Source organism: Aulonocara sp. 'chitande type north' Nkhata Bay, linkage group LG19 (genome assembly GCF_057382095.1).
Source record: "Aulonocara sp. 'chitande type north' Nkhata Bay isolate Kocher_YH1m ecotype deep benthic linkage group LG19, A_spYH_male_GT1.1, whole genome shotgun sequence".
Lineage (NCBI taxonomy): Eukaryota > Metazoa > Chordata > Actinopteri > Cichliformes > Cichlidae > Aulonocara > Aulonocara sp. 'chitande type north' Nkhata Bay.
This window is the reverse complement of record NC_141362.1, coordinates 12,014,169-12,121,012: the sequence shown is the minus strand read 5'-3', so window position 1 is coordinate 12,121,012 and position 106,844 is coordinate 12,014,169. Positions and strand designations below refer to the sequence as shown.

General features: G+C 43.5%; 4 protein-coding genes across 5 annotated transcripts; all 4 read right to left on the bottom strand.

The window, feature by feature from the left end:
• Window positions 1–54,674: 54,674 nt before the first annotated feature.
• On the bottom strand, window positions 54,675–70,456 carry LOC147306612 (CD109 antigen-like). The gene is made up of 32 exons (XM_086275331.1): window positions 70,355–70,456; window positions 70,068–70,222; window positions 69,955–69,983; window positions 69,624–69,857; window positions 69,400–69,522; window positions 69,271–69,310; window positions 68,415–68,496; window positions 68,233–68,323; window positions 67,996–68,119; window positions 67,807–67,916; window positions 67,539–67,730; window positions 67,196–67,297; window positions 67,053–67,115; window positions 64,969–65,139; window positions 64,723–64,875; window positions 64,006–64,072; window positions 63,834–63,918; window positions 60,392–60,509; window positions 60,142–60,255; window positions 59,727–59,945; window positions 59,457–59,598; window positions 58,842–59,018; window positions 58,612–58,693; window positions 58,278–58,509; window positions 58,000–58,171; window positions 57,697–57,887; window positions 57,392–57,541; window positions 57,240–57,305; window positions 56,661–56,797; window positions 56,047–56,203; window positions 55,731–55,833; window positions 54,675–55,659 (listed from the first exon to the last, which is right to left on the bottom strand). The coding sequence occupies exons 1-32, from the start codon at window positions 70,432–70,434 to the stop codon at window positions 55,472–55,474; spliced, it is 4,149 nt and encodes a 1,382-aa protein (XP_086131457.1). The 5' UTR covers window positions 70,435–70,456; the 3' UTR covers window positions 54,675–55,471.
• Window positions 70,457–71,470: 1,014 nt separating this feature from the next.
• On the bottom strand, window positions 71,471–84,827 carry LOC147306611 (uncharacterized). Of its 2 annotated transcripts, none has more exons than XM_086275294.1 (12): window positions 83,606–84,827; window positions 83,299–83,432; window positions 80,906–81,502; window positions 80,614–80,666; window positions 75,380–75,921; window positions 75,029–75,125; window positions 74,852–74,915; window positions 74,251–74,311; window positions 73,988–74,084; window positions 72,787–72,903; window positions 72,646–72,705; window positions 71,471–72,554 (listed from the first exon to the last, which is right to left on the bottom strand). In XM_086275294.1, exons 2-12 carry the CDS (start codon window positions 83,336–83,338, stop codon window positions 72,465–72,467), a joined length of 1,818 nt encoding a protein of 605 aa, XP_086131420.1. In that variant the 5' UTR covers window positions 83,339–83,432; window positions 83,606–84,827; the 3' UTR covers window positions 71,471–72,464. The 2 variants fall into 2 exon arrangements, with proteins under 2 accessions (XP_086131420.1, XP_086131419.1); XM_086275293.1 differs by having other exon boundaries at window positions 83,982–84,827.
• Window positions 84,828–85,803: 976 nt separating this feature from the next.
• Window positions 85,804–89,406, bottom strand: LOC147306610 (uncharacterized). Its single transcript, XM_086274866.1, has 2 exons — window positions 89,178–89,406; window positions 85,804–88,351 (listed from the first exon to the last, which is right to left on the bottom strand). Exons 1-2 carry the CDS (start codon window positions 89,226–89,228, stop codon window positions 88,067–88,069), a joined length of 336 nt encoding a protein of 111 aa, XP_086130992.1. The 5' UTR covers window positions 89,229–89,406; the 3' UTR covers window positions 85,804–88,066.
• Window positions 89,407–92,552: 3,146 nt separating this feature from the next.
• erich1 (glutamate rich 1) lies at window positions 92,553–100,658 on the bottom strand. The gene is made up of 6 exons (XM_086275511.1): window positions 100,010–100,658; window positions 99,278–99,418; window positions 99,051–99,197; window positions 94,832–95,218; window positions 94,214–94,411; window positions 92,553–92,819 (listed from the first exon to the last, which is right to left on the bottom strand). Exons 1-6 carry the CDS (start codon window positions 100,026–100,028, stop codon window positions 92,683–92,685), a joined length of 1,029 nt encoding a protein of 342 aa, XP_086131637.1. The 5' UTR covers window positions 100,029–100,658; the 3' UTR covers window positions 92,553–92,682.
• Between the last annotated feature and the right edge of the window lie 6,186 nt (window positions 100,659–106,844).

Sequence of the window (106,844 nt, the reverse complement as noted above, 5' to 3'; positions counted from 1 at the left end):
AGTGTAGCTGGCTTTGCTTCCTTTGTCTCCTTCTGTCAGATTGCCTCGGCTGTTTCCCCGTGTGTTCCCACTTCCCCTGATCGCCTCCTGTGTGTATTTAATCTGTATGTTTTCTTTCACTTGTTGTCAGCTTGTCTTTTATTTCTCACCATTTTTCCAAGTTTCATGTTCAGGTTTATGTCAAGTGTTGCTTTTTAGTTTAGGTCAATATTTAGTTTTGCATCAGTTGTCTTGCTTTTTGTTTGCACCTTTTTTTTTAATTTTTTTATCAGCCTTATTAAACAGCTCGCCTTTTGTTAATTCTAAGTCATGTTTCATGTTCTGTTTTTGATCTGCTTTTGTGTCCTTCATTCACAACACATATAGTCTGCTTCGGACACTGTGACACGTTTTGTGTTTAATTCAGTTTAGTTTCCAGACTGGATTTTTTGTGGTTCTTGTTTGGAAAAGTTTAGTTTTAGGCTTTTTGTTGATCAGGAACGTGACTTTCTCTTCTTATTTTAGTTATTCACAATGGATGTTTTTTCTTTCCATCTTTACTTCTGTTCTTTACACCTTTTGAAATAAATACAAACAGTTTTGTTTTTTTTTTGTTTTTTTTGCCTGTCCCATTTGGTTCTTTAGCCATCAGAATTGTTGTCTGAAGACCAACAAGGATACCCAATGGATTTACTTTGCCAAATGGATCTTCGTGGCATTGCCGTATTGGTCCATTTGGTCGATCTTTGTTTTTATTATTTATTATATTTTATTTTCAGATGTTACAGACATGAGTGAGGGATAGGAAAGGGAGAAAGAAAGAGGAAGGAAAGGAAAAACAGAAGGGGAGAGGGACAGTGAGAAAGGGGGGGAGAAAAAAAAAATCTCCTGGATCACCTGTTGAGAGAAGAATAGAAAACAAGCAAAAAAACAAAAAAAAAAACAAAGCAACATACTAAACACAACACCATCGCATTAATCTAGCTAAGTGTAAACAGCAGTAAATACTAAATATTCAATGTTGTTGTGCAGCACGCAGGACAGATGTGCTTCGAAGTAGTAGCCAAGAAAGGTATAATTTAAGTCTACGAGCAGTGAACACCCGTGTGCATACCTGTGTGGATCAGCGCGCTTGTATTCCAAAGGTTTCTCCATGTAACGATCTGCTAGGGAGTGTGGGGGGGCCACAGCCCCGTCCTCCAGGGTATGAAGCAGGTATGGAGGAGATCAAAACTCCAGACATCCAGAGGCCCCCAGAACACAAGAGACCATAGAAGACCAACAGAGGGGCAGCCGCGCCACTGTCCCAGCAAGAGCTGAGGAGAGTCCCAGATGAGGGCTCACTCAGCTGCCGTGGAGCAGAAGCCAGGGGGAGTTGCAGTGACGCGCCCGTGAGCTCCGCCGGCAGCCAGCTGTGCCTGAGTGACCGAGCCCCAGGCCGAGAGGCCGGGGGCACCCCACCTCCGAAGTGGCCCGAGCGAGCCCCAGGTCCCAGGCCCCGATAAGCGGCCGCCAAGGAGTGAGCCGGTGTGTACCTGGACGCCCACCCCCAGACACAAAGAACCACCAACGCACCGACACCTGAGGGAGTCCGCCACCGGCAGGGGAAGTGGTAGTAGGTGGAGATAGGCCTCCAAACCTTGGAGGGCCTGAGGTGTCCCCAGAGAGGTGGTGTCTGATACCCAACCTGACATATAGACACAGACATACAGGCACACACAGACACAAACATCCATTCCCCCCCTCATGCTCTCATATGCACTCACTCCACACTCAACCAACGTGGAGACAGACATAAAGAGACGCTGTACACATGATCACACTCCCCAAGCGTACTCTACAAACCGGGTCTAGGTACCCTTGCCCCTGGAGGGGGGAACTGCACCCAGACCCAGGTGGTGTTACCCTTTTCCCTGCGGTGGGGAGAGGCAGACCGCCCCGACTCCGTAGCAGCAGGGAGGCCCCACACTCCAGACCGCAGTCGGACGGCCAACTCCTCCTACTAGCCCTCCCGCTCCAGCAGGCCGCAGGGAATGGAGGTGGGAGAAGACTCCAAACCTCCCTCCACCCGCTCATTGTAGTGTTGATGCATGTGTGTTCTAAGGTGCAATTAAAACCCAGGAGGGCATGGAGCTACCTGCCAAGAAGCAGCAGGTAAGTGCATGGTCCCTCCTGATAGCCCTCAATGTCTAAGTTTATTTAAAATTGAGAGGTGGGCAACGACGCCAGGGGTGAGGTGTACACCCTGATGGTAATATGGACTCCGTGATTGTGCCCACCCCCAAGATCCTATATGTATGTGTAATGAGAGTGTGAATAATGTGAATGTCTAAGTTGTGGGATAAAATTGAGGCAGAGGCAGCCGGAAGGGGACAGAGGGGGGGGGTAGCCTCCTCTGCACCCTGGTGACATACCCCTACTCCAAGGTCCTGCATGTGTGGGTGGTTGTGGTGGAGCGGGAAGAGGGAGGCAGCTGGAGATGGGGAGGGAAGGAAGGGAGGGGCAGGTAACCCCTCCCTGGGGCCAGCTCCCCCGCTGACCCCAGTAGGCACTCCCACACTCCGCGACCCGCCAGGGAAAGAGGGCCCAGGCCCATCCAGACCGGGGCCCAGTGCAGCAGCGCCTCCCGGCCCCACAGAGCCCGGGACAGTTCACCCAACCCCACCACAGAGAAAACTGCACCCACCCCACCATCCACTCATCTTCCAGACTACATAAGACAGTAAACGCCCAGGCTGAGATCTTCCTCCACCTCTCCTGTGTCTCCCCCTCCTGCAGAGAGAGTCCCTGAAGAGAGGAAAGCTCCTGCAGATGTGACCATCTCCCCCACCAGTTGAAGAGCCCCCCAGGCGGCTCGACGCACCGGCGGCACCCTGCTCCAGGGCTGGGCCCCCATGCACCCACCCGCCCACAACCCCGGCAACACACCAACCAGGACCCAAGCCCCCGAGGCCCGGCCCGGGCCCCAGCCCAGAGACGGAGCGCCCCCACAACCTCACGCCCATCCCGGACCCACCCAGGGGCAGCCAGGTTGCCAGGTCAGTAACCCACGTCCGTCAGCACAGACCCTCCCCTAGCCCCGCTGCACGCAGCCGCGAGGAAACAGTCACCTGAGAGCCAACAGAGCCCCCAACCGGACATGACCGCTACCCCGGGTTGAGCCCCCCAAGGAAGATGCCTCCGGGGAACCCCCCGACGCCCTAAGCCTGTCCCTACCCCCACACCAATCACAACAGTGAAGGCGGGACCAAACTATGACCCCCCACCCCCACTAGGTGATGGAGCTGATAAAAGGAGCCCAGAGCAATTGATCTGATGTGGTGGCCGAGGCTGTATCAAGACTAATGTAATCTAATAGATAATTTCTATATTGGTTAGAATTAAGATTATTTTTATTTTTCCAGTTCATGAGGACAGTTTTCTTGGCTATGCATAGGGCAGTGAAAACCATATGGGCGATATTCTTTTCTGTAGTGACATTATCTAAGCTGCCCAGTAGACACACTAAGGGGGAAGTTGGAATGTTACATTTCAGACACTTCGATAAGTCTTCACATATCTCGCGCCAAAACTTTTGCACTGGTGGACAGAACCAAAGAGCGTGGATGTAATTGTCTGGTGTATTGCCTTGACAGTGTGAGCAGTTGTTGGAAGATGTAAAGCCCATCTTGAACATCCGATGACCTGTATAGTGCACTCTATGTAGTATTTTGTATTGTATTAATTGCAGACTGGGATTTTTAATTAATTTAAAGGTTTTTAAGCAAATCTGAGACCAGAAGTTTTGGTCTAAGCTGACTGATAAATCTGCTTCCCACTTTGCAATAGGAAGGGATATTGATTCATCTAATTTAGAAAGTGTTCTGTATATTTTAGATAATAATTTGGGGGATTTAAGAGTAAGAAAATGTGCCGCACTTAGTGGTGTTTGTAATTCAACTTGACTGAGGTTAAATTTCTTTTTTACTATGGATTTAATTTGTTGATATTCTAAAAATCTTGTCTTGTTGATCCCATATTGTGCAACTAGTCTGTCAAATGGAATAAATTCTGTTCCCTCTAATATATGTTCTAAGTATTTAATTCCTTTACAACTCCATTCTGGGAAATTAATCATATTATTGTTTTGTAATATGTCAGGGTTATTCCAGATAGGTGTACGTTTGCATGGGATTAATGAAGACTCCGTTATTTTTAGAAACTCCCACCATGCTGTCAGAGAAAAGCTGATGTTGATACTTTTAAAGCATTCATGTCTTTTGATGTTTGAGCTAATAAATGGTAGGTCTGAAATCTCTAGATCCTTGCATAGTGCCTGTTCAACATCTAGCCAGGGCTCAACTAAGAAGGTATGTTTTAACCATTCTGAGATGAACTGAAGCCTGTTGGCTAAGAAGTATTGGTAAAAATTAGGCAGATCTAATCCTCTATCCTTGGTTCTTTGTAGCGTTTTTAAGCTGATACGCGGGGGTTTATCTTTCCAAAGGAATTTGGAAATATATGAATCCAGAGATCTGAACCAATCTTGTGATGGTTTGTTAGAGATCATCAAAAATAAGTAATTTATTTTTGGCAAGATCATCATTTTTATAGTGGCGACCCTTCCCATGAGTGATATGGGTAAAGATTTCCATCTAGTCAGATCGCCTTCTACTTTCTTTAGAAGTGGGATGTGGTTTAATTTAGTTAAGTCTGAAAGCTTAGGAGAGACATTAATACCTAAATATTTAATATTTCCGGATTGCAGTGGGGCAGAGGAAGAATTATGGAAGGAGCAGTTAATGGGGAGAACTGTAGATTTTGGCCAGTTAATTGAATAATCTGAAACTCTTGAAAACCAGTTTATTAAAGTAATTACCTCTGAGAGGTTGGTTTGTGTGTTTTGCAGAAAAAGCAACACATCATCCGCATAGAGACTGATTTTATGTTCTATGTTCTTACATTTTATGCCCTTAATTGTTGTAGCCTGTCTAAATGCTGCTGCTAGAGGTTCGATAAAAATTGCAAAAAGTGAGGGGGAGAGTGGGCATCCCTGTCTGGTGCCCCTCAGGAGACAGAAGCTGGAGGATGTCTGGTCATTTGTTCTGATACGAGCTGTTGGGGAGTTGTATAATATTCTTATCCAGTTTATGAAAGAGTTTCCAAAACCAAATTTGTGTAAAGTTGCGAATAAAAATTTCCAGTTAACTCTGTCAAATGCTTTTTCTGCATCTAGAGATAATATTATGGTTTCGATGTTTTTATCGTATGAGTAGTCTATTAAATTAAGTAATCTACGAGTGTTTGTTGAGGAGTGCCGACCTTTTATGAAACCAGTTTGGTCAGGATGAATTAAGAGGGGGGTTATTTTCTCTAATCTCTTTGAGAGAGCTTTGCAGATTATTTTAAGGTCTACATTTAAAAGAGAAATTGGACGATAGCTTGAGGGAAATAAAGGGTCTTTGCCTGGTTTTAGCAGGAGACTAATGTTGGCAGAATTCATATTTGGTGGTAGTCTGCCATTTTCCTCGATTTCCTGCAACATGCCGTGGAATACTGGTGCCAAAATTGTCCAGAATTCTTTGTAGAATTCTGCAGGGAAGCCGTCTGGACCTGGAGCCTTATTATTGGGCATACTTATCAGGGCTTCCTGGAGTTCACTTGGCGTCAGTGGCGAATCCAGTTCCATTGCTTGACTGTCTAGTAATTTTGGAAGAGTTACGTTGTCAAGAAACAGATCAATTTCATTTTTAGATGGGTTTATTTGTGGTGAGTATAAAGTTTCATAGAAATCCCTAAAAATGTTGTTTATTCTTCCAGGATCATATATTGTGTTCCCCGATAAATCTTTAGCAGCACATATAGTGGTTTTTTCTTTATTTATTTTTAGCTGGTTAGCTAGAAATCGACCTGATTTGTTACTGTGTTCAAAATTCTGCAAGCGTAGTCTTTGTATAAGGAATTGTGTTTTTTTTATTAATAATTTCATTTAATTCTAGTTTTGTTTTGCATATTTTGTTCAATGTTTCCTGATCTTGGTCGCACGCGTAGGCTTCTTCTAGTGATTTGATGGTTTTTTCTAATTCCTGAATATTTTTGTTTTCTTCTTTCTTTTTGTGTGATGAGAAAGAAATTATTTTACCTCTCATCACAGCTTTACCTGCTTCCCATAGAACAGAAGCAGATATTCCGGGAGTGTCATTAAAGTCTAAATATGAAGTCCATTCCTTTTTAAAATATTTAATAAAGTCTTCATCTTTAAGTAGTGATATATTAAATCTCCAGTTTTTTCTTGGCGTAGTGTTATTCTTGTGTATTAGTGTTAAAGATACAGGACCATGATCGCTGACAGCTATAGGATGAATCTCAGTGTCTGAAATGTCACACAGCAGTGAGCTGCTGACCAAAAAATAATCCAAACGAGAGTAAGAGTGATGAACATGCGAGAAAAAAGTATATTCCTTACTGGTGGGGTGAAGAGAGCGCCATGCATCGCAAAGACCAAAGTCGCTCATATACTGATTGATTATATTTGTGGACTGCCAATTGCGCTGAGTTCCTGTTGTGTTGAGCCTATCCATGTCTTCATTTAGTCCAAAAATACAAACAGTTTTTAACAGTTTACACTATTACAGTAAGATTTCACAGCCCAGGTACAGTTTAGTACAGTATAGTAATTATTTCCTGGTGTAAGATGCAAAATATCAAACTTCTGTTAATGTGTATATATCAAGGTCAAATTACTAAGTTGATACAATTTGATTAAGAAAATAAACAATTTTTGAAGTACTGGTATGAAATGTACCGGTTTATATAATAAACTTCAGTTCACCACATTAACTTAGCAATAAATCACATTCTACCTGTACAAAGTCTCCACTAATTTCCTTTGGAGATTAAAAAAAAAGACAAGAATATTGCCAAATACTATAAAAGGAAAACGAGGAAAAGCGATCTCTGTTCAGCTGGGCAGTATAGTCTGCTCGACTGTAAAGCTTTGCCACAGTTATTCTACCTCTGTAAATAACTCATATTTACAATATTCAGCTTTACATTTCCATAACGTTCAATAAAACCTGAGGCCTTGAACTCCATGAAGTAGAAAGGGGAAAGAAAATGCATGGCAGATTCTCACACCAGTGGAAAAAGATGTCTTAAGCATTGCCACATGTCTAAGTAGACATCAAGAAAGCATCGCATAACAAGAGAAATGCAGACCAGCACAGATAGTTTCTTCCTTGTGGTTTACCATAAGATTCAGAAATGAAATTACCACATGCCTCCCGGCGATTACCAGGATGGATATACTCTGTGTTACAGCCATCAAGGGGAGCGGCGAAGGAGACGTCTGGGATGCTCACACAGAGTTAACATTCTGCTGTAACTGTGCACACTATGTTACGTACTGTGAAGTTTTGCTGTCTTGATATTTTTGAGGTATATTTTTATGTATGATTGTTCCTTCCTTGTTAACCGTGTTTCTATTGAACACAGAAGACATGTAGATGTCGCTCTGGCAGAGTGCAAACACAGCAAAGATCTACAAAAGCCTAAAACCTCTTAGAAATACGGTGACATAAACTTTAATATCTGTCCTTAGCCCAGGAGAAATGTGCATAAGCCACGTGCAGTAACATAGTTCATAGTTTGATTAATGAACGCTTATTAATGGGGATTTATGACTGTGTGTTCATTATGATGTACATTACAAATACATTACATTACAGCACATATTGTCTCGATCGACTGACGGGCGATGATTTATCACAATTAGGAGAAAATGAAATGCAATCTGGAAATCTGCGCTGCAGAAACGCTGAATCAGCAGCAGCAGGATGGAGGCACAGCTGAGGATCCTGGTCTGAACGTGCTTGAACATGACTGTTCTTTTATTTGCATCTCACAGTTTGGTCGTAAACTAATCAAGGTTTTTCTTCGCAGCACAGCAGATTAACTGCAAACACATGCTTCCTCATGGCTCAGAGATCAGGTCAAAGTCATGATAACTAAGTAGAAATTAATATTGTTGTCATTGGTGTTGACAGCTGGCATATATTAGAGATATATGTGAGCAGCCAGTCTGTGTAAAATCAAATCAAATTAAGCGGAGGTGCTCTCCTTCCTGATGCCACGGTGGTAGCATCGTCACTCACCGCTCCTCTCTCCGATCAGCTCCGCTCTGCCCTCTGAGTGTCTTTACAGCAAAGCTGGACTTTCCTCTGAGATCTGTCAGCGAGGATGAGCGAGAGTCTGCTTGGGCCGCATCCACCGGAGGAAGACTCCAGATTACGCTTGCTGCCAAAAGGCTAATTTGCAACATATGTGCTTGGGGGTTGAAAGGAGGAAGCCTGAGAGTTGGGGAGACAGAAACTGATGTGGCTACTGGATTAAATCCTGCTCTATTAAGTCAAAATTAAATATTTAAGAAAATATAACATCCCAGAGATCCAATCCTCACTTCATCTCCTCCTAAAGTCGTGTAAACGTGCATCGCTCCTCGCCACTAAAACCGTAACTCTCCTCTCGTCTGAAGCAGACGTGAAGTCATTTCGGCAATGACATCATCCTGCAGACACCGTGTTAACAACAGCTGTAGATATTAGCGATAGTCATCATTAGAATTTACAGATGAATTATTGAGGTGCAGATTTTTCCACAGTTTGTCCCTAAGTCTGCGATAATCCTCTCGCATCAGCAGGGAGAGGTGCCCTGGCTACAGCTGACAGTCTGAATCCCAGCCTGGCTGTTCCGGTCTACAAGCCTGCTAATCTGTCTGACAGGGTGGTCGTGCAGTAGAATCACAGTAGAATCTGTGGATCTTTTACTTTTGCCTGTTGATGAAATAACATAAATTCCTTGCAGTTCTTGCAAAAAGAAAGTAACCCTCTTTTATTTCTAAGGCTTTACATACATGGGGGAAAAAAGAATGTGGTTCTTTGTTTGTCATGCATACGTCTGCATTTTGGAATATTTATTTACCAAAAGTCCATCTTTGCTAATTCCACAGGGATTAAGAGGATACGTAACAGCCAGGTGCTGCTAATCAAATGCATTTGATGAACTGATAATTAGTGATCGTGAGCACCTCCATAAACGTTTTAGCTGTTTCAGGTCTGAAGCATTCAGATTTGTGTCAACACAATGCCAAAGAGGAAGGACATCAGCAGAGAAGCAACTGTTTAAGTTCATCATTACTGATTATTCAGAAGTGGAAAGCATTCAAGGCAGCTGCCAACCTTCCCAGCAAATTCACCCCAGGGTCAGAGCATGTAATGGTCAGAGAAAGAGTTTCATCTCAGACTCTGCAGGCCTGAGTTAGCACGTTAAAGGTTAAAGTTTGTGACAGTGCAGTTAGACAAAGGCTGACCAACTATGTCTTGTTTGGATGCATTGCAACATCTGAATAAGCAAAAAAAGACACACAAGCCCAAAGTGGAGACGTTTGTCCATTCTGCACAGTTCATGTGGAGAATGTCAGCACAGCGGTGGAGGGCTGATAATTTGGGTACCTTGACCGTGAGCTCCTCCTTGTACCAATGTGTTCAAGGCGAATGTGAGGCCACGTGTCCCGCAGCCAGAGCCTGGCTGAAACTATGCAACAGGACAGTGATCCTGAGCACAGCAGCAAATCTGCAACAGAATGACTGAAAAGAAACGAATCAAGGTGTTGCAATGGCCCAGTCAAAGTCCAAACCTCAGCGTAGTTGGTGGTTTGACCTTCAGAGAGCTGTGCATAAACAAATGCCCGTAAACCTCAACGAGCTGAAGGAATGTTGTAAAGAAGAGTGGGCGCCAGAATTCTTCCACAGTGATGTGAGAGACCGATAAACACAAAAGAATGACTTCAAGATATTCTTGCTAAAGGTGGTCTTTCAAGATATAAGCAAGCTGCAAAAGCACTGTTTGGAGATCACACACTGCTTCTGCATTTGCCATATGTCATGTGTTGTTCAGCTTAGGTTGTATTTAACAGCTGCTAATGACCAGAAAATGATTTTACTGTGCCCTGATACCGAAATCCTGAGACCTCACAAAGGGTCCAATCAAGTTAAGTTAATTTAACTTTAAGTACTTTGGCAAACAACGAGTGCTGACCAAACCTCTGTGTAAATAAGAAGAGGCCGTACTTTTCTTTTTATCACATCTTGATTGTGAAGGCTGCTGATTTAACTGTTTGAAACTTGCGTCTACAGTATAACGTACAGCAGCAACTATACTGACTCCAAACTGAGACGATGCAAATCTTTCACTTTGTAATATCTTGCTTATGTGGTTCTGAGACAAACTGCTGCCCACTGCATCCCTTTGTGATGGTTCTCCGTGTCCCTGCATCATCTTTGAGATATTTTTAATGACATTTGTGTCTAAATCTGAAACACGGCCTCGGTTAATGGACGTTGCTAAAAATCAGCATTTATTACTTCTTGGCTCTGGTTGTTTTGTGCCAGTTATGAGGTCATGCACAATGAACAGAGATGATAAACAGACTGGAAATGCAATACACGCATGGAACAAATCAACACGGCAACCGCATTAGCTCCAAATGACGTGCAGATTTCTGGAGTTTATGCAGGTATTTGATAAGACTGTTCAGTTTGTTGGAATGGAAAATTGAACGACTGCTCTGCTCCTGGAGAAGTGATGGAGGACGGGTGCCGCGATGAAAAATCAGGCTCTGTTTGGGATCATTTCTAATAGATGTGATTTGTTAATTTACATTACAACCGCAATGAGAGGAAGAGTAATCACACCGAGGAGAATAATCTCGCTTGTGTGTGAAAGTTTAAGCTGGCCCGAGTGTCGTTATAATAACCACAACAGAGCACGCTCAGTTGATTGTGGGCGTGGCCTGTCAGCTGTCACGTTCCAACTATAATTTACATGGTTCTGTTGGATTAAAGTCAAGGATTAGAATCTGCTCCTTCTGAACTACAATAGACTTTGCTCCACCCAAGCAGACATGAACGAGTATGTTAAATTTGTGTGGATTTTCTTTGACCCTGCAAGTGAATCCGATGAACGCTTTTCTAAAACGCTCGCTTGGCCCAGCACAGGTCAGCACGGAGACTCTGTACAGTCGTGTTCACAGTTAAGTAGTTGTTTTCTGACTCTGGAGATTTCCAGTCATGTGTTCAGTGTTAGATTCTTTTTCTTCATTTGTTTCTTGCTGATAAAACGCGACGTTTTGTAGATACGGCTACAGGTTTGACTGTTTATTTCGGTAAATATAAAATATACAGTATAACTTTCTGCGGGAAAGATTTTCCTCCGTGTGAGACGAGACGGCAATAGATGTTTAAACAAAGCAGATGTGAAAGATTAGAATAAAAGTGGTAGCTTTCCAGAGGAAACAAAGACCCTACATACAGATTCTGCAGTGGATTCTGTGGCTCATCAGCTGAGGGATATACTGTCGGCCTATCATTTGTACCCACTGCTTAATGTGTTTTATGTCAAAAACCTGCGATTTTCAACTAATAATCAGTCAAATCAAATAAACAATAACTCCAGCTTTGGCACGCCAGGGACGTTACGCTCATCTCCTCACCGCCGCTTCGACCGCTGTCGTTCATCATGAGCTTGCATCAGTTGTAGTGAAGGAAAGCGACGAGTCTGAGGGTTGGATGTGGTTAAATTTGTGACGCCAGCAAAGGAGAGCTCACACTTTGAGAAACTCATATCCACTTTGCTTCACAAGCAGAAATATGTCTTTTTCCACAGGTTACATACTCGGTTTAAATTTGGAAAGAAAACCTTTGTGTTTTGAGTGATTCATTGAATATGAATGACAAACAAACACATTTGAATATTAGACGAAACTTTGGCAGTTTTTAAATAATGATTTTATTTATTAAGAGGAAAAAGTAAACCTTCCTCCCCTGTGTGAAAAGTAAATGCCCCCCTAAACCAATAGGTTGTTCCACCCTGTGACTTTCACATCACTGTGGAGGAATTTTTACCCACTCTTCTTTGCAGAATTACTTTAATTCTGCCACATTGGAGGGTTTTCCAACATGAATCGCTACACCACACCAGACCGTCACACCACCACCACCATGTCTGACTGCTGCTGTGATGTTCTCTTTAGTTTGATGCAGAAACCTTCCACACAGCTCAGTTTTTGTCTCGTCAGTCCACAGAATATTACGCAGAAGTCTTTAGGATGATCCAGATGTTTTTAGCAGATGTGAGACGAGCCTTGTTCTGGGTTCTTGTGTGACGTGTCGTGGTGTCAGCCGGCCACTAAGTTAAGAAGTAGCAAGAGCGCACATTTTAGAGTCATCCAGAGTAAAGATGATGATTTAATGGGGCAGCTGGATGCCTGGACTATGAAGTTGCCCATCTCTAGTATTTCCATAATATTTCCCCATTTTCACTGTGGGTCAACTTTGTCTGTCCTCATTTCCTGTTGTATCACAAACAATCTCATTACTATACTAAATACCATGATTTAGTTGCTTTGAATAATATATATACGTAAATATATAATGTTTAGTGGTTTCTGGCAATCTGAGCAGGGTAATCTGGATACTAGCTGCTGAGCCGCTCTCTTTCTCCGTCCTGCGTCAGCCATGTGCTGAAACATTTCCCTCCATTTTTTTGTCCTGCGGTTTACGGCTTACATTTCCAGGAGATTTGTTTGAGGCTACGAACAAACACTGGAAACACCTCAAGTGGATTTGAAACTAATATGAAGCCTAATCAGAGAACGGCGGGCGAACGCACTCAATCGGCACAAAGTCCCACCAACCAGAGGCAAAAATGGCAGCGGAGGAAGGAGATGATGTTCAGGCGCCATGAAGAATCCAATACACCATCGCAATTTTACAGACTGGTCCATTAACATTTTTGGTTTGTGGGTTTTATCCGCACTAATAAATGCAAAGCATTACAGATTCTTGGCCTTTTTAATGGGCTACCAGCAGCTCTGATAGTACCAGCAGAAGCTTTCCTTTTCTCTGACAGCCTCTGGTGTTTCTCGTTGTTTGTAATTCTTCCCCAATTTATTGGTTGTCCCTGATTCCACAGTAAACAGACAGAATGAAATATGGCAATATTATTACTGCACTGTTTGCCAGAATGGTAGGAAAGAGTTCCTCCGAGTCATCCAAAGTAAACACGATGATTTAATGATCTTCGCAGGTATATTTTGAAAGCAGCCTTGCCTTAAAACCAAATAAATGTCAGTGCTTTTCCGACTTTGAAGCCAAATCTTTTGGATGTTCTGTTCTTACTTGTTTGTGTACAGGGGATTGGACTTTCAGGAAAATCTATAACCACGTGTGTAATTTCCAGATTTAGGTTTTGAAAATCAACTAAAAAAAACAAACAGCTAAAACAGGATTTTGATCTTGACGACAGCACAGTGGGCTGGATTATTAAGACGATAATAGTGCAAACCTATACTTCACCCTGCACACAGAATCAGCTGTGTTTTATCAAAAATGCAGATTGCCTAAAACGTTGGCGAACGTTCAGGTCAACTGGTCGCAAAGAGGTGCTGCGGCAAAAACACTGCCATGATTCTCCGTGGTTGCTTTGAGCACTCGCAGATTGTTGTGACCACCCACAGCTTGCACACTGAACACATTGACTTGTCTGCAAACACTCACTAACAACTAAGCACGCAGTAGTAAAACTTGAAAAAGTGCAACGGAAACTGGAAATGCACCATGTTTGCCTTCAAAGTAAAAGCTGTGCATTAACACTTCAGCACATTTCAAAAGTCACAACTTTTATTTTGAAGGCAAAAAAAAGTTTGACTACCACTCGGAGAGCAGCTGGCAAGCGCTGGTAGACAATTTCGCGTGTTCGATGCAAACTATAGGCAACTGCAGCAATGTGCGCGCAACCAAAGCAACTGCAACAAGGCTTTTTCCAACCTGTCAGGCTGCTCTCCACATCTGCTCGAGCCCCTCTCTCAACCTGAACATGCTTTTTTCTCTGGCAGCTGGAGGTTGATCTCTGACTGGTCTTTGCAAGTGGGGGCTTTAACAATCAGTTTCACCATCAACCTCATCAACTGGTGGGAGATTCTCAGTGTGACTGGGATCATGCAGTGTCACCATTGTCACACGTCCAAAAAGGTGGATAAGTTAATGTAACGTGGCTCGTCCATGTGTCTGCAAAACCTCAATATTTGTTCCCTTATTTCTTTTAAACTTTCTCCACTGTCACTTATTATAATCACTATTTTCTTGTTAATGAAAATATGAGTTTGATCGAGATTAAAGTTTGACAAAACAAAATTAAAGACTACTCGTCTAACTTTTTGTCTATTTCTTACTTACATCTTACTGCACTCGTAACATATTCATATACCAACACTTCAAAGCCATATCTGCACTTTTTATTGTGTTCTTGGGGTGTTTTCTTAGCTTGGCATGTCCAGCTTTTTCCACTTCTTCTCTCCAACACAGGAACTTGAGACTTCTTCGTCTTCCTCTTTGAAACTGTGTTGAGGAAATTCTGTGTTTTACAGCTCCAAATTTTCCACCACACAGATACCGCACCTTTGGTCCAGTAACTCAGGATGCAGCTTTTAAACTGACTGACTGAGTTTCAAAAACACGATTTTAAATGTACCCTCCAGTGGCACTCCTCCAAACGTCTGCCCAGGTGATTGTACTGGACATAATGTTCACAGTGAGGGGAGAATAACACAACTAGATGGCTCAGCTTGGCCTCGGGGCTTTGGGACTCTCTGGATTTCCAAATTGCTTGGTGTGCGAGTCCCTTTAAGAGTTTCCACAGATGTGTGAGATATATAATCCATCGCTGGCTCTGGGCATCATGTCGGTTGCCTCCTATCAAAACTCCCCGCGCCCCTCAACATCGTTCAGCCAACAGTCAACCTGATCCTGACCAGAATAGAGCGGACCGAACTCCCTCGACCCCCTTTTTCACACATTTTCATCCAGGCTGAGATCGCTCGGCTGCAGCTCTGTCGACACTGAGCGGGCTTTGGGGGAGAAGACTCCCTGTAGAGTTTTGAATTATGCTTCAACTTGCAGGCTTAAGGCAGATATTAAAGAAACTGAAAGTCCTTCCACATTCTGCGTGCAAACGTAGTATAAACAAACTCTGTCAATAACTCAGCTCAGTAAATTTTCCATGTTCCAAAGTGTTTAAAAGTCGCTGGTTGCAAAGAACAAATAAAAGGGGAAAATAATGTTTTCAGCAGATTTTCATATGGACATTTAAGAGCTGCAGATGTCCTCAGTTCTGTTTTTTCTTCTTTGGCTATTTCTCCCCATTTTTGTTGCTGCGTGAAAGAGAGGGAGGCATGATGGGAAATGAAGCTGCGACCTGTCAGCTCCGTTTCATGCACATTCACGGATTTAACAGATAATGCTTGACAGAGCTTTCCCCCCATGTTGAACACGATCCTGGTGATTCACATGATGAGATGTTATGTTGTCTCGCTCACAGCTTCGGGCAGATGTATAACAACCAGCAGTCAACATGGCTGTTGCTTATTACCGCTGAGACTGCCCAGTATCTGCTGCTCGGTGCCTCTGCATGTTGTAAGCTGACATTCTGCAGTTGCATTTCATACTGAAGACAGCTTGAAACATTTTTGAGATTCATAAACTGCAGGTGCAAAATTTGTTTGGAGCAAAGAGAGCTTGCGCACTTCTTTCCTTAGGAGATTTGAAGCACACGCTTGACTTAAATATTACATTAATTTTTGGACATTTCTCTAAAACATGTTGAAAACATGGCAGTTGTTTCATGCCACGCCTCATAATAACCAGCGCTGGAATAACCCACTTGCTCACCCACTGTTTCCACAATCTGTGTTGCCCAGGGTACCAGATACCAACCAGCTAAGCCACCAGTCCTGGTGACTGAGTGAGATAAACAACAACCGTGTCAACAATAAGACAAAACAGAGCAAAACAGAGCAGCGCTAGCAACCAGCATCTCTCCTGCCTGATTAAAAACAATCTTCTTCAATCTCTTTCCAATAGACTGTATATAAAAGATGGACACAGCCATGGTGACATCATCGGCATCCATATTTCCCATCCATCCACAAAATGCTAACTCCGTGCCTGTGTGGCCCAGGCCGTTCTCTCTGCACTCCTGATGCTACAGTCCTGTAGGTCCTGCCTCATTACAGCACGGTGAAAAACAAAGCTGGCTGTTGGCTCTCAGTCTTGTTTATTGCACTCTTGTGATGCTCATTACCAAAAATACAGACTAATCATTGCACCACAAAGTGATCTTGGGGCCTCTCGGTCAAGTTGGTTATCCGGGCTTGTGTAACTCGGCTGTGATCTTTATCTAAGCTGAACGATGACACGTTATGGAAATAAAGTTCCTAAAGTACTCAAAAAACAATTTAATGACCTTAAAATAGTTTTCATTTACAGCAATTGCTTGTACTAACAAACCGTAACAACCACCACGCGGAGGAAGTCTGTAATTAAACCATGGTGGTAATTTAGGCAATGAGTCTGGAGTCATTTTCGTCTTAGCATAAGTCGCCAGCATAAAACCCATCGTTTAATCTTTTTATTTCAAGGGAATAAAAATTAGAGCAACAACAAAGGTGTTTCCAGAGAGGGATTCGCTTCCCCTGTCACTGATAAAAACATGTCATTGGGTTTGTGTGTGTTTGAAATCTGCTGGCACCACATAGGAAGTGGACTCTGGCAGGCGATCAGTCTTTGGAAACTGAACAGAATCTCAGATTAAAGCCTAAATGTAATCACTGGTTTCTTTCCTTTTAGTTTTCACATGTGCTTTCCTGCTAATATTTCCATTTGTTTTGTGCTCAATGCACTTTTGGTACTGGTTCCAGAAATAACCGTCTGTGATTGCTGTCATTCATCGCCGTGTGCTCAGCGGCTTGTGTGCGTGAGGACGTGGAAGCCCCACAAAAGCAGCTGAGGCTCACGAGTAAACGCGCTGATTACAGTGTGTATAGTTCACATTCAACAACGTAGCCGCACATTCGTTGGTTATTTACAGTTTAAGGAGTTTATCCGCTCCTTTTTTCAACCCTTGACAGATCTGCAGAGGTGTTGCTGGGGTCATGCAGCACTCCGACGGTTCAGAGTGCACTTTGGTCTTTGACACTGAAAATGATGAATGAACTGCATTTATCTTGTGCTTTTCTTCAACCACTTGGAAACAGCATTATCTATACAGGAGGAAAATCCAGCTTGTTAAAGAGCTTCCTATTTATTTCTTCTTCCTTTTATCCATTAATGCTATTTTCAGTGATACTTAAAGTCATTCTTTAGTGATTTATCGGGTATTTTTGCAGATGGTCCAAAGGCAAATACAGATATAAGAAAGAAACCACAACATTAACAATACATTTATCATCATTTACACTTAATGAGCTGACTCCTTTAGAAAAAAAGATCCCTGGTCAGTACGGTGGAGTAATACACTCTGGCATCCGAGCATCGCTCTGCTGCAGTGAAGCAACAGCACGAAAGAAACAGACCACAGAGGAAATATAAAAAGATATTAATTGAAGCCACGTTCAATACAGTAAATTTGTTACAGCCCCGCATTCCTTGAATAATAATGATTTGCGATCTTCAGTGAAATGTGTGAAACACTTTAGGAAACTAAATTGTGTTGAAGCAGGAACGAATTATCTCAGTCTCCTGTGGATTGCTTTACGATATATAAAACAACATTTAAAGCTTTACTGCAGTTTTCAGGTGTTTTGTTTTAAGAAACTTTTGTGAGCTTCAGCTCGTTTGATTTTTGTCTAGAAGTCGAGCCCAACTTTGAAGATCTACAGATTTCACATCTGTGTTTTACTTCACTCAAACGGGTGCGTAACTGCAGACGTTACTGGATAATTCCTTTTCAGCAAGGCCACCTATCTACTTATGCAATGGAGCAGTCAGCTCTAATTTATTGTTTTAAAGAAAATCCTGGAAATGGCGTAAGAGAAACAGACAGGTCGGACTTTGTTCCCCTTTGCTAGACTGTGCCGATGCTTTCACGTGGAAAATTCTTTAGAAATACGTCGAGGCAGACAAATATGGCAGCAGCCGTTAATGAGCATAACTGTTGCTTCATCTATGAAATGCAGGTAACTATTCTCCATCTCTCGTGATCAATCACCCAGACTCAGTCGAGCTTATTTGAAAGGGCCCACATTCTTAGGAAGAGTCGATTGGGCTCATCTATGACAGGTTCACAACTGTCCAAACAACTTTCATATGATTTTTGTCCAACAATAACTCATAAATAAATTTAGATGGCACCTTTATGCCATCAGAAACTTCTTTATTCTCCATTTTTGTATAGTAAGTCAAAATGTTGCGCCACTGCTCCAAAGGTTTGGCTGTTTAAACCTCTGAGCAGCACATTTCGCTCCCTCAGGCTAAACTCGTCTCTGTTGAGATAATGTGTGTTCTTCTTAAAGTGCAGCCAACACTTTTCTTCATTTGACAGACATCACACACTGACTGGGACGGAAAGAGATACAAAATAGACCTCAACTTCAGTAGTTTCCATGGTAACTTACTGGTATTTAATTTGGCATTTATGGTAAAGTTACTTTTAGTTAATATTATATTTGTATAATATTGTGGGCAGTCTACCAGAGGCCGGGGAGCTTGAGGGTCCTGCGCAGCACCTTTGCTGTTCCTAGTACTGCGCTCTTCTGGGGGGAGATCTTGAGTCTCACTCCTGGGATCTGCTGGAGCCGCTCACCCGGCTTATGGCTCGCAATCGGTCACCGAGTGCTCCGATTGCCACTGGGACCGATATTGTTCTTTCTTCTTAATGTTCTTCATCTGCATGGCCACCACTACTATGTTTGGTTGGTTAGCCATCACCAGTCTGTGATGCCACAGGATCTTGTCTTGATGTCTGTGAAGGTTCTCAGTCATCCAGGTCATCGTAGTCAAAGGAGCTTGCAAAGAAAGACTTCTTTAAGTTACTTGAAGACGTTTCACCTCTCATCTGAGAAGCTTCTTCAGTTCTAAGGTCAAATGGTGGAGAGTCCCAGATATAAACCTAGTGGGAGTAACCCCCCACAGAGGGACAAAAGGACCCCCTGATGATCCTTTAATCGCCTGAGCCAAGGTGTGAAACTGGGTATGGGTCACAATCAGCCAGAGTTTCGGGTGTGTTCATTGTGAAACCTGGCCCCACCTTATCATGCGAATTCCTGAGGTCAGATGGCCCAGGATGTGAGTGGGCGTTAAGGCGTCTGGGAAGGGATCTCAAAACTGGATTATAGATGGCAGACAGTTGGTGTCGTAAACCCCCGCCTCTGTTCAAAGATGGTCGCTCACAGTGGACATAGATGGCTTCTTTCACTCCTCTTTCAAACCATCTGTCCTCTATGTCCAAAATGTGAACATTGGCATCCTCGAAAGAGTGTCCTTTATCCTTAAGATGCAGATGGACTGCTGAGTCTTGTCCTGTGGAGGTGGCTCTTCTGTGTTGTGCCATGCGCTTGTGAAGTGGCTGTTTGGTCTCTCCAATGTAGAGGTCTGGGCATTCCTCGCTGCACTGTACAGCATACACCACATTGTTAAGTTTGTGTTTTGGCGTTTTGTCTTTCGGGTGAACCAGTTTCTGTCTGAGCGTGTTGCTGGGTCTGAAATGCACCAGGATGTCATGCTTGGAGAAAACTCTCCTGAGTTTCTCTGATACACCGGCTACATAGGGGATGACAATGTTGTTGCGTCTGTTTGAGGTACATAAACCTCAAAAGGTTGATTCTGTTCATCTGGATGTTTTCAGTGGGAGAAACGTTTCGTCATCATCCAGGTGACTTCTTCAGTCTCAGCTGACTGCAGGTTTCCAACCTTATAACTGTTTAATTTGCACAATAACTGAAACCAGCCCACTGAATGAACAATAGGCTGGGAGACCAGTTACCATTGATCAGTGTGATTCCATTCACAGAATGTCTATATTGTCATTGTCACAGGTACAAGGAAATTAAAAGTGGTCCCTGATCAGTGCATCATCCCTAAAACAATGAAAATATAAATAAAACAATACTATTCAATAAAATCAATAAATAAAATACTTAAAGTGCTAATAGGAAAAGTATGAGCACAAATTCACATACATGCTTCAGTCAGTGCATAGATCAATACCAGAGTAGCGTGATGGACATTTTTCAGTAGCAGCAGTCGGACGTGTTATTGCGGTTGGGTAAAAGTGGTGTTTGAGTGATTTGTCCTTACACTGATTGCTCTGTACAGTCTGCCCGGTACAGGTCAAACTGCCAGGATGTTTGGTATCTTTCATAATGTTCTGAGCTTTTTTAAGACAGCGGGTGTTGTGTAGATCTTCCAGTGTGACGAGAGCAGCCAGTGATCCTTTGGGCGTTGTTAAGGATCCCTTGGAGTGCTTTCCTCTGAGCCACTGTGCAGCTAGTGTACCAGATGTATATGCAATAGGTTAGAACACTCTCAATGGTGGCGCTGTAGAAGGACACCAGCAGTCTCTGTGTGATGTTATTCCTCCTGAGAATTCTCAGGAAGTCTCTGTTGGGCCTTTTTCAGCAGCTCAGAGGTGTTCGCACTCCAGGAAAGGTACTCCTCAGTGTTGACTCCCAGGAATCAAAAGTTTGCCACCCTTTCTACACAGTCGCCATTAATGATTAGTGGTGGGATCTCTGCCTAGAGAGTTGCAGAATAGCTGCAGTGCACTGTAAGAGGATCTTAGCCCAGTCATTCTCCACCAGCCAGGGGGCCGTCTCCCGTTTTGACCTCAGGACTTCCAGGCCATACTCGGCACAGATGTTTCTGCATGCTATACTGGCTACTTGGTTATGGCGTTCCATGACATCCTGCCTGCTAGCATCTTGCACCCTGCTCTTATAACAAATAGTAAATGGACTGTTTCATATAGGGCTTTGGAGCGTGATGTCACGGGGGTGGGCGTGGAAAGGATTTTGGCCCGATCTGCCATTTTGGGGGTCTAAGTAAGGAGCGAAAGCATAGCCATGGTTCGTACTTGCTGTGCGGTCGGCTGCAATGTTCGATCTTACGACCGGCACGGGAATAAGTTTGGATTGTCTTTTTATGCTTTCCCAACCTGGAAGCAACATGAAGGAGCTCATGTATCGGATATTACCAAACGAAGGCGTCTAGCCTGGATAGCAGCCGTGAGACGAGCTGATATCAAGTTCTGTTACGTCTCCAGATATCAGTTGGTGTGCTCAAGACATTTTCATTCCGGTAAGTTCTAAATATGTTCACATCACACTTTATAGCTGAATAATATCATCGTTGGTGGTCTCAGAAGTTATAGAAATTGCGATCAAACATAGAATGGAGTGACTTGATTGGTTGATGTAAAGACAATAAATGAAATGAGACAGGAAGGACACAAATTGGCGTTAATAATTTACCCGATTATCAATGTGTTAACTTGCATGTACTTTACAATTATGGGCATATAATATGATAACGATATTTTAGCAGTTAAATGATAAATGTGTAACATTAATTATGGTGGGGGGTGGAAAATGGCTATTTCACTCGGTGCACTCCAGCTGACTTACTTTGACGACGTACTCAGAGTTTGGCGGCTTGAAAATAGCCAAATCTTGCACCCAGCCATTTGTAAATTGGATGTGCGCCTCCAGTGACTTGTAATTACGAAACTGGTTCGCTGTGTAAGCGCTTACTCCACAAACAAGATACGTGAAGATATCGGGGTAGGACAGTGGCGGTAAGTCGTCTGGGTCTTTACTCCACTGCCGTATTTCAAATGGGTCCAGATTTGCGATGCACTCTATTTTTTTTCAAGTACCGCTGCTTCGCCTCTGGACGCAATCGGTCTCTATACCGTCCGTTTTCTTTTGAGCTGCTTTTAAGCATGTTTCTTGTCGTCGTCGTTCCAACACAGTGTGTTTGTTTTGATTCGTAGACCCCGAAAATGGAGCTGCGCTCCCACAATGCATTGCGGCGTGACGTCAACTCCAAAGCCCTATATAGCACGTTTCTACCCTGACCTCCGATTAGCCAGGTGTCATAGGTGTGCCGGGTCCTGGGCCATATTATGGAGTGGCTTAACGCTGCCAAACGTCCAGGTCTAATTTCCTGAATACACCATTTGAATGTTATATTTGAACTGTGATTGTTCAAATATGATTGGTTCCATCATTCTAAGGTCACTGCAAAATTGTGATGTTTTGATTTTTAAGGTAAAGATCTTAAAAGTAAAGATGAATCCTGTAAAAAATACGGCCCCGGCCCAAAAAGCTCGGTGTATTTAATATGTAACATGGGGAGATAGTGTTTGTTTTGCCACACTAAAAGTTAGTTACTACTTACTAAAATTTACTTAGAGTATAATTATTTCTTTATTTCCCGTAAAGACCTGATTTGCTGCTCCTTTATTCTAGTGCCTACTGTAAATATTTGTAGGTAAAATACTACAAATATATATGTAAATGTAATTACATCGAAATGAATTTTCATTTCAGGAGAAGGATGCTCTTAGTCACGGCCTGTGTTATAAAGTGTTGCTGTAGTTTTTAGCAAACACTGTTCAAACTGGAATAAATGGTGTATTCCAGCAGTTAATGTGCATTTGTACATAAAACAGTGAGTTGAAATAGGTCCAAAAACTTAGAAGTAAGAAAAATATTTTTCCAAAGACCACTTTGACATCCTGACACCAACTTGGGCTTTTTGATGTGGATGGACTCAAATGAATATTTCTCCATATTTCGCGCACACATTAAGTTTCGATCAAACACGTTTTTCACTTTCTGTCTGCACCTCATGTGCTCTGCAAAAGCATGCAGTTTCCTGTCAGTACTTTTGGGCTCAGACTCAGAGGTGGCCCTTTTAGACTATATTAAAAGCAAGTAACAATATGCACTAAATAAGCACTAACAATATATTAATTTCGTGACACCAGCTACTGATAGCTACAGCTATAAAGATCTGGGTCACATGGAAATGTGATATTTCAGGTCCTGGTTATGCAGACAAAGTGTTACTGCTGGTTTTGCTCTTCTTAGAATATCACAATTTCATCCTGTGAAATAAACCAACTTTTGACGATAATAATGATCTTAAGGAAGCACTTACCTCTTTAGTTAACAGCGTGTTCAGCTAAAGAGCACAGCACAATACTTCATACATTTTCCATTCAGAGAAATTGTGCAGACCTTAATTACTCCATAAATCTGCAGTGCAGTGAATGTGGTTGGTCTGCCATGAAGATTCATGACTGGACTCTGTTTGTTTTTCTTCGGCATAGTTATGAATTGATTAATAGCTTACCCACAGCGTTTGAACGGCAGTTTAAAAATCATAGAAAAAAGTATCAGGACAGAGGAGAGGAGACAAATGATAATTCACGGTGTTTTTACACACAACGTGTCTGCTTCGAACCACAGGCACGGCCAAATAACCAAACAGCCGGTTCTTGGAATGAAACTCAACCATAGCTTGGTTTGTTTTTAAATGTGAAAACTTTCTTTGACATCTCAGTCTTTCAGATTAATCACAGGAAACAGTTGTGTGCAACTGTCAGAATTGAAAAGGAGGCAGGAGCACACTGGGGGTAATGAGTGTCATGGTCCTGGGTCGGTGACCCAGCGCTTTTAGTTATCATTTTCTAGTTTATGATGATGATGATTATTATTGTTTGAGTTCTGTGTGTTATATTTGGTCTGCCTTTGAGTCTGTCTCTGTCTATGGTGTCACCCCATCTGTTTGTGAATCTGTCTGTTTAGTTCAATGTCTTGTCTGGTTCCATGTGTCTGAGTTTCCTGTTTTATTGTGAAGGTTTGTCATATGTGAGTGTGCTCAGTTTACGTTTCCCCTGTCTCGTCAGCTGTGATTTCTCCCAGGTGTGTTCCCCTCCTGTCTCTCATCCCTTGATTACTGCCGTCTGTGTATTTAAGCCCTGTGTTTCTCTGTGTCAGTGTCGCGTCGTACCCTCAACTAGCTGTGTGTTCTGCTTCTATGTTCCTAGTGTTTGGTCTCCTGCTCCAGTTTAGTGTTTCTTTCCAGTGTTTCAGTCCTTGGTTCCTCTGTTCTGACTTTTGGTTTTCTTTTGGTGAGTTTAGTTTGTACGAGGTTTTTCCCAGCAATAAAGCTGCGCCTTAAGTTTCACTTCCGTGTCTGAGTTCTGCATTTTGGGTCCACCACTCCTGCTTGCCTGCCACACAGCGATTCATGACAGAACGACGCGACACTGACACAGAGAAACACAGGGCTTAAATACACAGACGGCAGTAATCAAGGGATGAGAGACAGGAGGGGAACACACCTGGGAGAAATCACAGCTGACGAGACAGGGGAAACGTAAACTGAGCACACTCACATATGACAAACCTTCACAATAAAACAGGAAACTCAGACACATGGAACCAGACAAGACATTGAACTAAACAGACAGATTCACAAACAGATGGGGTGACACCATAGACAGAGACAGACTCAAAGGCAGACCAAATATAACACACAGAACTCAAACAATAATAATCATCATCATCATAAACTAGAAAATGATAACTAAAAGCGCTGGGTCACCGACCCAGGACCATGACAATGAGTCAGTTTTTAAATGAATTATGGTCGAAGGACAATAAAAATACACACAGGTGTTTGTATGAAGGACGGGAGAAAGGATATTAGCAGAGCAATGACTCTTGTAGATAAATGTAGCAGCAGTACAAAAGTATTACGTCACATGACACAAGCCCGTCTACAAACCCATCAGTCTATAGAGATGCATTATATGTAGAATAATTCCAAAGTGAAACCAAAAGTGAACGCTAACCTTTTTTCACTTGATAAAAGTTAACGTGAGGGTTCCTGATGGTTAGGGACAAATGCAATCGCATGGCAGGATGCTGTAAACCAGGGGTGGGGAACTCCAGGCCTCGGCGGCAGGTGTCCTGCAGGTTTTAGATCTCACCCTGGGTCAGCACACCTGATGATTCGTTTATTACCAGGCCTCTGGAGAACTTCAAGACATGTTGAGGAGGTCATTTATCCATTTAAATCAGCTGTGCTGGATCAAGGACACATCTAAAACCTGCAGGACACCGGCCCTCGAGGCCTGGAGTTCGACACCTGTGCTGTAAACGGACCAAACTTCAGCCAGCAGAACAACTGAGATAATCCATCTACAATACGAGGTTAGTCATTAATGTACTGCTGCATGGGCTGAGCTGTAGCTACGTTGTAAGGGTTTAAAAACTGAGCTTTAAAATGACCAGTGGTAATAAAAACTGAGAGAGGCCGACAGTAATCACTGACTGTTTTGGGGGCTTGTTCATATTAAATAGAACAAAATACAAAGCATTAAAATGTGTTAAAAACACAACAGCCTTAATAAAGAGAGTAGTTTGGACCTGGAAGCAGGGTCCATACGTCATCAATTGACAACCAAATAATCACAGCATCCATTAACTGGCATGTTTTTATTGCTGGCAACCTTAAATCATCAGACTTAAACAAAGCAGAGGATGAGAGAGTTACTTATTCAAACTCCTGAAGGTTGAAGTCTCCTCAAGGCTCCAAGAATTCCCTCGACATCCATCGTCTTCTCTCTGGATATCGTAAGTTACTCAGTGACTAAATTTGGAGCCTTAATAAGAGTGCTGGCCATCATTCTAAAAAGCTGCGTGCACAGGATCTGAAGGTTTCTGATTATTATGTCTATTCAATCTGACTTGAACAGAATTCTCTTTTGTTTCTTTACAAAAATGCAGAATGAAGGCTCTTGGTTGATGTTCAGCGCTGATACTCTGTGTTCCAAAGATCTTTGTCTTCTTAAAAAGGACAATTACAGCAGGATCTATGCAAGAAAAATAAATAACCGTTAATTCATTATGGCAAGATTTGCATGTGGGGAGCATCTGGACTTTTTGAAGCGACTTCAAATATAAAGCCTTCGGGGGTGGAATTAAATACTGTTCACATGTAGTGCAACAGTGTGAACAGTCATGAAGCCAACGCTCCACATGGTGAACTTGCTAAATGTCCCTGCCGTTAAGTTTAAACAGGAAAACTCATATTTTAAAAAATGCCTCATGCAGTGTTGTTTTAAATAAATTGTTCTGCATCTGGTCCTGGGGTGCAAAGACCTCCATGCCTATCATGTTGTCACGACAAAAGACAATATGAAACGGTGTGTACCTGCAGCTTATGACTGTTATTTATTAGATGAAGCTTCATCCTGATGGCTTTTAAACATTCACATCTGGATGGTTAAAAATACACCCCAGACTACATCTCCACAGCTGCAGCAAACAGTGGACAGGAGACATGCAACATTAATTATCTGAACATTTGCACGGTAGATAAATAGGACTAATTACTTGCATGCACAGTTACAATACTGCAATGCCATTTATTAAATGAAAGTCCCGCGTTTCTGTGAATAATGAACGGATTTTCATGCCCAAGTAGATTTGACAGGTAAAACTAAGCTCATTGTTCTCTAAGTGAGGAAGTTTTAAATGTTTATAAATGTTTAACGCATTTATCTCGTTAAATATCTTTTGTTGCCCTCTTCCTAACTCGCAGCAACCAGTTTTGGGCAGGGTCACAAACTGAGGCCGGATACACAGGGAAGGCTTAGAGGTGGAAAAGCTGAGTGTCTGATGTTGGCAAGACAGCAAGTGGATGAATCGTGTAAACATGTTAGACCTTAATGCAAGGTGAGCAGTGCCTCCAGTGTCTAAGCAAGAAGTATGGCTGAATACGTCGCGATCGTGGCTCAAGAGTTCGGAGTTCGCCTTGTAATCGGAAGGTTGCAGGTTCGAGCCCCGGCTTGGACAGTCTCGGTCGTTGTGTCCTTGGGCAAGACACTTCACCCGTTGCCTACTGGTGGTGGTCAGAGGGCCCGGTGGCGCCAGTGTCCGGCAGCCTCGCCTCTGTCAGTGCGCCCCAGGGTGGCTGTGGCTACAATGTAGCTGCCATCACCAGTGTGTGAATGTGTGTGTGAATGGGTGGATGACTGAGTGTGTAAAGCGCTTTAGGGTCCTTAAGGACTAGTAAAGCGCTATATAAATACAGACCATTTACCATTATGAGTGCTGAGGTTTCCTCTTTATGGCTCTTAAAGACGATAAATAAAAACACAATAGAAGATCTTAAAGCCCACCAACAAAGCTGAAGTGGAACCACGGTTTCCTCACACAATCACATCCTGCTGGATGTTAAGCTTACACTATCAGTGTAGTATACTACTGTAGTACTGGCAGTTTATTTAAATAGTTTAACAGAAAAAGACCATCTGAAAACAGCACTCCACACAAATGTCATTGCAACAGAGGAATCTAAAGTCGTTGACTTCGAGTCCTTACGAACGGTCATGATAGAAAGAAGGAACACCTGCTTCCAAATCTGCATTTTTGCATTTCAGGATATCACAAAAAAGCAAAAACAAGAACAAATAAAACTTCAGATGAACAACGGCACGTGCCGTTTTACACCGTGTCGTTATTTAACGAAATAGAAAGGAGTGTAAGCAGCAGCCAGCACTTTGCACTTGATCAGCTGATCATCTAATAAAAGCAGATGCGTTGGTAGTTTGCATGTCTGGAGGATTCAGGTGTGTGCAGAGCCGACATCAGGAGTGATTTTATTTTGCTGCCCATCAGTCTGGGCACGGCTTTCAGACCATCTGAAGTGCAAAACATTCAGCAATTTGTCAGTATTCCCAGGAGTGGACATCCCAGCAAATTCACCCAAAGGTCAGACTGCAAAAAATCCAAGAGTTCCTCTGTGTGCCAAAGTGTTTTAGAGTCGAGGCCATCTGTCCAACAGTTAAAGCTTGACCAACACTGGGTCATAAAATAGGACAACGATCCCGAGCATAGTCGCAAATCTACTAGAGAAAGGATCAAGGAGGGAGTCAAGGTGCTGCAACAGCCCAACCAAACCCCAGATCTCTGCTGTAGAGGGATCATCAAGTGTTCACAAACCTCAATAACCTGAAGCAGCATTTGCAACATAACGCTGTGGGAGACTGTGGGAGAAGATATTATCTATAAGGTGATCAGTCATGGAGTGTACTTAGTTTTCCACACAGCGCTTCAGCATTTTGTTTTGCAGGTTCAGACCTGCCTGGCAAGGCTTCAGTTGGTCCAGAATGCTGCAGCTCATCTTCTGACACGTATTAAAGGACGTGAACACATTTCCCCGGTGCTCGCCTCTCTTCATTGGCTCCCTGTCCGCACAATTAACTTTAAAATTTTATTGTTGACCTACAAAGCCCTGAATGGACAGGCTCCCGGGTATTTGTCTGACCTCTTGCAGACTTATACCCCCTTTAGATCTCTTAGATCAAGTGATCTTTTGCTTTTAGCTGTACCAAGGTCGAGGCTGGTTCATAGAGGCGATCGAGCATTTGCAGTCGTAGCGCCTAAGTTGTGGAATAATTTACCCCTATACATCAGACAGGCTCCCACTGTCAGTCTTTTTAAACCTTATCTTAAAACGCATTTTTATTTACTGGCTTTTAATACAGCATAAGAGTTATTTGTTATTTTATTATGTATATGTTGTATTCTTGTACAGCACTTTGGTCAACGCTCCTGTTGTAATTAAATGTGCTATATAAATAATTAAACCATTAAACCATTCAATAAATAAATAATTACACAGTAAGTAAATGTAGTAAGTTGTATGTTGCATAATTTAAGACCTGTCAAGAACCAGATGATTTATTTACCCTCGAAAAAGGGAAGTAAGTAAAATGTATTTTTATCGCAGTTTCATGGATAATATCACAAAGTGTTTCACAATAAAACCAGAAATAGAAATGAAAAAATAACATAAAACGATTTTAATTAATCAAAAGTTTGTTTATATAGAAAAGTCTTCAGCTGCTTTTTAAAAGAGTCTGCACAGCATAAAGACAACGATAGAGAACTCCACAGCCGTGTTGCCGTCCCAGTTTAGAAATGTGACTCAGGTGGTTAAAAGGCGGGGGGTACTTTCTTTTTCCCATCACCCTGCAGCTACACCATGGAACAGAAAAGAAGACGATGCTATTTTGACTGAGAATGTTCACACGCTGTATCTGTAGCTACTGAGCTGTAGAAACATATGCTGCACACTAAAACGCTCTTCCTCTTTGTGAATGCACCGTATGAGTAACTGGATTATAATCGTAATGAAAATAACAAGTACTTTAAAACAGAATCAGTTTTTAGTTTTTGACGTTTTAATGATTCCCTCTGATACAGTCATTAGTGTGAAATTACTTTACACACCAATTATTGTTAAGAGCTTGTAGAACCTTCTCCATTAACTAATTTAAGTTGAAAAGTTTTGGAAATGTCTCACTTTGATTGACTAAAGAAAACATGAGGTGGATTACTCACCAGTCCTGTAACAGGGGAGTGATTTGCTGCGCTTGCTTCACATGTCAAACAGAGAACACGGGCAAAGCGTTAAAACACGGCAGCTCCTCCGTTCACTCAGGAGTTTTGACATGCTGGATTAAATGCACGTCCTGCCACAGTGTTATATTGTGTTCACAAACATAACTATTGTGCCAGAAACTCCAGGCAAGAAATGTTCCCTCAGGTTTGGAGTTTTAAAGAGAGAAACCAGGAAAAGCTCTGTGCTTTGCTGCCAGCAGCGGAGAACGTCTGAAGGTGAATTGTGGGGGGAAGCAGCAGAGATATTTAAACTGACAATTACTGTATCATCTTTCCATAAAGACTCGCCTCAAGTGACTCTTTTTAATGCAAGCCAAATGTTCTGGTCACACGGCAAAATCTATGCAGAGGCTTCGGATCTGCTCTGCAAACTGGTGTCTTACCACCAGGTTACTGCATATAAAGATCAATGTGTGCTTTTTTTAAGGAGAAATATTACGTCGATGACTTGATTATTTCAGCTTAAACACTTGCAGATTTAGTCTTTAGCTTTCATGAATTTTAAGGAAGTCATAGCTTGCAAAAGGCCGATCTCTGCTGTCCAAGACCGTCCTCTTCTGTGTGCCACGTGTCCGCGGCTGAAGTGAGGAGAGCTGCTCCTGCTGTGATCAGCAGCCATGGCTTTGAGTGGCAGATTGATTGTCGATTGGCTCCACAACTCCAAATATTGGGTGCATTTCAGCTTCAGGGCTCAGAGTTCAAACTTCACAGTGTCTGGGATTACGACATGACAGTTGTATTATCTGCTGAGTGATTGCACTTATCCAGCAGCTTTGCCGACTTTCACCCGCCCGTTTGCCCAGACGTAACTGATCACAATAAATAAAGTTTATTGTTCTGCAACAAAGAGCTTGTCCTTATAGCAAACCACTTTATTTATCTCTTGCTTTTGCAATAAAGGATAACAGCTCCCATGGGCTCGCAGTGTGTTAATATTCATTAATGCTGCAACACTGTGAGCAATAACAATATACTTTATTTACAGTGTTGGGGAGTAACGGAATACATGTACACAGCCTTTCAACGCCTCTCTCTGTGTCTCGCAAGAAAAGTTGACCCACACAACAAAGTAAAGCTATTTTTCGGCTACGAGCCGACAGGGACCCCGCCGTATTAGTCAGAGGTCCCTTTACTACAGTTCGAAGTCGCGGACCTTCAGTATTAGTAATAAATCACACAGCAATAGTACATTCACGTTGTTGTAAAAATCATGATAATATATTAAGTAATCCAAAGTATTCAGAATACGTTACTGTCATTGAGTAACGTAACGGAATACGTTACAGAATACATTTTGGGGCATGTATTCTGTATTCTGTAATGGAATACATTTTAAAAGTAACCTTCCCAACACTGTTTATTTACACGAAACGTGGCCCGATAGCTGCAGAGACAGCGCACCATTGTGAAACAGTAAGTTAATGTAAGGGAACAGGCCGAGACCTCTGAGTCATTGCTCTGCTTTTTAAACAAAGACCATCACTTATTTTCTATAGCAAGCAGTAAATCCTCTTTGCAGTGCAGAAACATTTCTGGAGACCTTGAGAAACAGTTGGAGCCAATCGTGTGAGCACATTGTCAGTTGTTATTCATCCCTATAGTCAATACATTAGTTCCATTGTGTTACTCCAGTATATACAGGAATAAGAAGGCATGGAAATTCAATTTTGAGATTAAGTAAACTTTAAATCTTCAATATTTAGACCTGAATGATTATGGGGAGTGTTGGATAATTGTTGCTTGATTAATTCCACTTGAAGAGCTGACGGGTTTGTTAGCTTGTGTGCAAAAGCCATGATTACCGATATAATATAACATTCCTGATGTCAAAGGGAAAATGTTGGTGTAAGATTTGTGTTTGCAGACGTCGTATGACACAAACCAGGGAACGGCATCTTTCTGCAACGGCTCTGTTTTTAGCAAAGACCAAAATGAAAAGATTTCTAATATATCTGAGAACTCTTGCTGTCATTTGGTCATTTCCAGGGGACACCTGCACCCCACCTTGTCCCAGGTCCCATCAGACCAGATCACATCAGTGCACGTGTAATGCTGGGCATACACTGTGCGATTTTTGGCCCATTTTGAGACGAGTTTTCAGTTGTGCGACCGTTTTGGGGAATCGACCCAAGTTTCGCCTTAATCATAAGTCGTGCATCGTGTAGTATACGTGGGGTAACGAGAAGCGATTAACAGAGTTGTGGACTCGAGTCACATGACTTGGACTCGAGTCAGACTCGAGTCATTAATTTTATGACTTTAGACTTGACTTGAAAAAATATTCTAAGACTTGTGACTTGACTTGAACTTTTACACCAATGACCTGGGACTTGAATTGGACTTGAACCGGTTTACTTGAAAAGACTTGATATTTCACCCCAAATATAAAATTTAACACGCATATTATATAGAAGGTGTGCACTATTAATTCAATTCATTCATTTATTTATTCAAACCACACTCCGTATGTATGAGTGCGTGAGCTGTAGCACAGCCAATCAAATTAACCAGATTTTTTTTAAAAAGAAAAAAAAATGCTGCAAGTAGTTATTTCTTTCAGGTACATAAACTATGAAGTAGTCAACAAAAAAACGAAATGCAATATGCAAAACATGCAAGAAGAGAATCACAGACAGAGATGGAACAACTTCCAACTTTGTCCAACAGTTGAAGTTGCATAAAGAACGGTATGTGGTGCTTCTCTTTTGCTACGATGAGATAGCTGACTTCATATAACTAGCAAACGTTGTCCAGGCTACGTTGGTGATACAGTTTTTTTATGTGTATAATATTTTTGTCATGCGATTTTAAAGCCGGTCCTACGAGCGCATCCAAGAATAACATGCAGCTTATCTCAGAACTGTCGGTGAAAATTATTCTTGGAGCTAAGTTTAATTGAGCTGCATTTTATAGAGGTGCAGTTTTCACAATTTGTTCACTATTTTGTCATGTGTTCAGAAAAACACAGATTTAAAAATCACATGGTCTAATATTTACATTTAGCATATAACTGCAACATTCTTTTTCCGTTTTTTTTTTTTTTTTAAGACTCGAAAGGACTTGAAATTCAAAGTTTCACACTTGTGACTTTACTCGGACTTTTACACCAGTGACTTGAGACTCGACTCTGACTTGAGGATTAAGACTTGAGACTTACTTGAGACTTGCAAAACAATGACTTGGTCCCACCTCTGGCGATTAACACCTCATGACAAGCTCCCGATCATCAATCATATGGTCGCAAGAAAATCAAACCTGTTTGAAATCCTCGTGAGGCTATCAACGTAATCTCTCACGCTGCGCACACGCAAACAGAAATGAAAGTGAAAAAGACGGCAGTGCAGCGTGTGATCTGGACACAAGCGATGGAGGCACAACTTGTAGAACTTTGGCTCATCCGAGCCTTTTTAATGTGGCCTCACAAAATTATCACGACCGCAACAACCGTGAAAAGAGTTGGATGGACACTGCTGCTCAATCTCAGCTGCCTGATCAATGTTTTTCATTAGCAATTTAGCAAAGTTGATGGTGGTGGTGTGCGTGTCTGTGAAAGACAGAGAGGGAGAGACAGACTTTGTGTTGTAAGCTTCATGTTATGGACGCACAGTGTGAGCACTCAGGTCACATCAGAGCATCGGGCGGTATAGTGTGAGACCCTGCATCATGACCTATGAACTTCTAACCCTGAATAACAGGACTGAAATAATTGCACAGTGTTTGCCCAGCTTAAGCAGAAAGCAGTACAACAAAACCTCCTCTAAGTTCAGCTCTGGCAGTTTGATGGCAGAGCTTAGTGAGGAGGAAGCTCCAGTGATGCTGTGCTTTTATTAGACCCACAGTTCTGCTGCATCTATCCAGAGGATGACAGGTCATAGTCAGTTAGGTGTCTTCAGTTTGTGAACTCTCAGAAACCTTATTTCTAACAAAAATGTGCAGCAGCATTAGAAATAGCCAGATCATCTGCTTGCTGGCTATCTGACTGCTAACATCACACTAACTCAGGCTTGTTAGTTTTTTGCAGTATGCTTGATTACCCTGATCGTTTAGAGTTGAAAACAAATTAGCACCGTTGGCTGTGCCAATGTTGTGAAAGAGAGCTGGAGGATGACTGGACGCCTGAGATCATACATCTGTCTGCCATTTGAGCTACAGTAGAGTTATCATAGTTTTTTCAATGTAAAAATAGCTCCGTTTGCAGATAAAGCAACAGTAAGAGAAGTTTAAGACTTTACAAGATGCTTAAATGCTCTGAGAGCCCGAGGCAAATGCGATAAGTAGGTAACAATCATCTGCTTGTGTAGTCATGAGATATATGGGAGCAGAAGGTTATGAATTACAGCAGATTTACCTTTTAACTGTTTTCAAAAGTAGGTTCTAAATGATAAGCTCTAATCAGTAATTATGTCACAAAATCACAGCTATAAACTGGGGATAAGTGTCTATTGTTCTTATAAACAGCACATTATCTTTAAATAGAGCAAGCAGCTAAATTTAGACGTTTGCTTTGACATCATAAATGGTCCTCACATAAAACATTTGAGTGTTTAACTCCAGGATATGTGGGATTTGTGAGAACAAACTCAGCTTTTGTGTGTGTTGGTGCCGATTATACAAAGCAGGCAAAAGAGGAGCCGGACCTGCATATCCAGAGGAATGGAAAATGTCTTTCAACGAGCCAAGCCTCACGCTCGGCCCGAATCCCCCACCTCCAGTTGTCCTTGTTTGATACAAAGGGTGTGCGTGTGCTCCATCCAGACCACAGTCCTGATGAATGAACATGCAGAAGGGGATCTAGGAGCAGTCTAGAGAAACAACTTCTGTCTATTCGATAAATTAACAGAATGTAAAGAATGCTAATTTATAGACTGGCAGCTGGAAGCCAAATGGATTCGGCTCTGCTGCCCTTTGAGCATCTGCAACAGTTAGAAAAATGCTATGCAGACAGAAAAGGAGAGGCCTACATGGTGCAAATTTCAGGGTTTGTGGATGAGGGATCATTTAAAACCCTTTCCGCTGCCACAACTAAGAGCTGGAAGGCCACAAATCCCCTTTGGTTTGGTTGCTGGTATGGATTGATGTCCCCTATATAGAAGCCACTGAAGCAGGGCCGCAGAGAGTCGGGGTTTCCATTTAGATTGGTAAATAGTGGGCGTAACACTGAATACTGTAGCACTGGTGTTTGCTTACTGGTATAATAAGTCAGCATTGAGGCCATTGTGGCTTTATTGCAGTTCCATGACTAAACAGTGAAACGCTGCCATGGGAATCGGTGCACAGACGACCTCTGGTATTACCCATCCTCTTCAACATGCTTTCTGGGGATCATCCGGTTCAAACTTTTACTTTTCTTTTACTCTCTGGGGAAAAGAACAAAAAATACAACTTGTCTTCCTCGGAGAGCTTCTGGAAAATGTTACAACAGTAAACATTTGATTATTTAATTACATTCTAATAGCCTACTCATCCCTTTTCTCATGATTGTTTGACAAGGATTAATTAGATCTTCTTCATATTGTTTATCACCCAAATAGCATCGAGGAGATCTGTGGCCGCTGTGATGAAAGCCTGAGAAGTCAGCCAAATAAACCGAGTGTTGTTGCTGTGTACAAACATGAACCAATGTGCTGGTTTCCATGCAAGTTTCTGCACGCGAGTCCTGCACATTCTGATCAGTCCTCTGGCATGCCCCGACTCAAAGAGATGGACCATTAGAAGTCTTTAAACCCATAATGGGGTATTGTGCTGGGGTTATCCGACCTCTGGTATGTTGGGAATCTGAAACGAAGGAATGTTCTCCCTTTGGGCAGATTTAAACCAGCCCGTGTGCCAAAGATCACATTGTGACCTAAAGGTAAATGTCCAACAGGATACTCGAGGAAAAGATTTTTTTCCTTTTTTAATTACAGAATTATCTACATTTCACTGCCCTGTTCTTAGAAATAGCAATGCTTTTTTACACATTTATGCAAGTACAGAAAAATGATAAATAACAGGGTCCTTTTTTTGGTTTCATTTGCAGCGCAAAAAACTGATTTCATTTTCATTTCTGTTTTATTTTTTTTGTGAATTTTTAACTTGAATATGTGAAATTGTCAATTTTTCCATTTTAGCAACGAAGAAATGCTCAAAGCCTGTTCATAAAGGATTACATTTGTCATAAAACCTGTGCTAGGCTTAGAGAAAACCTTCGAATGAGGCAGGCTAAAGATGGAAAAGTCTCAAAGGGGATGATTTGGTCTCTTCTTTGCAGAAACAGTGAGAAATTAAAATTTCTGGTTAGAGAGACATTTGCAGACGCTGAAGTTAAACGACAAACGTTCCAGTCTGGTTGTTCCTGATCCCATCATCGCTCTCCTGTTTCTGTGAACAGCCGGGATTCTGCATCTTTGCCCATCTTCTCCCATGCTGCATCAAAAATAATGACATACCAAGCCAGGGGTTGTTAATTATGCTGAATATTTACAAACATACTTCACATATTTTAACTGCACCACGTCAGCCCCTAAACTGTGTGGTCAACAGTTTGCTTTTGGAACTTTTAGATTTGTGTTTTATTGTTTTATGTTTAAGGTTGTGATTTTGTGTTCATCTGGTTTTCAGTTTTCTCGTTCTCTATGTTTCAGTTCTCACCAGTCATTATATTTATCAATATTAGTGCTTCTGTTTGTCCCTCCCTCCCCTGTCCATGTCTCATGTCCATGTCTCATGTCCATGGTGATGCTTTGTAAAGTGCTTGCAGTCGTATCTGTGTTTTAGTCGTTTCCTTTTATGTGTTAGTCGTGCTTCCTGTCTGTCGTCTCCTGACTGTGTTCACCTGTGCGTTGTTTCACTCCTGTGTCTAACCCTAATTAGCCTCCAGAGTGTGTATAGTTTGTCGTGTCGTCTGTGTATGTTCCTGGTTTTGCTTTCTTGTGTTCTTTCCTTACTGGGAGGAGCTCCTTTGGATTTGGAAATTGTTTTTAAAGACATGTTCTGTATCTGTGCCTCCTGCAATTATTCGACACGAGAAGTAGGCAAATGGCAAGCTCGTTGAAGTGTTTCTGTAATTATTGATCACACAGATGTAAGATTGGTCATCATGATGCTGCTAAAACAAACGGTGAGACTAACGATCATAAAATTTCAAAGAAACGTTTACGTCAGTAAGGAGAGATCAGTTTCAAGTAGCAAACTATTCATGGGTGTACAGAGTTTTAGTGATACATCATTTGGCCGGTGAATGTGGGAAACAGGACGCGACTCCCAGAATCCAAAGACTGGTGCTGGAGGAGAAGATGACAGAGAGCGAGAAAGAAAAGCACTGGATCAAAGTGACGATGATAGAATTGAGTATGAGACGTAAAGACGTAAAAAATAAAAAACAGCAGTTATATCCCAAACACAGAGGAATGCAGGCAGATGTGAGAACACAGATGTTTCCTATTGAAGTTTTAGTATGGTACAGGAAGTGAAAGGTGATTGTCTGGTTTTTATTTTAGAATGAGAGGTTCAGGGAATCGTGAGGGTAAATAAGACTGAGCTCCTCGTCTTAGCTTTAGCTGCTTAACTTTATTAAGAATCTCTAGAAGCATCTTTAAGTATAGGTGTGTCAAACTGGTGCCAAAATGTGTGTAAGTGTATCCTGCAGCATCCGGATGCCCAAACCTTCATGTGACCTGTAAAGTTGATGAGAGAGCCACTATACTGCCCACCCACACGTAGTATGTGATGTCACTCAGTTGTGTATAAATAGAACACAACATCCATCTCATTCTGCAGTTCATGTCGTCACATTTTCAGCCTCTCCCGCATCAGCTGACTGCGATGAATAGCCCACAAAATGGTTAGTGTTGGGATAGGGTGTCGTCAGCTGGAGCTACAATATGTTTGAGAACACGCACAACTTAAGAAAGCAGCAGGTTAATCATAAGCTGTGTTAGAACAGTTATCCAGCATAGAGAGCAGAGGCCCATTACTTTGGAAAAATAACTAGAAGCTGGAGGAATGAAGGAGGCTTACTATCCCTGAAACAACCAGACACTCATAGGAAACAATGCGTGAGTGTACAGCCTCAACGTGAGTTCAAAAGATTGTGTGACTGGAAGTCTTTGCATATAAATGGTCCAAAATGCTCCCCAGCCCCCCAGGGGTCCAAGTAATGAGGCAAATGATTCATTCAAATTCAAGGTGATCACATCTGGAATAGTCTTCTCCACAGCAACAGTCTTTCCAAATTAAGTGGCCATCATCATCTACTGGTTATAAAGAAATCCTCCAGCACTTGTGTGAAACTCTTTTTGCAGTTGGCTTTTAAACAGGCATTTTTTTCAATAACTATCCTGACCCAGATTTCACGGTGGGTCAGATCAAAGTGTAAGATTGTGAAATGTAATGGCAGAAAACCTCTCCGCTCTTTTTCCAGAATTTAATTCCTACCGTAATGAAATTAACACTAAAGATTGCCTTTTGTTGAATATTCACACGTCATCTGAAAAGCATTTACTTGGATTTTACTATAATTTTCACAGTGCAGTTTCAAAGCGGTCGGCTACGCAGCATTCGGTCGACGAGTCCTTAATGCTTTTTATTTTATTGTGTGTCTAATAAAATGCGGTCAGCTTGAATTCAAATAAAACCAAATGACATAACTGCTTTAGAAATGCTGGAAAGGTTGGACACTGTGCCAGCTGTACCACACCGCTGCTCTTGTGATATAGAAAACTATCATCAGTGATGTCATTGGAGGGACGAGCGAGCCTGCTGCTCAGCGTGACGAATATCCACGTGTTTAGTCAGTTTTATGTGCATCTGCTTTCACAATGTTTGCTCCTTTTCCCTCAAATTTGAAATATTGTAGCGTCTTCCAACAAAGCTGGCCCTCTGCCCCTTAGATGACCCTTCCTTTCAAACCCTAGATTCCAATTTAAGAGTAAGGCTTTCTTGTCACCTATCGTCTCTCATCACCGAGGAAACGTAGAGAAGAAAAATGAGGGTGAAAGTGAAAAATGAAAGCGCTGACCTCTGTACCTTGCCTGAGGGGGTAGTTCTTGCAGGATCTTCTGGACAGGGAACAGCTACGCGCTGAGACTGTGACAGAGGCGCTGCAGGTGAACAGTGACACCTGCTGGCTAAATGTTTACACCCCCCCAAAAAACCTCCTCAGACTCAGTCTGTGCTTATGATCAAATAAAACGTACACGGCTTTTAATAACTTGAGTAAAAACCTTAGAGAATGAGGACTGCTCCACCACTTTAGCTGCTGAGGTTAAAGAAGCAGAAATATGAGTGCTTCTGTGTGAACCTCTTACTCTGTAACAGACCTCACCCAGCCTGTTTTAGCAATAACAGGATTAAAGCTGCAGTAGAGTGTTAGAGGGTTAAATGTGATCATCTTCCCCGAGTTGCTGTTTCTTCACATATCCATCCACACACTGATGCACATGGCTGCCTTTCTTCATGACATCACCACTCTGGATCCCATTACCAGACCTTGGTTCCCCCCACCTCCTCCTCTGGGGAGTCTGCAACGTCTCTCCATCTCTCAGGGCTTACCTGATCCTGCCACCACACTGTTTATCTAATCAGCAGGCTGCATCTCTCCCCAGGCTCTCACTTTGACCCATGACCTCTTCAAAAAGTTGGAGAAGCAAAGAATAACAAATCAATTGTCCGGCCAACCTGAGAACACGCCCAGCGGTGCTGTGTTTAACTTGTTTCTTCATGAAATGCCTCCAACGTTTCTATGAGTTTACTGACATCCTGCCATAGAAAGAATAAAGAGCTCAGCACCAACATCTCTGCCTCAGCCTCCGGTCACTGCTTACAGCTCAACCTGACAGCTGAAATTATAGTGAATACACAGCGTGGCTCACTGATGCTCATTGCTTTCCTTGCTTTTGCAAATCTACAACAAATGACGTGGCAGCGTGAAGTGTATCAGCATAGAAATGAGAGCAGTCCCTGCACCAGGTTCTCATCGTCATATCAGCACCAGACTAACTGAAATCAAGTCAATGAAATCAGAAAAAACAACACAAACTTTGTGTGCACACTTTGTTTCCACATAAGACATTTCAGATGCCGTGGACCCTCTTTAGGCACTTTCTGTAACTTTGAATTAGATGCAAAAAAACAAGAACAGAGCATAGTACAATTTAATAATCCTAAAAAAGAAATAATGTGGCTTTTTAATACAAATCAGGCCGTGTTTGTTTACTGCCTTTCATTTATCTATCATTTTAGATATCTTTGGCTTCCTGGGTCTGAATCACACACAGATGGAAACAGTAACTCCACAAATGCTCGATCACTGCAGGACCGTGCCACCACTAACAAGATCATCAGAGCTAAAGCCTTCGGCAGGTTAGCTCATCATCGATACACGTCACATGCTAACAGCTGTGTCAGTCCTGCAGATGTGTAACACAATCTACCTGCAGACGGACCTTTAACACAGCACAGTATCGCTGTTTGTAGAGCAGCTCCAGGACGCCAGGAAGTAAACATGGGAGACCAAACAGACACAGACTAGAAGCAGGGAACACAGGAACACAAGCTTACAACATAGCTAACAATGAGAACTACGAACACAGAATATGAACAAGAACACAAACAGAGAACATTCAACAGAAACTGAAAGTCTGAAACGCAGGATCATGAAACTGTCCCCAAATTATCTCGTCAATGTTGAGGCCTGCTTCTTTGTTCTGTTCTGAAGTGATCATTTCCTCCTGCGTCCTCCCTGCACGTCAGTCATTTGACCCTCTGGGTTTGACTCTGAAATATGTGGTGTAATCATTCACAACAAAAACACGAGCATGAGCGAGGCGGCGTTTCTGTTTTCATGAACCACTCAGAGGAAAAACTGTGCCGTGTACACAATGTAATCTAATTACATCCTGGCTGAAATGAACGAGGATGTATGTCCTCACTTATTTCAAAACAACAGCAAGTTTCTTGTCATCACTATTTTGGGTCAGCACATGGAAACCTCAGAGCCACTGAACTCACACCCTGTATAAACAGCTCTTCTCTCTCGGGTGAACCAGTCTGCATCTTCAGATGTTATTGGAGTTGAAAAAAGAAGAAATGGGGCAGTGGGACATACACTCTTTATTTGTGGTGACCTGGTGCTTCAGGGTGTGCAAAAATCTCATACGAGTCATTTTATGAGCTCTTAATGGCGGCCTGAACTTTACTCCAATGAGGCAATCCTTCGCTGGCTGGCTACAACCAAATTAGGTCATGCCTTTAAACCCACTTCATGCAACGCCATTTTCAGTTCATGGTTATGTTGTTGTTGCTGTTGATGGACACAAAACAGTCTCACAGCCATGTTGTGTCCAGGTTTTGAGTTGACCTCTGTAAAGGTCACCGTGACTGAGAAACGAAGCCGAAAACGCCACAATTGGGTTTTAAGGAAAAAGAGGAGAACCTTTAACGAGGGCAACACCGGGTAACCCGACCTCCAGAGTATGAGCATCCGGCCGTGATGTAATGTGTTCCCGTGTGTGTGTTTGCACTTGAATCCCCACCTGCAGCACGCACACGCCTCCAAACCTTTTTTGTCCAACAGTCAATAAAACGTCCCAGCACAAGAACCGCGAGGCCCGCTCCTGCCCCCAAACGTGGGAAGAGGAGGAAGTGCTGAGTCGACACACTGCAGTATTGTTTTAGCGGAGAAATGTGATGACCGGAGAGATTTGTCGTTCTCAACCTGAGTTTGAGGGCCCGCTTTTAATGAGCGGAAAGTGAAGCCTGGGAGCTGAATTTGCATGCATGGAAGGCTTGGAAAGTAATCACGAAGCCTGGTGGGCGCTGAAAACACAGGAGCTCTGTGCTGTGTGTAGTCGGCACGGTGTCAGATTTCCAAGATAAACTGCTTTCAACACAAGTTTCTGCACATGTACGAAGAAAGAAATGGTGACGTGACCTCACCGAGTGGCATCAATTCATCACTTTGCTTTGGAAAAGGCCGTTTTATCATCTGCGCCGGTGCTATCGGCACCTTCCGTTTGGGTTTGTGCACCATGTGTTAAATTAAGTATGAGGTCACTGTTTCAGCAGACGGATTGTGTCAGAAGCAAAGACCGTTAATGTGGCAGACTCCGTCAGGCTGACATCATGATTTCACCTTTTCCCCACCCCTGCATACTTTGCTGTGCAGAGAAAACACCAGCCTGTTAAACTCATAATCACATTAAGGCTGCGGGGTGGCACTCAGATAAGCATCAGCTGTCGCTAACAGCAAATTAAACCCTGAAACGATTTACTGCTCCGTAACTTTCTCTGTTGCTACTTCTCAAACATGCAGCACAGCTTTAAAGGTTTGAGTATAATAATTAGAATTTTAATTATAGTGAATATGTTGTGTTTTAAAGTGGTTGCTGCCTTTGAATAGTGAGTTACGGTTTCTGTGTGACTGTCAGTCTCTCACATCGCTGTGGATTCTGGTCCAGTCTCCTTCAGTGTTAGTGCTGCTTCACTTCATTGAGGCTTGCGGGGATCTGTTCATGCACAGCTCTCTGAAGGTCCCATCACAGCATTTTAGCTGCGATGGGAAGGGTTTAACTCTGCTGTGACCCAGATTAGGCCGAGCTTTAGCTGTGGGACAGATGGCCTCAGTATACTTTGGTATAGAGAGGAGCTCACGGTCCACTCAGTGACTGCAAGAAGCCCAAATCATCAGCCCTACACCACCGTGCTGACAGCTGGAATGAGGTGGCTGATGGTGATGAGCCTTATGGACAAACATCTCCACAAATCTAAACCACGCTGCCATCTTCTACAATTTGAATTTGCTGTTACGCCCTCTCCTGAAAGAGCTCACAACTTCTTGAGTGATTGACTTTGATAGTTGAGAAGATTGTAGGATTGTGTTAATGCACATAAATGCAGAGGTCTCACACTGATGATGATCAGTTAATGAAGAAGAGTCGATTAAAAAGTTTTTCAGAGGCCTACATAGGATCTCCTGAAAGAGATCTTTTTCCTACACGTCTGTCTGACTGTGGTTCTTAACCTAAATGATAAACAGCCATTTGTGCTACGAGCTAATGGTGAACTCAAGAATTTTCCTGACTGGTCTGAAAGGTGAAATGTGGAAAATAGATGGACTGTTTCCAGATGTTGAGGCCTGGAAACTGCACCACGAGTCTGGAAAGTGTATTAAAAATGTTGCCCTTTGCTGATATGCAACGCAAGTAACATTTTATGCAGTTTTAATACCTGCTGTCATTTAAGAAGATATTATATTTCCTGTTGAGGAGAAGGCTGTGTTTAGTTAATCGTAACACTACCAGCTCTGCAAGCCACTGCGAGTAGAAAAAACACAAAAAGCACTAAATCACACCATAAAATGTTGGTTTGGAGCAAATCTGAAACATGAACCAGGGTAACATGTACACCAGTCGGGGATAATAAAGCGTCAGACTAAAGGTGATTTGCACCACGGTCTGCAGTGTTTCCGGCTCATCACATCCTGCCCCTTCATCCTCTCATATTACTCCAATCCAATAAAAAAATCAGTCATGAGAAAACCCTCAATATGAAAGTGAAACTACTGGTACGAACATCTGTGCTTAGTCCATTTATTCCCAGGGAGTGAGTAATTCCTCTCGCACACTTGCACAAACACACTTAAATAAATGCTCATGTGATTCAAACTTCCTGTTTGTCTCTGATGTTATTGAGCGGTTTCTGTTTAGTCTGTTCAGAAGACGATGACCCGTGGGACCACACGTGAACACAAGTGTTGAATGTTCACGTTATTCTTTCGTAAAATTCACCGTGCTGTTAGCTCCTTCTCAGGCTGTTTGCTTTTACTCCACATGTCGATGCTGATAGGTTTGACACCTTGTTTCCCAGAAGAGATGTTAATCTGTCTGCGATGAAGCTGACCGCATCGTTTTACTGTGGAAACGCTGGAAATGCATCCCGACACTGTTATACCAAAAATAATGTTGCCTTGGCTTTTGTGCAGAGGAAAATTCTCCGTTTTACAATCTGCAGCATGATGGCATTAAACTTGTCGTTGCTTACTTGAAGCCCAAAAGCTTATTATCACTGTTAGCAGAGCAGCTTTGAGAGTAGCTGTGATTTTATTGGTACTTCAGAGCCCATCACGGTTCATCCAGCAATCAATCAATCAATCAATCAATCAATCAATCAAAGCTTTATTCGTCACATGCAGGTTGCCCTGCAGTGAAATAGGACCCCCCCCGACCTTACACATATAGCACAAACATTACATGGGGATACAGGTCAGAGATTGGTAGAATCAGAAAAAAACATTGAAATGTACACTACACTGGGGAAAGTACAAGAGGAAAAAAAGAGACCCCTACTCATGCTATGCTTCCATGGTAGGACAGCATGAGAACAGGAAACAAAAAAAACTCCTCTGCACAAGAAGCACATAAATGTCCACAGCACAACATTGTGAAGACATGACAAGCCACAGGGGTGGGTGGGGGTTGAGGAGTAATCCGAAGCGAACACAGCAGCCACCCTGCACAGCGCTACCATTCCAGCGCGGCACACAGACCCGCCGTGCTGCCCCTTCAGGAAACAAGCATCGAAGGCGTTTGGAAGGGAGGGGGGATGAGTGTGTGCTTATCAGTGTAAGTGTACGTGTGTGCGTGTCCAGAGTTCAGCGGAGACAGTGTCCTTCGCTCTATCAGGCTAAGTAAACAGTCTGCCAGCCAACCCAGGTGGCCTTCATGGGACGGGAAGAATAGTCATCACACAGTCGTTATCAGGGAGTTGTTTTGGTGGGCCTCAGCCTTGGGCCTGCAGCTGGCGCCGTGGTGTCCGAATGTTGAATATTGTTAATTTCTGTTTTGTGAGCAGCTCGAATTTTAGCACTCTGAGACAGGTCCCTCAACTTCGCGTTGAAGAGCTGCGAGCCTCCCCATGATGGTATCAAACTTCAGTTCCAAGGTGTTGTCAGTCTTTTGATTCTGAGACTTCACAACTGCAGTGATCCGTTCTGCGATGTTTTCCAACTGTCGCTCAAGGGTGTCATTTTGAGCAGGCCTTTCTCTGATGTTTCCCCTCATACGCTCAATGGTGTTGTTTTGAGCCTTCACAGCAGCAGTAAGCGTCTCCAAGGTGTTGACCATATTACGTTCGTTGTGAGAGGTCGCACCTCGTCCCCGCGCTTCGAATCCAGCAGGCAGCCATGTGGGGGTTTGAACAGCCGGTTCCGCTCTCTTATTTCTCCGATAAAGCAGGGCTAGGCCAACGCCAATCAGCATGAACCCTGTTATCATGGTTCCGAATAGGTAGATATCTTCAGCGTCCTCAATCGACAGTCCCGCCAGGCACACGGTCCTCCAGTTCTGCCACCCGTCCATCGTGTAACCGGCAGGGAAAGTCCCTCCAGGGCACTCAGGCTCTCCCGAGCCCCGACTTCTCGTTGAGAAAAGGGTGTCAATAGCACTCAGGGACCAGTTGATCAAATCCATAATTCTCTTTTAGGTTTAGAGAACGACAGTTACATGATCTGTGCTTTTAATAAAAAGAGTGATTGTAATTGGTTGGCGTGTGGGCTGAAGCATGTTAAAAAGCCTGCAGATTGCATTTAAGTGAAGAGCACAGTGAGAGTAAATATTATTCTATGAAATTAAGTCATATGTTCTTGGCAAGCCCTGCTGTTTGTCTGCAGCAGGTATTTCAATCTGCTGCTGGAATCTTTACACAATCATGACATCAGCAGCGACGTGTGTCATCGTAACTCTTGTCCGAACTGACAGGGATGGCGGAAATTTTGGACGAGAGGAAATCCTTCGTGCATCTGTTTAAATGCTCAGAGCCTGCACGGTGGATGAGCGAGGATGTTCTTGTGTTATAAGACAGCTAAGGCCCTCTAATCGTTTCATGAGCCCAGCAGAGTCCCAACGGTCACAGAAGGCTGATTATTATTAAAGAATTCATCTTCCTTCAGACGTTAAGACACTGAGGGGAGATTGATTTAAAAAACACTCCTCCTGGTGAGCCTCGGTCTTTGAGAACAAGCAATCGTATGTATCATGAGATCTCACAGGCCAGCGAACATGAATACTTCCCATTTCTTTACTGTTCTGCTGGACTACACTCCAGGGAGTGCTGACTTTCACAGCCATCCAGGGCTCAGATGGCACGGAAACCTGGCAAACGCAGATGCTCACCTGGGCGTTTCCCTCTGTGGTGGGCTCCTGTGAGGCTGAGCACCTCTGTGGGTTTATAAAAGCCAAAGAATGTTTAAAAATCATTTAAACGCCACACTGGCATATGAAAAATAATTAAAGTCTACTCAAGAATGATAATTTGACAGCTTTACAAGGCAATAAAACCGACTTTTATTGCTCACGGCAAATAAAGTCACTGCAACTGAGAACTGACAACCAAACCTGTGCTGATGGAGCTGCTCTTTGCACATTTGTTCTTGTCAGTGTACAGAGAAGCTGGATGTGTTACACACCAGAGAAAACATACGAATCGCCCCCTGCACACACACACACACACACAACTCCACCCCCATCAGCTGTATAACAACACACCAGAATGTGAGTCCTGTGGTTTGAAGTGGAAAAATGGCTCTAAATCAGAGAACCGCCAGTCACAGGCGAGCTACAGCTGACTTCCAACAATCACTGCTAGGATTCATGTGCAGGCACATGTATGCATGCACACCTCTCAGGCAGAGCCTTCTAGTTCATACTCGCATCAGTGATAGAGAGCAGCCCGAGGAATAGTGGAGGGGAGAGAGAGGCTATACAATTAAGCAATTACAAACTTTGGGGTCCCGCATTTTCCATGACTTAATCTCAGCAGCTTCTGTGTTCACTATGGAGGCTCCGCAGCGTCTCCTGGAAAGAGGCCCGAGAGAGGGAGATGGTGGTTTCTGACATAGATGGATGCGCATCCCACTTCCCCGGGGTTTGGTGGTTCAGGCATCCATCATACATCTCTAGACAACATAAATTCTCCTGCTTCAGTGAGGATAAACGATGCTCAGACTTTTTTCATTATCTCCAGCCTCACGTTCCTCTCCCATACATCCTCACCTTTTTCATTCGCTCTTCTCCTTTGAGCTTTCTCACTTTCCATCACTTCATCTGTAATTTACCGTCTCCTTCACAGTTACCTTCTGCACATTCTTTGTTTTTTACAAAGTTATCTGGATGAAAGGGGCTGGGCTTTAGGTTTGTGCAAGCTGAAATACAGCCCGTCTGTGCAGGGTTATGTAAGACTTTGCATGACTGCGTTTCACAGCTCCCACCTGGTCTCCACAGGCTGCAGCCTGCATGGCATTGAGCTTAGCCCAACTATATTTCACGGGAGGCTATGTAAAGGAGGAGGAAGATAATGTGCCGTGCCTCTTACCTCTGCTCGATGTTTTTTGCACATGTCGGCTCCCCGAGCTCAAACGGAGCGACTGTAAAATCTATTTAGGTCAGACCTATTACATTTCAAGCCTTGTTCTTTGTCTCGGCAATTTAAGGGGCTCCGAGCACCCCGACTCCATTTGTCTCCATCCAGTAGATGTTTCTATATTTTGCATGAAAAATTGTTTAAAGGACACAAGCAGGACAGTGGTACAACACAGAAATGAAAAGGTTTTAAGCATTAAAGGTTGGCTCAGTATGCACAACTAGCTTAAAGAATCTTAGCGTAAATTAGATGCTTCAGCAACAGGTAAGAGCACAGTTCTTACATGCAGATTTTTCATTTTTGACTGCTTGGACGGAAATGACATCGTTAACATAACACAGCCTAGTTATATTTGTTCTATGACAAATTATTCACTTTTACGGCTGAGCTCATAATCACAAGAAATCATCACTTGCTGCAATTTGTCACGGTGCTAGCATCCCATTTTGGATACCTTGTGCCGAAGCAGTCGACTGTAATGATTCCATCGCGCTTATTCCAAAAGAAATATCCTCCGAGTGTGCTTTCATGCGCACAAGTCAAGCGTGCATGCACAACACGAGTGTTTCCAGCTACGTAGGCATCTATAGAAACGCAGTTCTGGAGAAGAGCCACGGCAGCGGACGGCTTCATGTGGACTTCAGATGTTTGAAAAAGTAAAATTCCACAACACCAGCCAGCAATGCAGCAGTTTGACATGTAGGGTACGCTATGGGCAGATCACAAGGATTCAGTAGGGACTTCTGACATCTGAAGTGAAGACTTCAGCAGACAGGCCACTTCAGATGTGGAGGATGCGGGCACGTAGAGGTCAGAGTCTTATCGTAAACTTGGGACCATCCATCCTGGAAATACAGAGATTTAAGTGCAGGCTGTACCTGTCAACACAACCCAGGAGCTTCAGACTGAGAGTCTGGGCACTGCACTAACACGGCTAACAAGCGTGCATGCAGCCACAGTGGCAATTGTGGCTTTAAGACGTCTATCACGGTGCCTATTGTGTTACTTTTAATTGCTGATGGTGGAAAAAGAGTCTGGGAAACACTACATTTGAACCTATCTGTTGTTTATCGTCTTATAAACTGACAATTTTCTGTATTTTCCCCACTGCTCCAAACTTTATTTCCTCCCGTGTCATTAGATCAATATCATAAATGTCATGCAATGCACATTTTCAGCATCCAAGAATAAATGAGCTCCACACAAAGCTCCTGTAATGCAGACAGCAGCTAATGCAGGGCTGATTTTCAATCACACAGCTGAAAATGCGAGAGTCTGTTGAATGTGGGGAAGAATAAAACCAGCATCGTAAAAGTGCACTGAATGCACTCAAACGGGTCAGCAAAATGTGTACTGGGAACATGTTTTCTATTAATTGAAGACAAACTGCTTGCAGACACACTGGTGTGGCCCTTTAAAGGCAGCTGAATAGTATTTTTACATGACAGGAACTTTTATATATTGTGACATTTATATAGCACACGTCACATAAATCCTGTTATTTGGAATGTGTGCTTCAAACCTGAGTGCAGGAATACTCCGAAACAGGAATTCGAGGATTCTAATTTTGGTGTGCCGGCCCCCAGCCTGGTGTCCTTCCAGCTGCTCCCATATGTTGTCCTGACAGACATTCCTGGGCTGTCTGTCACAGCCGGAGCTCAGCTCGTCTCCAAGCAGCACAACGAGACAAAGGAGGAATTAAAAATGAGTTTGGGTGTGATCTTTACCTCTAAGGTGTTTGATGTGTCAGCAGCGTCCACGTGGGTGGAGTTTTCCTTTACTCATTCATTCGTACATGTACACACACATGCTGTCTGCGGCTAAAGGAATAAATATTACGTTTCAAAGCAGAAGAACAGAGTAATTATTTGTTTAGTGATTCCTATATGACTCTTTACTGCTCAGCTGCTCCAGGCTGAATATCACAGATAGTCAGTGAGATTCAAAAACAGCACCCCAGACAGCAGTTATCAAGCAGAGACTGACTGAATCAGCTTGTATTACCAGTAGAACAATAAGAAAAACATTTTCCTCAATTTAGCCGTAGGAAGCAGCAAATTCTGCACCCGAGATCAGAATCTGTGTTTTATCTCCAATAAATACATTTTAATGGGACGTAAGAGCCGAGATGAGCGAGGACTGTCATTACATGCTCCATTAGGGTTGTAAAGAGAAAAATATGGACGCGCACTTTAGATCATAACGCCGGCGGTTGTCACATAATCTCCTTTTCTCCTTTCCTGCTGTTTTCCTGGACCGCCACATGGCTAAAGTTGCGGTGCGGCCTCAGCAATGAGGTCTCAGGCCAGGCTGTAAAATTTATGAACCCCTGACTCTGAATGTGGACATCGGCGATTCCAGCCTGAAGATAATGTTGGAGCTCCGTTCATTTCAGGCAAGCAGACTCGCAAAGATTACACCTGAGATGTGTCTGGACTTCATGCCCTTTATGACCTGCTGACAAAGTGTCTGAGTGCCACTGCCTAATAACATCTACACCCAAGTCTGTCCACGCTCATTAATCGCAGTGGAGTGATAACATTTTACACTTTAAAGAGTCCGTTTTGCTTATCGTGTCTGTGTCAGCTCAGGAGGCCTCCCCGTAACGCTGTGACTGACTGTTATGTGGGGGCACGGCGCTCGGGGTCTGACTTTTATACCGTCTGCCCTGCAGGAAAAGTCTTTAAACTGACAGGAAATATTTAGACAGCGAGATCAGCTCTGGTGAAATCACAGCCCCAGTGAGACCAGACAGAGCTGTGGACACTGCACAGTAATTTGTGGACTGCTACATTATGAAATCATAAGAATGTTTTCCTTGGTACTGACCAGCCAAGTCTGCAGCAGAGCTTACACATAGTAGGCAGAGTTTAACATTTTCTGTTAGCCTTTCTGACACAAAAAGACAACAGAGAGATCTTAAGGGGGGATTTTTGGGCTTTCTTTCGTGTAAGAATCAGTTGCACAACCACAAAATATAAAGTTTCCAAAGTTTTGAGGCAGTTTGGGAATATGCAAATGGGAGTTGACTGATGTCTCCCAAAGTTGCATTTCTGCTTTGCTGTACTTGTAGAGGTGGGATGATGTTCTCTCTAACGGTGCATAGAGTTCGGTCACAGTGTGCAGTGATGCCAACACCAACAGATCCCTACTGATAGGCACCAACATATAAAAAAAGATGGTAAAACACTTTTACTCTCTCAAAGCAACCACTGGGGGCACCAAAGTGACTGAAAGTGGCCAAACCCCCAATAATTGTTGTTACATTGTACTTACATATTCCTTTTCTTTAATGACCACTTAAACACTTTAGACTAAAAGTCACATTTTAACCATTTTATTCTCTACACAAAGCAGTTTATCAAACATCTGCAGCCAGTTTAGAATCATCAAGTAACCTAACATGCATCGACTCGTCAACCCAGCAAGCTGAACTGGTGCTCATTACAGGTGAACATTTTAATGTGGGAATCTATGGGAAATTATACTTGGAGCTAACTTTAGGTAGACCCTCAAGAAACTCCAGTTTTTGACTTTTAAAAATATTGTCCAGGCCATGTATTAATAATATGGAAACCCTTAGAGGTAATATTATAAAAACTGTGGGGTAGCTGCTGCGGTTTATCAATCACAAGTATCTTTGGGCTGAAGCACCTTTCCATATGTTTTAAGCCGTAAACAGCTTTGAGTTTCAGCTCTTTCTTGCTTATTGGGCTTAGTGCATCACTCTGATAGCAGATTTTTGTGGGCACAAAACAAAACAAGAAGATGGCAGACTCCAAAAACAGGGCTAAAAGTGCATCGTGGACTATTATGGACAAAGGAACAAGTCTGACACATGTTTTGTCACCTTTGCACCTTCCTGCAGGCGAAAGTACAGCAATACCTCTGAAATCTGCTTAAACAAGTATATATGTATAAATTTCTCTCACAGCACATCCTCGCTACAGTAAATTAAAAGTAGAAATATGTCAGATAAAGACATTAGTCCCTTTCCATCCTTCAGTGAGGCTGACTTTAATCAGTGATTTATAACTGAGAGAAAATGTGAGGTTGCATCACTCAAAGTGCAGTTAATGAGGCGCTGTCAGACGACGAAACACAGAAGCTCGTATCAGACTCTGTACACTCCATCTCAACTCTGACTGGAGTATTTCCAGCAGCATTTCCAGCCTTCATTATCATCGTGTCATATGTGAGTAAAAAAGTGGGGGTTTTCTCAGCTCGTGCCGTTAGTCGGTCCCGTGATCCCTGCTTCTGCAGGAACATGCGCATGTGTGTACGTGTGTTTAGCTGAGGGATGCACGGCCGGTGTGCATGTGTGTGTCCTCGGTATGAAGTAATCACAGCAGTTTATCGCGCAGATTCAGACGGCTCAGTCAGACAGTGTTTGGTTCCTCGTCAGACTGCAGGAACTCCCGCTCTTTCTGTGGGTTAGACACATAAATAACCCGTGTCAGTTAGATATGTCTGTGCAAACACAGTGCTGCTTTCTAGGGGCTTTTACATACATTTGTACTATACACATACTGCTTTGACTTTACTTCTGTCCGGCTCTCCTTCATGTCCACAGAGAATACAAAGGCTCTAGCCCACGCACATACAGGAGCCGAGGTGGAAACCTGAATCCATCTGCTTCTGATTACTCTAATTGGGCAGAGAGTTTGAGGAAATGTGCGACAGTTGAATACAGGGTAGCTAAACCGACCCTGGTGAAAACTGAGTTGAAAACCGAGAGCCTGAGGTCACACCAGCATCTGCAGTTTGGGTTTGCTTCACTTGCATGTGTGCATGACTGGTTAAGTTATGTCTGGCTTTTAATTTGAATCATTTGCCTCTTTAGCTCACACGCAAAGAGTTAACAGAAGTCCGGAGATGAGTCAAGAAGTCATTGTGAGCCAGACTGAATCAATAAATCATAATCCAGAAGCTAGTCTTGTTGAAGCGTTTCCCGGTGATGCTCTTTCACCACAATAAGAAAAAAATACTACTTTTGTAGCATAATTTGATATTAAAAGGTCTGGAACCAGCTGAAGAGGTTATTCTCTCACAGTCAGAGTAAAGAAATGTAAATCAGTGGTTCCAAAATCGACCCACTTTCTTCACACCTTAGTCACAGTTTCAGCATCATTCATCATCATTTTCACCTTTCCTGATCCCGTCTGCTTAAGCATCCCATCACTTCGGCCTCTCAGTCCAGCCAACACTCAACACTCCTACCTTTCATTCCTCTGGATGTCCAGAGACACTAAAAGTCTGCTTATTCACGAGGCAGCAGTCATTAACTCTGTCTCCTTTTTCCTGGTGCGAGTAACGCAGCTCTGGCTTTAATCTGCCTGCTCTGTCTGTTGTTTCTCACTGCTTATATTTTCTATCTCCACTTTCTCTTCACCCCAACCAGACCAGACAGATGGTTTCCTTCCCTGTTTGGTTCTGCTGGACGTTTCTCTCTTTCAGGAATGTTTTTCTCCCCACTGTCATCAAATGAGCAGCTCACTGAGAATTGTTTCTGTGTCTTATTAAAGATACATAAAAAGAATGGAACTGATTATCTTTTGTCATTGTGCACATATTTTAAACATTTTTTTTTATCTTTCTACCCTCCGGTCAGTTGCTTCAAGATTTGTTTTTATTAAGAATTTTTATTAGACTTGCAGAATGCCCAGACATGTATCCACAGCCCCAGATTTGGGCAATAGCTTGTGGCTTCACTGGGCTTGTGGCAGCTCGTATTTGTACAAATAAGAGTGAATTGCAGACACAAACATCAACAGACAATGATTCACATGAGCGAGTAGCCAAACATAATCTTTGGTGGTGACAAAGTATGAACCAGACTCCTCTGATGTCTGATATAATCTTTACCTGGATCATATCATGCTGGTATGCTCAGATTAGGCCACGGGCAGGCTGACTAAGTGGACCTCTGCTCTGCTGCCCGGGATCCCCCCACCTCTCCTGCACGCTCTTGCATGGATTTGTCTGTCTGAGCCGGATTGTTCGGGGTCGCGTGGGGGTTGTGTAAATATTCACTCGCTACGGGTGGGAAGAAAGCTCCGAGGGATTTTCCATGACCTACTCTGGTGAATGAAGCATTCCTTGCCAAACAAACGCAGAATCCTCCTCTCCGCGCAGACGGGGAATCACTGAGGTAGCATCACCAGGGACACCAAGCTTCCATTCATCTTTGTTGTTGCTTCCACCGCGAATTTAGTCACAACACCCACAGCAGCGATTTTCCATATGATGCCGTTGTTTGTTTGGATGGCAATTGTTTCCTACTGATGTCATCTGGAGCTGGACCACGGGGAGCAATTATCTGCCTGTTTTTGGAAGAAAACTTGTGCCGGATTAAAGCATCAAACTCACCAGATGCGATTCCTAACTGCGCCATCCCAAAGTGAATAACTGCGGTCACAAAAGCAGCGGTTATCGTGTAATTTATCATTATAATATTATAGTATATCATATAACAACCGCTGCTGAGTATACAAAGCAACATGGTTACTGCACTTAAATGTGTGTATCCCTGTCATCTAACTTTTCCACTTTGATGGGAGAGTTTGAAAGATTCATATGCAAAAAATCTGTCGCTGATTGGAGCTACACTCAGCTTCTGTCTAGCAGCAGCTGCATTAGCTCCCATCAGGAGATGGAGCTCATAAATAACCATCTCCTTCACTGAGTTTAACCCATCTGCATCTCCTAGGCGCGTAGTCAGCGTTATACCTCTGTACAGCCACACTGAGGAGAAGGAATCAGCACGAATCTGATTTATGAGTCTGGGGCTCGATGTTGACCTGGGTATGATAAGACCAAAATATGGATTCCAGAAACTTCTGCAAAAGCAGACAGGAGGGATTTCAGGGGGAAAGGTGTGCTTTTTAATCTTCTGCTTCTGCTCACAACCAGGTGTGGGGAAATTCTCCTAAAGCTATAAATCCTCTTAGCTCTCTCCCATACCAAGTGCTTCTTTCCTCGCAGCTAATGTAAAACCGAATGCTTTGCTGATCCTAAGCTGTCTGTCAGTTAAGGACATTAGGCACTCGTCAGGCCTGACGCATAGTACGTGCATGACATCATGGGCACCGCATGCGCTCCCGACGCTGTTTTCATAGCATGACCCACGACACAGCAGGGTCGATGCATCAACATTTCATCCTGTAACTTTGTTAAAATGCTCACGGGTGCATTTATTGTAAGCAGAGGAGTTTTATATCTAATATCACCTCTCTGTATCATGAGAACTGCTGACTTTATTGGCAATATTAAATGTTAAAGAAACAAGACAAATGTAGCTTTTATGGCTCCAGCCTGAACTTTGAGACCATCTTTATTATGATACCAAGACTGCCATCTAGTGTTTGACATTCACAACTGCAGCTTTGGAGCTTTTTATGGAACAGCTTTCAGGTTAACGTGATGGTAACTGGTGAGGTTTACGTAAGTTTAGGTTAAACTGCTGAAAGCTCCTGGTGTGCTGCCACACTTCAGTAATTTTGGATTATATGATGACTAAAAACAGCAACATATGTGAGCATTAGGGGGAGGAGCCGGTGGGATAAGCACAAGAGCGTGCAGACACTAAGGATATGTAATGTACTGCACAAAAATGGAACGACAGGAGCTTTACCTTTAGCACGACAGGAGCTATACCTTTAGCACGACAGGAGCTTTACCTTTAGCTTGGGAGTAATTAAGGCAAGGAAAGAATTTATGAGATGTTCTCACAGGCTGCACAGCCAACAGCTGAAGGTCCAGATGTGAGTCAGTTTCCTTTTTGTGGGACATCTAATGTTCTGCTTTCCATGTCTGCTTTTACTTATGAACCGAAAAGCTTCATTGTCCCTGGAGGGAAACCACTTTGCCAATGAGCCTTTCAAAAAACATTTTACATAAAAACCAGACGTGCATTTCCATTAAAATGCAAAAAACAACGATAGCTTATTAAAAGAAAGAACAAGTCACCAAGTGTGAGGTCAAAGGTCATGTTCAGCTTCAGATTTTATGCAATCCAGTAAGTGTTAAAGTGGTGTGAATTATTGCCACTATAAAACAGATGAGCAGAAAGTTTATTAGAGAGTTTATGTGGTGCAAACTTAAACATGCATTTGTTCTGAGATACAGTAACAATTATTTTAATGATTCCATCAGTAACGTCAAACCTGGTTACTTCCCCTTTTTCAGTGTACCTGCAAACTCCGTGAGGTGAGTGCTGCTTCAATCCAGCAGGTTATTCAACTGAATACCAACAGGGATTAAAAACATTAAAGCTACAAGTCAGACATTTGCTGGAAGTCTGCAGAGCTGTACAATAATCCTTTTTAGCATTTATATGACTCTGGGCAGCTCAGTACATCTGCATTTCCTGCCAACAGAGACACAACAGGGCATGTGTGCAAATGAGGGAAAACGTCACCTTAATTTTTCTGTTTGCTACTATCGGCTACAGCGCTCCTTCATTTAATGGTTCATTTTTCTCAACTTATGGAATCATAGCAGCTTTAAAGAAGCTTTAAATGGAAATGCATCTGTTTTAGATAGTATGTGTTAGATAAAAAGAAATTTAACACGTTTCCACTACCAGTCATTTCATATTCACATCTTTACAAAAAAGAAGACACTGTTAACAGCAGAGAGCACTAAACAAAGGAACAGTCCACTGGATAGAACGAGGCCAAAATGAGTTTTGTGTAAAAGACACATATATATCCAGTACATATGAATGTGTGAGTCCAAGTCCATCTAACCGACGAAAACAAGAAAAACAGTGAGTCCGAGAAACAGGCAGCTGAAGCTGTAGGCAGCCATCGACTGAGCGGACATGGTGATGGTGATTCCAGGCCTGCAGAGATCACAGTTTGCACCACAGAAGAAGCAGGAGTCCATGCCGGGCAGACCTCGCGAATTGTACGTGCTCATCGCGTTTCTCGCTGAAATTAAAAATACGATCATTCACATTAAATATTTTTTTAAAAACGACACTATTCACAGTCGTACTCACTTGGCTCATAGTAGTCGTAAACGCGTGCCACAGCGTCGTGCACGCGGGCCACTTTGTAGTTTCTGACGAGGGGAAGGTTGATACAAACCTCTGACTTGTTGAGCTGCAAATGACACCAGAATAATGTCACTACGCACGTGATGTAATCGGATTCCTGCTATTTTATCAACATGCATTTTCATTTAATGTAGGAAACCAGTGCTGGTGAAGCATTGCAGGGCAAATGAAAAGGGGTTAATATCACACCCAAATAATACGCATAGAGCGGGTTTTAAAGCTTCACGCTGATTGCCGTTAGGCTGCTTCAAACACTTACTGAATCCAGGTACAGGATGACTTTCTCGGGTGCCGTCTCCACCTTCCTGATAACAGCTGATTGGACAGCAGCCTCAGGAGAGAGTGTGAACCCGCTGAGCAGGCCTACATCCAATATAACCATACCTGTGTGAGGTATCAGCTGCCTGTCCTTTAATCTGGAGAGGACAAAATTTTCAGAGTGTTTAACATGCATAGTAACCAAATGATGATAAATCTTTTTGTCTGCGTAGGTTCTCAGTCATCCAGCTCATAGTAATGGATGTTTCACCTCAAAACGTCTTCAAGAAACTTGATTTTGTTTTCAAGCTCCTTGGATAAATCATCTTCCTCCATCTCCCCCTGTCCCAGCATCCTCCCCCGTCACACTAACCCTCTGCATGGTCTCCTTCACCACATTCATGAATATTCTGTGAGGTCTTCCATCGTCCACCATCCCTCCTCTGCACGTGTCCAAACCATCTCAGCTGTGCCTTTCTGACTTTAACTCAGAAGAGCAAAATCCGATCTGTCCCTCTGATCTACTCATTTCTAATCCATCCTTTCAGGCTGGGTTAACCAAATAAAAATAAATACAGTACATAGAAACGCACTGTCCATGTGTGAACCGCTCACCTTGTGCATACAGACAACATCATGTGATTGCGGTCGCTGCCATCAGCAGCATCGATGCGTAATGAGAAAGCTTCGTCCGCAGCTTGCTGGTGGTTCTCTGCAAAAGTTTCCCTCTCCAAGTGGTAAAAGACGTTCAGCTGTAGTCATGGAAACAGTTACAAATGTTTGATTATCGATTAAAAGCTGAAGTATACAGTTAAAAGAAAACACACGTCTCATACAAAAACTAACAGCACAACGGAGAGATTAACCTTTCACCTCAGTTCTCCTCTCAGCGATTTTATCTGCAGTGCAGACAGATGCTGTCTGACGTTAATTGCTTGGGATCCATTATGATGCAGCATTTTCATTTATGATGCACAACGTTGTGCTAAGAGAAGCTATCGCGCACAGCTGCTGCTGCAGTTTATGCTGCTCGCGCGCTGGTGGTTAAACCGTCTGTCGAGCTCAACACGATGGAGGAAACATTCCTGATGTGTAAGGGCGAGTTCCAGTTTCTCATCAAATCTGTACCTTACAAATAATTCCTGAAATGGAACCACAGCGGTACACAGAAACAGAGAAGCCGTACAACTGCACCTGAAATGTGGCAAAGCCTCTGCCTTCCATGGATATTTTTAGATGCAGATTGTTTTCAGCAGGAATCTGAGAAACATGAAATGAAAATTGGAGATTAAATAAATTTCAGTTACTGTACATATCAACCATCTAACGCCAGGTAACGGATGCACCTCTTGACTTTGATATGTTCGATAGTTGGTGGCGTTGATTCGAAACAGTGATGAAGATTCTGGAGAAGACACACTGACCATGAGGTTGATGGCATTGGCACCGCTGAACGCTGCGTAGGAAGCCAGAGCCTGGAGAGCTACTACTGTGTCCTGAGGAAGGGAACAGAAGATGCAGCCATCGTGGATAAATATCGACTTTAGGGGCAGAATGTGGGAATATTTGTGAGAATCCATGGCGGAGCTGAAATATGCTGTATATCTGTACACAGGTGAGAATCAGTAAGAGGAAAAGAGGTTTGTCTCACCTGTGTTGTTCCGTAGCCTCCTAGATGGTTTCTCTGTGTGCTTAACCACTTCATTTGTGTAATGCCATCAAAGAGTGAGCCACGGTTGATGTGAGCTAGCAGCACATACGAGGCCATCTCGATCTGTGCTGAGGGCAGCTTCTGGTTACGTGACCTCGGGCCTGCAGACGAACTCCACATCATCACTCCATCTAAGAGAATAACCACAGGCTAACTGACACAGCCACTGTATAAGTCGGTAAGTAAAGGATGGGATGTTGCTGTTTTTATAAAAGCTTCAGATAGAAAAAAAGGCTGAGTCACCGATGTAGTCCGCTCTCTTGCCGAGTTGAGTCAGTGCGGTGAAAGAGACGGGACTGTTGACCAAAGCTAAAGCGTAAGCCGTCAGACACAGGCTGTAGTTACTAATCACTTCACTGGACACTTTGTCCTCCAGGTACTTTCTGGCCAGAGACACACTGGCTTCGTGTATCTCCTTCATACAGAGAAACCAATACAGTATTATTAGCATTCGCAGACATCCTGTCCATTTAAGTATCAGCTTCTAGAAAGCTTAAAAATAGATTTCTGCCCTAACTCACTGTGTAGATTTCATCCTGCATAAGTGCAATCAGGACATAAGCCGTCAGCGCCACCGGGCCCTTATCCAGCCCTCCCTGCATCTCGGTGTGGATCAGTCTGCCCACCTCACTGAACTCTCCTTGGGGGCCCTGGCGTTTTAAGAGCCAAGACACAGCCCTGTCCAGGATGCTCTGGTCTATCTTCACGTAGGGCTGAGCCTGGAGGAAGCAGCGCAGCACAAAGGCCGTCAGCCTGGATCCAGAGAAAGAAGAGAGGAGAGAGAAGAAGGAGCATCAGAAAATTTGCGATTTTAGAGAAAACATTTATGAAAATGGACCACACGGGTGACCTTACCATGTGCTGCCAGAGGTGTCGCTGTTTCCAAAAGCACTGAAGGAACCGTCTTCTCTCTGGTAGGACAACTGTTTCTGATAACCTTACAGCAAAAAAGCAAAAATGCTTGTGACAAACCCCTTAATGGGCTCAGAGAACCTTCAATTTAACACTCAGAAGACGTTCTTATATATTGTGATAACTAGTTCTCCAGGTCAGTGATCTTTATGAGTGACCGAGGTCCATCTAACCTTCCATCATGTAAGCTAGAGCCTTTCTCCTGAGCTCTTGGTCATCCTGGTTTGAAGTGTCCAGGTACTGGATAACATATACACTTGGAGCAAAGTGGATCATGTTCTGTTCCCCACATCCAAGCGGTAGCTGAACCAGTGAACCCAAGTTGTTGATGGACAAAGCCAGGATATCGCCTGCGAGAAGCAGCAGGACAGAGGATGGAAAGATTTAACGCATGAACAACATGTTTGTTTTTGAGCAATTTGAGCTGGAAGGTGAGACCGGAATGGGAACAGAAAGTGTCTCTTTCACCAGACGAGTGTTCAAATAAGGTAACTTTTGAATGGAATATAAAGAGTATTTTTTTTAAATGGGCACCTTGAAAGTCGGGGAAGTGGCTTAAATGACACGTTACAGAAGGATGGAAAAAAAAAACAGCCTCACTGAGCAGGAAGCCGCAGTTCTGCAAGATGAAACGTTTATCCTGCAGCTGACTATCAAGACAAGCTGAACCTGAAATCTATAGCTGAGGAAAATCCCGACGCTTGCTTTTCTGCTATGATACATGCCTAAATGACTCAAAGTAAACAAACTGCATGCACGAACAGTAAGAGGACAAACGGCAGACTTACCAGCCAGTACCACACGGGCCCTCTGACTGCCGGGCACCACATTTGGGGGGAAGGAGAAGGAGAGGGCTGTGGATTTGTTCCGTTTCTCCGGTTCCATCTCCAGGAACAGCGTCTGAGAGAAGTACTGTTCAACTCCCTCGGGCTTCAGGAACAAGCATTTCAGTGTTATGATAGGAATAACTGTGCCGCATAAGTTCAAAAGCACATCTTGTAGCGACATCGTGTTGCAGGCACCGTCCTATGCTCAGACATCTCCCTGCTTTATCATACCTTCACCATCACTCTCCAAACAAGACTGTCTGAGGCCTCTGCAGACACAGCATCCACAGATATCTCCACCTCACCCAGAGCCAAAGGCCTCACAGGGAACAGAGCTGAAGCAGAGCCGTGACTCTCCACGGTGACTTTCTGAGCATTGATAACAGATGCATCTTTTCGGTGTGTCAGAACAAACTCAAAGGACTTGCTCTGTGCTAGCAGCACGATGACCTACATATGCAGAGAAACGTATGACAGCAAAGCGCAATCTTTAAAAACAGGGAAAATATGCCGTGCCAGAAATGATGGAAGTGAGCAATAATTCATGCAACAGGGAGAGACTCGGATCTCTGTCAATAGATGTCAGATTATTTACCAAACTCAGCCTTATTCAGCTACAATGTACCACAAAGTGCGTCCTACATACATCCATCTCCTGCTCCAAATGGTTGATGATCTTCACTTCCAACACAATCTCCTCTCCTCTGATGAGGAGTGATGGGGCGCCCAGAGACAAGGAAAAATCTTTGGAGACAGTCAGCTGTCGATGAAACAACATAAGCGAGAGTTATTAAGAAGGTCGGGGAAGATAACTCCTCAGCATCTCAGTTCGTAAAACTCCTCGTTCGTAAAAGAAGGAAGCACGAATACCAGAAATGTGAAGAGTGTTTTGTTACCTTTTGCAGCACAGGAGTGAAGACCAAGCCCAGGTTCTCCGACATCACCAGTGCTAAAGCTCCCATAGCAGTAATGCCATCTGGAACGAGTATTTTCTCACTTGTCCAAGTCCGATTGCTGAGAGAAAGGAAAAAGCAGCAATATTCAGTGAACTACAGGGAGTGCAGAATTATTAGGCAAGTTGTATTTTTGAGGAATAATTTTATTAATGAACAACAACCATGTTCTCAATGAACCCAAATAAACTCATTAATATCAAAGTTGAATGTTTTTGGAGGTAGTTTTTAGTTTGTTTTTAGTTTTAGCTATTTTAGGGGGATATCTGTGTGTGCAGGTGACTATTACTGTGCATAATTATTAGGCAACTTAACAAAAAACAAATATATACCCATTTCAATTATTTATTTTTACCAGTGAAACCAATATAACATCTCCACATTCACAAACAGAGGTGGGACCAAGTCATTGTTTTGCAAGTCTCAAGTAAGTCTCAAGTCTTTATCCTCAAGTCTCAAGTCAAGTCTCAAGTAATGTCAGGCAAGTCAGAGTCGAGTCTCAAGTCACTGGTGTAAAAGTCCGAGTCAAGTCACAAGTCTGAAACTTTGAATTTCAAGTCCTTTCGAGTCTTTAAAAAAAAAAAACAACGAAAAAATAATGTTGCAGTTATGCTAAATGTAAATATTAGACCATGTAATTTTAAAATCTGTGTTTTTCTCAACACATGACAAAATAGTGAACTTAGAAAATATACACAAATTGTGAAATTGCACCTCTTTAAAATGCAGCTCAATTAAACCTAGCTCCAAGAATAGTTTTCACCGACAGTTCTGAGATAAGCCGCATGCTATTCTTGGATGCGGTTGTAGGACCGGCTTTAAAATCGCATGACAAAAATATCATACACATTAAAAAAACTGTATCACCAACGTAGCCTGGACAACATTTGCTAGTTAGATGAAGTCAGCTATCTCATCGTAGCATATTTATATGCATATTTATAATCATACGGTTCTTGGAGTGAGTGCATACACTCATGAAGTTTAGTAACTTCAGGTCACTGCAACAAGCCCAGGTACAGTTTACCGACGGATGGGTGCAGGACCTTGAAATGCACCGTGTAGAACGAAAGACCATCGTACGTATCATAAGTTTACCAGTCTCACAAATCGTCGTCATAAATACACATTCGTTAACCGTTTATTAATAGGACCTTTGAGCTCAACGGTAATTAATTAGTAGTGGAAATAATTTCTGGTAGCATCACAGAAATGTAGCAGTGACAATAATACTGTATGCTGTAATCGTACTGGACAATTAGTGATACAAAAAACCTGTTTTATCCTGTGAATAAAAGTATATGTTTTTGTCAATGTACCATAATAACAGAAGCGAAACGCAATATTGTGTCAGGACAATTCACTATTTATGCACAATAAATAAAGGAGCATAGCGCGACAATTTCTGTTCAGCGCCAGACTTGCTTGTAACCTATATCACCAGTTATGTTATGAAAATGACGTATTAACTACTAAAAAACACTGACCTTTGTGTAAATGCTTGGAGCAGACTAACCTGTGAGCTGGAGGGTTCTGGGACGTTATATTTGACCTTTGAATGGCTGCAATCCAGGCCACCCGTCGCCTCTTTGTTACTTCGGAAACATGGCTCGAACAATTTCTCTTCAACGAGGTAATCCGATAACAACCGATCTCTTTACCCGTCGGCTTCCCGTGGCTGTCATGCGACCGGCTATTGCAGTTAATAATACAACGGCTTCTTGTGTTTCTTTTTATCGCTGTATAACTGATTTTAATTGAAAGCCTGCGTGCGCTAGTACCGCTTGCCACGAGTTCCCAGAATCCTTTGCGGTTCTACCCGTGAATGACGTCACATTTTCAATCTCTATATAATATGCATGTTAAATTTTGTATTTGGGGTAAAATATCAAGTCTTTTCAAGTAAACCGGTTCAAGTCCAATTCAAGTCCCAAGTCATTGGTGTAAAAGTCCAAGTCAAGTCACAAGTCTTAGAACATTTTTTCAAGTCAAGTCTAAAGTCATAAAATTAATGACTCGAGTCTGACTCGAGTCCAAGTCATGTGACTCGAGTCCACACCTCTGTTCACAAATATACATTTCTGACATTCAAAAACAAAACAAAAATAAATCAGCGACCAATATAGCCACCTTTCTTTGCAAGGACACTCAAAAGCCTGCCATCCATGGATTCTGTCAGTGTTTTGATCTGTTCACCATCAACATTGCGTGCAGCAGCAACCACAGCCTCCCAGACACTGTTCAGAGAGGTGTACTGTTTTCCCTCCTTGTAAATCTCACATTTGATGATGGACCACAGGTTCTCAATGGGGTTCAGATCAGGTGAACAAGGAGGCCATGTCATTAGTTTTTCTTCTTTTATACCCTTTCTTGCCAGCCACGCTGTGGAGTACTTGGACGCGTGTGATGGAGCATTGTCCTGCATGAAAATCATGTTTTTCTTGAAGGATGCAGACTTCTTCCTGTACCACTGCTTGAAGAAGGTGTCTTCCAGAAACTGGCAGTAGGACTGGGAGTTGAGCTTGACTCCATCCTCAACCCGAAAAGGCCCCACAAGCTCATCTTTGATGATACCAGCCCAAACCAGTACTCCACCTCCACCTTGCTGGCGTCTGAGTCGGACCGGAGCTCTCTGCCCTTTACCAATCCAGCCACGGGCCCATCCATCTGGCCCATCAAGACTCACTCTCATTTCATCAGTCCATAAAACCTTAGAAAAACCAGTCTTGAGATATTTCTTGGCCCAGTCTTGACGTTTCAGCTTGTGTGTTTTGTTCAGTGGTGGTCGTCTTTCAGCCTTTCTTACCTTGGCCATGTCTCTGAGTATTGCACACCTTGTGCTTTTGGGCACTCCAGTGATGTTGCAGCTCTGAAATATGGCCAAACTGGTGGCAAGTGGCATCTTGGCAGCTGTACGCTTGACTTTTATCAGTTCATGGGCAGTTATTTTGCGCCTTGGTTTTTCCACACGCTTCTTGCGACCCTGTTGACTATTTTGAATGAAACGCTTGATTGTTCGATGATCATGCTTCAGAAGCTTTGCAATTTTGAGACTGCTGCATCCCTCTGCAAGATATCTCACTATTTTTGACTTTTCTGAGCCTGTCAAGTCCTTCTTTTGACCCATTTTGCCAAAGGAAAGGACGTTGCCTAATAATTATGCTCACCTGATATAGGGTGTTGATGTCATTAGACCACACCCCTTCTCATTACAGAGATGCACATCACCTAATATGCTTAATTGGTAGTAGGCTTTCGAGCCTATACAGCTTGGAGTAAGACAACATGCATGAAGAGGATGATGTGGACAAAATACTCATTTGCCTAATAATTCTGCACTCCCTGTAGTGGATCAGATGAATCACCTTCCCCTCTCAGCCCTTACCTAACGTTAGTGTTCAACCACAGCAAAGCTTCAGCACCATCCATCCAGTGGTGCCAGTCCTTGTGCACCTCTGGGGCATGTCCTTCTGAAAGCCATGAGATTGTATTTATAGCACTGAAGATGCAAAGTCAAGTCAGTATCGTAACTACAAAAAAAAAAACAGCCGTTTTACCATTTTTAGGTCCAGGCTGGTTTTTCCTGTATAATTTCGTATTGGTCAGGATCTGAAGATCACAGTCCTGTGGTGGGACAGGAAGAGGAAAAATGGGTAACAGTGAATCTGTTTGGGCGAGAAAGTTTTTAAATGGATTGTTGTCAGATCACCACATGAGTTAGAAGTCAGGTGTGACGTAAAGTCTAAGCGTCTTTATAGGAATCTGAGGCGATCACAGTTTTTAAATGATCTATTCTACCACACACACACACTCACACCTACACTCTCACACACACTCACACCTACACTCTCTCTCACACACACACTCTCTACAGACTGTCAGAGCTTTGGAGGTGAGAAAAGGTGACACTTGGTTTCCTCTATTGCAGCGATCCTTAAGCCTCAGGTCCTGAATCCAGAGCACTGAGGTTACCAGCTCTTAGAAACAGGAGTCACCTCCTAACAAAGCAGACAGATATGTTATATCTGGACGAGCCGGTTTAGTGATCACTTTTTCAATTTCCGTGCAGTATCTAACTGGGAACAGTGTGCTGGGGGACTGAGGTGACTGGGGTGACTGGGAGAACAATATGAAGGAAATCCTGCGGTATCTAAAACAGGTGACTTTCTGACGAAGGTTCGCAGGAGCTCATGTTTCACAGATGAATTTTAAGCTTTTGTCTGCAGACATAATCAGCATTTATACAGAAGGAAGCATGGTTACTGCGGTCATACCCCTTCCTCTTTAAAGTTCAGATCGGGCTGCAGGGCGTCATCGTGTGTCCCCATTACCGTGACTGCCAGCTGAGACCTGGATTCAAGACCGGTCACAGTCAGCGATACCTGCTCACCTGGCTGGGCGCTTTCACTGCTCCACTTTAATGACACCTGAGGGGAGCACGCACACAGAGTACGGCACAGGATGAAGAGGATTACTGTTGGGAATTCATTAGAGCAATATAATAAAACGAGATCCTGTACATAGCTGTCTCGACTGATGGATATTTGTGCTGCGTCGCTGATGATCTCGCCGTCAGACAGGATGCAGTAAACGGTGACACAGGCCGCAGGGGCCCAGGACAGCGCTGGGGTCACAGAGAAGGACGAGGAGTTTTGGGTCCCAGCAGCTACCACCTGGCCTTTAGAGCTCACCTACAAAATATAGTGGGGCAAAAAAGTATTTAGTCAGCCACCGATTGTGCAAGTTCCCCCACCTAAAATGATGACAGAGGTCAGTAATTTGCACCAGAGGTACACTTCAACTGTGAGAGACAGAATGTGAAAAAAAAAATCCATGAATCCACATGGTAGGATTTGTAAAGAATTTATTCGTAAATCAGGCTGGAAAATAAGTATTTGGTCAATAACAAAAATACAACTCAATACTTTGTAACATAACCTTTGTTGGCAATAACAGAGGTCAAACGTTTACTATAGGTCTTTACCAGGTTTGCACACACAGTAGCTGGTATTTTGGCCCATTCCTCCCTGCAGATCTTCTCGAGAGCAGTGATGTTTTGGGGCTGTCGCCGAGCAACACGGACTTTCAACTCCCGCCACAGATTTTCTATGGGGTTGAGGTCTGGAGACTGGCTAGGCCACTCCAGGACTTTCAAATGCTTCTTACGGAGCCACTCCTTTGTTGCCCGGGCGGTGTGTTTTGGATCATTGTCATGTTGGAAGACCCAGCCTCGTTTCATCTTCAAAGTTCTCACTGATGGAAGGAGGTTTTGGCTCAAAATCTCACGATACATGGCCCCATTCATTCTGTCCTTAACACGGATCAGTCGTCCTGTCCCCTTGGCAGAAAAACAGCCCCATAGCATGATGTTTCCACCCCCATGCTTCACAGTAGGTATGGTGTTCTTGGGATGCAACTCAGTATTCTTCTTCCTCCAAACACGACGAGTTGAGTTTATACCGAAAAGTTCTACTTTGGTTTCATCTGACCACATGACATTCTCCCAATCCTCTGCTGTATCATCCATGTGCTCTCTGGCAAACTTCAGACGGGCCTGGACATGCACTGGCTTCAGCAGCGGAACACGTCTGGCACTGCGGGATTTGATTCCCTGCCGTTGTAGTGTGTTACTGATGGTGACCTTTGTTACTTTGGTCCCAGCTCTCTGCAGGTCATTCACCAGGTCCCCCCGTGTGGTTCTGGGATCTTTGCTCACCGTTCTCATGATCATTTTGACCCCACGGGATGAGATCTTGCGTGGAGCCCCAGATCGAGGGAGATTATCAGTGGTCTTGTATGTCTTCCATTTTCTGATGATTGCTCCCACAGTTGATTTTTTCACACCAAGCTGCTTGCCTATTGTAGATTCACTCTTCCCAGTCTGGTGCAGGTCTACAATACTTTTCCTGGTGTCCTTCGAAAGCTCTTTGGTCTTGGCCATGGCGGAGTTTGGAGTCTGACTGTTTGAGGCTGTGGACAGGTGTCTTTTATACAGATGATGAGTTCAAACAGGTGCCATTCATACAGGTAACGAGTGGGGGACAGAAAAGCTTCTTACAGAAGACGTTACAGGTCTGTGAGAGCCAGAGATTTTCCTTGTTTGAGGTGACCAAATACTTATTTTCCACCCTAATTTACGAATAAATTCTTTACAAATCCTACCATGTGAATTCATGGATTTTTTTTTCACATTCTGTCTCTCACAGTTGAAGTGTACCTCTGGTGCAAATTACTGACCTCTGTCATCATTTTAAGTGGGGGAACTTGCACAATCGGTGGCTGACTAAATACTTTTTTGCCCCACTGTACATACATTACTAAATCATTGTTGGGTTGAAGAAGTGTCACGGACAGGTGCACAACTTCCGGTAACAGTGTTTAAACACACACATAGTACTCTGCATTAATGAGTAATTGTGTGTAACACAACAAAGCCACAGAAATGATTTACAGTTAGAAGCTTAGACACTTATGTGCTGGCCACTGTAAGATTTTCTTGCAATTCATAAGATTAATTTTACTTTACAATATGTTGCATTTTGTCCTTAATGCAGAAAAGATGCAGAAAATCAAATGCACACACTGTGTATTTAACCAAACATACCACAAAGTGAAGCTTGGTCAGGTTAAAGGTGCTCTCTACATTTATCTGCAGAGGCAAGCCAATCTGGAAATTAAATAAATATAGTTACATTTTGGATACATGCAGCTGTGATATATTAAAAATATTAACTTTGTATATAATACCTGTGCAGATGTGTTGCCGGGGGCGATCTGAACATACGAGTCGCTCGGAGAGGAGAAGTTGTTGGAAATCTTCAGAGTCTCCTCACTGAACTGAAATCTCGCCTAAAAATCAGTATTTATAGCAGTAAGATAAAGAAAATGTGCACTTATGAACTGATGTTCTCCATCTTTCTTTGTTCTTCTGAAAACATAACACATCAGAGGTCGTGTTTTTAATTTCAGTCATTTCTCTTAAATTTAATGTCATCTTTTACGCTACTGAAACTCTTACAAGCAACAAAAGTACAGAACTGTGATTGTTCTGCAAGTCCACCTTTGCGTGTTGGAGAATTACATTACTGACCTGAATAAAGAGCGTCACAACTTGAGCCTGTAATTTAAACCTGATGCGGACGTCCCCGTCCTCAGACACAGGAAGTATCAGAGCTGTGGGTTCTGCGTTTTTCACAGACGTTATCTGATTGATTTGAACCACAGCAGAGTGCTTTAGATCCACTGAGCTGAGCGGCTTCCTGTCGTATCTTGAGATCCTGAGCTGTGAAACAGAGGAGGCACTAATACTGTGTCCAAAAGGCTCTGACATGTGAGTTATGATAATAATAATAACTCACGTTTGTAGAGAAGTGTAACGACGGCTTTAGCGTGGGTGGAAAATCGTGGAATGTGAGCTGGAATACATTCTGCATCAGGTGGACTTTCACGGTTTTGTTCACTTTAAACCCTTAACAAAGAACATTATGTTGTTTGGTGAAGTTAAAGTTATACTTGCAGCAACGCTGGTTTATTAAAATGCGTCATACCTGTGGTGCTGTCGTTAACAGAGACAGTAACGTGCACAGTGGGACGACCGTCACTGCTAACTGATGAAGTATGCAGAGCCTGGAGTTGATCATTGCTGAAGAAAAACTGTGTTGATCCGTAGAACTGAAAGCGAAGGTTAAAAATGACAGATAGTGTCTCTTATAGTTTCTATTGCTGTTTCAGTTTATGATTAAAGATATGAAAAACTGAAGAAAAGGGGACATGGAGAGCTTCACCTCTTTAGTTTGCATAGCAGAGGTCGTGTTGCTCATAGCAGACTCCAGAGAAACAACTAATGTTCCACCTAAGGGTCGTCCACCAGGGTACCTAAATGGAAAAACACACTAATGCTGCTTCACTTGCTTCACTTATATGTATGAAAATATGTTATTGGCTGAAATGATCCAGATGAGCTCACAGTGCTCTCACTGATCCTGAGACGTCATCTCCAGCAAGGATGTGTGACGGCGTCTTGATCAGAACGTCAAAGTGTGGGCGCTCTGTGAGACAGGATGGTCATTTTGGTAGATCTCAGTTTAATCCTAGTTTCGATACCAAGAACAAAGCACTGCAGAAGTGGACGCTGGGAAAATTACAAGCTGACCTGAGACTCAACAAGAAGATTAGAAGATCCGTCAAAACAAAAATGTCAGCGAGTGGCGTGACAGGAAGATCGCCAAAGGGAACAGACGTTGCCATTTGGGAACTGTGACTTTAAGTCATTTAGAAAATGTAGAGCTGAAGTACGTGGCGATTCTACAGCAGGGGTGTCAAATATAAAGCCTGGGGGCCAGAATCGGCCCGTCGAAGACTACAGTTGACCCGACAGGATGGAAAATATGAAAGAGGGAATCAATTTAAGCCCAAAGAATCAGGCTGACAGATTTCCTTCATTTACTACAGCAGCATGTAGTTGAAACTGCATGTCTTTTTTTCCTATATCAAAATATTTCAGGGATCAAATGTGCAGTCAAACTTCTTTACACCGACAGAAAGGGGAGTTTCACTGGTCCGACCCACTTCAGGGGCTGTTTGTGGCTCACAATGCAAAATGAGTTTGACATTCCCGTTTTAGAGGGAAAGTCAAGGCATCGCAAAAGGATTTGGATAAATCCTAGGCATTAAATGTAATAGGAATCCATCCAGCTGTTGTCAGAATGATTCACTCTGAACCACTGATGTTGTTCAGGTCAACCAGTGCCGTCTATCCTCAAACTGACCGATCGAACATAAACCATCACCGTTATTTTGGAATAAATCGATATGCACGTTACCATGAAGCTCCACAACAAACTGCTTCTCGTCAGCCACACCCTGCATGTAAGAAGAGGGAAGCTCGGATGAGAAGATATTCCTTCTTAGTCCATCACAGCGTGCAGAGGGGAAAACAACAACAACCCTACATTCACAGTAGCTGCGATCACCCAGCGTCCAAGAGCAGCCGTCTGGGACAAAGGGAATTCTCGCAACACGATTCCCAGATTGGGCGTGGACTCCCACCTGTCAACGATATTCCCACTGGGATCCTGCATGTAAGAAAGGAATATCAGTCAAGGTCCCAGTGACCAATGAAAAAAGAACAGAGTTCCTGTGGCTTTGTTCTTTCACACAGACAATAGAGACGCACCCGTACAGAGAGATCCACTCTGTCCTTGTATGGATGGTTATCCAGCTGAACACACACGGCTCTGACTTTGACTGCGTCCCCTGGATGGTAGCGGGATCTGTCAGTTTGGATAAAGGTGGACACATTCCTGGGACTGAAGGTTAGGGTGGTGGTGTTGGTGAAAATGACAGTGTTTCCTTTGTAGCCCCGCACCGTCAGGTTTAAGAGGGAATTCTGGGTTAAGGAGTCAGGAATCTGGAGCGATGACATAAGTGTTAACACTGTGATCCCAGTCAGAAAGACTTTTTTTCCCCCCTCTACTGCCGTGAGAAGAAATAAAAACTATACTTACAGGAGGAAGCGTGAGGACACTCGTCAAACCTTTAAAACAGAATGACCTTTTAACCCTCCCGAAAGTTAAAAGAAACTAATTCAAGCTTGAATCGGCTTGTGACTGCACATCACCTTCTTGGAAGTCTTCGGTCAGTGATACTTTGGTGCTTCCACGTCCCAATTCAGCTGTCACCGTGCCCGGGAAGTCTCCGAACACGGTGACGGCCAGAGGAGTCGGCGTGCCAGCGTGCACCACCTCTGGACCTGAGACCAGATACAACGTAGCACTGGCACAGAGGAAAGAAAGTTGCGTTACTGACGAACGGAGGTGGTTGTGCGCCATCAATTCATTCACGAATGCAGGCGTTCTCGTTCAGGAAACAAATGCGACTCCCTTCATACCAAATTCCACCACTTACCTGGATGAATTCTGCGTCCGACCAGAAACGGCAAAACTCACAACTTTGAAACAAACAGCTAGGGTCCAGATCGCGTTCATGTTCACAGTCACGCTTCGAATGTTTGCTTCTGACCCCAAACTGACAGCAAACGCGTCACTTTACCTGTACCTGAGTGACCAAGCTCCTCCTCCTGTCCTCCTGCCAGGGCCCCAGGGGGCTCCTCTCACACGCATAGGAAGATTAGGAAGCATATCACACGCAGCACACAAAGCATAGCAGGAGGGTGTGCACACACTCGACACCTTTGCCTGGGGAGAGACCAGCATCATTTGTCCGTGGAGACAATTCCAATCCACTTCCAAAGCCCGGAGAGACACACCGAGGTGTTATTGTATCCATAACTAGGAGAGATCATCTTAAATGTCACAAGGAACAGAAAACTGCATGTGTATTAGACACAAAACGACCATATTATTTGAAAACGGAGACCACCAATCAAATCTCTGTTGTTTTAGGAAATATTTTGCTACATTACAGGACTCTGTGGCCTACTAATTGAATACAAAGCCATATTAGCACAATTCAGCTATGTAATAAACAGGCTTGACATTTTAATTATCTCGTGACAACAAAGGACGACAGGCTGGCAGTGGGTGTTGCGTCTCTGGAGGAAGTGATGAGACTGATCCGACAGTTGTCTGAAACCCTCCCTCTCCGCTGATCTCAGGCGCTTTCAAACATTGAGTTTTGTCTTTATAATTGCTTGTTTAGAAGTTTATAGACATAAATACAGGTTGGACAAAGAAAACGAGGTAAAAATAGCATCGCGGTGATTATGAGTTGACATGATGGGTGCAACACTGACCGTGCTGTAGCCACTAAGTGGCAATTCAAATTTTTTTACTGAGGAATAGCAGCATGATGCAGGCAAACAGAAGCATGCATAACCTTATATTCACCAGCAGGTGGCAGTAAAGCCAAGGTTAAGCCAATTTCAAACATGAGCTCCTCCCAGTTCAAAACAGAAGAGATGAGAATGTTGAGCCAAAAGCCCATAAATGGATTTTCGTGTCTGTTCTTTTCAATCCTAACAGTGGGGTTAGTAAACAAGACTCACGGCGCCACTTCATCCAAATAAACTGTTTATTTCTTTGGTATAATTCTTCACACTAGTTAAATACAAACATATCTTACAATGTAAGGAGCACTTGATTCATTTTGGCACGTACAACTTTGTCAACAGTTTCCAACATGTCGTAAAAATACCAGATGCGCATCAGCGAGGATGCAGGTGTGATGCGAGATGATGTTGAAACCGGATGTGCAGTCTTGTGGAGGCTTGTATTTGCTTTAGCTGTGTCGCTTCTTTAACACACATCCCTGAGCAACTTAACAGCACCGGCTCTCTCGTTAGCATCACGGAAGCGCTTTGAAATTTTGATTACATGTGTTTTATGTGAGGAAACGCCAACTTTTACTGAAAAACTGAAACTTTATCTAAGATAAATCATCAGACACGTTTCTGCCTGGACTGAGGCCTTGCAGCTGAATGCCCACACAGCCTTTACAAAACTACTGCACATTACATTCTGACATCAACAAAGTGCTGACAAAAGTGCGTATTTACACAGTGCTCAAATGTCCAAACACATGTGGAATCTTTGCAAAGCATCACATATAAAAGCCAAAGATTATAGATTTCATGGAAGACCTAATACAGTACTTTTTGACTGTAAAGTACCAGTGTGGAGACATTTACAGCAACTCGTGTACACACTTTAATAGAAAGATGCTAAAAAGGTTCCACATAACCGAAATTTCCACAAGGCGGTCACGATAATATCCACTTTAAAAGCTAAAATGTGACTTTTGCATGTCCGTTTTATTGTCTGAACAGAAACGAGTGCACGCAGCTCACACCCATCTGTGCTTACATCCTTTGGTTACAGGCTTTTGTGACAGCTGTTTCTGAGTCTATTTCAGTTACAATCTGTAGCTTTGAAAGTCATCCGCTTTTAACCACCCAGCAAAAGTAGTATTCAGGGAACAATTATGATGAACTATGCTTCTTTGACAGCGTTTCTGAAGTGTCATCTGCGGCGGGGCCGTTTGACAGTACCTCCAACAGTTACATCTCAAAGTGGCGGTACATGCTCTCCACATAGCTCAGAACCCGCTGCCAGTCAGGACCGCCCGCCCTCAGCATCTCCTCCACTGTCTGTTAAAGAGACACATTTATGAGCACAACAAACAAAAATCTGTTTCGTGTGTGTGTAAAATGGGAAATTGGTTAAAACACAAAGTCTTACCAGAGACTGCGCAATCCCAACGCTCTCTCCTGTTTTGAACGCTAGACTGAGATTCTCTTTCTACAACGAAGGAAGTAAAATCGATAAGTTTAACACAAACGAGTAGCTTCATCCCATCAGTCACACAGAAACCGGCACTACCTTGTTCTCGGGGCCGAGGGTGCTGTAAGGGATATGTGAGGGGAGGTAGGTGTGGTAGACGGCACAGAACGCCAGGCCGTCGGCCCAGCTGCTGCTGAAGTTGGTGATGTCAATGTTCTGCATGAAGAGGAGAGGATACAAAAATCTATTATGTTCATTACTTCAGTGTTAAAACCTGTTAGACTACCACTGTTATTAAGTCCTTTATTTAAACAGGTCTATAAACAAATGTGCAAAAGCTCAAACACATTACACGTGTTCACTGATTATTATAAGAAAAGCACGTCCAAGTACAACCTTTTTAAAATGTCTAAATGAAACCAGAGAGGGTAGTCTCATAGGTTTTGGCAGCTCATCCCTTATTTAAATTAGTTTTTCAAGTTCAGTGTGAATAAAAGGGCCAGCTAATGTTAACATGCATGTGACCTGATACTGTAAACATGTATTTAACTGTAGTCAGAAGTTAGTAAGCTGTAGATAAACATACAGTTCAGCTCTCGTCTCTCACCTAAGGCGAGCCATTCACTTTTCACATAATCACAGAATCAAGAGGCTTCAAGGCAGATGAAGAAAGATGCATATCAATAATATCACCATATTTAAGTGTGCACAAATTATGAATTATTACAATGATCTTTTGACTAGTGAATGTATACAAAACTTTTTATGAGGGGCAGATATAATATTGTTTGTATACAGAGTGAATTCAAAGGGCCCAAGGATGGACCCCTGTGGAACACCTCTGCAAACAGTGAGCAGAGGTTACGTGACACCTCTGTAGTTCTACCAGAAAGATAATCTAAAATCTAGATCAGATGCTTTTGACAGGTTCAATACTAATGGTTACCGAGAGTTTCAGTTATATTACTGGAAACACTCAATGGAGCTGTTGATCTGTCACATGATTTAATCCTGAGGGTAAAAGTTGATTCCAGAACCAGTGTCAGCTGGAGCTCTAATATTTTAGCAAGGGGAGGACAATTTGAGACAGGCAATAATAATTTAAATCACTCGGGTCCCCGTCTTTGTGGAGTGGGAGCACAGGTGCAGCCTTCCAGGTTTCTTGAATGTTTAATAAAAAAATAAAAAAATAAATTTATCAGAGTTTGGAATACTTGGTGGAGATTTAGAGATAATGACCAAGAACCCACACACACACACCTGTAAACTGAACTACATATAAAAGCATCTTGAGGGTCACCTTGTAGCCTTGGGTTCGACTCTGACACCAGCGGAGCAGCGAGTTTCTCTTTGAGCCTCCATGGCGACGCAGCAGCAGGTTGAATCCATCCTGAGACCTGAAAACGTGCACGCACGCTCGAGTCAGTTACAGTAGAGCAAACTGAACGTCGCACGAGAAGTGTTTCCTCTACTTAAGCTTCACGATCTATTTTGCTTCAGTCCAAACAAGTCGTTCGATTTATAAAGGATGTGACTGTTCACAGAGCGTCGCTGTGGACTCACTTGGTGGGCGGCAACTCGGTGAGGGCTGAATTGTACTTGTTTAAAGACTCCTCGCATTTTCCTGCACAGACAAGAAACAACCCTGCGTTACACACCAGCAAGCTATGAGCATCCAGTGCAGGAAGGCTTAGTCACAGCACAACACATTTTAACTTAACACAAACATCTACACGGTTAAAGGCTCTTTTTGTAAATGTGTGTATTTAAAAGTAATTTAAAACGACCTAACGCCATAATTAGAATATGAAGAAAGAACAGCTATGACTTACACATAAATATATTGTGTGGAAGAGATATCAGCTGAAAAGAAACAACAACAGGGCTGTACTTTCATGTCATTAGTTTGTACCACAACACTATGCAGCACATCAGCGCCGCCTTTATTTTCCCAAACCAAACCTCGACAACCAAAAAACTAGTCACTACTTCAGGCTCGCTCTCAGATCTCTAAGACGCTCAAATTTACAAATTTACAATATGGTCACTTTTGGCTCTAAAAATTATGAATGAATTAACAAAATGAGGTTTAATCCCATCGTCTACATGGAGACTATGGTTAAAAACATAGTTCCTTAGTAGTATGAGGCGTGGGTGGGCTCACCTGCGTCACTACTTGACCTGCCGTCCTGCCAGTCCAGATTTCGACCTCTTAATTGCAACAAGTTCTTTTAAAGAAAAAAAAAGTATCTAATTAGGTATAGCTGTGTGTGCATACAGTATGCATGTCTTCATTAACAAGCAGACCCTAATGAAGCCACTTCCTGTGTATGAGTCTCACCTTGTTTGCAGCAGAAGCTGTTGCAGCAGAACTGGACTGGGAGGCTCCGTTCAGCATGGTGTTGGATTCTGAGGAGCTGGGTAATCTGGACAGGCTTCTGCAGCAAAGAATGGATAAAACAAACCAAATCAACTCTCCTCACACAGCTGCTTCACGCTCCACTTGTAGATTGGACTGTTTAAATTCTTTTCAAGCGGTCGACTTAATGCAGTACGTTATAGAGAAAGCACAGCCGCAGTCCTGACCAAGTTTGGTGATTGTTAGCAGAGATGATGTGGAGCAGAGAAGGTTTGTTTTCAAATCTCTGTCCAGTTCCACAGACGTACGCTTAGGCTCGAACCGTTTTCTCACCTTGACCTCTCTGTAGTCACCATCCTGCGTGTTTCACTGGATCGCACCCCCTCTCTGTTCCTGTCCTCATTGGTCACATTTCTCAGGTAGCGCTTAGTCACATCTTTACAGTCTGTTTTCGCCTCTTCGTCAGCGACATTCTTCACCACCTCGTTCTGATTCTTACTATCCAGCCCTTCTCCTCCTAACCTGTACACAACCCTCTCCCTGCCTCTGTGGCTTTCTTCCTTGCTCTCAGACTTGTTAGATTCTCCATTTGGCTTCTCAGGTTCATGACAAGGTTCCTGGGCTTCACTTTTGCCCTGGACCTTGGTGAGATTAGCCAGTTTTTGCCTGCTCTCCTTCAACTCTTCCCTCAGAGTAACCAGCTGCACATCAGCCTCTTTCTGTCTCTGCTGGGCAGCAGAAAGCTCCTTCTCAATGTCTTTGTGGGCTGTTCGGATCGCCGTCAACTCCTCTTCTGCCTCAGCTCTCAGGCGATCTGCCACCGCCACCGCCACCTGCAGGTCACCCTGGAACTGCAGCCATTCGCCACGCTCTGACTGGAAAGCAAACAGAGGATACTTTATTAGCAGGAAAATCTCAGTTTGTCCAACTAATTTAAGAAACAGCACCCATGTTCTGTGTGGGCATACGCTAGCACAGCTGACTGGTAAGCTGAACACAAGTGCAGCAGAAGCTGACTATAAATTTTGTAAATAATCTGTCATACAGTCCCGATCAAAAGTTCAAACCACAGGGGGGAGCTTAAGGGAAAGATTTTTTGCCTTTGCCATCAGAATGTCATGACAGAAAATGACAATAAATCTACATTTTTGCACAGATTTGGCCCTTTAAAGGCATGTAGCCCTAAACCTTTGAGCAGCTGTAAAACAGCCTGTTTTAGTTTCAATAAATTACATGCTCAACAAAATGTTTTGTCTCACTCTTTCTTCTTGTTGTATGTTGAAGCTTGACTTGGAACCTCGTTAAGATCCAACCATGCAAAATATGTTTTTTTTGCCATCTTTCAAGTGGCCTTAAACCTTTGATCAGGACTGAGAGAAATATAATAAAAATGTAACGGATAATCCACGCAATCAAAATTATTTTCACAATAATGCCATAAAGAATCCAGATGATTAAAGTTGGCTTTAAGTTAATCAGACAGACAAAAAGAAACAGCTCAGCTTTCCGCAGAGAATGACTGCAATCAAATAAACTATCAAATATCCATTTCGCCCTCATTAGACGACAAGTTGAGCTGAAGCGAGCAGCAGGCCTCAGCAAGCCGAGGGGGGGAGTGGAGCTGGCAAGCCAACTCAAATGAGGCAAAACTCGATCATGAGAACAAAAAGTGGTCTGCTCGTTTTTAAAAATCATTCTTGGAGGGAAAAAAAACGACTCGAAGCCGAACAAGCTCCGACACAAACAGAAAAACAAAGCAAATGTAAGCAACGTTTTGGGAGCCGGACCAAAGATTACATTGTGAAACTGCCTTCTGCGACACCATCGGTGTGGCTGTGATCCAAAAACAGTTTTTTTGGACATGGGAAAACCAAATCCCAACTCGGATTCAGTTTCATATCTTCGTGATGTAAAAAAACGCTTCCAGCTTTCATTCTTATAGTCCTGCAGCAGCAGACATGAACAAACACTACCCCCAGACATCAAAACAGGCACTCAGAGCCAATGAAGCCAAGAGGTAAACGATACCAGACTATTAAAAAATGTTAAGCGACCAACATCATAAAAGAAAAACAGAGGGATGTGGAAAAACGTCAGAGAAGACAGGGAGGACAATAGAAGTTGTTGGAATCACACACAGATTTAAGGAAAGGGAGTTCACAGACTGTGGAGAAATGTAAGCTGGGGAACTGCGAGAGTGTGGAGGAGTGGAGGGATTGGGAAGGGTGGTAATTAGATGAAGAATGGATGAAGATGTGGAGGAGGAGGCGAGTCTGAGCCAAGCCGTTCCCTCATCTGACCACTGACTCAAGACCACAGCTGGACCTGATTACTCTGGATGCATGCGCGCACACATACACATGCATATCACGTTGCTTTCCTCTCTCCCACAGACACACACCTCCCCTGTTCTTTCACATCAACATCAAACCACACCGTTTCATTCTCCAACACGCATACATATACTCAGGTTAAGCCGAAGCACACTCTCCTTGGAAATCAGCAGGATAGTGAATCCTGTTTGGAGTTCTCCGAGTCTATATTTAGGATTATTAAAAACACCCGCGTGGACTTAAAGAATCTTGTCTTTGCAGAGTCTTTGTTATCTAGATGTGGACACCAACTGGAGCGTGTCTGTTTAAGGAAACAGGAAGGGGTGCTCCTCAGTTAACACTGAGATAAGGGTGTGGACTGTCAGGACCCCAGGACCCGGCCTCATGCCCCGCTGCAGGACCAGATGTAGTACAGGCATACATACACATGTCTATACTCTAGATGCAAATCTGCGTTCCTGACAATTCCTGGAAAGAGTTCAGCACACACTTGAAGATTTGTGCTGTGTTTACTACTATGTGTCCCTACTTCACCTCCACGCCCACTCTAACTTGGGGAATCATCCCAACTCAGTGATTACTGCTCTCTCCAAGCTGTGGTGTGAATTCAAATATATTTATTAAGACACATTTGCCTCCCAGATGTGCAGTGCAAAATGGCCAAAAAACTCTGCAAATGATGCTCAAACATAACTTAACCATAAGCTAACAAGAGAGTTGCATATTTAAGAAAAGCTTCCCAATGGAGTCGGGAACCCTTCTCCCATCCTTCCATCAGTCTACATGTGATCTGTGGCGTCCAAATGCACGGCCTGTTTCACTGCAGCAGACTGTCAAGGAGCAAAGAGAACAGAGAGAACCTGGAGATCATTTCAGGAAATCTCGGCCAGCGCTCACCTGGAACTGATTCCAAATGCTTTGAGATCGACTCCAGCAGGGAACACAAATCTGACCATCCACCCCCACAACACAGCCACGATTGGAGTATTTTCATTTTTGCTGGTTAAGAAAACTGAAAGCTTGTCATGCTCATAAGCACAAACAGATGGTACATTTGATAACATCCTTAGCAGTTCATTGCACAATGGGCAATCATGTGGCTTTCTTTAGAATTCAGTTTAACTACAAAGAAATGGAAAATACATTATTGCTGCCGGGTAGACAGAGACAGATAAGGAGCATTAGGAAAAGCAGTGCTGAGGACAGATGAAGAAAGCACATCAGGGAGGCTTATCTGTCTGAGTGTGACTGGAAAAATAACAGCTACTTAAATTACAAGAAAAAAAGGGGTCAAAAATGGGGTCAGATCTGAAGAGGAAACGGCTTAAGCAAGGTGGGGTCAGACGAAAAGATGGATGGTGAATGCAGAATAGAGGAGAGGGGGGGCTGAAGGCATCCAGAGGAAGGAAGAGATGAGAGAGAGAGGGAGAGCCATCGCTCATTTCAGTCTTGTGCTCGGGGTGGAGCGGTCAACAGGCCCAGCTGGGGGCTGAGGGGAGGGGGGAGGCCTCTGAAGAATTCTTGGTGCATGTGTTTGTAAGTCTTTTGTTTCGTGTGCACACGCACAAAACATGGCCAGTGGGTCACTGCAAGCTGCAGCCCTTCTACCTCACCACAGCACAAAACAAAACAAGTTTTGTCTTGGAAACAGCCGAATGTGAACCCCCTCCTCCGCCCTGCACTCCCCTTCTCCGGCTCTCCACACAAAGGATCTCGGCACTGCAGAGCAGGCAGGGAGGGTTCATAAAGCTGAGCTCCGGCTAGCTTATATCGTCCTACAGAGGGCTCATGTAAACACGGGTTTGGATTGCCATGATTTCCATAACACTGAGCCCTCTCGCTGTGTTATACCACAGTCCCTCTGAGCTTCAGCTGGACCGTGCGAGGCTTATATTTCTAGGTCTTTTACAAGGATGTGGGAAAGTGGAAGAAAGACAAAGTAAAGAAAGGAGTGTTTGGACAGTTTGAATATTAAATAGGCAGAGCTGACATCAAGGAGGCGCGGAATAGACGAGCTGGAAGATAAAAACGGACGACGTGCGTCAGTCGCAGTTCAATTAAAATAATTCAAATACATGAGAAAAATAAAAGAGCAGACGAGAGGACGGGGAGGATAGAAGAAAGAGAAGAAAAGGCGATGGGGACGGGGACGGGGAGGGGCGCCGTTCTGTCATAGTCCAGCTGTCGTAATCTGTGGCAGATCTAGAGGAAGCTGGAAGCCTCTGGCTACAATCCTCATAAGGGAGGGTCAGGAATCGGAACGAGTAACTGACAGGAAATTACTCAAGAATATCACCGTCCTCCTAAGATCGCAGAATGAAGGAGAAAATGAACTAAAGAAGTGCTGCAGAATTTGATTTTATCCATATCGAACATAGCCGGAGAGTCTCTCGTGAACAAGCACCACCTTTCAGGTTGAAAGTCACTTCTTCATTATTATTAACCCTTTTGTGTTTGCCATTCAGTTCAGTTCATTTTTATTTACACAGCACCGACAACAGTCACATGTTGTCTCATCAGAAGGTGCAGCTGCCTGTGATACCAAAGGCGAGCGTCCTTGATAAACTATCTTGTTGGACAGAAAATGATCTCAACGACTTTCCTCCTGTGGAAGGACAGGAAGACCTTCATTAGCACAGCTGCAGCCCCCAGGGGGTGAAGCAGACTCCACTTGAAGACTCTGTTGTTGTTAAAGGGGAACAAAGTGTGGGCTGTGATGGTACAGTATGTGTTATTGTTACCTCTCGGCTCACAGGTCATATTACACTGACCTGTACATCACTTCCTGTTTACAAATGCATGCACTTTACTCGTTCAGTTATGCTGCAACAAAGGTGCGTCGTGTATATAAAACACAGGACTAATTACAGGATGAAGTTTGATGAAAAAAGAGGCTTTAAACAACACAAGACTGGCAGTGGGACCCCAGATGAAACGTTTACGGTCACAGCTTACAATCTAGCCGGTGTATATCAAAGCAAAGACTTCCTGTCATCATACAAGAATTTTAAAAAGTCAATTTATTGGGGTTTAGGCAAACGCATCCTTCACGGGGACTGGAACCTGGTCATTACGACTAGAAGGCATCCAGTACCAAAGCTCCTCACTCCAAAATGTTGCCACATTCATATGCAAACTTTAGTTTATAGAGAATGACCGGATAACGTCTCTTTGGGGGGGAAGAGTTAAGTGCACGGTCGGTGTCTGAGGAGAAAACTTTCAAGCTCATCTCACCTCTAATGTACTCTTCAGACTCTTCACTTCTGTCAGCAGATGCTTCAGTATCTCTGAAGGAAGGTCACAGAAATGTCAGGCAGCATCACATGCATATAAAACACAAAAAATGTCGAGGAAATTGACTTGCCCTTCTTAAAACAGACAAACGTTTGGCCCACATTGAAATGCAGAGTTGTAGCACTCAAACAACAAGCCTGCTGGGGTTGTTATTGCAGTGCTTATTTAGGGAGGGGATATTTTGAAATTTCAAATACTAGTACTATAATAATAAGACTGATTTCACTCTCACCTGCTGTGTTTGTGCTCCCGTCCTCACTGGCAGGGATTCCCAGAGCTAGCTTACACTCCTCCAGCAACTTCTCCAGTTCCTCGCTTTGGCCATCCTTCGGTTCCTGACACTGCGGCAGAGACTGACTCAGACCACTGTCCCTTTCTCTCCAGTTTTGCCCCAAAGAGCTGCCCACCACAGGCGAGGCACTAGACAGAGACGAGGGGCTCTTTATAGGACTGACAGGCACACTCTTCTCTGGGGTAACAGGAATCCTGGGTGTAGAAGTAGGAGGACCACCATTCCTCCCTACAGTAGCTTTCTCACTCACGGCCACAGCACCGGCTGGCTTGCTGTTCACTGGGTTAACTCCAGCGCTGACCGTGGAGCTGTTTGCGCTGACCGGCGGACAAGGCTTCCAATCTGGAGGGGGACTGCGAGCGCTGGGAGTAGTTGGCGTGCCGTGCTGCGATTTCTTGCCAGTGGTCGCCGGTACTGGAGGTAGAGACGAAACTGAGATCGTAGGGGAAGACGGAAGCTGGGGAGCACTGGTTGTGAAAACAGCACCATCGTTCTGTGGCGTAGTAGGTGGAGTGTGAAAACTGTCCACCTGAGCCCCTAAAAAAACAGATTTGAGAGAAAATGAGAAAAGCAAATTGTGTTTGAAGACTGCATCTAAATATGGGAAAAAGGGGAAAAACTGAGCTGAATAATCATTTCTGTCAGACGTTTTCCACACAAGACATCAATTTAAGAACAATTCTTGAAATAATTTCATATCCTGGTCTCTGGTTTTAACTTCATGAGTGGAGCAGGACTTTAAAGTTTGTGCTCATTTCCAGGCCCGACTTTTATTTTTGGACCGTACTGAAATAACTTTGTTTAAAATAGTCCACTTTTCTTATACTGAGCCTTGGTGCAGCTGCTTAGCTCACCCGCTATCTGAAAGAAGCAGTTTTAACTCCTCTTTCTTTAAGACACTTTGCTCCTGATTGTGAACAGAAGGTTTGAAGAACAGGTGGGTGGAGCACACGTCCTCACATCATGATCTCTTCACATCACGCAAGTCCAAGTATGGGTGTTTACAGCAGTTTAGAGCTCTTAGAGAGTATTTGCACATACGACGACCTCCGTATCTGAAACTCTGACCATGAGCAGTCATCGCATACATGTGTGACAGAATAACAGCCTCCATCTGTGACTCGGTCACACAGACTGAAGGAATACACTGAACAACTGAAGCGGACACAGAACGAAGTAAGAAAGCAGTCAGTCGTCAGCAGTCAGGCATGCTGACGCTGAAAACATCATCTAGCGAGTTGATGGAACTCGCTAGATGCTGACCAGCACAATGCCCGGGCCGTGCCCCTGACAATCAATGCTGTAATACAAGCATTCCTCTAGCGCTGCTCATCCATACCACTGCTCCCGATTCAGGAACACATGCAGACACAGGACAAACAATTCCCACGTATTTGCAGCACTCAGTTACCGATTCATTTTCAGACTTGACACATGATGAGTTCCTGTCACAGCACGCCAGCGTTAAGAACTCCAGAGGCTGTGGGAACCCGTAGGCAGCGTTTCCTTCTCTTCCCCGCTCATTTTTCTTGTTTGGACAAAAGCTTCACTATGAACAAAATGAATGTTTTTTGTTCCTTCGTTTTTCTTTAGTGATGTAAGATCAGCACTTGAACATTTGCAAAGTTATGCACCACCTGCTGCACGGCCAAGTCACCGAGAAAGAATGACAGGACTGTCTAATAGGACTCTCAAGCCAACCCTTCTCTTTATTTCTTCATTCCAGACCTTAATGCGCTCGTCCAACCATGTGCATGGGTGGCAAGTTGACTGAATGAGAGTGGATGTGTGTGTGTGTGTGTGTGTGTCAGATGGCATTAGACTTCCTATGATTAATCCGCTGCCCTTGTGCTGAGCTGGGGAATTCTGCCGATTCATCACAGCTGGCCCGGCAGGGCCAGAACGAATCACACGGGGACGCGAGGAGAATGACCACTCACTGAGCAACACAGGAGAGCTGCCAAGATTCCTGCTGCAACTCAGCACACACACAGACACACACACATTCACACACCTACAGCTTTTCCACTTTCTTCTCTCTGCTGCCTTCAGTTTCATGATTACTCTTCATCCACCTTCACTTTTTGGGAATTCTAGTACGTGCACTTTTCTGGTATCATGCTTCCGACTTCCGTGTACTTCATGAATCAGATGTTTGTGATTTCCTGGAAATTTCTCAACACAATTCAAAACACGAGGCCAACACAACACAGCCATCTGTGCGCACTGCCAAACCTTTCAGACACAGCATGGAAAGTTCAAGGGAGCTGATTCCGCCAGAGCTGGTTTAAAGAAAGTAAATTAAGTGTGTGTGTGTTTGAGGGATGACCTACCTGTGGGTCCATGGCTGTCCTTGGTGGAAAAGTTGCCCATTCTGCAGTAATAGGGATGGGGCCAGTGATGTGGCCCTGCAGGTGCTTGTTGCACTTTCACTCAGACCAGACCAAAGAGAGAGAGAGGAGGTGACCTACACACACACACACAGTGAGAGAGAGAGAGAGAGAGTACATCCAGCAAAGGATGAAGTCGTGCACTTTTATCCAGCTGAGAAATAATCCAGTGAACACAACCTCGCTCACAGTGATGGCGGACTGAGGAAGTTTACATGGAGTCTCATTTGAATGATAGTAAAATCAGTACCTTTACATAATGAGGCTGAAACACCAGAGTGAGATCAGACGTACAGGCAGGACGCTACAGTGTGGCCACATGAGGCAGAAAGCTGTTGGCACGTCGGTGTAAGTGCTCGGTGAGTGGAAAAGGACGAGAAACGCGCCCCAGATCCACAGAAACTGCAAACCGAGTCACCGAGAAGCACCCACGAGTTTAAACTGGCAGTTAAACCAGTGAGGTTCACTAAGACGTAACATCGTTCTTCTAGAGTCACAGGTTTGCGCCACAGACGCGCGAGAAAAACTTTCAGCCACAAACTCGATATAAGTTCTTCACTGAGGGTGGAAAAAAGTCACTCAAAAGTCATCTTCAATGTGAAAAGGCAACAATAGTGGGTACAAACCTTGGACAGATTAGAATCAATCCCAGATCGTCCGGTTCTGCGTTTTGGAAACTCTGCTTCTTCTTCTTCTTCTTCTCCACGACCCGCTTTCTCCAGCGCTGCTCAGCCAAGCGCACTGCCCCGCTGTTCCTTCACGGAGAGGCGCCGAGGGCAGATGGACAAACGCAAAAGCAGCAGCTGTTGGACAAAGTCAGGTCCAAGCAACATTTTACTCCTGGGAGCTTCTCGATAAAGAAGCAAAGACGTGTGGCTTTAGTCCTCAGAAAGAGTCGAAGTGAACTCTGACCGCAGATGACCAATGTCTCCGATATCCACCGGACGTGTCCACTGGAGGGCACAGTTAGGCTGTGAAAGGACAAACCTGTTGCTGTCGCCTCTGGGATGGGTTGGTTTCTGTCCGCTCACTGCTTCGAGCGGATGACCCACTGACCTGCTGTGTCATACAGCCCCGGGCTGAACAGTGAACCGACTTTACATACCAATATTTCTCCAACTATTCACGCGGTCCCGGTGAGAGTTTAGCTCCCACATAACTCCGGTGAGTCCTGGGATGATTCAGTTCTGAGTGTTTCAAACTATTTCCTGGTTACGCTTTTGCACTAATGCAGTCATTTTTTATAGTTTAATTCTGACTAACTCATGCACACAATAAGAAATAAACCACAGTTACGCAAAACTAAAGTTACGCATAAACATTAGTGACAAAAACATTAAAAGATCACATATGTAGACACAGCAGCTCTGGTCTGGACATATTTATTTAAAAGCTGGCATACACAGGAGATTACTAATTAAACTAATCGCCCATATGGCCAAATCTTTGAATCTATAAATTTTGAAAAAAAAAAAAAAAAAAAAAAAAAAAACATATATATATATATATATATATATATATATATATATATATATATATATATATATAATTTTTTTTTTCAAATTAAATTAACCTGTGTCAACCTTGCTAAGATGCATTTAACCAAATATTATCAGTGGGGTGTACTTGTATATTTGAGGTTTTGTGGATCAGAAAAAATCCCAAATAAACTCAAACTTGTGCAGTTAATTATTGTTTTTTTTCTTTAACTCATGAAAGTTGCTGTACAGTCGTTCCACCGTGGAAAAATGGTCATTTAAAGAAATCATTAAATGCCCCAAAATTACCATGAAATTCATGCTAACGAGTGCATTCAAACTTCTGACCACAACTACAGATGCTGGGCAAACACATGTAAGCAGCATGTGCTTAGATGGGCTAGTTCATAGTAAGCAGAGATACAAAGACTGAAATTCTGAGCTGATGCTACTTTTTTAAATGGAAGTTTAGCTGATTATTTATTTGTTTTTGTATTCATTTATTCATTTTTTGTCACTTTCCTCCTGCGGTGACAGAAAAACAAAGAACTCTTTATTATTTTAAAAAAAACTGAACTCTTTATCACATTATTGAACATTCAGCCTGCACAACACTGATGCTACAATGTGGCTTGTAAACGTGGACGGGCTATGAGCCCCACTGATAAACTGTTGCATTAGTAATAAAAAAGTGATATTTGTATAATCTGTAAGTAGGTCGTAGCTGCTTTTAAGGCCAACTATAGTTTGACTTTTATCGTGACTCCACATGAAATGACATTGTTGAGATATCTGTTGGTAACCCTTCTCTCACTGCCAGGGGGGTAACATCACTGATCTTAGTTGTTTAGCAGAATCCCCAAAATCCACCACACACTGATGACAAGTTTGCTTCAGTGTTTAGTCAAAAACAACAATTCTTCAACAATTTCATCTCACATAATTGCACAGAAACAATCTGAGCCACAGCTGTGACTAAAGTGCTTTTATTTCATGAATCTAGTCCAACATCTTTTCATTAAATATTAATGACTTTACTAACAGAACAAAAGTCTCCTTTAATGGGCACAGCTAAAGTCAAGTTTGTAGAGCTTCACAGACGCTAATGGATGAGCGCTGATGTGTGACATCCAGCACACTGACAGATGAATACTGTGCTTTCAAACATCCCTTGCATTTTTAATCCGAGAGCTAACGTGTTTTCGAGCATCGCCATTATTCAGTGCACTATCTCGGCAGTTTCTCCTCATAGACTGCACAATGCCGAGTGAAACAGGAACCGGCTGCAGCGAGGAGACAAGCTCTCCTCCTTCACTCTCTTATTGAGATCAATAGGTTTTCGCAGTTCTCTGTGCTCACTGTGCACTGTTGCAGTATAAAGAGAATCCATCAAAAGCAGCTAGGTGCATTACACAGCTTCCAGCCCATGTCCACATTGATTCTGAAACTCCCAGGAGGGCAATGCCTGAATGCGACCGCAGTCTGCAGTTCAGTGAAAGCACGGCCAATTATTTCCGATCCGAATTTTCAAACAGGTGGAGAACATTTTAGTCAAACGTGTCTGTAATTCTGAGCGCTATCTGTTTGGTTTACTCTGTACATTTCCTCCAGAGCATTCCTGCTCTTTATAACCCAATTATGAAATTGTTTATAGGTGTCAGCCTCAGTCCAGAATAAGGTGAGCAACTGTCCAACATCCGATGCCAGTTGGAGCCATTAGCCCGCTCCTGAGTGGATTACGACCATTTTGTTGGTGACCCTCTGTGCTAGAATACTGGTGGGTCACTACTGGGCCATTATAAACTCCCAACCTGCCACAACTAGCCACTTGTCCAATTTGGCAGAGCGACAAGGACGGCTTTTTGGCTATGAGAATGTGGACTGCAAGGTCTGGCTGACCTCTAACTGACGAAACACTAAACTTTCTTACATCCTCCTTTGGAGAATCCCTCTGTTGCCTACCTTGTACCATCTCCACATCTGATAAATCTCAAGTATACTGGCTCAATTTAATAGCCGGTCAATGACGACAGTATAACCTTGTGCAATCCATAAGGCACAGCGCGCATTCTCAACCACGCTCAGTGTCTCGCCGAGTCTCAGCTCCGCTCTCTCTGGTACATTTTTTTGGTGTTAACACGAATGAAAACACCACGTCTAGACTCGTCCATCCATATCTGACAGCGAGACAAACGGTGGACACTGCAGGGGGAATGGCACAATATTTGGACGCACAGGAACTGTTTACGGGTCCTTGACCCTCTAATACCAGATTAGGTTAATGAGTGTGTGCACCAGGAATGGTTTTCCACCAGGGTTAATCCCCACGGAGGGCACAGACTTATCCTGCAGAAATCACCACTTTACCTTGCTTACCCGCCACCTGCGGTGTCTCATCAAAGTGTATTTGTGCAATTGTTGTTTACACGGCCCACGCTTTGATAACAGATCCACTTTCTTCTGATAAAAGAGCCGTTTTCAAGCCACAAAAGCATCCTCTGCTTTACCACTCTGACCGAATCCTCAGAGAATTTAAAGTCCTCAGAATAGACGCACCGGTTTCGACTCAGCCCCAAAGCCAACCTATGTCTTCGACTGCTCTCTTTCGATTGACAGCCAATGCAGAATACACCAAAAGATGCCAAGGCTTGTTGATGGATGGCACCTGCTCCTCCTCAGAGGAAATCAATTGAAGTCATGGGCAAGGATGGGCTGCTCAAGCACTTACACATGGCTTTCTGCCTGGGAAAAGATGGAAAGGAGGTCAGAGAGAGAGAGATGCCAACCATCTGTGTACAGAGGAGCGCTGCCAAGCATCACTCTCTTTTTACCTCAGTACTCGAAAAGACACACAATGCCTCCAAATTAGTCATGCTAGCTCATTCAAGCCACATTCAGCCACAGTTTCTGGGAAGTTCCAGCACCAGTTACGTACTCATCCCATCATTCATGCTGTTTAGTGCCCTCTCTGTGCATTAAACAGCCTAGTTATTAGTGAATAAGTGAACCAATCCAGTAGAATGTGAACTATTGTTACTGAACTCCATATCTCTATGATACTGTTTCTTATTTCGCGCCAACACATAGGTTCAGTCAGATATCCACAGCAGCATGTCTTCAGAGAGCACATGGGCCGCATTGGTGCAATGGGCCGGCATAGCTACAATCTTAGACATGACCGAGCGTAGTTACCGGAACTCAACCTATGGTGCCGGCCAAACTATCACCACAGACTAATTTGAGGGAACTTTGTCGCCAACGAACGAGGGAGGTGGGATCCCCTGGCAGGCACCGGCCCGGCGAGTCGCATCCAGGACGGGGATCCTGTGTGCCACTGCACTGGCATCAGTGTGCGTGCCGATCCACTGCAGGACACGGGAAGAGGGCCGATGGTAGAGGGCCAACTGCTTGGAGCTGTAGCCACACATCCCGATCCCAACGGCTCCCAGCAGCATAGCCATACCAGGCACGGTCTTCTCCGCCGGAGGCGTCACGGCCACATTATGGTAGGCCTGCGTCTGAAAGAAAAGTAACGAATGCGATAAGCGAGGCACAACATGCACACCTCAGCTCCAGCTGGTGCTCCCAGCAATCCTGGAGAAATGAAAACCCCATCTTTTCTCATTTACTAAATTGTGGCCCGTCTCTTTTGACAAACAAAAAGCTCATCAATTTTGCGACATGGACAATTTCCTCCGTGGGCCCTTGACAATTATAAAGCACGTGGAGGAGCAAATAATAGAAACTTAACTTCATAGTTTCTAATGGAGCTGTGTCCCAGGCAGTTAAGAAGCCATTCCTGCAGCTCGCTCAACCAGTTCCCATTTCCACTTACAATGCAATGGACTGTCGCAGGCTTTCTCTATTGTTTGTGATAAACGCTACTACTATTGAGCTAAAATATAAGCCGTTCTACAATTACTGGAACAGCAGCCTGGAAATATTGTGGTCTGTGCGTATATAATAAGATAGCACTGTGTTTCATCATCTTGTCACAACCGAATCTGTTGAGACAATGCACAGAAAAATGGCTGCACAATAGCAGCACGAGGCTTAGCGAAGCAAGTGTGCTGTATGATTTGTAACTGTCAATAAAACTCTGCACGTACCCATGAAAACAGCACCTTGCAAACATTTTATCAGCAGTTTCTCCCCTGCCTCCCTCTGGAGTGGTTCAGCAGAGACAGAGCATGCTAACCCCTGTATGAATCCCAGACTAAAGCACTACTTTTTATTTTAAAGGTCTTGCATTTGTCAGTAAAACTTAAAATCTAAGAAAAGAAAAACTTATTTTCTTAAATATTCACCTGAAACCTTTAGAACCTACCAAAGGCTCACACTCACCTGCAGCAGCCTGATGTAGCCAGGAGTGAGTCTTGGGAGCCTGAAAAACATCTGAGCTTCCCACGCTGGTCTTCCTGCTAAATCAGATGAATTAAAGGCCAGATGACTCTTGGCAGTCTCTATCTAAAGCTCCTCTCCCTGGACTCCCAGGACGGGAAACCCACTGAGATAGAGGGTTCGTCCGGGTGTTCGCACACCTAAGCTCAGCTGTCTGAGGTAGGACAGTCTGGTCAGCCTTTATAACGTCTCCTTCCTGACTTTACATAATAGGACAGCTGCAGGTGGTGAGCCTAAGGGGATTACATGAGCTGGCACACAGGGACAAAGAAGTCAGACTACACAGAAGGAAGGGTGGACGTGTAGGGAAAGGTGATCCTCGCTTCTTCTTTTGCCAAAGAATACAAACTGAGCGAAATCATATTTAAATATGTGCGATTGTTTTGCATATTTCTGCACCTCAATCAAACTATAAACATAATCAAGGTTTTTATAAAATGTATAGAGTGTAGTGATATGTGTCTGAATTATATGCAGAATATGTATGGATAATTTCAGAGTTGTTTCCAGTTTGATGCCAAAACAAAGTCAAAAATGATGAATAAGAACTTGTTGATTATGTAGGCACATTAGCATCAGGTGTAAAGGACTTCTGACTTCAGCATTTCCTTTAAAAGGCCCACACTGAAGAGGTGAAGTCATTTACAGTCCAGAGCCCATTTAAATCTGCCAACTTAGTTGATTTGAATGTTTTTTGTGTGTTGATGTTGAAAGTGGCCTCTCTAGCTGTGTCAGCAACTTTCTTTAAGCTTTAATATCCTTCCTGGCTTCGGGGTCCCGGGTGCAGAGCGAGGTCTTATAATGAGGTAGCTGTGCTGATAACGTCGCTCTTGGTGGATGGGAGGAATTCTCTCCGGTGAGAGTTACCAACAATGACCTTCTTCCCATCTCTAGTAACAGGAACCAATTGTGCCTCCTGACTCACGCATCCGCGAATAATCTCAAACTCTGGCAATAATACTGCAAAGTCATGATGTCATGGAAACTTGTGATGCCCACTGGGCTTTAAGCACAGAGACAATATACCACTTAAAATGCTGTGTGAGAAAATGTCAAATCACAAACTGATATTCTATTGAATATTTAGAGTTTAGAGACATTTCCCAGGAAACCTCAAATATGAATGTCAGGATGGGGTTAAACCAGGACTGCTAACTGAAAATAAAGACAAGATGATAGTTTATTATACTTTTAATGAAATTTGCAGATTGTCTTGGTGGAGTTTGATAAACTCAGCCATCTGCTCCTTTCTATCTAAAATATATCAGGACACTGGAGTAAATTCTCGACCATCTCACATTTCTGTTTAATCAGTTTTCTGTTTGACGTTTATTCAGATGTGTAAAAACTATAACTTTAATCTCACCAAACTGATTTACTCAGGAACAACTAAAACACTGGAAAAAGCCAAACAATAACTTTTTAAAGTTATCTAAGTGACTTATATGTCATGTTTAACCTGAGTAGCGAAAGACTGCGGGGGGTCTGAAAACGATGTCCGGTGTTCTCACCATCTCTAGTGAGCCTCGACCTCCCTGTCAGCTATCGAGCTAGTGGGTAGCAGACGTCTCCAAAAACGTCGGAGCACTTTTGCAAATATGTGATGTCTTGATAAATCGAGCAGATATTTGAAGTTTACAGCAACATTCGCACCTGAAAATATCTTAAAAGTTTATTTTGTGACCCAGAAAGAGTAATAAGAGTAATATTAAAACTAAGTAGCTGCCGCCATTGGAATTGGCTGAATTCTGGGAAAGGTTGGGCCACGAAGGATACACCCGACCCATCCTTCAAATCTGGGGAAAAGGAGGATGCAGACTGGAGCAACTACGGATCAAACTACCAACCTTCTGATTAGCAGATGTCCTGCTCTTCCCATTTTCTTCACATCAGCTGCATTTATGAATATTATTAAGGTTAGCTCTGCTTTGATGACTACAACACAAATGTTACCTCAGTCTTGTTTTGAGTAGCTACACACGCAACCTTCACAAAAACTCCCTTAAAAGGTCTGCAACTGGTTCACGGGCCACTTTTGAGAGGATAGCCAAATGGTAAGCCTCGCTGTCTCGAATCCAGGGATATCTCTCAATTCTTTAGAAGTTTAAACTTTTCTGTGGATGTGTGGAAAAAGTAACCTGCTTTCAGAAGTGCAGGAAATCCTTGCGGATTATCAAAGATGTTAGGATTTATACTGAGCTGAACTTAAAAACAATCCACCTTACAGTCTTTGAGATGTTTGGGTCTGGACTGCAATCCTTGGAGCCATTAAGCATGGCTGAAGAAATGCACTAATCTCTGAATGATCACTGTTATATTATCTTAAGCATGTGTGCCCTTATTCTCTCCTCTGGCTAATGTCTGCATAATGAGCCCATGAGCTCCCATCGGATGCAGCACCTGGTGCATCCATCCATGAATGGAGGCGACAGATGGCAGCCCTCGTGCTAATTGTTCAGTCATACACGCATACACTCAGGGTGTGTATTACAGTGTATGATATAACCTGTCGGTGTCTACTGGTGCATTCCCGGTTTGGAGCAATTGTTCCTCTAAAGCCGGAACATGGCAGACAGCTCTCCCTCATGCCATCAAAGTCACTGTCCAGCTGAGATAAATCTTTGTCCTTTTCCTGAACTCGTCCCTTGGCATTGCATGATGGGTTAATGCATTAAAATAGGCTACCTGAGCTGCAGACAGGTATTGTGATGCAGAAGGTTAAGCTACCTCCCTAGGTGGTACTGGTTTAAAAGGTCCATCAACAACAATGTGCTGGCATATTTAGCATATAGTTAGATAAAGGAGAGTAGCTTTGGGGATTATGTAATGGCACTAATTACTGTCCCTTATCATTCACCAGCATAATGAATATATGCATACACCCCATTAGTAGAACTGCCCTGAAGACCATCATTTCAGTGTAGTTATCCAGAAGTGCAAATATGAAGAGGCGCACGGCACAGCTGAGCAGTAATGGATTGGTGGGGAGTGTACTGGAGATAATTGAGGAGCTATTAGGTTAACGGGCTGGGTTTAAATGTCGTAACATCTGCAAACAATACTGATGCTCGAGGTAGAACTGACATTTGCTCTTCTGGCAATTAGGGGGTAAGATGTGATGGGGGTTTGTCAGGCTAACACCAATAAAATGTTTCCTTTATTTAAAATGCATACAGAAACGCTAAACAAGCGTAGGAAAGTAAAAGTTTGGTCGATAAAGACAACTTTGGCCTTACTAACGATGGGCGGAAGGATTTGTCTGGCTCAGGATTAACCGGCTTTGTTTTCCTCTTGCAAACGGAGGAGACGGGGTGTAAGAATAGACTGGGCACAGAACCAAAACTGACATATTTAGAATTTAATAAAACATTTCATGCATTGAAAGCAAGTCCATCATTTACAAACGCTGTGTATGAGCAAAAAGAAAATTCTTGGTAGAAATGATTCTTCAGTAGTGTCTCTGCGTCTGTTCGACTGGCAGTCTCATGGGTGTGTTGGAGAAAGCACGAGTCTTCTTGTCTCCCTGCATGGGAAGAATGTCTGTGATCCAGTATTGGAAGAGTGTAACGACTGCCGTGGTTTCCTCTACAAACACAAGGAGACAGAGCGAAACATTTCAGTTACTGCTGACAACACAAAACCACAGGAACACTCAGTATTTTCACAAAAGAGATTCACTTGCTGGTGTATTTTTGGCATAATGCATCAAAATCTGCTTCCTTCCCCCCGCATGTACGTATCCAAACCCCTAACAAGACAAATTCTTTCCTTTTACTCGCTACTGTTAGAAGAATATATTTAGCCTTTGCAGAAAGCAAAATGGACAATACAAAAGGCGGAGCAGTCAATCCAATGTCATTTGTGAGAAACTCCAGGGTGCAGCAAAATATGCTTAAGGGAAATCTGCTTTAGAGCTGCTCCTGCAGCCAATTGATTGCCACTACAAGGGTAGACAGAGTGAGGAGAGCTTTAGTGAATTCACCTGAGGGGCTTTAAAAGCACGCATGCACATGGATTAGCTCCTGCAAGTCACTGAATGTAGGTTACTTTAAAATACCAAATGCTCCCTGAACAAGGTGGATGTTATTAAGAAGTTTAATTATTTTAAATTTCCATACTGTGGGGACTGATAAATGTGAAGCGAGATGCAGCAGAAAGGCTGGGGCCTTTGCCTCCAACACTCAGATAAGCTGAGTGGAATTGACCCATAGCAGCCGAATCAAACGTGCGACAAAAACTCGTCTGCGCCGACACGATCTGCTGGCACGCCGGAATTAAAAACGGCAGCAAATAAAAAACAGTGAACTGAAGCATGACTCATTATGAGAGAGCTGGGAGTACGGGGGGGGGGGGGGGGGGGGGGGTTAGAAAAGCTTTCAGGCAGCTGTGGAGCAGCTGTATGGAGAGGGGACGGCAGGATCTATGGTGGACTCTAGCAAACTGGTTTTTACACAGCGTCGTCAGGGTTACGGGAAGGGGCAGACAAGCGTCACTCTGTGGCCGCCGACATGGCATTGGCCTGAATCCCCTGGCTCGTCTCTCAGTCTCATTCTCACATGCCTGCACTTGTGCGCGTGACAGCAGAAAAGTCCCTGCTGATCCTATTATGCAGCCAGCGGCAGATGAAACCGCGTCGGGGGACGTAGGAGCTATTTTGACTGTTGAGAGTGTCGAGGCGAGTTAAAACATGTTCGTTACTCACGGTCAGCTCGAGTAAGTCAGGGGCAGGTACGCACAGGTGAAGGCTGAATGAGACAAGTCAGGGCAGGTAACCGGCAAACAATCCTAATCGGCGTTTGCCCCCTAACACTGGGAGGCGAGCGTTAACCTGCTGGGACGGGCCCGACGAAGCGCTCGGGGCAGGTTCCAGCAAGAAGAGCCTACTGTAGGCGTGGATGCATGAACCAGCGAGACACAACAATAAACACAGGCCTGTCATTCAAAGGAAAAAAGCTCTTTATTTGTGAATTTTTACTGACCTGCTGACATGCAGGAGGAGTTGCTGCAGAGCTCTTTCAGAGCTTTTTCTAGCTTTTCTGTATCCGTTTGCTGAACACGTGTCTTGAGACTGTACAGCTGCTTCAGGACTGAGTTAGGTTTGCTTCCGCTGTCTATGGCGCCCAGAAGGCCGTCCACTGTAGCAGACAGGTCAGGGATCGTGGAAGCATGAGACGAGGCTGAGGAGGGACAAGTGGTCTGTTAAAAAGAAGCCTTCAACATCAAATTAAGCATTTTATAAAACATCAAAAGGACCAATAAATGCCTATTTCTTTAATGTGACTCATGCACTGACCAAATATAAAGAAGACTCTTCAACTTTATTTACATTAAAAAATAACTTACTAGTTTCTCTCATTTTTAGTGCTTTTCTAACACGTATGGAAGGCTTTCATTTTCACTGAAAACATGTTCATTTCTCAGTAATGGGCATTTAACAATGCAGTGTAGGGTTTTTTGCACATTAGCATCCAAAATATATCCAAATAAACAAAACATTAGAAACTAAAATCACCGTGAGCATTAGGAATGCCTACAAGGTGTAATACTGAGAACATGAGCTTCATCCAAGAAGGCAAGTACAAGTGGTCCCTACTTACAATCTGACAAATACATTTCCATCGTTGTCCTGAGGAAGTCTGACACCTCAGCTGCTCTCCTCTCGTCTTCCTCCTCCTCCTCCTCTCCATCTTTTTGATACGTGAACTCCAGCGCAGCGGCCCGAGGCATCAGACCCATGGAGAGCAGCTTCTGTTTGTGCCGTTTCTTCTTCAGCTTTCGCTTCTTGTTCCTGCTAATTCGCTCGGCCCCCTCATCCCCCGCCGTCTGATTCTGACCTGTGCCGGACTCGCTCCCTAGAGTTGCCTCGTCATTCCCAGAGTCTTGACAAACGGTTGCTTTCTTCTTCCTTTTCCTCCTCCTCCTCCGTTGTTCCTCTGCCTCTTGCTCTTCATCCAGCACTTTGTCGCTCTCGTGGTTGTTCCCCTCTATAAGCAACAACAGATTAAACTCTTCATTAGTTTTAAAAACAGTCTTTAACTGATTCACGATCCCGTGATCCGGACAGATCGGATTTTAAAAGGTCAGATTGTGTTCACATTGTTAAAGTATGAATCGTGTATCCACCTGCACTCTGGGCCTAATGGCTAAAACAGGAGGTGGGCATCGTCCATTATGGTGAAAGCTGGGAGACGGCTGCTTTCCTTTCAGCCAATCACTGCACAATCTAATTCCACTAATTAGATGTTCCCTCTTTTTCACTGATTGCAGTTCAATCAGCAAAATCATCTGGTGTGGCCTCTGATTGAAAAGACACGGTCAAATCTGCAAGTGCGAACATCGCTCGTTCTGAGCCCGGCAATTTGAGATGTTCCATTAAATAAAAGGGAACATTTAACAGAACAGTGCTCAGGTGATGCACGAGCTTTTACAGTGAAAGAACATTAACACATTCCTCCCACCTTATGGAAATCATCCTTTAGTTTAGCAGCTTCATTGGGCTTTCCATTTTTCAGCTTTTCTCTTTTGCAATTATCACATTGCTAAAATCTCTCTGCTGTCACATTACCGAATGACTAAACCTCAAAAGAGAACCCGTCCACAAACAGCAGTCTTGGATCTTCTCTAGCTTGCCACATCTCCCCTTTCCTTAAAAAACCCACGAAGCACAGAGAGGTCAAAGAAACGAGCTCGCGCTGACTTCTCAGCGACCCGTTTGTGAGCAGTGGACTGGAGCCAGAACACAAAGCAGCAGAAGTGACAGTGGCAGTGCAGAACTGACCGACATAGTGCAAGGAAAACACAAACCAAGGAAGCTACTGCTCATATCAGACATGCAAATACTCCATTTATCCATTTTTTTACATTTAGAAACATTTTAAATTATTGTCAAAGGAACTGAGAACCTTCACAGACATTTTAAATTATTATTTTGTGACAGATTGAAATGATAGACTACTTCAAGTCATTATGTTTTTTGTTATATAAATATATTTAAAAGCCAGCCAACTGCAGCCATGAGCGAGACAGATGAAGTCAGGCCGGCTCGGACGCCGCCCAGATCAACAAGGTCTGCATCAGGTGTTGAGGAACCAGGGCTCCCTGACGAGAAGTGAGCTACTGGAACAAGAAGGCATCGGTGGGCAAGATACAAAAACAGGGTGTTGTTGGGATGCTACTACGCAAGTAACCCCAGCGGAAGAGGTTACATGAATAGGATGCGGAGCACTAGGTGCGGTGACTCCCAAGCTCGGCGAGCAGCTCCAGCAGATCCCAGAAACAACATCGGACATCTCTGTCAAGAAGAGCACAGTCCTAGAAACAGCCAAGATACGGCGCAGGACCCTCAAGCTCCCAGGCCTCTGGTAGAGCAGCGGCTCCAAACCTTTTTTGCGCCACGGAGCGGTTTAATGTCACACAATATTTTCACGGACCGGCCTTTAAGGTGTCGCAGATAAATACAACTAAATAAAATGAAATGCGCCAACAACATTGAGAGTAACATCCTCCTCTCTGCCCCTTAATGCTCTCTGGTCGCTATGGTAACGCGTAAATATTTCTTTCAAAATAAGACACACAACTACGCAGCCCGGTACCAAACAACTCAAGGACCAGCCCGGGGGTTGGGGACCACTGTGGTAGAGGACCCAAGCTTGGAGGCACACTGCTCTGTCTGTGAGCATAGCAGCCCCACCCATGTGCTGTTCAAACCTCTGTTTGTGACAGTCAACCAATCAGAAAGTGACTGGCTTAAGAAGAAGATTTAAATGCACCTTAGAACACACATGCATCAACACTACAATGAGCGGGTGGAGGGAGGTTTGGAGTCTTCTCTCACCCCCGTTCTCTGCGACCTGCTGGAGCGGGGGGGCTAGGAGGAGGAGGAGTTGGCCGTCCGACTGCGGTCTGGAGTGTTGGGCCTCCCTGCTGCTGCGGAGTCGGGGCGGTCTGCCTCCCCCCACCGCAGGGAAAAGGGTAACACCACCTGGGTCTGGGTGCAGTTCCCCCTCCAGGGGCAAGGGTACCTAGACCCGGTTTGTAGAGTACGCTTGGGGAGTGTGATCGTGTGTACAGCGTCTCTTTATGTCTGTCTCCACGTTGGTTGAGTGTGGAGTAAGTGCATATGAGAGCATGAGGGTGGGAATGGATGTTTGTATCTGTGTGTGCCTGTATGTCTGTATCTATATGTCAGGTTGGGTGTCAGGCGCCACCTCTCTGGGGACATCTCAGGCCCTCCAAGGTTTGGAGGCCTATCTCCCCCTACCACCACTTCTCCTGCCAGTGGCGGACTCCCTCAGACATCGGGGCGTTGGTGGTTCTTTGTGTCCGGGGATGGGCGTCCAGGTACACACCGGCTCACTCCTTGGCGGCCGCTTATCGGGGCCTGGAGCCTGGGGCTCGCTCGGGCCACTTCGGAGGTGGGGTGCCCCCGGCCTCTCGGCCTGGGGCTCGGTCACTCAGGCACGGCTGGCTGCCGGCGGAGCTCACGGGCGCGTCACTGCAACTCCCCCTGGCTTCTGCTCCGCGGCTGCTGAGTGAGCCCTCATCTGGGACTCTCCTCAGCTCTTTCTGGGACAGTGGTGCGGCTGCCCCTCTGTTGGTCTTCCTTGGTCTCTTGTGTTCTGGGGGCCTCTGGATGTCTGGAGTTTTGATCTCCTCCATACCTGCTTCATGCCCTGGAGGACGGGGCTGTGGCCCCCCCACACTCCCTAGCAGATCATTACATGAAGGAACCTTTTAAAAAAAACAAGAATTTGATGCAATTAAAAGAAAAAAAACAGGTTACGATAAACTTTCCTTTTGATTGTTCAGAAACAAGATTTTCTCGAGGATCCAAAGAAAACCCAAAATCAGATGAACTAAAATAGATGTCCGTTTCTCAAAACATGTAGAAATACGGTTCTACATTTTGCAGCTAACGTGAATGTGAAGAGAGATCTGTTCATTCAAGACTAGGACAGCTTTTCTCTTTCTACACCACATCAACTACATCAACTCTCCTCTTTGTAAAATATTACACTGAAGCCTTTATGAACCTCCGCAGAACCCAAACTCTAGTTGACCTTAAACAGCTCTCTGGGTTGCAGTTCCCTTGAAGGCTCGCTACCCACTAAATCGAAAATGTGTTCAATTAGGAACTGCTACACTTACGAGTGCAATTAATCAAACTTAACCTTGTCAGTCATTCCAGCGGCCACCCTCAGACGATGGTCTGTGTAAGCCAGCAAATCACTTTTTTCACTGAGGTAAAGCAGAAGCTCTTCAGCTAAACGACGGTCTGAGTTACAGAAGATGATGAGTGTAACGAGCCGGCGCTTTTATTACAGCCTCATGACTTTGGTACTTCATGACAATAGAGAGAGGAGATAAAACAAACAGTCTTTAAATGATCCATATCAAATGCAGAGCATGTGACTCATCCTTGAATACCGCTGCCAGACAGCTCGATTCATCGCAGGTCAAGAAGATTTTAGCTCGGCATAAATCAGCTCACAACTCAGCCTCCAACATGTTATTAATAATAGTTAAATATCTCCTTTATAAATTATGCAAGTTTGCCCCGACAAGCACATTTAATCGGCCTATCGGAGTGAAAACAGAGCCACCCAGGCTCACTCACCATCTGCACAAGTTCTCCTCAGTTAAAGAACACGACTGATTTTCACTGTCTGTTTCCCCAACAACAGTGGCAGAGACAATCAGAAAGAGTAACTTTATTACTACAGAGCGCCAACCTGGAGGAGGCCCATGAGATAAATCTCTCCTAGCTTTATGGTGCACAGCGCCAAGTCCATAAATGTAAGATTATGGGTGACGTACCAGCTGGTTCCTCCACGCTATTTATGCTTTTTAGCTGCTGTAGTGAGACCGATTCCTCTGAATGTATATCATAGTCTGCAGGAGGAGGAAGGACCGTGTACATCCGCCTGCCTGGTTTGGCTGCGCTCTGTCTCTTCACTGCATCTCCTGAGACACATAAGGCAAATAATGTAAGGCACTGAAACACAAAGGAGGGAGGAACGTGTTAGTAATTATCATGACTTTACCCGAGGCCGTGTCCTCTCCAGGAGCTTTGCTTTTCAGATGTTTCTTTTTGCCTAGAGCTTCTACAATATGTGGTGGGCTCTGTTCCGTCACCACTTCTTGGATGGCAGGGTAAAGCTTCTGGAGAACTTTTGACTGGAATACTGAGTGACACAAAGACAAGCTGTGTTAACTACGCATATTCAGGCTACATGTGATCTAGTCCATGTGGGAATGAAGCATGAAAACAGGATGTAACCCGCTGACTTTGAAAACTGAAACAGGTGATGTTCATGCTGTTTGTGACTGCAATAACACAGCCTAACAATGAACACCGTGTTTACAAACTTATTGTGATGCCAAACAGTTAAGATAAACTTAGAGTACACTGCCAGTCTTTAGTTTTAGTCTTTGTCATTTTCCTAAACCATCAAAACAAGAAGGAAATGTCAGTGAGTACATTTATTCAGAACATAGAGGACTGAGATGTCCACACGATCGTGACCACATAAAAACTAATAAAAGCTGATCAAATATGAATCACCAAAAAACAAAACCTCCTGTCTTCTCGGGTACGTCTACCAAAGTCAAGGAGTGATTTTAGGGCTTGACAGAGGAGCACGTGCTTTTGTTTACAACACAGAAACCAACGCGAGATTTAGCTAGCTACGTTATTTGGGTACTTTAGCGAGCTAAAGAGTTACGAGCTCTGTGTGTGTTTTTGTATGAGATGAGTCATTTCTGGCGGTGCTTACCTTCTTTCCTATGTGCCATATTCAAACATCCACCACAGTCGAAGCAAAGAAAACATGAATTCCAACTCTGCACTCAGCTAGGAAGTTACTATGCTATCAAGCTAGCTGAGTTAGCTAGCAAGTATGCTACAGCAGCTTTTTAAATGAGCTAGCTTGACGCGCACGTCCCGCTCAACTTAAAGATCAGAGATATTCATCTGTCAGTATCATCGCCACAGAGCTCCAGCTTCTTCAGCAAAGCCCACTAACCCAGAGTAATGCGCAAAACTGCTGAACCGCGCACTTCACCGGCTACCACACGCGCACTGTGACGACCAAGAGACTCCGCTTCCTTTTGCGCCAACTTCTATTCAAAATCCGGCCAATTTAAAATGCACGCAGTCCTCACAAACAAACACTCTCTGTATATACTTAATGATATGTATTTACGGGATTACTCGAATCTATTCTTCACATCGGCAGACGAATCAACCTCGTTTATAGTGTAATATTCATTAGCCTTGCGTATTTCAAGGAAAAAGACTCAAGAAGGTCTGGATTTGTAGAGCGAACTTAAAAATGACTCCAGCTAAAATGATTATTATAAAACCATTATTAATTATCTGAGCAGGTGTATCATACTACCAGAGCAACATACGGTTTTTTTTAATGTCCACTTTTATTCTTTCCAAGGGGCTACAGCGCCCCCTGCGTTTGAAAGCTGTAATAACAGCGGCTTGGGCGTGCGCACACCAAGCCAGCTGTAGGACGGGGTGCAGGCGAGATGAGAATACTAAACAGGCGCCTCATGGCTCAGCATCAGCACCGGGCTGAGTTCAGATTTGCGCACCCATCAAACTTGGCTTGGGACCTCAGCATGTGAACGGGCTTTGCAGGAGGAGGATCCACCTAGAATGTCAGCTCTGAAAAAGGTATTTCCTCCCTGTCTCTCTCTTTTCTTAATCTTTCAGCACACATTGAAGTCATGAAATGTGACAATGTGCAGCATTCAAACGTGGCATACAGTCATCTTACAGTAAATGGGAAAATGTATGCAGTGATGACAAATAGGTGTGTGTGTGTGAGCAGTTCAGTAGCAAGGTTTTCTTAGAAGTGTGGGACTTTTAAGCGGCTGGCTTTCTTTCTTCTTCTTATTTTTAAAGTATATTAAGTGTCACAGTGCTGGTTTGCTTAATCATGACCACTGATTACAGTTGCCCAAGTATAATATGATTTCTGCATGCTTTGCATGTGGAATCTGATCACTGCTCCTCTGCTATAGCTCTCGCATGTCATTCCACTTGCATTTATCCCTGAGGAGGCTTGCACGAAGAGCACTTCAGGCAAGAAAAGCTTAGGATAACTTCTCAAAGAGATATTGTGTCAGGTTTGATCTCAGCCAGACTCCTCCTTTTGTGCACTGTCACGTAGTACTGTATGTGCCATGCTGACTGCCATCTCTGTGGGTGGATGAGCTTCACTGACTGTGTCTGACAGAGCCAAAGCCCGACACTGGCAACCCTGAATGATAGTGAAGCTCCAAAAAGCTTGCAAAAAACGAGCCAATGGATGAGTTTACTCTGTAGTAAATTATGCTGATTTAGGTAAACATGTTGCATAATTCCTTGCAGTGAACAACACACTGAATAGCACATAAACACCTCCTGCAAGCCCTCTTAATGAACAAGTAGTAAGATTTGCAGGCTGCTCGTGGTGTAGCAGTCATCCTCTAACAGCGCTGGCCATGCTGAAAAAAGAACTTGCTAACTGCATGTTTGTGCAAAAAAAGAAGCTTGTCATCACTCTCGGTGTACATTGACAAATGATGTTGTTTAAGACTCAGTGCAGCCGCAAGTATTGACGTCTTAGCTCTGACAGATTCCACTGACTGAGCAGCACAAAAAGAAGGAAAGTTGTATAGGACGCCCGCTTCGACACTGCTGCTGAATCCATAGCAAATGCAGACTACTCAGCACGCGCTGTGAGTGACAAAGTGCTGGCTGCCAGCGCTCACATAGTCAGACATCATAATCACAGAGGTGCTAAAAATAGGGGACCATGTTCATTGGAATGCTTCAGAAGCTCAATGGAGTCACTGCTGTTCGCACAAGTGGCTAAAAGTTTTACCAGGATACTCTTCGATGCTGCGCTCCTGTCCTGCTCAATAATACAAAAGCACTTATTTTTAGACAGTATCAGAATCAGAATCAGAATCAGAAACTTTATTGTCATTGTCATGAGAACAACGAAATTAAGAATGGTCCCCGATCATTGCATCATCCCTAGCAATATCAAAATATAAATAAAACAATAAAATTCAATAAATAAAATAGATAGAATACTTAAAATACTAATAAGATATAACAGTAAAACATTCACATACATTCCCACACACATGCTTCAGACCGTGCATAGATTAACACAAGAGTGGCGTGATGGACATTTTTTTGTAGTATTCAGATGTGTTATTGCAGTTGGATAACAGCTGTGTTTGAGTCTATTAGTCCTTGCTCTGATTGCCCTGTACCGTCTGCCTGAGGGCAACAGTTCGAACAGGGAGTGGCCAGGATGTGAGCGGTCAGCTAGTCTTCCTTCAGTGACACAGCTTCTTGGGTGAGACACTGATGTGTAAGATAAAGAGCTGAAGGTCTGTGCATTGCATAGTATAGCAGGCCATATGTGGAAAATGTGATTTTTGAATGTTTTATGTGGGGTCTTTGCAAACCGCCCCGTGTTCTCTCATTGAAAATAGCAAGCGGTGTGACACCAAACTAACTGCATGAAATACAAGTGTCAGTATCTGTTTGTGTGCAGATTTGCATGTGGATCGCAGTATCTAACCATAACCATAATTCGTCTGTCCTACCTGTCCGTCCTGGCTGGTGGCAGATGAGAAATGTAAGGTCGCCACTGTAAGGCCTGGAGTGAAAAATGACATGTCACTTCCCCACCTTTTACCCCATTCACACCGCCACCTCTGCTTTCCCCGGCGACAATTCAGCCCTTCAATGAGAGCTCGATGATTCACTGAGAAATCTTTACTCATCCTAACAGGCAATTTCTTCACTTAAAAAGGAGGGTGCCTAATTAAAATCCACTGCCTGCATTTTTTAAAAAAGTAATTGGAAACTGATACTGTTTTCCTCCCAGAAGCACTTTGAAAATTGAAGGTCGCTTTTTCTTGTTTTTCTTGCATGCACAAGCGTGCACCCGCTTCTGCGCCCACACAAAAGAGTGGCTCGTGTGGACTTTGGCTCCTTGGCAGTGACACGATAAGGCTCTCATAATCTATTTGAAGATGCAGCACAAACTTCAGACGTTGCATTTCTGCATGCAGTGATGTCATTTTGGTGAACGCAGAGGCAGAAGAGCAGCGATGAATGTAGACCAGTGTGACTGAAAGTAAACGTTGAAACATTCAGGAGGTTCTTTTCTTATTCATCCGCTCTCTATGACGGATGTGTTTCCGCTTCCCCCTGCATGTCCCAGCATTTTCTCTCACTTTAAGACTTTCTCTTACCAGCCCGTGCACACAAATCCAACTTCTTTCCATGTGTTTGCCTCAGTTTTTATACCTCAGATCATTTTGTGAATGAACCTGTAATAGTTTTGGCTTGAGTAGAGGGATGCAGAGTGAGTGCAGGGGATGGATGAGACGCTGCTTTATGAATATAAAACATGAGGCATGAGATCCAAGTGTGTGTGTGTTTGTGTGTGTGAGTCCTTTGTGTCTGGGGATATCTGTGCATACCTGCAAAGCAGCCGCAGTCATTTAATCACCTTTGTGCTGTGGTGGGATAACGCGTACAGACGGGCGTCCCTGAATTCTCCCAGTGCTACTGTAACGATGCGTAGCCCTCAGGCATGGCGAGCCGGTGTCCTGAGTGACCTTTTCTCTCTAGCGGTAAATAGAAATAGTTTGATATCAGCACTGATGACGATTTCTAAAGGTTGTCCTTTGAGAGTTTGCCGAGCAGAGAGTCGAGCGGCTGTGTCTCTTGTCAGCTGTGCGCCTTTGAAACTCTTTGACTAGAGACAAAGGTAAATCATCTCATGCTCTAAATGGAATTATAAATATGTCCTCAAAGACCTCTTGTGTTAACACTCTGTCATAATATAAAATCTCACAGTAATGCAAGAGCATCACACCATCCCATTTCAACTGGTCTCGCCTGTGGAGTGTGGAACCATTACAGCTGGCCAAAGCTCTTTACAACCAAATCTTTATCGGGCCTTTTTTCACCGAGCAGTGAACTTGAATATATCAGCTGCAAAAAAAGCACCCGACCTTAATGAAGGACAATCAAGGCAGAGCGAGTTTTAACTGGGACAAAGTTTAAGGATTTTGATTAAGAGCCAGAAAAAGTTTCGTGTGGTGAAGCTGTTAGGATATGTTTCTAAACCCGGGCTGCTCAGATTTTCTTTTTAAGTTGCTTTGCTGCAAATACTCCAAACGCAGGTCTGCAGACAGAGCGAGACAGAGGTGCAGTGGATGCTGTAGGCTATTCATGTTAGGATGCCTGGGTCGTTGACCCAGGGTTTTGAGTTTATTGTATTATTTATCATTTCTATTCTTTGGTTTCTTCGTTAGAGTTATGTCTTATGGTTCCATCTTGGGACCCCTTCTGTTTAACATCTACATGCTCCCACTGGCACAGATTATAAACAACAACAAAATAAACTATCACAGCTATGCAGATGACACACAAATATATATCACAATGTCACCAGGAGACCGAGGCCCTGTACAGGCTCTTGGTAAATGCATTGAGGAAATCAATGACTGGTTGTGCCACAATTTTCTCCAGCTAAACAAAAACAAAACTGAGGTAATAGTCTTTGGCGCCAAAGAAAAACGATTACAGGTCACCAGAGAACTTCAATCTATACATCTAAAAACCACAAACCAGGCGAGAAATTTGGGTGTAGTGATGGATGCAGACCTAAACTTAGAAAAACACATTAAGACAATAACAAAGTCAGCTTACTATCACCTCAAGAATATATCAAGGATAAAAGATCTGATGTCTCAACAGGACCTGGAAAAACTAGTCCATGCATTCATCTTTAGTAGGCTTGATTACTGTAACAACATCTTTACAGGTCTACCTAAAAAATCAGTCAGACAACTACAGCTCATTCAGAACTCTGCTGCTCGAGTCCTCACTAAGACCAAAAAAGTGGACCACATCAGTCCAGCTCTGAGGTCCTTACACTGGCTGCCTGTCCGTCAGAGGATAGACTTTAAAGTTCTGATGCTGGCCTATAAAGCTCTGAATGGTTTAGGACCAAAATACATCAATGACCTCCTGACCCAGTATGAACCATCCAGATCCCTCAGGTCATCTGGATCCGGTCTTTTATCAGTTCCCAGAGTCAGAACCAGACACGGAGAAGCTGCATTCAGCTTTTATGCTCCTTATATCTGGAACAAACTCCCAGAAAGCCTCAGATCAGCTGAAACACTCAGTTTATTTAAATCCAGGTTGAAGACTCACCTATTCTCAGCTGCATTTGAATAAAGCACCAAATCCACACTTTAAGCTTAAATTTCAAAACTTACATTTAACTACTGATTTTATCTCTGATTTTATCTGTTTTGATTTTATATACTGTTGTTTGTTTGTTTGTTTGTTTATTAATTAGTTAGTTAGTTTATTTGCTTGTTTTAATCAATTTTAAATCATGCTTTTTATTTGTTCTTGTTTCTAATGTCTCTGTAAAGCACTTTGAATCACCTTGTTGTTGAATTGTGCTATACAAATAAACTTGCCTTGCCTTGCCTTGCCTTATGTCTCTGTGTTATCCTTAGTTGCTATATCCCCGTGTCCAGTCAGTGTCTGTCTGCCCTGGTCCCATGTCTTTGTTCCCTCTGTTGAAGTGCCTGCATGTGAGTCTGGCTGTATCCCAATTCAGGGTCTGCAGCCTTAAAGTACGCAGGCTCAACGATCCTCAAGGGCCGCGTACTCAAAGACCGCTAAGGCCGGAAGTGCGAGGCTTGTGAAATGGGACGGTCTAGTCTCCGTTGCGCTGCCCAGGTTGCCTAGCAACCATGATACTAACAGCTGGAAACGTGTCATACAGCTTTGTTTGACAGAAATGAAGGAGAAAATCTTTTGTTCATTTGTTTGTTTGTTTCTACATGATCTTTGATCATTCTCTGTAAGATTAAGCTCAGCTATTGAACGGCGTATATTTTAAAGTAAAGGCTCTAAAACCAAGTTCGTACAAACGTCACTAATGTCACATAATTTTGCCGACATGTGGCCAACAGTAATGTTTTAATGGTCTTCGTTATTACACATTTGCACATAAATAAGTGACATAATATTCAGTACTTACTTAAAGTTTACTCTTCGGCCGCCCCTCATCCGCCGTTTTTTTTCAGCAAATTTATCCACACCCATCGCCGCGCTATGCATTCTGGGATATGTTGGGCTACGAAGTCTACACTGCCACAGCCTTAAAATTCAGGGAAATGAAGGACGCATTTCAGGGCCGCATTTCGAGCAGCCTTTGAATTGGGACAGCCTTCGGCGCGCCGCTGTGACGTAATCGGCCTTGAAATGCGTACTTTAAGGCAGCAGACCCTGAATTGGGATACAGCCTCTGTGTCTTTAGTTCAGTCTGTGTTATGTTTCCTGTTTTATTTTGAAGGTCCATGTCTAATGTTAATGTATCTGGTTTTGCTTCCCCTTGTCTCGTTAGGCCTGATTTGCCCCAGCTGTGTTTCCCTCCTGTTACCCATTCCCTGCTTGCTCCCTCTGTGTATTTAAGCCCTGTGTTTCTCTGTGTCTGTGTTGTGATCTACCGTTTATCTAGCTGTGTGTTCTGTCAGTCTTCTGGTGTAAGTTTA

Excerpts from the sequence above, each read along its gene's own strand:
- LOC147306612 (XM_086275331.1), bottom strand. The coding sequence starts at position 70,434 with ATGAACGCGATCTGGACCCTAGCTGTTTGTTTCAAAGTTGTGAGTTTT. Across the intron at positions 69,858-69,954 it reads GTGTCCTCACGCTTCCTCCT|ATTCCTGACTCCTTAACCCA; the intron begins GTAAGTATAGTT and ends TCATCGCTCCAG. Across the intron at positions 69,523-69,623 it reads GAGTGGATCTCTCTGTACGG|GATCCCAGTGGGAATATCGT; the intron begins GTGCGTCTCTAT and ends TCTTACATGCAG.
- LOC147306611 (XM_086275294.1), bottom strand. The coding sequence starts at position 83,338 with ATGGGCAACTTTTCCACCAAGGACAGCCATGGACCCACAG. Across the intron at positions 72,904-73,987 it reads GTCGAACCCAAGGCTACAAG|AACATTGACATCACCAACTT; the intron begins GTGACCCTCAAG and ends CTCTTCATGCAG. Across the intron at positions 72,555-72,645 it reads TTGGGATTGCGCAGTCTCTG|ACAGTGGAGGAGATGCTGAG; the intron begins GTAAGACTTTGT and ends TCTCTTTAACAG.
- LOC147306610 (XM_086274866.1), bottom strand. The coding sequence starts at position 89,228 with ATGTTTTTCAGGCTCCCAAGACTCACTCCTGGCTACATCAGGCTGCTG. Across the intron at positions 88,352-89,177 it reads GCTACATCAGGCTGCTGCAG|ACGCAGGCCTACCATAATGT; the intron begins GTGAGTGTGAGC and ends CTTTTCTTTCAG.
- erich1 (XM_086275511.1), bottom strand. Across the intron at positions 99,198-99,277 it reads TGGAGAGGACACGGCCTCGG|GAGATGCAGTGAAGAGACAG; the intron begins GTAAAGTCATGA and ends TATGTGTCTCAG. Across the intron at positions 95,219-99,050 it reads TAGCGTGGAGGAACCAGCTG|AGGGGAACAACCACGAGAGC; the intron begins GTACGTCACCCA and ends TGTTGCTTATAG.